The sequence below is a fragment of the Dermochelys coriacea genome, chromosome 1 (assembly GCF_009764565.3).
Source record: "Dermochelys coriacea isolate rDerCor1 chromosome 1, rDerCor1.pri.v4, whole genome shotgun sequence".
Lineage (NCBI taxonomy): Eukaryota > Metazoa > Chordata > Testudines > Dermochelyidae > Dermochelys > Dermochelys coriacea.
This window is the reverse complement of record NC_050068.2, coordinates 325,072,017-325,180,987: the sequence shown is the minus strand read 5'-3', so window position 1 is coordinate 325,180,987 and position 108,971 is coordinate 325,072,017. Positions and strand designations below refer to the sequence as shown.

Sequence of the window (108,971 nt, the reverse complement as noted above, 5' to 3'; positions counted from 1 at the left end):
CAGTGTGGGGCATTGTGGGATGGTTTCTGAAAGGCAGCAACAGGAGATGTAAGTAACGCAGTATCTACACTAACACTGCATCACTCTAACTACATTGACCCAAGTGCTACTCCTCTCGTGGAAGTGGAGTTATTAAGGCTAGATGAGTTACATTGGTAGGAGCTGCATTTTAGTGTAGAGAGTTAGGTCGATGTAAGATGCCTTACGTTAACGTAACTCTGTAGTGTAGACCAGGGCTCAGAGTGTCAACCTCCCTGGTCCCTGTGCTTTGGGGGACCCCATGCTTCGGGACGTGGGATCTAGGGTGGCCTGGGGAGTTAGTGGGGGGCCTGGGCAGGCAGCAGCTGGTCACAGATTTCTGAACAGATTTCTTCCCCAACCCCCACTTTCTTTCCTCCCTGGGACTGGAGGGGTGTTAATGGGTCACTTCTCCTTGAATGGTCCCTTGAAATATGTGTTAACTATTTATTCTAAATAATCTGTTCCACCTTGTATTTATCTGTGACACTCTGAGTAAGTTTCCCAGACCTGAAGAATTGCTGTGTGTAAGCTGGAAAGCTTGTCTCTTTAACCAAATTAAATTGATCCAATAAAATATATGACCTCAGCCACCTTGTTGCCCTTTGAGGTAGGTAATTATAGTCATCCTCATTTTACAGATGAATAAACTGAAACACAGAAATACCAGATGATTTTCCCTAAAGGTTAAACGCCAATTACAGATAGAACTTCACACTTCTAAAAGAAAAGGCTACTCTGTCCATACTGACAGGTTTCAGAGTAGCAGCCGTGTTAGTCTGTATTCGCAAAAAGAAAAGGAGTACTTGTGGCTCACTTGCTGTAGCTCATGGAAGCTTATGCTCAAATAAAATTTGTTAGTCTCTAAGGTGCCACAAGTACTCCTTTTCTTTCTGTCCATATTATAAGTATAGAACAGTGTGTACTGTGTGTAGTTTTCATAAATTTTTTTCAAAGTAACCTCTATCTGTTTTTTTCACTTTCCATGCTCACTGAATTTTTCTCTCTGTTTCTTTTTTCACAGTCTTTTAGGGCTGGTTGTGAAGAATCGAGTTAGCTGGCCTGATGATGATGACCACCTTGACTTTGTGGTCAGTGTAGACCAGGATGAACCACACTAGCTATCTTGATTTTTCAGAATCCTGTTTAAACACAATAATACTCTAAAACATAACCTCAGAATACAAGTCAGCCTTTCAAAACCTAGCATGTTTGCAAATTTGGAAAAATGGGTTTGCCTGTGCTTGATTTAATTATTTCCTTGCAGTATTAGCAAGCAAAACATGAGCTTGAGAACCAGAAAGTAAATCTGGGCATTTTAACTTGATTGTGTCTTAAAATGTTAAAATAACTTTAAAATGACATTTTGTAGCATACCATATTCCTCTGGTTGGTGAAGTAGCTTTACAGTCTTGGGTGTGTGTGTGTGTTGGATCCAATTACATGAGTTAAAAGTGTCTTCACTGAATCACAATTCATCTGATGCCCAGCCAGAGGTGAAAGTAAACTGGTACACCCTGGTACAGCGTACTGGCAAGCAGCAGAGGTGAGTTATATGGGCTCGTGGTTCCAGCAATATTGAGGGCCTGGGGGCCTGGCTCCACCAATGTTCGGGGCTGGGTCTCCCCCCTGGTCCCACCTGCTGCCCTCCTACGCCTCCCCCCGAGTGTCCTCTGCCCCTGCGCGCCTCCCTGGCTCCCAGAGCAGAGCGTCCCTGTCTCTCTCCTGCAGCTCCATGCTGCCTCCCTGCATCAACTGCCGCTGCAGGGTCTCAGTGCCCCCCATCCCCTAGTGGCAGGGCAGGCTGCCCTTCCCCCTCAGACCCTTTCATTTTCCGGCGGGACCCTCCACCAGTACAGCCTCCCCCTGTGCCCGCAGTCACCGCTCCTGCCCCATGCTGGGCAAGGGGCAGCCCCATTCCCCCACCCCCAGTGAGGGGCAGCAGCAGAGGATGAGGTGCACATGTGATGGCAGACCCCCCCCAACAGCACCACCACAGGGGAGGCGAGGGAGATTCCTGGACCTGAGAGGGGCCCTAGGAGCATGTGTAGTGACAGTGGTGGGGGTGAGTGTGCTGCATAGAGGGGGCCCCCTCCCCCAGAGCTCGCTGCTGCCAGTGGAGAGAGGGCTGGAGGGAGTCCTCCTCTCTGGCTCCAGTCCCCGGGCTGTCTGCCTGCACCCCAAATACATCCCCAGCCCTGCCCCACCCCAGAGCCCGTACCCCCAGCCAGAGCCCTCATCGCCCAACACTCCAACCCTCTGCCCTAGCCCTGAGCCTCTCCAACACCCCAAACCCCTCAACTACAGCCCCAGTCAGAGCCCTCATCCTCCCTGCACCCTAACCCTCTGCCCCAGCCCTGAGCCCCCTCTCATACCCCAAACCCCTCATCCCCAGCTACATCCCAAACTCATCCCCAGCCTCACCCCTGCACCCCCTCCCATCCTCAAACTCCCTCCCAGAACCTGAACCCCCTCCCACCGCACCCCCTCTCATCCCAAAACTCCCCTCCAGAGCCTTCACCCTGCACCCCTCCTGCACCCCAATCCCCTGCCCCAGCCCAGGGCCTGCACCCCAGACCTCCTCCCCACCCAAACTTCCTGCCCAGAGCCTTGGGCAGGTGGGGGGTGGAGTTGGGGGGGGCCGAGTTTGGGCAGGGTTTGGGCAGGTTCTGGGCACCACCAAAATTTCTACAAACCTGCCACCCCTGCTGGTAAGAGCCAATGCGCTGTACGAGGGTGGACTGGCTTCCCCAGGTGGCAATTTAAAGGGCCTGGGGCTCCCAGTGGTGCCAGGCCCTTTAAATGGCCCCCGAGCCCCAGGGCTCCCAGCCACCTCTGCAGCTGGGAGCTCAAGAGGTGATTTAAAGGCCCCAGGGCTCCCAGCTGCTGGGCCTTTAAATCCTGATTTAAAGGGCCCAGGGATTTAAAGGCTCCACCTCTTCTGGTAGAGGCCACGCCCCCTCCTCAGGACTCCAGAATACGGGCAAGTCTTTTAACTTACTTTCACCCCTGTGCCCAGCCCATTATGTATCTAAAATATAAGTGGCAAATTTACATCTAAAAACTTGGATTTAGTATAACACCAGATTCTATGAAACTTGACCTGTTAAATGTACATGGCTGACTTATATTTGATGCTATATTATATCAATCCTTACTTTATATAGCATCTTTCTTCTAACAATCCTTTACAAATTTATTATTAACAATAAGAAGAATTAAATAATAGAAATTAGAAATTTGTTTAGAAAATATACAATTAGGTGTCCCAATACGTTATCTGAGGAAGTGTACATATGTTGCCCTCTCAGGGTTGATTGATTTTGTTATAGCACTTTTTAAAAAGGTGATAAAAAGGTAAAACACTAAACCAGAAATTATTTGCATACCTACATTAAGATGCCTTTGTTAGTGTTAATCAAAGTTGTAGTTTGGCTCCATCATTTTCACAATGAAAGCTATTATACTGTTAATACATATTGTGCATTGCCTTGCGGCACATTTGCATTGAATAATAAGAATACCTCTACAATATCATCTATTCCAGTAATTCCCCCACCCTACTACCTGAGCTCTCATAAATATAAAGTTACAACTCTGGAATTTTCTCTTTAATGGATCAAAGTGCTGCTTGCCTTTAGATAAGGAATATTTCACACAACACCCCAGCATTAGAACATGTAACGTTAAGAGCTTTTTATTACTGCAGAAAGTTCTGAATTCTGTAAATGTTGGTGTAGTTGTAAGAGTCTGGGGTTCATTTTAACACTCAGCGCTGATCTTTGCACATGGCAGTAGCCATATAGGCCCTTCAGAAAAACTGAACAAAGTAGATAATGGGATATCCTTTATTGGACAAGTGAGGTGAGAGGTAATGGTAGTAATTTTAGCCAAGTTGCAACCATTGTTACCACATAGAGAAGAGAAATTTATAGAGGGGTTTGAAGTACTGCCTGGTAATACCAAGCACTGAGACTGGGATTTTCAAATCCTAGGATTTGGAGGCCTAATTTCCTACAGATCCTTTGAATATCCCAGCCTGATGCTTTCTCTTTCCTGTGCTTAGTCAATCCTGTAACCAAAAAATAAAAAAAACCATACCTTGTGTCTTATATTCTAACATTCTTTTCATGTTCTTGTTGAAAAAAAACAAGTCTTAGCATGTTAAAACTGATTTTCTGGAAATGCTGCAGCAATGGAGATATTAGGAACCACAGAACACAGATTTTCAAAACTTCATAGTCCTTTATATTCACTATTTAATAATAAATATTATCAAAATGTATTTTGTTCCACTAATAAAAAATGTGGGCAATCGCCAGTGGCAAAAATAATACCTCTCAGCATTCATGAATAGTAACCAAACAAGCTGTAGCTTATAGAGGTATTGATTTCAAATTCTGTTAAGATTGTACTTTCATTGCAATGTTAGTACTTTTTTAAAACACTGATTCAGTTTTAGATTAATTGGAGCTAAACAGTTCTTTCCCATCTTGGATCAGAGCTTCGAGATGTGGGTTTATGAACCCCAGGAGTGGGTTGAGTTAACCCTCAGTATCTTATTTGACCATTTAAGTGCCACACCCTTTGTGATATATTTCACTATGAGGGTAGTGAAGCACTGGAATTGGTTACCTAGGGAGGTGTGGAATCTCCATCCTTAGAGTTTTAAGGTCAGGCTTGATAAAGCTTTGGCTGGGATGATTTAGATGACATAGTTAGCTCCACAAACACTATGAGCAGGTGTACACTACAAACTTGCATCGCCATAGGCGCTGCTGTAGCTCTTCTGGTGAAGATGCTCTAAGCTGATGGGAGAGAGCTCTCCTGTTGGCTTAATAACTCCACCTCCACGAGAGGGGGTTGCTACATCAGCGGGAGACACTCTCCCACCAACATAGCGCTGTTTACACAAGGGGTTAGGTCAGTATAACTATGTCACTCAGGAGTGTGGATTTTTCACACTCCTGAGCAACGTAGTTATACCAAAGTAAGTGTATAGCCTAGACCTGGCCAACCAAACATAAGTGCTCACTAGGGACTGCTCTGGTAGTAATCACTATGCTTGGTAGTGTTTGCAGAATCAGGTGCATCATTGGTTTTTATCGCTATGACATCTTTATTATACAGCACTGTAACCTGGCTTTTTTCATGTGGATTAGATAAATTATATTACACGAGCTTTTGATCAAAACATTTCTTTAACCAAAGTTAGTGAATTTACAACTTATTCTAGTCACATTGGAAAGACTGGATTTAAACATCTGTATACAGCCATCTAGTGTGTGAGAGGAAAATTGCAACCCATCACCTATGTCCTTTAATGTGCTGATGCTACAGGATATCTTCAGTGAACAAACAGGCTGCATGCTTCACGGGGCTGAGCAAGGCATGCTCCTCCCTGCTTCTCCCAGCAAAGGTGAACAGATTTTCGAAAAAAGAAAAAAAGGAGTACTTGTGGCACCTTAGAGACTAACAAATTTATTTGAGCATAAGCTTTCGTGAGCTACTGCTCACTTCATCGGATGCTCACAAAAGCTTATGCTCAAATAAATGTGTTAGTCTCTAAGGTGCCACAAGTACTCCTTTTCTTTTTGCGAATACAGATTAACACGGCTGCTACTCTGAAACCTGTCAGATTTTCGAAGTGAATCCTGGGACCCCTGTCATGGGGGAACAGGGGTGGTGGTGAGGGTACATAGGGGACAGTTCTGCTTAGCATTCAGAGGATGTGCATAGGAGGGTGACAAAGAAAAAGGTGCCTTTTCTTCAGCCATGCAAACTCTCCATCCTCTCACTTCTCAGCTTCCACATCACCCTGTATAATTTGTCACTCACACACCAGAGGGCCATTGCACAAGGGTGAGTGGAGGTTCACTGAAAGGCCTGGTGGTGATGGTAGGTTGTCAACAGGTGACAAACCTGGTAGGGAATAGCCCTTATGGTGAACTTATCCTTTGAGCCCGTTACCTATGTCACTGGCTGAGCTACATTCAGATTCTCCCCTTTTCATTGAGAGGAGCTAGTGGGCTTACTGCTGAGAGTGTCTGTAAGAGTCAGCATGAAAAACAGCCCCCGCTAACTTCTTCAAGTATTTTATTAAAAGGTTTTTTCCTAGTGCCATGTAAATTAAACTGGACTAAAAACCAACAGAAAATTAGATGATTCCATGTATCTAAGTACTGTACACAGCACTGGCTTAGCAGAATACAGCCACTCAATTCTGAAAAGTTCAGAAAATGGTAAAAACAGAGGCTTGAGCCAATTTCCATTGCCATTTGAGATGGGATGTTTTACCAGGTCCTAACTTTTGCAAGTAGCATATTTGTTTTCTTGCTCAGTAATGTCCTTTTTTATGGCTATTACTTGATCCTCTAGTTGCTTTAGTTGATCAGCCTTATCTTGTTTAGTCTGATTCAGATCTTGGAGCTTCTTTGCCAAATCTGAAAGAAGAAAGTAACATTTAATGATGCATTTATTGTTGTGCAAGTAAAAACTGCAGAATTGTTAGATTCCCTTGGAGAAATGTGTGTTGTCGCTAAAACTATTTGACAAGAACAGGTGTGTTTTAATCTGCAGATTACAACAGCCTTCAATTCAAAATGCATCCGATGAAGTGAGCTGTAGTTCACGAAAGCTTATGCTCAAATAAATTTCTTAGTCTCTAAGGTGCCACAAGTACTCCTTTTCTTTTAACAGCCTTCAAGATGTTTATTTTTCCAAGTGTGCTTTTATTGTTAGCCATTGTGAGTAAGGCTTTGTCTACACTACACAGCTTTTAATGACCCAGCTATGCCGCTACAGCCATGCTGTTAAAAGGCACACAGTGTAGTCACTGTTTGTCAGCAGAAAAGAGCTCTCCTGCCGACAAAAAACTTCCATCCCCTACGAGCGGAGCTGAGTGGCGTTAGCTTTATCAGCAGCAGAGCACTCCTGGGGACAAAGCGCTATTCTCATTGGCACTTTTCCTTGACAAAACTTTTGTCTTTTTTGGCGGGGGGGGGGGAGGTGTTTTTTTTAACTCCTCTGAACAACAAAAGTTTTGTAGGTCACTTGCCAGTGTAGACATAGCCTTAGTCTGTGGAGATTTTGTCTTGGTCAGCTGGTTTCAGTGGTGATGACTCAAACTGAGTGCTCAGCAGTGTAAAGGCTCACAGTCTGGCTCCAAATAACTCATGCTACTCTCCTTGGTGGGAGTTTTATGCAGGTAATTCCACTGGCTCCTACGCAGTTACTCTAGATTTACACAAGGGTTGTTCAGAGGCCCCCAGTCTTTATCATGAAAACACGTGCAATAACGATGAATCAAAACTGCATTTCTTCATGATGTGCAGTCCTAAGATCCCCATCGTCATAGTTTCGGGGCCTTTGGACTGGGGAATGCTCAGAGACAACAGAACAGGGTTCTTTTTCTTCAGTGTCTTTTCTCAAGGTTTATTCCCTCCTGTGCTCCCCTTCTTACCCCCCATTAACATCCAAAAGAATTTACTCCCATGCTGGCATTTGCTGTTTGGTTATTTTTATAGGCTGCTGAGCCTTGTAGGAGCAATCCCAGTACTGCTTTCTTTTAAATCAGTGATAAAACTTCCATATGTTTCAATGGATGCAGGATTGGGCCCATTCAGTAGACTGGTGCTATGTGCTCTGGTGGTTTGCTAGTGTGGTGATATTACTGTGATTTACTGTTGACACACAGACTGTAATGCTAATAAAAGTCAAAAGCCTAATGCTCAAACAGCATCCCACCAGCATGTCCCAGCCACTTGGTGTTTGCCATCAGTTGTGCTTTACAGATGTGCACAGAATCCCATCAGGACAAAAGGGCCTGATCTTACAAGGTGACGAATATCCTCACTTCCCATTGGCTCCAGTGGAGCTTGTTGTATTCCACCCCTCCCCACCCATCCCAAATTTTCACCACTTGAATAACTTTTCCCCATTCCCCTGGCAAACCTGCTGATTCCAATGGGAACCAAAGATGCTCAACACTGGGCAGGATTGTGCTTTAGGGTACAATGTTGCGAGCAGTGTGTTTTTAAATCAATTCAGTAAAATCATTGCAAAACCCTATGTGGACACTCTTACACTGATTTAAACTTGGCTTATAGCAGCTTGTGTTAGAAAATGTACAGGCACAAGCTAAACCAAGGTAATGAGTTTGAAACTGTTTAGAGTAGTTTAACTATGCTGGTTTTTAAACTGATTGTAGGTAAGGCAGTGCACTGTGTGTGTAGACAAGGCCTTCAGGTTATATTTCCGTCTTTCATATTTTTCATTTTTACATTTTCATATGTATTTCACTGCTGGGCACAGAAATGAAAGGGGGACACCTGTTATTCTTTTGATGTTTTCTTCAGTCTCTTCAGCCAGTTTCTCTGCTGCTTCTTTCAGCTGCTTCAGTTTCTCTAATGTTTCTCTGGGAAGCCCTTTCATTTTTACTTTTTCTTGCAGAATGGTGTATTTTCTCTCAAGGTTGGTAAATTCCTGCAACAACAAAAACAAACAAACAAAAAAATCCCACTTTATTTTGTGCAACGACATGCCCTGTAATTTATTTGACCTATGAAGAAAGCAGAGATTTTTCTACCTCATTTACCACTCCTCTCTGAAACACACATTATGTCTTTAAGTCTTTTTAATCTAAAACTCACTTGGGATAAATATGCATTGAATGAAGCCCTGAAAAAGCAAAATCCAGCAGAAATCAAAATAAAAACAATCTTGCCTGTTGAACAATCCAAAATAAAGTGAGGATGGAGCTGGATAATAAATATAATTTAAGCAGGATTTTAAAAGATTATGTTATTCCTAGTTTATTTCCCTTTATTGGTTTTAGGTTTGTTTCCATTTTAGACACAAGGCTCAATTCAGTTTTAATGAACTAGGCATAGCATAATTTTTACAAATTTGGTTTAATAATATTGACTTTCTGGCTCTGTGCCTACTTGGTTTTGGTTCCTGTGAAGGTTGCAGTTTGATTTCTGCTGGATTTCTTGTAGTGTGAAGGCTCATTCAATGCATACTTTGGCTTTTGATCTGTGGCTGTTTGTAATCCATACACAGAATTCTGAAAAATTTCTATCTAGCTCAGTGGGTACTTAAGAATTTGGGCTATATTAAGCATCAAGGGGAAAACCAAGTTTTCTCTGAAGTCAAGTGTGTTAAATGCAAGGGACAAGACTGATACCTTCACTCACAATGAGTAGTACCTTGCCCCATGATGTAACATACTATTCAATGAGAGTAAGGATATCACAGTCTGGCCCAAGATTTGTATTTGTTTAATTGATATAAGTAAACAAGACTATTGTTTGCTGGATAAATTAAAATGGAAAGGAAACGCTTCTAATTCTGTGCAACTCTAAATTGTATGGCATAATGGAAAATTGAAAAAAACCTTGGAAGGAGCATATATGCATATTTGCAGTATACTTTTCATTCAAAAATAGCGCAAAACATGTGGGAAGGACAGCGATTTTCTTTCTTGAATACGTGACAGAAATACATTACTTTATCTGTGTCCATAGCTTGATTTTGTGCCCGTTCTGCACCTGCTTTTGCATTTGCAGCCTGATTCCCATTCATCAGCATTTTCTTCTGCAGCATGGCAATTTCATCTTCCAGCTCAGACTGTTTATCTGAAAAGTTCTTTAGTTCATCACTTGTCTTATTCACTTGATTCTCAGCCTATAGGAAAACAACCAAAAAGCCATACTCCCTTTATGCAATGTATAACTAACCTGCAAAACTCACCACTGAAGGATATTAAGCAAACAGATTAACAAGTCCCCTTTAAAGTGGAACTGGTGCCATATCTGGGCCACAATCTTGTTCGTATTTACACTGGTCTAAATTTACAGTATCTTTGGGATCTTTGCATTGCAACCTAGATTTTAGAAACAGGCTGTAATTTAAGTGAATTGCAAGAATCATAACATCACACAATAAATGGATAATAAACTAAAATCATTGTCTACATTGTACATAAAGATACCTGTGAGATTTTTGTCTTTATTTCTTGCATCTCTCCATTTAATCTTATGAAGGTGTCTTTGGTTTGTCCTTTCGTGCTTTCAACTTTCTTCAGGTTATTTATCATTTCATCAAGAGGTGGCAGAGCTTTTGCCGCTTCCCTAAAATAAAAGTAAATAGTAGTATAATACTGTAATGTATAAACACAGTAAAAGGCATATCCTCAAATCCCTTTATACCCCCAAACCCAGAAATGCATTACTAGCCCCCTGGTTCCTTGAATCCAGCATTCACCAGCTCTTCCAAAAATCTAGAACTGCTGGTCCCAATGGGATGGGAAAGCAACCCATCAAAAAGAGAAATCGACATGGACTTGAAAGTTAAGTTTGGGGTGTGTGATGTGGCAGGCTGGCTGATGCTGTGCTACCATTCAGGAGGCCAAGGAGCTGAATACATTTTCCTCCTCCCCACAGTCATCCTCTGGTTGTGTATCCCCATTCAAACTGCCCAATGACTGAGGTCCCAAATGAAGTGAAGAGCTTCCTTGGGTTGACAATTCCGCTTGGCTAGTTCAGCCAGCAGAGCAGTCACGATCTAGCAGAGATGTAGGCTCCGATCCTCAAAGGTTTTTAGGAGCCTAACTTCTATCAATGGGGATTAGGCGTCTAAATACATGAGAGGATCTGGGCTGTAGCCTTTGATGGTTTACGCAGCTTTGTGTAGTGAGAAAGGTGTCAGATTATTACCATTGGAGAGAGCCCCAGTGCAAATGAAAAGTAGGAACGTGCTGTAGTGAAAGTCCAGAACTTTATTTGCTGTGTAGCTTTTCCACCTGCTGGCTGGCATACTGAGTGACTTCACTAATGAATTTGCCCTAGTTATGTGCACTGCAATTTCATTTAGATTTATCACATCAGTAAGAGAATATTCTACTCACTCAGCTTGTTTTGCTTCCACCAGAAGTTTTCGGGCACCTTTCCTTTGTTTATTTAATTTCTTCACATTTATTTCATAGTCCTCACAGTGTGTTACAAGGTTCTGGATTTTATCAAGCATATTTGTTAGCTCTTGTGGAGTCCTTGGAAGGTTTATGTCTAGAACATGCTTTGCCACCTTTTCTATGTCTTCTGGAGGTGCACTTTCATCTTTAACAAATAGAGTAGAGAACATAAGAAGATGTACCTTTCTGCACAGTGCAATTTAAACATTGATACAGTGTCATATATGCTGAGTTATGCTGGCTAATAAAGTTGACAAACCACAGCAAGGAGGGGTCAAGCACTTGTAGTGTAATGTTATATTTCAAGGTGCTGCTAATCTGTTGTCAGAGCAGGATAAAAATGGATTTGAGCCTTCTCTGAACTGGTGCATTAAAATTTGGGTGTAAAACTCAATCCCCAGAGGGCTCTAAATCATTGATGTTTGCAGTGTTGCTGTAGCCATGTCCCAGGATATTAGAGAGACAAGATAGGTGATGTCATATCTTTTACTGAACCAGCTTCTGTGGGCCAATAAAAGATGTTACATCACCCTCCTTGTCTCTCTAAATCATTGACACATTTGCTGTGTTGTGCAGATCCCAATTCTCCCCCCATTCACCAGATCAAAGGGACACCAAGGGGAGTGTTGTGTGAATGTGACCACAGTATTTGGAAGGTGGCTTTATAACACCTATCCAATGGTTAACAAATAAGACTGTGTGGAAATAAACATTTGAAAAGTTTGTGCAAATGTTGCAAAACAACCTACCAAAAATTAAACACTAGACAAGACAGTGGTGTGCTGTTCAGGGGGCACCATTAACTCCTTCATTCCCGAAGGGTAATTTTCTTAGAAATATTTTACAACAAAGAACAGAAACAAAAGCTAGTACACGTGGCAATGCTCAGTGTGGCTGAGTTAACATTGCTATAGGCACCTTAACTGTTGTATTTCCTGCCTTTTTAATTTGTAAGTAAAGCCAATTATGAATGATTCATTCACTGTTGCTATCAATCTATGAATCACTAGGACTTATGCACAGTTTTGCCTTTATTTTTGATAAAGTAACTTAAATTATCTCATTACAAAGGATGACTTTGTTCCCAGCTGTCACTCCACCACAGTGGGCTGGATGCTACTGGATTGCCAACCCCAAATGTTCAAAAATCGTAAGTCAAGCCATCAAAACCACAAGACTGGCTTAAAAATCTTGAGAAATTAATAAAGGTGGGGTTTTTTACTTGCCTTCTGGGTTTGTTTGTTTGTTTTTTGAACCTTTAGGATTAACCTTTTTTCCACAGCAATGAGGGCTGGAAACTTTATTTTAAAATGAAAGCAGAGATTCTGCTGTTATCATTTGACTCCAGGTCTAGGGCTCTAAGAACACCACCAAATATTGTGAGATTCACAAGGGCTGGCAACACTGATTTGGTGCGTTCTCTGTCCTAGCTATTTTTAAAAAAGAAGAGGAAGCAGGTTAAGGGAGGGGTGAGAGGAAAGTCCCCAGTTCCCTCACTACCATGCAACAGTCAACATGGTGCCTCTTAGTGAGCATGGAAAACTGCATTGTTAGGGAGTCACTGGGCTTTATGCAGGTGAAGTGCAGAAGAGTGGGAGATGAAATGCAGCTCCCAGGGGTTAAGGATGCAGAGCAGAGCAGGCCCCATGCTTGTAGACTGGAGTTGCAGATGCTCTGCCCCACTTATGGCTGTTAGAGCTGCATAAATGTGGATCCTCCCCACCCACCCAAGCCATCCTCTTTGTCACCTTCTGCCAGCCTATTCAGGGATGGGGGAATGTATCACTTTGTGTCCTGATTTCTGCAGGACTAGTGAGGGAAGGCTGAATGTGCCTTTTGCCCTCAGCTGGCAGCCCTGCCTATGTGGTCACTTCCCACATGTGGATCCCCATAGAGAACCTTCCACATGGGAAATGCTCTGGAGCTTGTGGGCATGACTGGACCAACAATTAGTTGTGTAAGGCAGTAGCCATCTGGACCACTTGCATCCACATGCTTAACATTAAGCCCATTAATAAGTCGTTACAGGGTTGAGACTTAATAGATCTCTGGGAAATAGTCCAACATACTGATATGCCATCGGAGAGGGAGCTGTGTTAAACAGCATCACTGAAAGAGACTGATCAATTCAAGTCTAGACAGCAAATCAGACACGTGTGTGCAGTGTGGCTCTGAAAGCTGAAAATGCCAGTGCATTTTGGGGGTGCCCAAGCTGAGGCATCACGTTACAGAGCGGAGAGGTAAATGCCATATGATACCGAAATACAGGAAGCAGGATTCAAAGAAAAACTTTCCTTGCATATTTACCTAACAAAAAGTCTTTAACTTTTCTGATGAACTCCTTTGCGTTCTCTCTGTCAATTTCAGTTTGATTCTTAGCTTTCTCTAGTTTCCCATGTAACTGTGAGCCTTTCGTCTTGGTGTCTTCTGCCATTTTTCTGATGCTTTCAATCTGGAAATATTTTAAAATATAGTGTTATCCTTTCTAGGGTTTAAATGTCGTTCTTTGGCAAGCTTGGCTCCCATCGGGATATATTAAAACAATACTTATAAGAGACACTGGCCCAGCTTCTTGTCCTGTTAAACTGAGTGGGTGTTATAGCATTGACTTCATTTGGACCTTCACCAAAGAAGACATAACATATTCCTTCCATTTTCAAAGACTGTTAAACAATTATTGTTTTGAAGGCAAAAAGTATCTACTGTTAAAAAACGAGATGCTGCACCTCACTCACTCTTAAAATGATATGGACGCTGAAGGAGGGGAATATCTCATAATTGCATCTACTCCCCCTTTTCTGCTTGGAATCGGTATAAAATGTAACATTATTACATTTATTATTAAAATTATTACATAAAGGATGGTGCCAAGGCCAATAGGTTTAAAATATGCCTTTAAAAGTTGAATGTTTCCATCAATACCACATTCATAATCATTTAGGGCTTGTCTAATCTTAAAATGCTGCAGCAGCACAACTGCACCACTGTAGCACTTCAGTGAAGACGCTACCTACACCGCTAATGGGAGAGATTCTTCTGTCAGGATAGTTACTCCACCTCCCCGAATGGCAGTAGCTGGGTCAATGGGATCATTCTCTCGTCAACCTAGTGATGTATTTAGGTTGGTTTAACTGCATTGCTTAGGGCTGCGTATTTTTCACACCTCTGACAAGGTAGCTATACTAACCTAATTTCCTATTGTAGACCAGGCCCCAGTTGACAGTTTTATTTTAATTAGCTATATTTCAACAGTCTTTTAAACAGCAAAACAGGTGTTTGTTTTGCTGGAGGCCATACTGTGTTTAGGTGAAACTTCTATGTACTGGTTCTCTACAATCCAGGGAGAGAATGCTTCACACATGTTTCAAACAGATTAATTAAGCCTCACAATTTCCCTGTAAGGTACTGTAAATATCACCTGTATTTTATAAAGGAGGAAACCGAGGCTCAAAGAGGTTAAAGGAACATTGTCAACCTGAAAAATCAAGATTCTGTCTGAAAATGTTAGACCTATTATTGTCACAAGTATCACCTAAGATTATCAGGATTGAAAGAAACTAGTAATGAGAACAAAATTTTTAATATTTTTCCACTTTGTTTACTGTGCATTTGACAGGATTTTATGCATAGTCATTTTCACTGTTTTGTTGCATAGTTAGCAAGGGAGACCTGGCAACTGAAGAGATCCTTATAAAACATCACAGGAACAGAACACTTCATATTTTTAAAGACATTTTAAAAGTGAAAGACAAACTATTTAAAGAGTGTGCCTTCAGAGAATGTTTTGGGTTTTTTTAAATTACTTGTGAACTTAAATTAACTTTATACACATGAGGAATCCCATTGATATCAATGATATCATGCAGTGGGACTTATTCAGGTGCATAATGTTAAGCAAGTGGTTAAGTCTTGGCAGGATCAGGACCAATGTCTTGCAAGGTCACCTGTCAAGTCTGTGGCACAGTCAGGAGTATAATTTAGCTTTCCTGACTCCCAGTCCTGTGCTTTAGCCACTAGATGACATTTCTTCCTTGATGTCAAAAGGCACACTGGGACAAAAAAGAGATAGATGTTCACTTTAGAAGACAATGACAGCACATCAACGTTTTGCCACTGTTTGTAGTATTGTAGGCAGATGTTGGCTCCAGAATATTAGAGAGACAAGGTGGGTAAGGTGATATCTTTTATTGGACCAACTTATGTTGGTGAGAGAGACAAGCTTTCAAGCTACACGGAGCTCTTCTTCACGGCTGGGAAAGGTATTCAGAGTTTCACAGCTAAATACAAGGTGGAACAGATTGTCTTACATAACTAATGAACACATATTGTGAGAGATCATTCAGAGTAAAGTGGCCCATTAACAGCTCTGCAGTCATAGGACAAAAAGGGAGTTATTGGGTTACAGATTGTTGTAATAAATCATAAATTTAGTGCCCGCTGATTTGATCACTATCTGGTGGTTGGATTTCAGGGACTGCATAGCTGTCCTTCTGACAGTGGAGAGATTGTGGTAGATGTGATGTGCCAAAGGCATCATTGTAGTTCCCAACCATGATGACTAAGTTAAAGAGGCCAACTGATAACCCTTCAATACCATCTACTATAAAGAACTCAAAGACCATCCCACAGCACAATTTACATTTCTGTGTGAAGATATCACCAAATCTTTTCCTAAACAAATCCAAAAGAAACTCTACAAACTTCATCCCCCACGACCACACCCCAGGGAGATATACATGCTTGCTGAGATATACAAAACATCATATCTGGCCCTGGCACTCTTACTGAAGGAATCTCAGGACTCATCAGATCATCCTCAAACCACTCACCACACAAAGGGCCAGCTTCCTCCAGAACACAACTGACTTCCTCTAGAACCTCTGCAACATTAACAGTCTCCCTCCAAACACCATCATTGCCACCATGGATGTCACTTTCCTACACAGCAACATCCCTCGCAATGACGACATGCATCACTGCCTCCCTCAAATATCTACAAACAATGGACAACACTCAGCTATCCACCCCAAACACATCACTAAACCCATCCATTTCATCCTCACCCATAACAATTTCACATTCAACAACAAATACTGTGTCCAAACCATGGGAACAGCCATGGGTACTAGAATGGCTCCCCAAAAGGGTCACCTTGAGGAAGAATTTCTGAAAACAACATGAACCCTGTGATATACCTAAGATACATCATGATATTTTCATCCTTTGGACAGGTGACCTAACTCCTTCGGCTTTCCACCACAACTTTAACAACCACCACCCATCCATCAAATACTCTCTCAAACGCTCCTGCATCCGCATCAACTTCCTGGACACTACAATCAGCTTTAACAATGGAACTCTACAGACAACGGTATACAAGAACCTCATGGACCATCATGCCTACCTTCACAGATCCAGTAACCACCCCAGAAATCTGTCATCTACAGCCACACCCTCAGATACCACAGAATATGCTTCTAGGAGGAAGTTGAGGATACAGATCTTAGCACACTTAAAATTGCCTTCACCATATAAGGACACTCTACAAGAGAAATAGATCACTTCAGGAATGGACCACTCAAATACCCCAAAAGAACCTGCTTCAATACAGAAAAAAACAACAACAACTTTTGATCACACACACACACACACACACACACACACCCTTAGTTGTCACCTTCCACCCCACACTGGAACCCAGATGGTGTATTATTAAATAATTACAACCCATATTCGACTGGGACCACATACTGAAATAAATCTTTCCCATCTCCTCTTCTGGCCTTCAAACATCCCTCCAACCTCAGCAATCTCATCATCAGAAGGAAGCTCCCCACAGACCAGGAACCAACCAACTCAGAGCAGCACCAGAGCCTGCCATAACAACAGATGCAAAACCTGCAGACATCTCTCCATTGCCATAATAATCAATACCCCCCACAAAACACCTGTCAAGATCTATAGGTCCTACATATGCCTATCACAACATGTGGTATACCTCATCCAGTGAATTAAATGCCCTAATAACAACTACATGGGTGAAACTAGACAGTCACACAGAAAAATGATAAGACACAAAAACACTGCATCACCTGTGAGGGAACACTTTTCACAAAGCATTCACTTTATATCTGATCTCTCAGTCCTTGTCCTCAAAGGAAACCTTCACAACATGAGACTTGGAGCTTAAAATCATAACTATGCTAGACACTAAAGTTCTTTTTGCTGATACAGACTAACACAGCTACCACTCTGAAACTAAAAATCATGGTCTTAATAAAGACGGCTTATTATAACAATCTGTAAACCATTTACCCTCCCATTTTTTTGTTCTATGCTTGCAAAGGTTTTAATGGTCCACTCTGAATCCTTTCACAATATGCGTTAACTCTTTATGCTAAACATCCGTTTCACTTTGTATTTAGCTGTGACACTGTGACAGACCTGAAAAAAAGCTCTGTATAGCTCAAAAGCTTGTCTCATTCTCCAACAGTAGTTGGTTCCATAAAAGATGTTACCTGATGTACCTTGTCTCTCTAATTTTGACACTGTCCCTTTTATAATAAATTGTGCAATTACCTTCCGGACATGACCGTTTGGATTAGTCATATTCTTTGTCTTAATTCCTGCATCATATTTGGCTGCCAAATTATTCCACAGAATACACTAGATTAGGTTATACAGCACCTAATTTTGAGACTCTTGTAGTTGTCTGGTCAAATTATTTAACAACATGTCTGTTTCTTCAGCTTTCTTGACTGTGTTTGTAGAAAGAGGAAGAGTTCCATTACAATTTGGGCCACCACATTGTTCGTTTCCATTGCTATTTCGACATAAAGCTCCCCCACAAGCTGTTATAACACATGGCAGGTTTCCTGGTAGCGCACAACTCTGCAATAAAAGCACGTTAATGGCAAGAAGCAACACGTGTTGAGCTTTTCATGATTCTGAAATGTAATACTAGAGCAAATAAGAATATTTGACATTTATAATGGCACTTTAGTCCTAAAGGATCCGAAAATACTTCACAAAATACAATGCGACTGAGATGGATACACCTCTAGGATAGTGGGCAGTGAGCCAGCTGACACACACTATATACATTCCTTTAAGAAAAGAAAAGAAAAAAAGAGTGTATATATCAGTGTTACTGATTGGCAACAGCAAAAGCAAGTATTTTATTTATCTCCCTTTTAAAAATAAAATCCATAGCACTTTACCTTTTCATTCAGTTTTTGGATATCTGGAGTCTTGAACATTCTGAGCTGCTCCAAGGAGTAGTTTTCTTTTGAGGTTCGATTGCCTAACATGGCAAGTATGCCATCCCTGGTGTTTTCTGAATATCTTATGATGGGGATTGCTCCACTGATTTTCTCTACAGCAAATAATGACATTTGGTAATATTTCCTGATGTTGCTGAAGGACTCTACATGACGAAAAATAGCATTTAATATAGGAGAGGCAGACCATATTTTATTGTATCTAACAAATACATTCTTGATACATGATGAGTGGCAGTAGCTTCGCTAGGTTGTCAGCTGGTTCTTGACTCTGCATGAGAAAGGAAATTAAACTGGGGAAGCCAGGGATTGTGATTTTCTGTCAGGTTTGTGAATCCTTTATTCAGCCAGCTACAGGGTTTTTATTTTAGAGCTCTAGCTATTGAAAGCCTAAAAACAGATACAACGGGGGTGGTTCCCACATCATTTTTGGACGTCCAAGATATGGGGCAGCCAAATAAAGATTCCAGTGTATGAACGGGTTCTGATTAATGACTCAGACAGCTATTTACTTGTATCAAGGGCTCATCAGTTGATGGAATTATTGACTAGATGGAGCATCCAGTCACTTCTGCCACGAGTCACTGTCAGAAGACAGGATACTGGGCTAGATGGACCATTGGTCTGACCCAGTATGGCAGTTCTTATGCTCTGCTATTTTGAGGTTGGGATGACAGAATTAATTTTGCCAATTGAAAAACCCCTAAAAATTGTCATTTCTATTATCACAATTCAGCAAAGCACTTAATCCTATCCCTATTCATTGTAGCACTTAAAAGTTTAAGAGGTGCTTTACTGAATTGGGACATAAATGTAGAACAGAGATTGAAATTTCTGGGGTTTCATGTAGTTCGGGAAAAATGCAATTTTAGATTTGATGCGTTCTTACATTTTTTTTTATTCCCCTGTTATTCCCATAAACAAGAGAAGAAATGCCTTCAAGCAAGAACCTTTCTTATTTCCTTATCTTAAGCTCTCAAATTTGTATTGAAACACAATAGTTTAAAGGAAAATTTTTTTGAAACTCAAACATTTTGCAAAACTTAAAATGTAAAGAAAAAGTTGTAAAAGTTTCATAAAAACTACAGCTTGCGCTGTGTTTTCCCATCGTGTTAGTGTGTGCAGGGAGTAGAGACTCAAGTGGCTTCATTGCAGTGAGATATTATTTATAGGTCATTGCATATCATAGGTTTCTGTTTTTGTAACCAACTCAGGGCTTGTCTACATTTAAAAAGCTACAGTTGCATAGCTGCGCTGCTGCAACTGCACCTTTGTAGCGCTATAGATACTACCTACACTGATGGGAGGGATTCTCCCATTGGTGTAAATAATCCACCTCCCTGAGAGGCAGTAGCTAGGCCAATGGAAGAATTCTTCCATCAACCTAGTGCTGTCTGCAGGGATTTAAATTGACTTAACTATGCCGCTCAGGGGGTGTGAATTTTTTACACTCCTGAGAAGGAAGTTATGCTGACCTAATATTCTAGTGTAGACCAGGTCTCAGCTGGATACTAGAGGCCTGATCCAAAGCTGACTGAAGTTAATGAAATTTTTGACTTCAACAGGTTTTGAATCAAGCTGCAAAGCCGGAGCTGGAAAGTTAATTTAATGAGTATGCATCAATTGTGAATATTCATTTTAAGGACATTGATGTTTGTGTTTTTCCAGCAACTCTAATTAACTACTATAATATTGACATGCTCTAGACTGCTAGCTAAACAAATACTTAGGAGGAGATCTATGCACTACTGACGCTCTGTTTTTCAGGGTCTTATGCAAAGACAGACTTGTGGGGTCCCATTCCCCACCCATGGCTCAGGCTTTCTAACCTCACCAGACTGACATCATACCAAACGGAAACAACTCTGACGTGGTGCTGGCACCAAACTGAGGATGGATGCAGGGAAAGAAAAAACAAACTGAACAGGGAGGAAGGCTCACGAGAGAGCTGGCAGCCTGGTGGCAGTGCTTATTGTTGGAGCTGTCAGATACTTGCTGGCAGGGCTAATGGATGCATAGGGCCATGACTCCATATGTAGTATAAACCAGAGACCTCAATTATGGGTGTTTTATATGAATGTCTGACTGTTGGTCTCCAAAATGTTGAAAGTATGAAAAGGCCTCTGAAGCTGACCAAACGGCATCAATGGGTTAAGCAATAAAGGTACATAAATCACTTGCATTAGATCTTCTTTCTTAGCCCTGCTTTGAATAGGTTTCTCCAGCTTTATGGATTGCTTTGAGAAAATCTGAGCAGGAAGTGATCAACATGGGAATAGCACCATGCTGTGCTGAAACACTAGTGTACCAGCCTGAATGGAGGAGTCAGGCACAAAGGGGTGTGGCAGAGTGGATCATCTACAATTAGTTGTTTTCTTTCCTTCCTTCTTTCTTTCAGCTTTATCTTTCATCCTCTTTTTCATTCTTTTGATCTTATTTAGCTCAATTTTATTCTTATTGAAATAAAACAGCAAGAAACTTTGAATTTAGAGAAGTGCTGGTATTTTGCTTCATGTAATTAATAGTACATTAGTACATTAATAGAACAACAACAACAGCAAGCCCACTTTGAATGTATGCATATTCTATAGGCTGGAATTAATTTACATCTTTCTGACAGTATTATAGAAATAAGAGTTAGGTTCTTTATTGTATTGTGTGGTGTTTGACATTCCAGCCATAGGCTTCCAGAATCCAAGGTCTTTCTTGTCTTGAGCACTATTTGTTTTGATCAATCAGTAGGGTGGTATGTACTGTATGTACTCCACAGCCCTTATTGGATGGACTAACATCTGCTCAGTGTTTCTGCCTCATTTTCTAGAAGCTGGCCTATAAAGAGGATATCTTTCCTACTACTCCTACCAGCTGATGGAGATTCTACTTAGCATGAGTTAATATTAAGCATAATTCATTTAAGAAGGCAGTACGAACAGGAACCTTGTTCTAACACTGAAATTCTCTGTGATGTTAAGCAAGTCACTTCACCACTCTGAGCTCTGTTTTCCTCAGATGTATATTGTGAGGATATTCAGATTCAGATTCCAAGGCCAAAAGGGATCACTGTGATCATCTAGTCTATGTTATATGGGAAGTCAGGCCATAGAACTTCCCCAAAATACTTCCAAGAGCAGATCTTTTAGAAAAACATCCAATCTTGATTTAAAAATTGCTATGGTTAGAAAATCCACCACAAGCCTTGGTAAGTTGTTCCAATGGTTAATTAACTTCACTGTTTAAAATGTTCATCTTATTTCCAATCTGAATTTGTGTAGATTCAACTTCCAGCCATTGAATCTTGTTTTACCTTTGTCTGCTAGACTGAAGAACCCACTATCAAATTTTTGTACTTCAGGTAGGTACTTCTAGACATCAAGTTACCCCTTAACCTTCTTTTTGGTAAGCTAAATAGATAAAACTCCTTGAGTCTATCCCTATACAGCATGTCTTCTCTGAACCCTCTCCAGTTTATTAACATCCTTCTCGACTTGTTGATAACTGAACTGGATATGGTATTCCAGTCGTGGTTGCATCATTGCCAAATATAGAGGTAGTATAACCTTCCTACTCGCGATTCCCTTCTTTATGCATACAATGATCACATTAGCCCTTTTGGCCACAGTGTATGCTATTGATATGACCTGCTTCTTAATTAAATAATGTTTGCATTTATAGAGCTCTTTACAAAATATTACTAAGGCCAGTCAATGTTAGAGGAGGGAACAGAACCCAGGTCCTCTTAACTCCCAACCCATTATAAACCAGGGGGCTTTTGAGGCCTTCTTCTGCCTTTTTTACATGGCTGCTCTGGTACTTCTGTATTAAATTCTGAATACTTGAAGTCATGGAATTTTGAGCTAGAAGTGGATTTGCAAGTTGATATGAGAAAAAATGGTGGCAGTTTTTAAACTCTTGATGTTATGGAAAGCTGAAATCTGAGGGTTTAAAACTATGCAAAATAAATTGGTGAAAAATTTTGTGTGAAATGTCATGAAAAATGTTCTCTTATTTTGATTAGCTATTGGTCTTCTTACCTTTGAGGCTCAAATTATTCAAACTGTGATATAGATGTATTTTCTGTTTCAGGCTTTCATATAGCTGGTCAGCTTCTTTCCTAATGTCATATATGATCCCATTCAGGTTGGGAAATTCATCCATTTTATTGCGACATAGGTCCATTTGTGCAACTTTTTGTCTACAAAAGCAAAGTGCAATTGTACAGTAATCATTCAAAATTTATTATTAATCTAGGAGTGAGATACCTATTATTTTAGATGACAACTGTTTACCCTAGACCAGAAGGAAACATTCACTTGTGGCATCATCATATTTAGGAAGGTCAGAGGACTAAGTGAAAAAAGGCTAGAATTTACATTCCCAATTTTATTGACACATTCTGAAAGGATGCCTTTCTGTGTGCTTCAAGCTCAGATTGGTCATGATAAAACCTGCTGTGGAGATTTATCAATCTTCCATTCCTCAAATGCTTGAAATCATGGAATTTTGTTAAAAATTGCCAGTGAAGGATGCAGACAATGCTCCCGCAAAAATGTTTGAACACCAAACGCCTGGCAAGCCCCCAGATTCACATGTTCAAATATGAATTTGCACGTGCAGAGTGGGTGAATGCATATCTGATTGGCTAATTAGGCATTCAACCACTCTATTTGTACATGCAAATACCTGTTTGCAGCATGCAATTGTAGTTTTGCAATCACATGCTTTTTGAAAGTCTGGGTGTTAAATCCAGGCCTCTTAAGGTCTTTTCAAGTGCATCTCCTGATTGTTATGAGTACTGAGGCTATGTCTACACTGGCAATTGTGGGCAAAACTTTTGTCTTTCGGGGGTGTGTGTTTTTTTTTAACCCCTCTGAAAGACAAAATGTTTGTTGTTCAAGCGCCGATGTGAACAGTGCTTTGGTCGTCAGGAGCGCTCTCCTGCCAACAAAGCTAACCCCAGCTCATTGGGGGTAGAAGATTTTGTCAGCAGGAGAGCTGACAAACAGCGGCTACACTGCACGACTTTTAGCGGCACGGCTATAGCAACACAGCAGTGTTGCTAAAAGCTGTATAGTGTAGACCCAGCCTTAGTCACTGCCCCATTCCTTCTTCCAATGCCTCCCAGCCTGGAGCTTCTTTCTGAAGTGTTTTTAATTGTAAGTTTTAGGAGGTGCTGCACTGGAGTCTTTCCTCCCTTCGTTTTCACCTTGCTCTGTCTGGATTGTCAACATTATTGCTTCACCTCTCCCATTATTCTGATGTGATACCAATACCCCGTTAGTTTCACTTATATATTAGCACAACATCCTGATACTGTGATGCTCTTGTACATTAGTCAGTACATTAATCTATGTATTTATTATATGTAGCTTCAGATACTGACTCCCTTGTGAGTATAGAAACCTCCCTGCTTTTCAGGGAAACTGTAAAGCAAAGACTTGATTTATACATGCACTTGAATTATGTGCAAGTCTGTGCCCTGTTCTACATTACAAACATATGTCGGTATAACTACATTGTCAAAGAGTGTGGAAAATCCACATGTCTGAGTGACGTAGTTATATCAACTTAATTCCTGGTGTAGACAACACTATGTCGATGGGAGGGCTTCCCCTGTCGACGCAGCTACTGCCTCTCAGGGAAGTGGAGTACCGATGCAGATGGGAGAAGCCCTCAAGTCGGTGAAGGTAGCGTCTTCACTAAGTACTACAGTGATGCAGCTGCAACAGTGCATCGGTGCCGCTGCAGCACTGTAAGTGTAGACAAGTCCGGTGTCTCGGGCACAAGCAATCCAGGACTCTGGGGAGCTTGTATTTGCCCACTGAAAGGCTCTTAAGCCTATTGCAATTTTCGTGGGCATCTTAAAGGATTTTGATCAGCTGGAAGTTCAGTTTCTCTGAGCACCTAAAGTTTGGAACTTCTTGAATCTCCAGTTGGGCACAGTTCAGAGCAGACCTGCGGTTGTTCTAAATTATGCTGGTGTGATGGACCAGCCTGAAGCTGACCTTGGGTTCAGGGAAGTGAAAAAGTGTTTTATAGCCAACTTGGCCCCTCCCTCTCCTCAACTGCATCCAACAGGGCTGTGATGCAGCTGAGGATTTGAGCTGTTAATGGGAGACATAATAATAAATCTATTGATGATTTAGGATCATTAATTGACAATCCAGCATCTGCATGGTGATCACAAACAGAACTATAAATACATTGCACAACTATTAAGGTAGAGTGGAAGATTGCTTTTCCAATTCAGTGACATTTATAACGCCCTTCTGTTCTACAAGAGAAAATATTACCGAATGTAGTCATGAAAATCCTTGATGTTTAAGAATGTCTCCAATGATAAAACAGGAGTTTTTAAAATTCTTTCTATTTCAGAAATCTTATCTTCTAAGCCTTTGAAGTGCATATCACAGCTGGGCATTGTGTCTCTTTTATCTTCTAGATTTGCAGCAAATCTCATGAACCCCTGAACAGTTTGAGATAGGGTAGCAATTTCATTATCCCACTGGTCAAAACAAAGGTGACACCGAGAGCATATGGGAAATTCTTGTTTGAAGCCTCGACCACACTGATCACAGAGCTTTCCAGTGACACCAATGCGGCAGTTGCAAGCTCCAGTATCTTTGTCACACTCGGGTTTGTGAGTTCCTTCCTGGTTACATGTACATGCTGCAGGGGGAGGCAGGAACATGACATTGCTTCTTTTAGATGTTAGTTAAGTTATAGGGGTAAAACATGAAAGATAATGCAATTCAATACAAATAAACATTTTTTTGCCATTTATTGACATATTGGTATTGGACCATTTAGGCTAGAATTTTCAAGGCACCTAAGGGAGTTAGTCCTAAACACTATTGCCATGTTGATCACAATAAGCAAAACACAGTTTGTATACAAATAATTGCTATACCAGTGGTTTCCAAACTGTGGGTCGCGACTCCAATGGAGTTGCGTCGTCAGCAGATGGGGTTGTGGCAACCATTTTGCTCCTCACAGTATGACCTCACATGTACAGTGTGTGAGGTCACAATGCATGGAGGACACCATTTTGCTCTACAAAATTGTGCCCTCCTTGTTGTCTGGGATCCTGGACAGAAATAATTCACTAAGATGGGTTTATACTGGGAAAAATTTTACGAACCATTGTACTACAGGTTTCTTTTATGTACCATTATATACTATTATTATCTGACAGTGAGATCTGTCAGGCTGGGCATAATCTCCTGAGAGAAAGGCTAAATGCCACATCTCATGGGTCATTTAAATTAGACTAATCAAAATGCTGTAAAATGTACCATAGAGAACAGTGCTGGAGTTGCATAGACATGGAGTTAGTGATCTAACAGGTCTTTTCTAACTCTAATTTCCATGATTCTATGATAACCTTACAGGTGACAAACATGGTAAATATTATGTAATGGTTTTTAATCCATATTCCAGAAAAAAAGCTAAATCAAAGCTAATTCTCTATTTGTATGTCTTGTCTATTATATTCAGATGAAGGTCTAACATTTATAGAAAATATTGTGATTTCTGATACAGTACATCCCCCCTAATAATACTTACAAATACAATGCATCCGTGGATCGCCAAAGTAATTTTCCTCACATTCATCACAATGTCTTCCACTGTAGCCTAGTTTGCATGGACATTGGCCTGTGAACTGCAAAGAGAGCCCTCAGTAAACAACTGCCAGTAATATGATTATGTATGCAGTGTTGCTGTAGCTGTGTCGGTCCCAGGATATTTGAGACTCAAGATGAGTGTGGTAAACAGACGCTGGTCCAATAAAAGATATTATCTCACCCACCTTGTCTCAGGAATATGATTTGGAAGAAATAGCACAAGCCAACTGAATAAACATTTAATTCAATAGATACATTTTTTCCTCTGTGATTTATGACATACAGCTGCACAAAGGATGTAGTGGGATTGTTCTCATGCTTTTTTTTAAAACAGAATGAGTTACAGGATTGGCTCAAATTTCCCAAAAAATATTACCATGCTCCAGCTGCTTAATGACATATGATTAAAAGTTGGGAAATCACACAGATGGAAGTGAAAACAAAATGGATGCATGGAAATGCCCTTAATTTACTGAGAAGGATTTCACATGTTCCAGACCTCATTATTGACCTCTGAGAAGATAAATGGTAGACGCTTCTAAACTCAGCTATCCCCTGGCTATTTTCAGCTCATCTAAGGCAGGGTTTTTCTGTTGTATATAGAAAATTTGCTTCATCAAATTCTTATACCTTCCTGGCTAAACTACTGATCTTTAGATCCCAGTTTCAGGGTACATTAACTGTAACTTAGAATCTCAAGATTACACTATGCAAATTGTCCCAGAAAACATATTTTGGAATTCAAACAATAAAATTAACCTGTTGAAATTAACTGGTGAAATCTGTACTAACTTTCAAAAGGTTAAGATCTAATTTGACTAGGAAAAATTATAATTCCAACAATTAAACTAAAGAACAAACAAACAGGAAACGCTTATAAAATAAATCTGAAATTCTTTTTGTTGGAACTATGGGATAAGATCCCATTGCCATGGAAGTCAGTGGCCAAACTCCCACTGATTTCAAAGGGATCAGAATTTCAAGCACAGATTCAGCCTTGGAAAAACTTTGGATTTTTCCAGACCCCCCCTGAGCCCTATAAAGAGCATATAGATTAAATATGATAAAACATAACTCATTTCATGATAAGATATAAACAAATGACATGACTTCAGTTTGAGAGACAAGGTGAGTGAAGCAATATCTTTTTATTGGACCAACTTCTGGGAAAGGTACTCCCAGTGTCACAGCAAAATGCAAGGAATCCAGTGGCACCTTAAAGACTAACAGATTTATTTGGGCATAAGCTTTCATGGGTAAAAATCCACTTCTTCAGATGCAAAATGCGAGGTGGAATGGATTGTTTAGCACAAGTAGTTAACATATTGTGAGAGACCATTCAAAGTGAAGTGGCCCATTAACACCTCTGTCAAAAATATTACCTCAACCAGCTTGTCTCTCTAATACCCTGGGACCAATGTGGCTACAACAACATAACTTCAGTTACTACCACATGCAAACAAATATTTAAAAGGACACTGTCGAGGTTGCCTGTTGGTTTCAAAATTTGACTAATTCTTCCCCCTTACACACTTGACTAATTCTTCCCCCTTCCCCCTTATAATAAAGACATATGATCTCTGTGTGCCATTTCCACACAAAATGCTTCAGTGCTCCATTTCAGGAAGATACATGAAAACAAAGAGCTCATTGTTCATGAGCAAACCCTCCATAACAAAACAGCATGTATTGTATGATGCACCCAAACAAAAAAAAAATAAATTAATTTGTGACAGCTTCAAACTTCTAAGAAATTGTTATTAACAATGAGAAAAACAAAAGATTTTGATAATTTATGAGAGATTCTTTCAAAATGTCCCTGTAACTTCAAACATTACATCTCCCATCTAGCAGAGTCATTATCTTGCCTGATTGCACTGGTTACTTTGAGAGTTTCTTGGGTTACAGTCACAGAACTGACATCCTATTCCATTAGACATGTTCCAGTAGCCAGAAGCACACTGGTCACAGGTAGAACCTATTACATTAGGTAAGCAAGGGCATACTCCAGTCGTTCGGTTGCACAGGCAAACTCCATTTCCAGGTGGACATATTGCTGGGTTCACACCTGAAAAATTGCAAGTACACCCTGGAAAGAGAATGCCAGTTATTAAATTGGGTAAAATAAGAGAATGTTTAAAATACATTTAATACCTTTAATTCTTGTTTCTCTGTGAAGGGAACAAGTTTTTGCTTCTTTTCTTAGAGCATAGTACTGTACTGCATCTCATTTCATAGTGGACTCTCTCATATGAGCCATATACACTGGGAGGAATTCTTGAAGAATGACTAGGAATGGCTATTTAACTGAAAGTGCAGGCACAATTAATGAGTCTTTGTCAGCACTTCGAAGATAGTGTTACATATATTACATAAATTACATAAATTGTTTCATAAATTGTGTCTTACTGGCCCTGTAAAAACCAGATCCCTCTGTGCACCATGATTTGTTTAAGGCAGATCTTAGTTCTTGGTGGTAATATCTACTTGCCATTGAATTGTTTACTTACTTCTACAGTTCTGAAGAAGTGCTGACCCAAAGTAACCTGGTTTGCAGAACTGGCAGTTTGGTCCATCTGTGTTGTATAAACATTTTAAGCATTCTCCTGTAACCTTGTTACAGGATTCTGGATCTATCACATCGATATTATTATTGCAGGAACATGGCAAACACTGAGCCCTTGGTCTTCCTGGATTCCCATAGAACCCACTGGAGCACTCATCACACCGATTGCCTGCCAGAAAGGAAGGCAAAATCAATTGCTGAGTGCTAGGAACACAAGTTAAATCATTTTTTCACAAAACTATTTGACAATTCCTACACCTGTGATAGATTTAGATGCGAGTTTCCCAAGTAACCTTATATCATCCAATTGGACATTGTTGCATTTTAGTTGTACAGTAGGTTAAGATTATATGTACCACATTGGCCAGAGGCTGGAAATGTGCAGCCCTTTCCCTCCCTCCTCCCCCGCAACATCTCTTACCAAGGAAGTCCCTGTGAGAGTGGTTTTAGGAGTTGGAAAATTCTGAAGGAATCTTTTTGAGGAGATTTCCCCCCAGTCACCCAAGGGGAAGCTAGGGGGTTCGCCACACTCATGGCATGAGCCACAGATCTGTCCCAGAACCCAACAGATCCCCAGGATCCTTACAGCTCCTGAGTGACGTAGCCAGGGCCATCCTCAGATAGGCTCTGTTTCTTTATTGGCTCTGGGCCTCCTCACCCTGGCATTACAGCTGCAACAGAGTTCCAGAGCCCCTCTTACCTGCAGCTGCCCAAGAGGCTATATTACTTTATCTCAGAAATCTTAATGGGCTGGTTGGGGGCCAGTGTAACTCCACTTCACCTCTGGCTGGCTCAGTCCCAACCAACACCTGTCCACTCCCTAGTCTTGGTCCATAACAGTCTCCAGAGCCTTTCACAGGCTCTTAGGAAGTGGGGATATTGCCAGACAGATGACTAACTGTGGAGATCTCTCACTGAGTGCAGATCTTTGAGGTACGACCAGATCCGCAGTAATTATTCATGGCAGAAGTCCCCTGGATAAGTACTGGTCAGAACAAGTACAATCTTTCAGGGTTTAATCAGGCCTGCAAAGGACATTTGGCCTGAATAAAGATTATGGAATTTGACACAGTGTTTGCATGTCTTGCTATTTAGTTTTGACTAAGTAAAGGTGGATACTATGTCAGAAGTTGGCAGCATATTTTGAGAATGAAAGGTTTTGTCTTAAATACATGCTACAAATAGGAAATAAGGCTAGCACTGCCATTTCTACCTGACTCCTTCTCCTTTAGGAATAGCTGGTGAAAGAAAAAGTATCAACTATGTTTTTCCTGAGGATCTTTGGATAGAAACACCAGCTAACTTTATTTTCTGTTTTAAGCATTCATTTAAGGTAATTTTTTCTAATCTCACAAAAATAAGCTGGTTTCATTCTGATGGACAAAGCAATGGAAAAGCACTTTCATTTTCCCCCTGGAGATTAAGACTTATTTGACACTAAGAAATAGAGTCAAGTTGCTACAAAAACAGCAACATGTAAAATAACCCAGAACAAAACCACCCGGTTGCAAAACAATAGTTCAAAGTAAGAAAAAAACTCTGCGGTGATTGAGAGATCAGATCAAAACTCACATATAAAGAGCTTTTCTCTTATGGAGCAGCATTTTAAACCAACATTTTCAAAACAGTTCACTACTTAGTCTTTGGGTGCCTCAATTTTTGGGTATCTAGGGCTTGTTTAGTTCCGAGAGGATGAACACCTGCAACTCTCATTGACTTTAGCTCAGCACCACTGAAAATGGGGTCTGAAGGGGTAGATCCTCAGGTAGTATAAACTGTGATAGCTCTATTGACTTCAGTTAAACTATGACAATTTACACGAGTTGAGGATCTGTCCTAAGAGTCTCAGATTGAGCGGCCGATCTTGGAGTACACTTTCGCAAATCTGAGCTTTAATGCATAAGGAGTTAATAGAAGGAAAGACAACAGGTTTAATCAGTAATAAATGAAAGTAAAAATAGATTAATTTGCTTCACTGAGTCCAGTTTTCTTGGGTTTCTTCTGGTTTCCTTAGTTCCTTGTTAGAACATTAATTTTGCAGTACTATTGCTTTCTCTGGATGATCAATTACTACATGATTTCCCCCTCTGTAGCAATAAACCAGACACTAGCCTTATTTATCTACCTCATTTTCATTATTCCACTCTGTCGCTGAGCAGATGGGTGGGAATTAGTTGTAATTTTTCAATCTTTCCTTAAGAACTGTAATATGCTGAAAATTAAACAATATGTTTCATACCTGAGTAGCCCTCATGACAATTGCAGACTAATTGCAAAATGCGAGGATCTTGGTAACAGGAATGTGCAAAATATCTATTGCTTGTAGGAGACTCTGGACACATACATGGGCGACAAGGCTCTCTTGTGAGAGGATTTCCATAATAACCATTGACACACCTGTCAAAACAGTCACCACAGAGACATGTTAAACTATCCTCATGACAGATATACCTCTCAGTCCATGCCAATAGCTGGGTTCATTCAAGTCCATGTTTTAAAATATGACAGACTTAATATAATGCCACTCCCATTATTTGGTACAGAAGCGTCCAGGCTTGAAGAGATTAAAGGAATTAGAAACACTGCTGTATTCCCCAAACATGGAGCAAATTATACATTTTATGTTCAAGGGGCATTGCCAAATAGTTCTGGCTCAATCATCCACCTCCTCAGAGACCCTTTTAATCTAATTGGTAATGTAAAATTTTCTAAACGTATGTATTTTAAATTTCCCACACCATCTCTGATGCATTGAGTAATTGTTATTTATAAAGGACCCACCATATTTTTGCTCTACTACTTCTAAGATAGCTAGTCGGCCAGCAGAACTCAACACATAGCCCAAGGGTCATATTGTCTAAACCATTTTCTAGCAGAACTACCTATAGAATGCAAAGGGAAGTTCTCCTTAAACTGAATGAAAGGAGATGACTCAGCCAAATTAAACTAATCAGCCAACCAGCCCTATTACTGTACCAAAGCTGTACTGACATCACTTCTGTTGCTGTAAGAACAGACAAAAAGAAGAACGATTTCAAGCCCCATTAAAAACATATGGGGGAAATAATTTGTCATTCATATGGAAAAGCTACAACCAGCAGACAGAGAACTGTTCATTTAGGCGCCTCAAAGATTATTGCAAACACAAAGTAAGAGAACAAGTATTGAGAATTATTATTGTTTTGGAAAATTTCCTTTAATAATTGGTAAGATTCACAATTCTAAGATATATGCAGCACCTTTCACATGCATCAAGATACTGAGGGATCAATCCTGTGAGGTGCCGAATGCCTCCTACCAGGTGCTGTGGTCTTTAGAGGTCCCTTGAATTCAGTGGAGTAAAGATTCTCAGGTCCCTGCAGGTAGCACACAGAACCTCATAGGTAGGGCCCTACCAAATTCACAGTCCATTTTCGTCAATTTCATGGTCATTGGATTTTTAAAATTTTAAATTTCATGATTTCAGATATTTAAATCTGAAATTTCACAGTGTTGTAACTGTAAGGGTCCTGACTCAAAAGAAGGTTGTGCGGCAATCGCAAGGTTATTGCAGGAGGGTTGCAGTATTGCTACCCTTACTTCTGCACTGCTGCTGACGGCAGCGCTGCCTTCAGAGCTGGACTACCGGAGAGCGGTGGCCGCTGGATGAGAGGCCAGCTCTGAAGGCAGCATTGACGCCAGCAGCACCATGGCATGGTATGGTATTGCCACACTTACTTTTCCGCTACTGTCTTCAGAGCTGGGCCCTCGGCCAGCATCCACAACTCTCTGGCTACCCAGCTCTGAAGGTTTGAAATGGCACTGCCTCACACTCAAAGATGCATATCAAACTATCTACTACCATTCAGACACATTTTCTAGATGACAGCCCTTGCATACCTTTCACACCTACTTCCAGCTGTAAACCCGCTACAGCTAAGGCATGCACCAGTCACTGGGTCACAAAGCTCTGTGTAGCCATTACATGGACACGGACGACAGTTGGGAAACCCAAAATACCCAGCCAGGCACCGATTGCAGCATCGACCATCAACCTCTCGGCGGCATGAACACTGTCCTGTCAGCTGATCACACATGGTGCTCACTGAGCCTTGAGGATGGCACTCACATGCTAGATAAACACAAGAAAAAGCAGATGCCATGTTAAGGATCAGCTAAATTCTAAATGTATTTTCCTGAAACTGGTCACCATCTGAGGCCATAAGACTGAGATGTGGCTTCACTTAGATGTGCAGCAGGGGCTGTAGGCGTAACATTTTTTATTTTAATCACTGTAGGTTCATGCACATCAGTGGTTAGAAATCCCAGAAAGTTTGGTGTGCATAAGCTTATCTGAACCTCTTTGGCCTGCAGAAGTGGGTTGTGAATCACACGGGAAGCGCCTTCTAATAAGCCTTCTGGAATTGTCTGTTTCCAATAAGGCTGGAATTACCATCAGAGCAATCCTTTTTTCCAGCACTTTCATTTCCATTGCCAGTGGGAGCCAGGAAGCACAGAGTCATATGGAAGTGGGGGTTGGGAGGAAAGCTAATTGTGCTCTTTGAATCTCAAAGGAGGTTCACTTGGAGAAATGGGTAAAGATTCAGTTTGCTTTATATGAACCACTGTTTAATGTTCACTGTTTACTACTTACAGTAACATCCATGGAAACCAAAACCAAAACTTCCTGCAGAACATCTGTCACAACAGCGGCCCGCAACATTAGGTTTACATTGACACTGGCCTCCAAGTTGACTGCAGCTGGAGCTCAGGGACCCTTGTGGATGGCACTTGCATGCTATTGGCAAGAAAAAGTCATACACACGCTATATAAAAAAAAAATTATGAAAAATGAAGTTAACTATTTTCATGCTTTTCCCCTCCTTAGCAGGTTTTACACTTAGAGTTACCAGAGACGGGCTAAGAGAACAAAGCAGAGTCTGAGTCCGGCGAACCGTGGGTCTATCTACCACCAAATTATCTGCTTTGAACTATTTGACCAGTCATCAACATGAACCTTAAAGTTCTAATCTGGATCTGTAAAGTTCAGGATGTTGCCAAATTTGTATCCAGATATAAATATGCTCAAAGTCTGAGGTGTTTGGTTAAGGTCTAGCTCTAGCTAATACTTTTGAAGAGAGATTTGCTAATGTTTGGACTTTAAACCTGCTCACAAATCCACTTACAGACATCATCAACTAATGGAGGTGGTAAGAGCAAATCACAAATCATCATGTTTCGGCAAAAAAATAAAAAATGGAAATACCTTGATAATTACATCACTTGTGGTAATTCTGCTTTCTGTCCTGGATTCTACCAGGAAAAGCAGAGTTGTATAATTAGACATGATTGAATTATTTGTTGCAAGTAATGTACCTGATGAATGTTCACATTTTTGTTAGCCATAATAGCATTTGTAGGCCCTAGCTTCAATGCTTATTTTATGGGATGCAATGATTTTTCCCTCATAATTTAATCTGCACTATAGATGGTGGAATAATATGTAGCAGATAATTTATTTGATGATTTTTTTCTGTCAGTTGTGTACAAATTACTTGTGAATATTTTCCCCATTATGCAACTAGCTCTATGTGTGAGAATTAATCTCTTGCTCTCTTTCACAGATACGCATGCACAAATGCACTTGCACAGCCACCCACAGAGTGGCAATGAATTTTTCAAATGGCAGAAATATTTTCTGGTTTAGACTGAAGAAAGGGTCATATTTTGAACCTATTTTATCTGAACTGGGTTGCTCATTTTAAGCAATAAGACATTTGTTTGAAGGATATACAATACTTTTCAGCATACTGAGCAAGCCAGGTTAAGTATGACTCGGTGGGTATTTTTTCAGCACTTGCTAGCAACCATCAGATTAGGAATCATTGTTTCAGCTCAAATTTCTCTGAGTCTTTTGGCTGCTGCCACAGTAGGACAGGGCAGTATGGGTGAAAGGATGGCAGTCGTGCTGTTTTTCCAGCACCAATCCTAGGCTCTGATCATGCAAACAAACAGTGCTGATGCAAACAGCTGCCAGAGGAAGCCATTTGAAGTGCACAACACGTTTTATTAGTCCAACAAAATCCAGGAAACTATGCAACATGCTCTGGAACGCCATCTATTGGCACTGTGTTCATTAAACTATATATATCTACGCAGTTATAGCGCACCTATAACAATATTCTACCGAGAGCATGTAAAGCAGGGGTTCTCAAACTAGGTGTTGTGACCCCACAAGGGGTTGGGAGGTTATTACATGGGGGCGGGTTGCGAGCTGTCAGCCTCCACCCTCAAACCACACTTAGCCTCCAGCATTTATAATGGTATTAAATATAAAAAAAAATTGTTTTTAATTTATAAGGTGGGTTGCCCTCAGAGTCTTGCTGTGTGAAAAGGGCCACCAATACAAAAGTTTGAGAACCACTGATGTAAAGTCAGCCATTAGTGGAAGTGTCTATACCATGCTGTTAGTACAGATACTTACGAACTGCTCCATTGTGAATATGAGCAGACATGCTAACTGCGAGCCTTGCACATACTTCAGGTAGAATATGAGGTCCAACTTCTGAAGCAATTTCGACACAGTGATACTGCTGGTACTCATCTAGATCTTTTTGACTGCACAGGTTCTCCACAGAACTGATTCTGGGAATAAGTCCAAGCTTTGGAGTTGACAAAGAAAGGAAAGGGCGTTCAGAAAACTATAGTTTACCAAACTCTGCTACTTCAACTCTGTGCTTCATGGTTGGAAACCCTGAGCTCAGCCATTTCTAGACCTTCCATCTTACTGTTCCGTCACCCAGATCCCCATTTATTCTAAGGTTTTGGGTGTTGCCCGAGATTTTGAGATAAATGAGTCTGCATTATGTATATAAAAACCAAATTATGGTATGTCCTCAGAATGATGTATGTACAGAACTGCTGATGAAGTCAGCGGCAGCTGCATTTGTGAATCTAAAGGCAGAATTTGGCCAACATTTTTACATGCATTCTTGAGAGAGAGAAAAGTAGTTTGAAGAATTGAAGTCCAAACTTGTTCATTCTCCCCCTTTCCCCCGCCCATCAAAAACTGTTTTACAAAGATTACCAGAGAAACTGATGTTAAACTATTTTAAAATTTTATCTGGAAATGAGCACAAACCAAAAACCCTCCAAACTTCCTTTAAACTTGGGAAATGTTTGGATATGAATTTCAAGTGTGATTCCCAGCTCTGCAATGAACCATTCCAAAACTCAAATATGAACATTTCTGGGAAAATTCAGATCTAGATTTAGATCCAAACTCCAGGATCCATCTCTACACATATCCAAGATTTTCCATGAGGATCACACATATTAGCTTAGATTTTGTAGAGAAGCTGTGTGCAAAGACCTGTGTGCATTTACCCTACTAATGATTGCACGTCGTCAGTAAATGAACAAATGATCAATTACACAACCAACAGGCTAGTAGCATGTGCAAATACTGTGACTGGACATACAGTTATAATATTCAGACACAGAACTTAGTACACAAATACAAATCTGTATTTGAACATGAAAATATGTACACTCAGTACAAATTAGTCTAGCCACGGGCATGCTTTTCTGATTTTTTTTGATAAAATTTTATTTTAAATGGTTAAAATAAGAGTTCTAAAGGCTGTTCACAAAATATTTTTGAATATGCCTCTGTCAAGGAGCGTGAAACAGGTATAAATATTATTAAAAGGAATATGTAACAGGATTACTTACTGAATCGATCAAGATGTATGCTATAGTCTTTGGATCAGAGGCAGAAGGCTGCGATAAATAAACATCTACAAAATACTCTACTCCTGGGTCTAAGCAGACAGGAGTATGCAGAAATGCAACTCTGTTTAGAAGGAATAAATAGAGGAGTCAATGTTCCTTTATCAAAGAGTTAATAGGTATAAAGTATTTGCTTAAGAAAATATATAAAGGATGTACATAAAGATTTAGATAAGTCTTCTGTGTTCACATGCCTTATTATCAATGGGAGTTACAAACACATGATCGGGAGAGACTAGAGTTTGAGATGGGAGTTTGAGATGGAGGAGTGTGCAATTGACTGAGGCTCCTATGTGTGACAATAATATAAATAATAAATAATAATCCATTTGGTGGCTTAATTTCATTGAAATAAGTGACAACAATTCAGTCACTGTAATGATTCACTGTAGAGTGATTTTTAAGATGATGACCTTTTAAAAACGTTCTATTTCTTGCTGGTATCCCAGTCCTAGATCTGTTATAAGCAATGTCCACCTGGTCATTCTGAGGATATTTGTAGAGTCTGTAACTTGTTATTCACATTTGTGCACTTCCTACCATTCTTTGGCTGAGACATTAAACTGAAGCTGTTTCCTTCTTTTAGCTATGGAAATGCAAGTTAAAAACTTTAAGGCAGTTCTGAAAATAGGAGACACCAGGGACATCCTTGGGATCTCTTGGCCAATATTTCATCTCTTTAATGAGGTAGGTTCTAATGCCCAACATTGTGTCTGAGTTATTGGTCCAGTAGCCAAAAGGATTGGTGTCAGGAGCTGGGCCTGCATTCCTTACTCAGGCAAACCTTTGACTTATGTGGAGTTTTGCCTAAAACAGGATTGCTGCATCAGGTCCTCAGATCGCATCCTACTGCTGCCCGGTACTTTGGTGTAGCAGCAATGCGAAAGGCCACATGCCTTGTTCTAATTCTGAGTATGTTTCGTTCATATTCTCACTTTCCCATGCATCTATCCCTTTGCTACAAAACACCTTTGAGAAGAGCATTGAACACTGAATATTTAGAGTTGTAAAGAAGGTAACAACATCCTGACCTCTTTGTAGCTGGCAGAGCCAATATGTGTGGCTCTTGCAGAAGTGCCTTGTTTCTGCAGCGATCACTTGTCAAAGCACCAGAGGGGTTGACTGTAATACTTCCTATCCAATCTTCTAAAGACTACACATTTGGGAAGAAAGTTGTGATCGTTTTCAAAAAATACCCAAAAAATTCTCACATGCACATCAACCTGCCAATGTTACTGAGAACCAAACTAAATTATAACATATTGCAGTAATAACCACCAAGTTCCCTTTTGTTCATTACATGATATTTTTTAGAATGTTCTTTACTGAAAAGTGCAAGAGAAAAACAATGGTTAGTATAATCCAAATAAGTTCAAAATGGAGGGTCAGATCTTGAACTGATGTAAACGGCTATTGTTCCAGCAAAGTCAGTGGAGCTGTGCCCATTTACACCATTTAAGGATATGTCCCAAGAGGTTATAACACAGAATTCAGCACATAACTTTGCTCAAATTGCTAGTAAGTAAAAATGAACTGAAATAACTTTGTAATGAGATTCTTAAAATTCTAAATGTATTGTCTAAATCTTTACCTGAGAAAATTTATATCATAGCAGCACAATTCAAAATCACAGACTCATTCAGAGCTGATTCTTGCACTCTCAATCAATGGGAGTTTTGCCTGACTCAGAATGACAGGAGTGGATCTTTATGTGGATTAGTAAACTGTTTAAAGTATAACAGTCATAACGGATAACCTGAATGGTGGTGTTACTGTAAATATCTGAGAAGTGAAGGAAAAAGGGATGTTTTACTTGGCCATGTAGACCACATATGTGGCTTATAGGAATAATTGCCAACTGTTTAATCACATCTAAAATGATTATGCATTTTTCATGTGTCAAGTATATGGGCACAAGATGAAGTCAAATCAGGGGACACAGATCAGGAATTCTGGAGAGTGAGGTCTGCCCAGAAAATACTCCCCAGTTCTGGTTCTGTTTTGTTTTATGAATGACAATGGTATGTGGTGCAGGGGGATCATGTGGGGTCAGTGGTGCAAGAAGAATCCATTTCTTACTGGTATGGGGGGGCACTAGCTAAGGGGGGGCACGTGACCTCCCCACGTGACCCTCCATGTGACTCTTCCCTGCCCCACCCACAGTCCAGGGCCCCCCCGCTCTATCCCCATGATCCATCCCACGTTACCTGGGCGGGGGCGGAGCTCTGTCCTCCTCCTGCTGCTCTGGAGACTTTGGAACCGCAGTGGGGAAAGGAGAGAACATGGGGCTGCTGGGCAGCCCCACGCCAGCAGCTTTTCCAGCACAGTTCTACAGCCCCCAGCCCCGTCCCTTGTCCTTCCACTAGAGTGACCATGTGCCTGTTTTTCAACTGGAACACGTGGTTGAAAAGGGATCCTGGCAGTTCCAATCAGCACTGCTGGCCAGGCCACTGACTGTCCGGTTGGCAGCGCTGCGCAGCGGGGCTGGCAGGTTCCCTGCTAGCCTCCGTGCTATGCGGCTCCTGGGACGAAGCCAGCATGTCTGGCTCCTAGGCTTAGGGGTGGCCAGGGGGGTCCGTGTGCTGCCCCACTCTCCGCCTGCAGGCACAACTCCCATTGGCCGGGCCCCAGGGCAGGGGACGAACTAGCACGACTTGCCAGCGCTCAGTAAGCGGCTGTTGAGGGGTCATGGCGCACGCCTCTCCCACTGCTGCCAGCCCTCTTCTCCTTCTTGTGCTTCTCCTGTGGCTGGGCTTGAGCTGTGGCGTGTGCCCTACGGTGAACCAGTCTGTTGCCCCATCTGTAATACTTCCTATCCAATCTTCTAAAGACTACACATTTGGGAAGAAAGTTGTGATCGTTTTCAAAAAATACCCAAAAAATTGGTCTCCAAGGTATGCATCCCCATCTCCGAGCACTGGGAATGGGGCTGCTGGACGAGAGGGGAGGAGAACGAGACAAACCCAGCATCCAGCCCGGCCCAGCCCAGCCAGCTCGGGGAGTTAGGAGCAGGCCCGGCCCAGCAACACCACCTCTGCCCCAGCAGCACCACCCCTGAGTCTGCCACTGGCCCCAGCAGCCCCAGGCAGCTCCTCCTGCGGCTGTACCAGCTGTGGCCCCCCAGCCCTGTCCTCTGGCGGGGCTGCTGCTGTACAGACAGAGGAGACAAAGGTCCGTTGAAGGCCAAAGAGTGGGGCTGGGGTGGGACAGCTGCACCACAGAAGCTGCTGGTGTGGGGCCACCAGCTCCTCCTGTGTCTTTCCGGTACACCGTACTGGCTATAAATACCTTGCTGGTACAGTGGACCGGACCGCCCTACGTGCATTGCTGTGTGGGGTGCATGTTACTGCTCCCTTGAAAAAGGTGAAAAGGCCTTTTTTTTTTAGTTTAAAATGACAATATTGGATTTTTTGAACCTTAAGCTTAAGAGGAGGAAATCTCTCATTTCCTCAAGCAACCTTATCATTAAAGATGCTTCAAAAGTCATACTATGGGGTAAATCTTGCCCTGCATAGATCAACAAGGCTGGGGAGAGGGGGCAAAGTAGAATGGTACCAGCTTTCAGAAAGCAGAACAATCCTGCTTGGGTACAAGGCAGACTGGCTCAAGGTGACCAGGGAACATATCTGTGTGTGTGGTGGTGGAGGGGGTGGGGAGAAACCCATTGCTGCCCTCTCAGAAGTACAGTGTGTGCTTCTAGCTAGCATGTGCTGCCTGTGGCAGCATATGCACTAGCCAGCTGTGGCACACGAGTGGGTCTGGTAGCCAGACCCTTGTCCTAGTGCTAGGTTGGTTATCAGAGCCTGTTGATACATAATTACTTCATCTTTACAGGCCACTGTGAAGTACATGGCAGGTTTGGGGCCCTATATCTTCTATTTATGGGTGAAAAATATGATAGGATAAAGCTGATAGTTTTGCTCCAAACCTTTGTAGAAATCAGCCCCATTTGAAAACAGATGCGTCAGTCCAAAGCTCTTGTTCATTTGTCATATTACTACTAAAAGTAAAAGAGACCCTGCTCTGGAACAGCATCTCTTAGGCAAGTGTTAATGGTGAATTAAAAGTCTGAATTCAAATACCTCAGGTTCATAACGAAGAGCGATATCAAAGTCCATTGCAAAGGGAATGTTGCTGATAGTAAACCTTAATCTGGCACCATTCAGGACACGGGCAAAGCCAGGACCTGTCCATGTGACAGGTTTGCCAGGGGTGGGCTCCCTGAAAACAATGTCCAGAGCAGAGTTCCTCCCAGACTGAACCCAGCCCTGCAAGGAGATAGTGACACCGTGAACAATAAATACAAGAAAAAGATAAAAAGAAAAGGAGTACTTGTGGCACCTTAGAGACTAACAAACTTAAATTTGTTAGTCTCTAAGGTGCCACAAGTACTCCTTTTCTTTTTGCGAATACAGACTAACACGGCTGCTACTCAGGAAAAAGATAGGTCCTTCTGCTGTGCAGATTCCTAGTTTCTGCAACTAGTCAGCATCATTTTGTAAACATGCTGAAGATTTGGTCCCCTAAAAAACCTCATATATATAAATTAAAGTTATAGTCACATCTAGAAAACCTCTCTCGCTCTTTGTCTGGGGATTGTGGGAGCTTCTAGAAGTGAGGCTGTGTCTATTATGTGCTTTAGCTGGGTTTCTGTTAGTCTGTTTGGTTACTTTCTGTTTCTTTGTTTCAGGGGTGTTGTTGGTTCCCCCTTTTTCTCCCTTGGGATGAGTGGGTGGTTTTCTCCATGGAGTTCACTTCAGATGGGTTTAGTGGTTTGACCTGCAAGCATGGGGTTCGGGGTGTGCCTGCTGTCTCCTGCACTGCAGAGGATGTGGTGCTGAGCGTCGGTAAGGTTATTGGCTGTGCTAATATAAAATCTGCCTCTTGAATAAGCAAATCTATAGTGACTTTCCTGGCCCAGGAGCACTTTGTGAATTGTTTGGTACAGTAGGGACTCTGGGTCAAGGAGTCTTTTGTTCAAGTATTTCCCCTTGTTTACTCCTGCTAATAAAGTAGTTTTTTCCAATGTCCCCCCTTCCTTCACAACAAGACATTGGTATCTGCTCTCTCCCACTATGGGAAGATAGTTTCTGCTCTTAGGATGATTCTGTTACACTGCAAGAACCCAGATGTGGGGCATGTTGTGTCATTCTGCCACCAGTTTTACGTGGTTCTAAATAACCTGGAACAGCTCTCGAACCTGGTTTTAATGCACTACATAGATTATACAGTATTTGATACTACTGAAAACATGAAATGTTTCTAGTCTGGTGACCCTGGTCATTTGAGGGGTTCCTGCCCATGCACTGCCTACCATTCCTGGGGCAACAGATATGCCAGCTAATCCCACTGAATCTCTCTCCTGCATGAATGATAAGAATGTTACAGTGGTGGCTCAATGTTCTTCTGAGCTGGCTGAGTCTGAGGGAGATGAAGAGGACAATGATGATCTCTGACTTCTCACTAGTTCCAGATGTCCCAGTCTGTCAGCTACATAGGAAGGGTGGTAGAGTGAGAAGGAGATTAGTGACTTTTTGGATAGTACTAAAGCAGGGGTGGGCAAACTACGGCCTGTGGGCCAGATCTGGCCCCTCAGGGCTTTGGATCCGGCCCATGGGATTGCTGCTCAGAAGCGGCCGGCATCACGTCCCTGGGGGTGGGGGGATGCAGAGGGCTCTGTGCTTTGCCCTTGCCTCCAGGCACCACCCCCCGCAGCTCCAATTGGCCGGGAACGGTGGACCATGGCCGGGAATGGTGAACTGTGGCCAATGGGATCTTTGGGGGAGGTACCTGGAGCCCCCAGCCGCCACAGGCAGTGGGGGAACACCCAAACCCCCAGCCGTTGTCGGCAGTGGGGGAACCCCCAAGCCTCCAGCTGGCAGAGAACCCCCAGCCACTGGCAGGGCAACCCCTGAGCCCCTGGCAGCCATAGGCAGCAGGGGAATCCCTGAGCCCCCAACAGAGGACCCCCATGGGTGGCGGGAAATCTGAGCCCTTGGCCACTGACGGAGGAACCTCCCAGTTCCTGGCTGGGGAATTTTGCAGTTCCTGGCTGTTGCAGGAGAACCCCCACAGCTTCTGGCCGCTGCCACTGGGGGTACTCCGCTCCTAGCCCTTGCAGCAGCTGAGCTTCAGGCAGTGTGGGGACCCGCAGATCCCCATTTTGTCAGGTATATTTTTAATAAAAGTCATGGACAGGTCACAGCTTCCATTAATTTTTTTTTTTTTTTTTGCTGTGACCTGTCCATGACTTTTACTAAAAATATCCATGACAAAATCTTAGCCTTCATGATGATGCTTTAGTGATCCATGTTTAATGTTTGCTTAATGTGTTTTGCTTTATTTTATTCATGTCTTTTGCTTATATAGTGCAATTTTATAACATTTTAAAATAGTTTTAATGTAATTTTATGTGAATAAAGGTGTCATCTCTTTCTCCATCTCTTTCTTTCTCTGTTTTCTAGACATAACTATAATCTATTTTAAAATATGTTTAATAGACATTTCAGGCTGTTTACTCACAGACACATTTTTCTGGGCAGTCTATTATCCATGACTGCAGATGTTTATAATGGGAAAGATCACAACGGCTTAAATTGCAATGATTGTAATAGGTATGATGCAAGTATCCATGTAAGTCTCAGAAGCTGAAAATGAGCCCCCTACTAGGAGGAAAAAAAATGGATTTTTTCCCTTCTCACATTTTTGTTTCTAAACAAATCTCTGAATTTGTCCTACAGCTTGTCCACTAAACATGGCAAAATAAGACTCTGTGTGTGTGTGTGTGAGAATTATAAAATATCCAGCCCAATTGTATATGAACTGAATTAATGTATTAATGAATTAATGTATCCCATTGGCATAAGGATTCTGATACACAGGCCTGTAAATTCCAATTTCATAGTCACCAGTGGTTTAATTAATTCCCTAAACCAAAACTCTTGTTGCAATATTAAACATTAGCAGCATTTGTTGCAATTCTTTGTTGAATGATTACTGTAGTATCTGTTTACCTGTTCCAACCCTGGTTTTCTTACGCTTCGTTTCTTGCTCCTGTTTAATACAATATTTCCATTTTCAATAGTGAAATCATATCCTTGCTGCTGAAAATAGACATCACACCTTGGTAAAGCTGTTGCTTTAACCTTAAAAGCAAAAATGGATGATTTATGTGACAGCGCAGTTTGAACAATCTTTCAGCATAGATGACCATGTAAAAATGAAAATCCAAACAATAGGCTACAGTCTCTCTGGTGTAAATGGGGGAAGCTCCAAGAATTTGGCTCAATAAGCATTGAAAATGTCTCTCTTTCGCAATGCCTATGTCTTCACTGCAAATACCTTGAATTAGCTAACTTGCGTTGAAACAGCTGTGAAGACACAGCATCTGAGCTTTTAACTCAGGTTAGCAGCTCAGGTTCAACCCCAGAGTCCCCCTTGAGTTGGTAACATGAGTTAAAAGCAGAGTTGCCATGTCGTCACTGCTGTGTAACCCTAGCTAGGTAATTCGAGTTAAGAACACGCTTTTATCTGCAGCAAAGATATAACCACTGTTCCAACTAGCTTTTATTGCCACAGACAATTGGCACTCCACACTATGTCCCAGAAATCTGTTTTCTATTTCATTACTGGAACATAGGTTCCAGATTACTGCTTGTGATTATATCTGATTATTTGCAGATATGCCAAGCAAATAAATAATTTTTTATTATCCCCTGCTTGTGGCTTCTCAAGGACACATGAGAGAGGAAACATTTGTAGAAATCTTGGCGGAAGAAGAGAACACATTCCAGTAGAACCAAAGCTTGCATTGTGGATGCACAACAGCAATGTCTATATTAAGAAACTATTCTAAAAATCAATATTCTAAAAGACATATGGACTGGCTCAGTTATGTGAACTTTTGAAGAATCTGGACTAAGTTCAGAGTCAGTGTATGCAGTGGTGTAAGCAAGTCTAAACAAGTCCATTAGAGCTATGCTAAAGCTGGCATTAATGAGTAGAGGAAGACCCACACCCCTCACATATGGGAAGCCACAGTTGGGATAGAACCACATAGAAAGGTTCTTTCTAATAAAGTGCTTTGGCCAGAGATGAAGGTCTGTGCCAGGCACCTCAGCACTCCAGAGTATCCAGCTGCCATCATGGCCTCTCGGGCTCTTTGGCAGCTGGCATAAGCCTTCAGGATGCTCTAATTTACACTCGGAACTGGCCAGGTACCTGGACAACTCAAGACTGGGGGAACACAGAGGACACCTGTGGGCACTTCTCCAAGGGCTCTCTGGTTACAGTCAAAGACTAGGGCCAGGGAGTGTCAGTCAGTGTAATTTACACAATGAGGAGTGTCATTTAAAATTACAGGGGAGGGCGAGGAACCCACTTGACATGAAATTATCGTCCATCCTCCTTTTGGTTGCTTTTCCTGCTACAGCACTCTCCCCTTTGCCCTCAGCATTCCACTGACACCAGCCTAGACTCCCTTACACATTACCTCTGAATACCGCACATAAAAGCGAAACATACCAAAGGTGCAGATCCGGGAAGTGGCTTTGCATGCTCTGCTTCATAGATATAATAATCCAATGGTAAAAAGAAGTAGCCTGGGGCTGCTTCTGTACATTGACGGCCCACAATGTTAGGAAGACATTTACACTGCCCATCGCTTGATGAACACCTGGATGAACAGGTGGGAAAGAAGAGTCTCATAAATGCACATATGTTTGTGTACCATACACAGGGGGTAGCTATTCTACCTTTGCTTTTATTCTTATTGTTTCTTTCATTGTAAAATTAACTCAATTTTTAAATATTTTTCCAGCAACTACTATTTCTTTCTTGTAATGCTGGAGTTTATTCCAGTGCTTCTTTATTAATCAGCTGGCAAAGGTATATGTTTGTCACCCTTGATTGCACTACCAATTCCATAAACTGCAATATGTCCTGTATTCACTAGCTTGGTTTTACCTAACCATGTGCATAGAAACATATTGTAGGAGTTACTATATGGGACTACACCATGCACTCTAGTAACCTTTTTCCTGGAGTAATAAAGACCCTGACCCAGCAAAGTATAGGGCCAACGTTTTCAAATGTGAGTGGCCTAAAGTCCTGCATTTTTTTTAAAGCAATGGGAACTCAGTACCTTTGAAAACCAGGCTATTTATTTAGATGCCTAAACATGAATGTAGGAATCCAAATTCAAAAATATTGTCCCTAACTAACTGTACAATGTTGGGGGCCCTGTGCATCGGGAGTCAGGTTGGGGTGGTTTGTACTTTTCATTTAACTGATCTTGAATCTTAATGATTTAAAATTTGCTTCAGAGAAAAAGATAAGAGCACATCTACATAAACACTTACTGCATAGCAAGCTAAGGTGTCCAGCCGTCCAGTGTGCTGCGCACAAACTGTACACATGGACCCTGCTGCTGCACACTAAAAGTTCCCTAGTATGTACTGACATTTCCTGGTCAGACTCAAATCCATTTAAACATCGCTAATAGAGTCACAAAATCTTATACACCAGGGTGTTTTACATTGCTCACACACGATGAACCTCTGTCTCTAAACTACTTGGTTTCTTCATTAACCATGAGATCCCATGACCCTATCAAACAGGTGCAATATGTGCTGGTGTTAATTCATCACAATCAAAAGGAGAATGATACTTTAAATGACTTACAAGTTATTGTGGGCTCCACCAATGTCACAGCCACACGGAGAACAGCCATATAAATTATTCCCAAGCCCCCAGTATCCTACCTATGATAAGAAAGGAAAATGTATTGATTTTTGGCGGGAATATTTAACAAATAACAAAAAGCCCAATCCTTTTTGACTAAAAGAAACTCTGCTTTCATTGGGACTATCGATTTCATTCATTTTCTTTCTGCAAAAGCTGGTGCCAGTAAACTTGGCTGCACAAATGTTCACAAAAAGGCCCAATCAAGGATGAAGCTCAGTCATTTAAAGTGTCAAGTGAATATTCATAGACAATGCTTTTCAATACTTGTCCAACCCTAACTGTTCCCACCTACATTTTCAGCCATGACAACTTCCCCCATAAAAGAACATAGAAGGCATAAGCCATCAAGTGTTTTCAACAACAGTGAGTATGGGTAGTCTCACAAGGAATTATCTCCACCATTACTCAGGGCCGTCATACTGGGGACATGGTAGAAACTGCAGAGGTCACTCACAAGGCAGTAGCCCTCTGCCCCATCCCCACTGGAGTCTTCTGGGGGATGTACTTGGGGCAATCTAACTATCTCTACAGGGCTACAGCATTTGCTGGTTTAGTCATCTAACAGCTCAATCCTGCTCCATTGAAAACAATGGGAGTTTTGCCAGTAACTTCAGTAAGAGCAGAATCTGGCTATGTGCCAGTCAGCCAGACCAGGCTGAATCAATTGAGCACCACAGAGGACCATCTCCAGGTTGCTTTAATTAGAATGGGTGGAGAGACTCATCTGAGGGCTCCTTGTAGCAAGGACTATTTGTTCTCATGCCCTGTCACTCTTTTTTGTCTAATTCTATGATAAATGTTGTGGCTTATGGGCCATTTCCACTTGGCATCGTGTTGTGTTCCCCTTTAATAGGAGGTCCATGGCAGAGGCAAATAAGGAGGCAGGATATGGGCAAGGGAACGACTTTTGAGGAGGTGTAAAACAGGATGCTACATGAAGCAATAACAAAAGCCTCCTGATTACATACAAGGCATTCTTCACAATGTGGCCCTGTGACAAAGCGCTGGCAGAGGCACTCTCCAGTCACTGGATCACACATCGAGAAAGACAAGCTCCCAGAAGGGTTGCAAGAGCAGGCTGCAAGGAAAGAAACACATAATCACCTCTGTTAGTACCACTGCAGGAACAAGCCCTATGCTGACTTTTGGTGGGAATTCGAAATAACCATTGCACTCAAGTATCGGGGGAACAAACTGTAGAAGACCAGCTTCAGAATCCAATTAACACTTCGCAAACCAGCTGTTTCTGAGGGGCAGATCATTTTCCTCACGTATTTGTGGTGGGCATCTGAAAGGAGAAGCTCTGCTGGTGTGCAAGGGATGACTCTGGCAAAACATGTTGGACTCCTGGAAGAAGTTCTGTGCAGTGGTTTCTGCTGAATTCTTCATCTTTGTTCCACTTTAGTATTCTCACCTTTGCTGAGCCTAACCTCTGCCTTTATTATCCTTATTGTTATTTATTCTTTGATCAGCACAATGTGTTTGCAAAATTTGACAGTCCCTGAGGAGGACAAGGGTGCACAATTTCACTTGAAACTGGTTCAAAGAAACGATTGGCTGAAAGTTCAAGAGTAATGCAGTCTGCAGCCTTCTGATACCCAGCATGTCAGGTTTGCCACCTGCTTGATCTTTACCAGCCCAAAGTACAGGGTCTCCTAAATCATCCCCAAAAGAGTGCTCTCACATGGTAATGCAGACCTCATCTGTTTTGTTTCTATTCCAGGTGGGTTTATATGGACTTCCATTCATATTTCTAAGGTATAAAAACATGAATATGAATGTTCAGCTAGGGATTTTGAGGACATTCCCCTTTTCCTCTGTTTAAAAGGCACTGGTTTACCTGCCCAGGTAAATAGTTTCTATATGCTTTTGAAATACTAACCCAGGACATGACTCTGCAAAATCTGATGTAAGGTGCTTGCAATGGACATTTGTCTGTGTCACTAACAACCCTACAAACTGACAGCAGAACATTACAACCTGGGACAGCATGCGTGTTGCAAGCCAGGAGGGCAGTGCGTTGCGGGAGGCATGCTGGGGAAGTCTTGCATAAAGCCTACCTGCACTATTAGCGATTCAAGCTAGTCTCCTTCGTGATTACCAAATTACCCTGATACTTGTTTAATATAAATAAAAATATCATCTGTTTGAAATCAAAGGAATCAGATCACATATTTACTACCATGTTTTTGGCAAATCGTATATTTCTAGTCCTACTTTCCTTTATTGACTGGTCTCCATTACTGGGGGGACCTGATAACAGTCTTCAAACAAGTTAAAGCTATTATAAAGAGGATGGTGATCAATTGTTCTCCATGTCACTGAAATAGGACAAGAAGTAATGGGCTTAATGTGAAGCAAGGGAGATTTAGGTTGGATATTAGAAAAACTTTCTAACTGTAAGGGTAGTCAAGCTCTGGAATAAGCTTCCAAGGGAAGTTATAGAATCCCCGTCACAGGAGGTTTTTATGAACAGGTTGGAGGTGCTGACTTTCTGGTTTCCCTGGGGGTGCTCGACCCCTGCTACACCCCAGACCCCATCCCTCCCTTACCCTGCCTCTTCCCACCCTGTTCCTCCCCTCCCCAAGCACACTCTGCCCTTGCTCCACCTCTTCCTACCACCGCTCTTCCCCCCCCCCGCCCCACTGCCTCCTGCATGCCACTGAACAGTAGATCACTGATGGGCGGGAGGCACTAGGGGAGGAGCTGATCAGCAGGGCCCACTGGCAGATGGGAGGCATGGGGGGGGGTGAAGAGGGAGGAGCTGACCAGCAGGGCTGCTGGTGGGTGCTGAGCACCCACAATTTTTTCCCATGGGTGCTCCAGCCCTGGAGCATCCACGGAGTTGGCACCTCTGGGTAGGACAAATACCTGTCAGGGATGATCTAGGTTTACATGGTCCTGCCACAGTGCAGTGGACTGAACTGGATGACTTTTTCAGGTCCCTTCCAGCCCTACATTTCTGATTCATTTCAGATCATTTCCAGGAAATATCATCGTGAAGTAAGTGACATAAGTGACGGCAGACAACCTGATGTGACTTGTAAAGGGGCCAGATTTATTTTTTATCTGCCTCTGTCACATAAAATTAAGTTTTGAAAGGAAAAAAGAAAAAGATCATAGTTTACATACGCTGGCAGCCAAGAAGATCACTGCCACTCAGCCCATAGTAGTTCCGCCTGCACTGGTCACAACGGACTCCCTCAACGTTTTCCTTGCAAAGGCACCGACCAGCAATAGTTCCAAGAATAGGGTCTGTACAGCTTTCACACAACCCACTGTATAATGTGCCTTCTGGGTCACAATCACAGGCTACAAACACAGATATTCAAATGGAGATGTGGAAATAATGATATTTAGAAATACACATTAAAATGCAGGTCCCATAACTGCTATTATTTATTAAATATTTGTATTCAGGTAGTGCCCAGAGACTCCTGCCAGGATAAGGGCCCCAGAGTGTTAGACACTCTAAAAGCAAAGCCTCATCTTAACCAGAATTATTCCAAGGGCCTTCCTGGCAAAACATATTGGAGGGGGAGTTACCCATCCCTTGAAGAATGCAAATGCTTCCCTCTTCTCTTTGTGCAGAGGGAGGAGTAATAGTCCCATCCTAGTCACTCCTCACCCTCTTTCAGGTACCTAGCATCTCCAAGATGGTAGGAAAAAGCAAGCAATACACTCCTGAATAGGGTTCTGGTAAATCCATCTTGAAGGATGCAAGGTTATAGGGAATTCATTGTGTTCGCCTCTTCTCTTGCATCTATGCAGGGGCTGGCCGGACTCTGGCCATTTATGGCTATTCATATTTACGCTGATTTGTTACAAGAAAGATAACCTCCCTGCTGGACTTCAAAGCTGAATTCAGTGATGAGCCATAGTTGAAATTAATGCAGGGTCTTTTTCCTTGAAAATGCTGTTAATCAACTGGTCTATACAATGCTTCCGCTTCTGAGGTAGGCAAACATTTTTACATCTATATTGATTATTAAAGTGTATCAATGAAGAAAGCACTTGGAGAGGGTAGCAGCTTACAAAGAGAACTGGAAATATTTAATTTTGAGCCAATCGTTGTTAACCATTTGTAAAGGGGGGAAAGAACAGCGCACTTACGGATGCAGGCACGAGGGTCTGAAATTGTTCTGAGGGGATCCCGGTAAAAGAAGGGCTTGCACTGATCACAGTGTTGCCCCATGGTATGGTGCTGGCAGTCTTCACATACGCCACCACTGATGCGGTCATTAGCTATGTACACGGCCATGTCAAAATGGCATCGGTCCGAATGGCCATTGCATTTACACGCTAAAACAGAAAACAGTGTGGTTTATTTAAGAGCTGGCACATTTTGATTCATACTTCTGATCGTGCTCCCACTGAAGTCAATAATTAATGTTAATATTATTTTTTAATTTGTATTTGTAGTAGTGCCCTAATGTGTCACTAATGACTACGGCCCCATTATGCCAGGTGATTTACAAGCCCAGGATCTGTACATAGTACCATGCTCAGAGAGATTACAATGTATGGCCCTGATCCTGCAAACAAGTACACTATGCAAGTTAGTAGTTCAACTGACTTCAGTGGGATTACGCACTTGCAAAAAGCTAAGCACATGGATGAGTGTTTGCAGGATTGGGGCCTAATCAAAGACAAAGTGGAACCAGTGAGTGTGACAAACAATAGGAGGGAATGGAGTGGGAGGATGAGGTAAATATAATAAGTTCACTTGTTTACATACGTTAGCAATATGCATAACTGATAATTCTGAATAATTATAAACTCTCGTTTGGTGTGGATGTGTGTTTTTTAAAATACCAGTCAATCAGTGTAAAGTGTCATTGGTTTCAGTGAGAGCAATAGGCAGTGTTGCCAATTCTCATGATCTGATCATGAATAATTTGATTTTTGTTACAGCTGGAGCCAGTTTTCATGGGATGTCTTGCCCTGCCCAGGGGAAAAGCCCCTCTGATTGGCTGCCTTCCCCACTTTCTTATCTCTTGGGAAAGAACAACCAACCAGAGCTGCTGCAGGAGGCGGGTAGTGCCCCCCATACCTGTAGAAAGTGAGTCATCTCCTCTTTTCCCCTGTGAAGAGGGAGAAGAGGACACAACTGGAACTGAACAGCACCCCTTCCTCTCCTGCTCAGGCTTAGGGAGGATGAAAAAGACCTGGAGCTGACAACCCCACTCAAAAGCCTGGCGGGGGGTGAATAGTTCCTGGGTCTGACCGCCCCGCAAGCCTGGGAGTGGGGATGAAGAATGTCACAGCTGAAGTAAAGTGTCTGATTCTGATCTCACACTGTCTTTACCAGCATGAAAATTCAGTGGAGCGACTCATAATTTTCACTGATATAACAACTGAGAACACAGTCAGATGCACAGAATTTACAGATCAGATTCAGCGGTATGGTCTGACTGCTTTACATCACTGGGGTGGTGCAAAGCAGCTGGAGCGTAAAGGTAAATCTGGCCCAGAATGTCTTAGATCCCTGTGGCCATCACAATTTTCTAGTGTACTGAAGATGGTTTAGTAATCTGCTAGTAATCTACTGAAAAGAATACAGCTTTGTCTAAATAATATTCTCATTTGCAACAAGAACCCTAACCAGTGAATAATCTCTTTTGCCTTCTTTGCCTTTTCTTGTTCACTTTACTTTTATTCTTTACAGAGAATTGGAAATTGAAATAGCTCTCCTTCACTGAGAGCAACACAAATGTTGGGCTATACGGATATACCACCAGGGGACGCAGCAGTTGCCACATATCTCGCCTGACAATGCATCGCTGACACCTGAATCCATCTAGGTTATCCTATTCTCGTTTAAGCATGAGAAATGAGCCCATGTGAAAGCTTATCTGTCCTTGTAGGCAATGCATGGGATTGTACTGTGCTATCACCTATCTGATGAAAATTAAGTAACTATTTGTCAGGTACATTTGCAAGCATTATCCTGTGATCCTTCAGCTGGCCTCCAGGGAGCATCATTGTAGAATTCTTTACACCTTTCACAGGACATGCCGTCAGTGTTGTGCTGACAGACACATCTGCCATGAACCTGCAACATGTCAACAACAAAAATAAGTGAATTTTCTTTAGTCCGTTGTCTTTGGGACATTGGGCAGGAAAAACAACACTCCACCCAAACCCACCCCAATATAGTTTTCTTTCATGTGGGATAAAATATTACTTTTTGATTCTTGAAAATTGAAAATTTCCATAGAGCCAGAACCAGATCAGGTTTCCTCTCTCTCTTAGAGGGAGAAATTTAGTATGTTAACTATAATGAAACACGGTATTCCTGATGTGTGTTTCGTCTCCAGAAAGTAACTGATTTCACGAGTGAATTTGCCTTCTTTGCTGAGATAAGCTTCAAATCTACAAATTTATTATTTGCCAAAATTGAACAGTTCTACATCACATGAAGAGTCCTATGTACTCGCATGGCTGGATAGATCCCCACAAAATGCTATATGCCAACCTAAAATGTTCCCATGTAAAAAATACCTAGGCTTGTGGTATGCCATCATAAGCAGAGAAATTCAGAGCCCTCTGGCTCCCTCATGTGACAAACAATTCTCAGTTACATGAGCAAGAGATATGGACAGCGTGTGGAAACAATAACCAACCTGTTTTAAAGATATTGAAAAAATTTTAGAAAAGATACTTCTACTGACAGAAACTGTGGTATACACAAAAAGAAAAGGAGTACTTGTGGCACCTTAGAGACTAACAAATTTATTAGAGCATAAGCTTTCGTGAGCTACAGCTCACTTCATCGGATGCATTTGGTGGAAAAAACAGAGGAGAGATTTATATACACACACACAGAGAACATGAAACAATGGGTTTATCATACACACTGTAAGGAGAGTGATCACTTAAGATAAGCCATCACCAACAGCAGGGGGGGGAAAGGAGGAAAACCTTCCATGGTGACAAACAGGTAGGCTAATTCCAGCAGTTAACAAGAATATCAGAGGAACAGTGGGGTGTGGGGTGGGAGGGAGAAATACCATGGGGAAATAGTTTTACTTTGTGTAATGACTCATCCATTCCCAGTCTCTATTCAAGCCTAAGTTAATTGTATCCAGTTTGCAAATTAATTCCAATTCAGCAGTCTCTCATTGGAGTCTGTTTTTGAAGCTTTTTTGTTGAAGTATAGCCACTCTTAGGTCTGTGATCGAGTGACCAGAGAGATTGAAGTGTTCTCCAACTGGTTTTTGAATGTTATAATTCTTGACGTCTGATTTGTGTCCATTCATTCTTTTACGTAGAGACTGTCCAGTTTGGCCAATGTACATGGCAGAGGGGCATTGCTGGCACATGATGGCATATATCACATTGGTAGATGCGCAGGTGAACGAGCCTCTGATAGTGTGGCTGATGTGATTAGGCCCTATGATGGTATCCCCTGAATAGATATGTGGACAGAGTTGGCAACGGGCTTTGTTGCAAGGATAGGTTCCTGGGTTAGTGGTTCTGTTGTGTGGTGTGTGGTTGCTGGTGAGTATTTGCTTCAGATTGGGGGGCTGTCTGTAAGCAAGGACTGGTCTGTCTCCCAAGATCTGTGAGAGTGATGGATCATCCTTCAGGATAGGTTGTAGATCCTTGATGATGCATTGGAGAGGTTTTAGTTGGGGGCTGAAGGTGATGGCTAGTGGCGTTCTGTTGTTTTTTTTGTTGGGCTCTCCTGTAGTAGGTGACTTCTGGGTACTCTTCTGGCTCTGTCAATCTGTTTCTTCACTTCAGCAGGTGGGTATTGTAGTTGTAGGAATTCATGATAGAAATCTTGTAGGTGTTTGTCTCTGTCTGAGGGGTTGGAGCAAATGCGGTTATATCGTAGCGCTTGGCTGTAGACAATGGATCGAGTGGTATGATCTGGATGAAAGCTAGAGGCATGTAGGTAGGAATAGCGGTCAGTAGGTTTCCGATATAGGGTGGTGTTTATGTGACCATCGCTTATTAGCACCGTAGTGTCCAGGAAGTGGATCTCTTGTGTGGACTGGTCCAGGCTGAGGTTGATGGTGGGATGGAAATTGTTGAAATCATGGTGGAATTCCTCAAGAGCTTCTTTTCCATGGGTCCAGATGATGAAGATGTCATCAATGTAGCGCAAGTAGAGTAGGGGCATTAGGGGACGAGAGCTGAGGAAGCGTTGTTCTAAGTCAGCCATAAAAATGTTGGCATACTGTGGGGCCATGTGGGTACCCATCGCAGTGCCGCTGATTTGAAGGTATACATTGTCACCAAATGTGAAATAGTTATGGGTGAGGACAAAGTCACAAAGTTCAGCCACCAGGTTAGCCATGACAGTATTGGGGATACTGTTCCTGACGGCTTGTAGTCCATCTTTGTGTGGAATGTTGGTGTAGACGGCTTCTACATCCATAGTGGCTAGGATGGTGTTTTTAGGAAGATCACTAATGGACTGTAGTTTCCTCAGGAAGTCAGTGGTGTCTCGAAGATAGCTGGGAGTGCTGGTAACGAAGGGCCTGAGGAGGGAGTCTACATAGCCAGACAATCCTGCTGTCAGGGTGCCAATGCCTGAGATGATGGGGCGTCCAGGATTTCCAGGTTTATGGATCTTGGGTAGCAGATAGAATACCCCAGGTTGGGGCTCCAGGGGTGTGTCTGTGCGGATTTGTTCTTGTCCTTTTTCAGGGAGTTTCTTGAGCAAATGCTGTAGTTTCTTTTGCAAAAAGAAAAGGAGTACTTGTGGCACCTTAGAGACTAACAAATTTATTAGAGCATAAGCTTTCGTGAGCTACAGCTCACTTCACGAAAGCTTATGCTCTAATAAATTTGCTAGTCTCTAAGGTGCCACAAGTACTCCTTTTCTTTTTGCGAATACAGACTAACACGGCTGCTACTCTGAAACCTGTAGTTTCTTTTGGTAACTCTCAGTGGGATCAGAGGGTAATGGCTTGTAGAAAGTGGTGTTGGAGAGCTGCCTAGTAGCCTCTTGTTCATACTCCGACCTATTCATGATGACGACAGCACCTCCTTTGTCAGCCTTTTTGATTATGATGTCAGAGTTGTTTCTGAGGCTGTGGATGGCACTGTGGAACACTTCAATCTCTCTGGTCACTCGATCACAGACCTAAGAGTGGCTATACTTCAACAAAAAAGCTTCAAAAACAGACTCCAACGAGAGACTGCTGAATTGGAATTAATTTGCAAACTGGATGCAATTAACTTAGGCTTTAATAGAGACTGGGAATGGATGAGTCATTACACAAAGTAAAACTATTTCCCCATGGTATTTCTCCCTCCCACCCCACACCCCACTGTTCCTCTGATATTCCTGTTAACTGCTGGAAATAGCCTACCTTGCTTGTCACCATGAAAGGTTTTCCTCCTTTCCCCCCCCCTGCTGCTGGTGATGGCTTATCTTAAGTGATCACTCTCCTTACAGTGTGTATGATAAACCCATTGTTTCATGTTCTCTGTGTGTGTATATAAATCTCTCCTCTGTTTTTTCCACCAAATGCATCCGATGAAGTGAGCTGTAGCTCACGAAAGCTTATGCTCTAATAAATTTGTTAGTCTCTAAGGTGCCACAAGTACTCCTTTTCTTTTTGCGAATACAGACTAACACGGCTGCTACTCTGAAACCTGAGGTTTAAACACTTATATAAATTTATCCAGGAAAAAACACTAGTTCCAAATATGAAGGTACACTTTATTCTGTTCCTGACTTCTTGGACAATCTGTTGTTCATCAGTTTGTTTGTTTTTAATGTAGAAACAGGGAATTCTCTTTGTGCTGATGACTTTTCATGCAGCAGAGTTTTCACCAAGCCCTACTGGTGTTATAGAATGTACCCAACAAAGTAGCCATTCAAATCTGCACACAACACACATTACTTACTGGATTACATTTGCACCATTACAGCTCTGGTATTTTCATGCTATTATTAACATGTTTGAGTTTGGCTAAGATCAAGTGTAGTATCTGTTCTTATCAGTTTAATATCTGATACGTCCTCTATCTGAGGACTATATATTAAATAGTTATTATAGTACTACCACTCTAGTGCCAACAGGGGTCAGATCCTGGTCTCTTTTAATCTGGTCCAGTGTTTTGAATGGAGGAAGCAATGTTAAAACGTTTTTAAAATGTTGAATTACAAATTGCAATCCAAGGATAATCATCCAAAAATTACCACATAGGGAATCCCCTTTTAGGACTGAAAGTTTTATAGCTTACCATTCCAGGCTGATAGAAAACATCACCCCGCAGTTTCTTCACTGGACTGCATTGGCTGGCATGACCATTACAAAAGCAACTTCCACGGACAACCATTTCATAAACTGCATAATAATATTTTTCAAGGAGATCACTTTGCCTTCTTCCAAATAAAGTATCCCCAAGAGTGTGGAGTTTCGTGAAATTTATTCTCAGGTTTGTTAAGATGATGAGCTCTGGGATAAGAGAAAGGAAATCAAGAACCACAATTAACCTAAAAACTCTGTTCACTTGAAAATCTACAGGGTGCTCAGCTGTAAATTAGCTACATTACACCCATTTACACTAGCTGAGGATCTAGAGTACTGTCTTTAACATGCAAGACAAACAAATAACTATCTGTAAAGAAAATCCAAAATATACATACCCTGGATAGATCGGATATAAGGATTTTCTATTTCAAAGCTGGGATCCAAAGCTTTTAAGACAACCTGTAAAACAAATGAATGTATATTTAAACATGCAAAGTATTATTTTAGTACATAAAGGCAAATATTTTAGCTAAAGTTTATTACTGTATAATTAATACCTATTGGAAATAAGATAATGATTAATAAAATTGCTTGCCATTTTGTTAATCATATAAAAAAAGAACAGGATTAGGGCCCTGATTCAGCAAAGCACTTAAGCATGTAAATCCACCCTTATTCAGTAAGGCCTTGGTTTAGCAACGTACTTAAGTGCATGCCTAATAAAGTATATGAGTAGTCCTGTTGGCTTCAGTGAGGCCTGCACAGATGTTTGAATTTGGACACATAACTACATTCCTGAATGAGGGCCCAAAGCACTTATAATTGTGCTTGAAGTTAAGCATCTGCTTAAGTGCTTTGCTGACTTGAGGCCTGAAATTGTAGCAATGTAGCAAAGCATGACCCAATTTAGTCTAGGGGAGTAAGGGTATGGAGTTAAAGAAATAGCTAGCTCAGCCCTATGTGAAGCTGGGTTCAGGGTCAATATTACATTGATGTACAGGATTCAGAAGGGAATGAAATGGAGAATTGCTAACAACCTCTTTAGGATCGTAGCTAACATACGATACTGAAGCGGAAGAGATGAATGGGGGGGTGTCACAGCGGACCGGGCCCTTTAAGAGGGAGTGGGGAACTGGAACCTGATTCCTGTGACAAAGGGGAATAGAAGTTAAGTAATTTAAGTGCAATTCTCTTAGGTATCCTATATAAATGTTTGCTGGTGAGTCTAATGGTTTTTGCAAATATGTGATCTTCATTTCTCTGAGAATCATGGTACCTGTTTTACTGAAAATCAAAAACTGCTGTGAAATTTAGTGTAAGTCTTGTTTTTAAACATTATTTTTAGCCCTATGAAACTTACAAAAACAAATTTCTAATACAGTGCTTTTAATAAATTTGGAAATATTTCAAGGCTAATTAATACTAAATATCAGTATAAAGCAAAAGAGCTAAAATGAGCAGCTAATATCTTGTATACAGTTATTAGTGATTCATTATGACACCTAAACATTTAATATAGCTGTGTGCGCACAGGTTGTATGAAGTAAAGCTGAGTGAATATAATACATTTCTCTTCAAAAATAATGTTAAAAATGGCTAATTCATTTTAAAAATTGTTTGCAAATATTTTGTTGGAACATGTTCATGAAATTCATAAATATTGGTGAGTATTCACAAATTCTTTTCCCAGTTTTAGATTCTGGGCAAACAACAACAAAAATGTTAATAAAATGATGCAAAATTTAATATATTATGTAACAAATAATATTGAGCTAGCTTTTGCATAAAGCATGATTTTTATGTATTATAAGCAGAACTGTGCAAACTTTTATGATACTCAATTGCCATCAGTGTCCCTTGGGACTCAGTAAAGCTTTTGAGTCCCCTTACTGAAAAACTTGTGCAGGAGACAGAAGACCCTTTTGGGGGATTTGTTAGAGAGACCAGCCCCTAGACCCACAGATTGAAGCTAAAGCAGGGAGCCAGCTAGCTGTCACCTGCAGATAACAAAGAATGGGCTTCTGCACAGGTCAGCAGAAGTTTAGGGGGAGTGAAGACCTGTTGTGGGGAGGGATTTATGGTTTAGAGAGGAAACCTGGAGAATCTACATAGTTTTGAATGAGATTTTGTATGTGTTCATTTGAACCTGAAACTCAAAATAAAACTCAGTGGTCGGGTTTTCTTCTCAGTGTAACCCATTGCAGGCATTTCCCCTTGTAAAACCAGTGTGAGAGACAAATCAGACCTAGGATACAAACTAGCTCACTGATATCTCATTGCCATGAGAAAAAAAAACAGTGTAATTTGAAGTAAAAAAGCACAAACACTAAGGAATACCTCGCCTTCAGTGGAGGGCTCAATGTCTGAATATCTTGGATCACAAACAATATCTCCCACTCCTTTTGCCAGACCAGAGGGGATGTTGGGGAAAGATTCAGCACAGTTTTGTGCAAAATACCTAAATATCTTCCAGGTGCGACCAAAGTCTGTGGAGCGCTCAACCAACATTGCTGCAGGGCGAAATGTCTGGAAGAAACATTGTTGCAATAATTCTTTAAACAGACTTTTGGGGAAAGTTTTTAATAGAACTAAGGGTATGTCTACACTGCAAATGGCAAGTGTGATTGTAGCACACAGAGACGTACCCAAGCTAGCTTTGATCTAGCCGCACCCACTCAGGACCCTGGGCCCACACTCAAGCAGCTGCCTGTACTGCTATGGCTTCACTTCTATTGTTACTCAAGCTATGTCAAAGTTAACACAAGTGTGTCCCCAACTACAGTCTAGATATATCCTAAATAGAAGAGTTTCTCTCTGAAAGGGAAGTTTCCTGGCAAACACTCCTTCCAAATAACGCCTTTTAGATTCATAGATACTAAGGTCAGAAGGGACCATTCTGATCATCTAGTCCAACCTCCTGCACAACGCAGGCAACAGAATCTCACCCACCCACTCCTACAAAAAACCTCACCTATGTCTGAGCTACTGAAGTCCTCAAATCGTGGTTTAAAGATTTCAAGGAGCAGAGAATCCTCCCTCAAGTGACCCGTGCCCCATGCTACAGAGGAAGGCAAAAAACCTCCAGGGCCTCTCCAATCTGTCCTGGAGGAAAATTCCTTCCCGACCCCAAATATGGCAATCAGCTAAACCCTGAGCATATGGGCAAGATTCACCAGCCAGATACTACAGAAAATTCTTTCCTGGGTAACTCAGATCCCATCCCTCTAATATCCCATCTCAGGGGATTCGGCCTATTTACCCTGAATATTTAAAGATCAATTAATTACCAAAATCACATTATCCCATCATACCATCTCCTCCATAAACTTATCAAGTAGAATCTTAAAGCCAGATAGATCTTTTACCCCCACTGCTTCCCTTGGAAGGCTATTCCAAAACTTCACTCCTCTGATGGTTAGAAACCTTCGTCTAATTTCAAGTCTAAACTTCCTGGTGTCCAGTTTATACCCATTTGTTCTTGTGTCCACATTGGTGCTGAGCTGAAATAATTCCTCTCCCTCTCCTGTATTTATCCCTCTGTTATATTTATAGAGAGCAATCATATCTCCCCTCAACCTTCTTTTAGTTAGGGTAAACAAGCCAAGCTCCTTAAGTCTCCTTTCATAAGACAAGTTTTCCATTCCTCGGATCATCCTAGTAGCCCTTCTCTGTACCTGCTCCAGTTTGAATTCATCCTTTTTAAACATGGGACACCAGAACTGCACACAGTATTCTAGGTGAGGTCTCACCAGTGCCTTGTATAATGGTACTAAAACCTCCTTATACCTACTGGAAATGCCTCTTCTGATGCACCCCAAAACTGCATTAGCTTTTTTCACAGCCATATCACATTGGCAGCTCATAGTCATCCTATGATCAACCAATACTCCAAGGTCCTTCTCTTCTGTTACTTCCAATTGATGCGTCTCCAATTTATAACTAAAATTCTTATTATTAATCCCTAAATGCATAACCTTACACTTCTCACTATTAAATTTCATCCTATTACTATTACTCCAGTTTACAAGGTCATCCGGATCCTCCTGTATAATATCCTGATCCTTCTCTGAATTGGCAATACCTCCCAGCTTTGTATCATCTGCAAACTTTATTGTGCCACTTTTTGTGCCAAGGTCACTAATAAAAAGATTAAATAAGATTGGTCCCAAAACTGATCCCTGAGGAACTCCACTAGTAACCTCTCTCCAGCCTGACAGTTCGCCTTTCAGTAGGACCCGTTGCAGTCTCCCCTTTAACCAATTCCTTATCCACCTTTTGATGTTCATATTGATCCCCATCTTCTCCAATTTAACTAATAATTCCCCATGTGGCACGGTATCAAACGCCTTACTGAAATCTAGGTAAATTAGATCCACTGCGTTTCCTTTATCTAAAAAATCTGTTACTTTTTCAAAGAAGGAGATCAGGTTGGTTTGGCACAATCTACCTTTTGTAAAACCATGTTGTATTTTGTCCCATTTACCATTGACTTCAATGTCCTTAACTAATTTCTCCTTCAAAAATTTTTTTCTTTTCTGGTTTAATTTATGTTGCTTTCATAAGCCCTCAGGTTTGAACCTACAAGCCCTCTGCACATGGAACTCCAATAACAGTTAATGACAATTCCAAGCATGCAGGTTTGCAGGCTTAATTCCCCAGTCAACTATTTGGGATACTTGATTTTCTGAAATAGAGTGATTAAGTATGAACTGAAGCACATAAGAAACTGGGTTCATCAACTGAGTTCTCTCAGCAAAAATGAATCACTAGTACTACCCAAAACTGGGAACAATGGTGAATAAGCAATTTTAAGAGAGCCAAGAAGGGGTGCTTTGGGAAAAATAGTACGAGACCATGTAATTAAAGACTATAACATAAAGCATACACACATAGGGGCAGAGGTGAAAGGAAGCCGGTATGCCCCGGTACGGTGTATCGGTAGGAGCCTGTGCGTCGTAGCGGGACCGGCTTTCCCAGAGGGCAATTTAAAGCCCTGGGGTAATGGCAGCAGGGCTCTGGCAGGGATTTAAAGGGCCCCAGAGCTCCAGCCGCTGCTATTGCCCTGGCCTTTTAAATCCCCAATGGAGCCCGGCCGCCACTACCCCAGGGCTCAGGCAGCAGGGCTCCGGCGGGAATTTAAAGGGCTCGGGGCTCCGGCAGCCGCTACCACAGCAGAGCCCCAGGCCCTTTAAAGCTCTGCCAGAGCCCAGAGCCCCGGGGTAGCGGTGGCAGCCGGGAGCTCCCAGGGCTCCTCAGTGATTTAAAGGGCCCAGGGCTCCGCTGCGGTAGCAGCTGGAGCCCTGGGCCCTTTAACTCACCCCTGAGCCCCAGGGTTCCCAGCCGCCTCTGCAGCTGGTAGCTCAGGGGTGATTTAAAGGGCCGCCACTACCACAGCTGGAGCCCTGGCCCTTTAAATCAAGATTTAAAGGGCCCAGGAATTTAAGGCCCTGCCTCTTCCAGTGAAGGCCACGCCTCTTCCGGTTGAGGCCACATCCCCTGCTCAGGACTCCATTGCACCAGTAAGTCCTCTAACTTACTTTTACCCCTGCATAGGGGCCAAATTTATGTTGCACAGGCAACCTTAATTCTGTCATTCCTAACTTTTGAGTACTTAGCTTTATGTAAAGAACATCATGGTTGCAAAGTCATGTGAAGGCTCAAGTAAAATATCTAAACAGCGTACCTTAAAAGTCAGTATAAGATGGCTGAACTGGAATAAGGTTTCTAGGTCCAGTCTAATGCTAACATGGTCAATGCCTGAAAAGGAATTAAAAAACAGTGAAGATCAGTGATGTAAAATTAGTCGTTTTTCCTATGGGTACACAACCTGCTATTGTGGTTTATGGAGCTGTAGGTTATGTCACAAAAAAACAGATTTAAATTAAAAGTAGAGGCTATATGAAAACACATATTTCTGTGGTAGGTAATTCAATCCTGCTATAGTTCCTTTGGTTCAGCTGTTGAAGATAAGCTGATTCAAGGTATCGTGCTTACAATTTCTCTATAGATAAGTTGGTTATTTTTTCAAATGCTTCTGAAATCCTGTGTAGTTACAAATGAACAGATCTAAATCATTGTAAATCTTTGCTCCAACATTATAAATCAGAGAGAAAGAGAATGTACTGTATTGCAGCAGTTCCCAACCAGGGGCCCCTGGGGATCCGTGAGCTGGTTTCAGGGGGTCCATGAAGCAGGGCTGGATTTAGACTGGCTGGGGCCCAGGGCAGAAAGCTTGGAGCCCCAAGCCCTGGTGCCCTGTGGCGGAAGCCCTGAGCCCCCCAACTGCAGGGCAGAAGCTCCGAGCCCCTCCACCCCCAGAGCTAAACCCTCAAGCCATGACACCCCATGGGGCAGGAGCTCAGGACCCCTTGGACAGAAGTCCTGAGCCCCCTCCCCAAGCCCTGGAGTTTTTATAGCATGCTGGGTGGGGACGGGGCTTGGAAAGAATAAGGTTGAGAATCACTGGTTAGCATTATTCTGCTGTTTCTTCTACTTCCGAGTTTTTGAGTCTCTTAGCTGGACACCTGGCCAGCAGCCGCCAGTCTCTCCGCTCTGCCTTCAGAGCTTTGTGACTGGAGAGCAGCAGCTGTTATGGGGTGACTATAGGGGGCTAACGCAAATGTTGGGGTAGCTATAGCCCCACAAGGCCCCCCCCACCATCCCTGCCACAGGGTCTCTATTGTATGCTTCACCAATCCTGTTTGTGATGCCACTGTAGCCTGATTAATTATTACAATTAACATACATTTGTCACTGATAACATGTTTTTTCAGGTGGCTACTTGGAGTTAGTTAAGAAGATAAAATTTGGTGAAGCAGACACAGAATTTTTAGTGAACGTAGACAAATATAATTGAAATAATAGAAAAATCCATCTGCACAAGTATAAAAATAAGATTAGTACAGTAAAGCAGTTTCCTGCATTTTCATACTTACAATCTTGCATTGTGAGGACCATTCAAAACAAAGATGGGAAGGAAAAGTAAGTGCAGCCCAACTGAAGGGAGGGATGATTCAGTATACACTGTCTTGGGTAACTGATGAGCCTCAAAATTAGGAAACTAGACCGGATCTTTTATATCCCTTTGTTTAATTTTTTGAAAACCCAACCATATTTGATCATCTTCTGTGACCATAACATATTAATATCTACCCCTCATCAATATGTGGCATATCTGGGGTCCACAATCACACCTCTTAATATTAACAAGCCACATCACTCATTTCTTAATCATTCCTATAAGTTACTGTGGTCCAGCTGTCTAGTAACCAGATTGCTAAAGTTCTTTCTAAAACTGCCTTTTAGCAGAATTCTTTGGTGTACTGTATTCTTTATGTTTACTTGTTTGTCCTTCCATATGAGAGTGCAGAATTTATGACCAGGGGTTACTGTCTTAGACCTGCCCTTTTCTCAGCTAAAACATAGCCGTTAGCATAACTACTTCCACAAGGCCTTGCCTCAGACAGGCCTCAGAGTAAGAGTCGTAACTTTATGGCAGACGGTGATCCCAGGGAACACAGCAGGAACATGGAAGTAACCACCATAAATCAGTTTGGACAAGAAGTGGTAGATTTGAGAATGAGCTAATTGGTATTAATATGTATGGATACTCTAGGTTATAGAATAAGTGCACCTCCATATTATGTGGAGGAGGAATTTAGATTTGGGCATGAAAGGCTGGGTATTGGCATGAATATTCATGCTAGTGGTCAGGCCCTATGACATGGCAAACCATGATGTGGCATTAGCAACGGTTCTCAGCTGGGGCTCCACAGCCCCTGGGTAGCCGTGAGCTGGTTTCAGAGGGTCCACAAAGCAGGGCTGGCTTTAGAAGGGACTGCCCAGGGCACAAAGCATGTTGGGGGAAAAAGGGGGGGGCCTCAGAAACAAAATGCTTGAGAACTCCTACTATATTGTCTTATAGTTTCATAAAGTGATGATTGCACATATTGATTAGAATGAGCTAAACTAGCCAAGTTGAGAAACATTACTTGACTGTAACCTACCGTTTTCTGACTGCCACCACTTCTTTTTCCAGTCTGGCTCAAAAGTTGTGAGAACATTTTCAATTAGGTGACTGTTGGGATGGGTATAGGGATTATATGGGTATCTGGAATCACAAAGGAAGCATTTCTGTTCACCCTAAAAAACAGAATAAGCAAGACAAACTATCAGTGTACTCTCTGTCCCCATTGTCCAGTAGATTAGCACATGCCTCAGTGTTTGCAGGATTGGGACCTGTCTCTTGGGACCAGATCTTGCAAACACTCATGCACACACTTAACTTTACATGTGAATAGTCTCATTGAGCTCAGTGGGTTGTCTCATGTGCCTACTGTAGGATGGGGGCATTGGTTAGCCAGAGCCCAAATATGGGGACCATCAGGGAATGCTAGAAGAATATCTGTTTCCCCCAGCTTTTTCTGAGGAGTGGGAGCTTAAAAGGAAAAGGTGAATTAATTTATGATGGTGTTTGGTACTGGTGTCAGGAGGAGCTTGTTTCATGGGCAGGGCAGTTGCCGAGCGGGAACTTTATTAGAAAATTAAAAACTTATCTCTTTTGTTACTGGTGCATAAAAAATTTTCAGCACCTGCAGCGTGAGAGAGAGAATAATGAGATTATGGAGTGGGGAAGGATTTGTGCTCGTAGGGCTGGAGAGACTCTTGGAAGCAGAACCTATTAAACTTTTCTTAAAAATTAAATTGGTTCACAAACAGATATCTGAACAGCTGATTCTAACAGATTCATCTTTGGCTGCACATTGCTATTAAGACACCAAATACAAGTAACACATTTATGTCAATATGAAGCTGGCTAGCAACCTCAGGAGGAAGCCAGGTGATCCTTTTTCTTTATCCTACCCGTGGAAGGCTGGGTATTCTACTCACTTATGTTGTATATAAAGTGTTTGCGTGTTTTTAAAGTGTATAATCCCCGGGGAATTAGTAAATATTTTACAAAATATACACACATATGTATGTAACATGTATAATTATTTCATGGAGTGTAAGCACTAATGAATTTATATTATATGCAACCATTACTACAGTTTTCAGAGTAGCAGCCGTGTTAGTCTGTATTTGCAAAAAGAAAAGGAGTACTTGTGGCACCTTAGAGACTAACAAATTTATTTGAGCATAAGCTTTTGTGAGCTACAGCAGTGTGTCTGACCCTGAATGTGTGTATATATAAATAGAAAAAATATCCCACACATCTAATTTTAAAATGCTATTTTTATAGAAAGCTAAAGCTACAAAAATGCTTAGTAGGGGTGGAGATCATCCAGCCTCAGGTGGGTATGGACATGTATAATATGATACTGACTTCACTTTCTTTGACCTTACCTGGTAGAAGATTTTTGCTCTCTACTTGACAAGCATATGCTTGTCTTACATAGCAAGATCTGCCAGGTTACATTAATCTCTGAAACTTGCAGTTTTACACCTTCTCCAATAGCACATTTTCTTCTTTTCCTTGTTAAATTTTTATACATACTAAGTAGAATAATATTTTAAAATCAGATATTTTACATAAGCATGCAGTTTAGAAACATACAGTCACACTTTATAAACAGGACTAAAATATATACAGTGCTCTCTTTCTAAACATAAATATCAAGCTGTGTTCTGAATCTTGACTCAGAATTTTCAATAAAGTGTTCATATCAAGCCTTCAATGGGATTTCTTAAAGTGTCTAAAAAAGTTAATCACCTGCATAAATCTTTCTTGGACTGCGGCTTATTCTCTTCCCTCTGTTACTGTTCTAATGAAAATCCAGAGTATCTGAACATTATATCTAATGATGTTTCAGCAAGCTGCCAATTGTACACACAAAATCAGAGAACACACACTGAGCATGCAATCCCAAAATGCTATTGCTGAAACAATGTATTCTAATTTCAATAACAATCTTTATTCATCTGCCCTCCCTTATGTTATTAAAAAGGGTACTGAGTACTTTGCATCTTCCATTTGATGGCCTCAAACTGAACCTCACAACAGCCTGTGTATGGAAATATTAGTATCTTCATTTTACAGATGAAGAAACTGAGACACAGAGGTTATTAGTACTAACTATTTATAGAGCATTGTCAGTGTACCTGACACTTTACAAAACGAAGTCATATTCTTTGCTCCATAGAATTAAGAATTTAAGGGGAGAAAACCTTATAGGAAACAACAGATGAGATACTGGTTACAGCAAATGAGCGTGTGGGGAGATTATTGGTGAGTACAACATGGTAGCAATGATTCTGGGGACAAAATGGGTTTTAAGAAGAGATTTGAGAGGGCCAGGGGGTTGGGGATTGTCCGAGCCTTGGTTCTTCCCCACTCTCCTCCACTCTCTGTCCAAGGTAGCTGTCTATGCATAGAGGAAATGTAATCAACATCCTTTTCCAGGGCTCTGGTTATCCCTCCCTCTGAAGCAATATGATAACAGGGTTAGAAATTATGGGGCTATGGATTAGTGATATGGGAATTAGTAACTTTCTGCTGTTCACCTGCAGTAATATTTTTGTTAATCAAATACAAATGTTAACATTAACTGAAAAAATGAGTGTTATGTTCTCAGAAATAAAATATAATAATAAGCAGAAATATCACCTAAAAAATCTAATGTAAAACAATATTCACCTGGGTGTTCTCATTTGTGTAGCTTTCTTGGAGACAGATTCTAACTTGAGGTAACAGCAGAACCCAGTGTTAGCTGCTCAGTTGTATCATGTTCACTAATCACTAATATTTACAACAACAGCTTTTCTCTTGTAAGAACCCTTGACATGGGTCATCAGTGGGAAAAGAATGCAAGACTCATCGGTAAAAATGCTGGCCTTGATCCAACAAAGTAGTTATTTTAAGCATGTGAGTCGTTTCATTAACTCCAGTGGGATTATTCACATATGTTAAGTTATGTATACACTGAAGTTCTTTGCTGCGTTGGGGCCAGATAGACCCTTATAGAGTCAAGATCCCAAAGCACAAGCCTCCACTCTTTGATCTGAAGGAATAATCCCGTTAGGTGATAGCAGTAGTAGGCTCTTATCTTCAATGCAAAATAATAACTAGAGAGGACATGATACTTAACCAGTGTCAAATCACACAAATCATTGTACTAATATTTCAAGAATGACTGTTCATCTTAACAATACCATATTCACATGATATCAAGGGTAGGCATGAAGAAACAAGACTATTTACTATTCATGATTTCTCATTCCTCTATCTTCTGGTTAAAAAGTTGCAGTAAACCAGTCAGGGATCAGAAACAGCATGTGCATCTGAGGCCACACAAAAACAAACAACAGAGTAAATAGTTATAGGGAATAGCTCATGAATAACCATGTTGCCTGAGAATTGTTCATTCAAACTATTTGGTGGATAATTACAAAAAGTGAAGAGATTCATAGAAAATAGGACTGATTCACAAACTATTTGAGAATGGAAAAAGTGGTTAAATTGATCAGATCACTGATTTACAATGAATAAGTTGACCCGCACTAGCTTGATATGTACCATTCGACTCTCTTACTTCTGCAGTATGTTATACTTTAAACATGTCACAGCATTTGACCAGAAGGTGATAAATAGTAATTTTAAAATTACCTCTAAAATGAGCAATGTCTCATTAACTTCCTCTGCAGTTCACATCTGGTATTTAGTGAAAAATATTTTCTCATGATGATTCATTAACTTCATGGGACCATGTCCTGCAATCCTTGCTCAGGGAAATTCCCATTTATATCAGTAGGAAGTTTGATAAGAGGCAATGACTGTTGGATCCGCATAGCGCTATCCATCACTTCCCTGTCACCTAAGCTCAGCTGCACAGAGATGTGGGTCCCTTCAGAGCTGGGCTCCATGGCATCCAGAGGGTCAGACTCCCTCTGCACGTTTCTATGCATCCGGCCCCTTATGTGGCAAAGCCAGACTGATTTTAGTGCAGGCAAGGCCCACTGCAGCCATGTGGAAGAGGACAAGATGCATCTGTCAAGGTAATGAGTGTATGGTCCTCTAGTGAAAACAACTTTGAATTCATTGCAACTCACTGAATTACAACAACCCAAATAAATGTATCTCAATGTCAGAACTGACAGTTTTAGCAGCTTTTTCAGGGGAATGCTCTGTTTGCTAATGCTGGCTCCTATTCCTCTCTTATGTTCACAAAACTGTCAGGAAGATCAGCCCAACCTCCCTGCACAGTCAAAGAGCATACACACACTGTAATGTTTTTCATACACAAATAATGATTGCTCAATTAATTACTTTTTATTTTAAATTACACAACAAAACAACATAAGAGAGCACATTGTGTATGTCTCCTCTGCAACACACTACATCTAAACTGAACACAAAATGGCAACTGCATCCAGCAGATTCTTAGACCCAGAACCCCAAAGGTATTTAGGTGCTTAACTCCATTGAAATCAGTAGGCGTTAGGATTAGATCCTGAAAGGCATTTAGGCACCCAAAAGACTTACAGATGTAGTACAAAAGACACAAAATCTTGCCACTGGGGTTATGTCTACACTTTGGGCTGGAGGTGTAATTTCCAGCTCGAGAAGACATACCCAGACTAACTGTCAAGGTTCCTTCCCCACTCTGAAATCTAGGGTACAGATGTGGGGACCTGCATGAAAAACCCCCTAAGCTTATTTTTACCAGCTTAGGTTAAAACTTCCGCAAGGTACAAACTATTTTATCTTTTGTCCCTGGACTTTATTGCTGCCACCACCAAGCATCTAACAAATATAACAGGGAAAGAGCCCACTTGGAAACATCTTTACCCCCAAAATCCCCCCAAGCCCTACACTTCCTTTCCTGGGGAAGGCTTGATAAAAATCCTCACCAATTTGCATAGGTGAACACAGACCCAAACCCTTGGATCTTAAGAACAAGGAAAAAACAATCAGGTTCTTAAAAGAAGAATTTTAATTGAAGAAAAAGTAAAAGAATTACCTCTGTAAAATCAGGATGGCAAATACCTTACAGGGTAATCAGATTCAAAACATAGAGAATCCCTCTAGGCTAAACCTTAAGTTACAAAAAGACACAAAAATAGGGATATACATTCCATTCAGCACAACTTATTTTATCAGCCATTTAAACAAAACAGAATCTAACGCATATCTAACTAGATTGCTTATTAAGCCTTTACAGGAGTTCTGACCTGCATTCCTGCTCTGGTCCCAGCAAAAGCAACACACAGACAGAGAGAACCCTTTGTTCCCCCCCCCCGGCCAGCTTTGAAAGTATCTTGTCTCCTCATTGGTCATTTTGGTCAGGTGCCAGCGAGGTTGTCTTAGCTTCTTAACTCTTTATAGGTGAAAGAGTTTTTCCTCTGGCCAAGAGGGATTTAAAGGTGTTTACCCTTCCCTTTATGTTTATGACACTAGCTCACTAAAGGTAGAACATAGCTGTGGTGGCATGAGCCATGGGAAGAGTTAGCCACCTCAAATATATGCTTCTCGGATAGGTATGTACTTGGGTGGCTAGCCCCTCACAACAACACGGCTACACTATTTTTAGTGTGCTGACTCAATCAGAGCTAGTGAGAGCATGTCTCTTTGAACTGGAATTCACACCTCCAGTTTGAAGTGTAGACTTAGCCTTACAAAACTACATTCTTCACATGCATGAATGCCCATCAGACTGACATATATGGTGTATGTTTGCCTTTATGAGGCATTTTACAGGAAAACTACTTGAGGACAGTAGCAGCAAAGTGTCACTGGAGATTCATGTATTCATTTGTGAATACATTGAGCAGTCATGGGATAAGAGGGATGATCCTCTCATGGATCAGTAACTGGTTAAAAAAAGACAGGACATAAAGGGTAGGAATAAATGGTCAGTTTTCAGAATGGAAGGAGGTGAATAGTGGTGTCCCCCAGGGGTCTGTACTAGGACTAGTACTGTTCAACATATTCATAAATGATCTGGAAAAAAAATAAGTGAACAGTGAGGTGGCAAAATTTGCAGATGATACAAAACGACTCAAGATAATTAAGTCCCAGGCAGACTACGAAGAGATCTCACAAAACCGGGTGACTGGGTAACAAAATGGCAGATGAAATTCAATTTTGATAAATGCAAAGTAATGCACATTGGAAAACATAATCCCAACTATACATACAAAATGATGCAGTCTACATTAGTTGTTAAAACTCAGAAAAGATCTTGGGAGTCATTGTGGATAGTTCTCTGAAAACATCTGCTCAATGTGCAGCAGCAGTCCAAAAAGCTAACAAAATGTTGGGAATCATTAAGAAAGGGATAGATAAGACTGAAAATATCATATTGCCTCTATATAAATCCATGGTACACCCACACCTTGAATACTGCATGCAGTTCTGGTTGCTACATCTCAAAAAAGATATACTAGAATTGGAAAAGGTACAGAGAAGGGCAAAAAAAAAAGATTTAAGGGTATGGACAATTAAAAAGACTGGGACTTTTCAGCTTGAAAAGAGATGACTAGTGGGTGGATATGACAGAGATTTATAAAATCACAATTGGTGGGGAGAAAGTGAGCAAGAAAGTGTTATTTACCCCTTCTTATAACACAAGAACCAGGGAAAGGAGTACTTGTGGCACCTTAGGGGTCACCCAATGAAATTAATAGGCAGCAGGTTTAAAAACAAACAAAAGGAAGTACTTCATCACACTACTTCCTTGAACAGTCAACCTGTGGAACTTGTTGCCAGGGGATGTTGTGAAGGCCAAAACTGTAACGGGGTTAAAAAAAGAACTAGGTGAGTTCATGGAGGATAGGTCCATCAATGGCTATTGGCCGAGATGGTCAGGGATGAACTCTGTACTCTGGGTATCCCTAACCAGAGTCTGGGAGTGGACAACAGAGGATAGATCACTTGCTGATTGCATCTTCTGTTCATTCCCTCTGAAGTGTTACCTGGAATTGGACCAGCTAGTAAGCTTAGGGAGGACTAATGACCCACCAGAGTTTGGCAGAAAGCAGCACGTTTATTATACTGTTAGCTAAGCTCAAAAGAAGTGTGTGTGTGTGTGGGGTCACACTCACACTTGCATACTCATGCACCCAGGACAGGGACAGCACTGGAGGTGTCAGGATCCTTCAAGATAAGTGTCCCACAGTGCAGTGATGGATGGTGCGATGAAGGTAAGTCTTCCCGAGGTACGATGGAATGCAATGTGGCAAACCACTGGCCAGGCAGTCCGGGTGAAGGGCCTTCACGGGAGGTACAATCTTATGAGTGCACTCCCTAGCATATGGCCCCTTCCCCTTTTAAGGACCTGCTCCTCATGGCCTATGACTAGAGATGACTGGTCACACACCTCGGGTAGTATCCTTGCATTGGGCATTTGATCGCTGCCTAATCAGAGTCCCAGCCACCTTGTCTACCTGCAAGCTCTTCTGATCTTCCAGCTGCTCAAGCAGCCTATTCATCCCACAAGCATTCCAGGAAGGAGGGGGAGGGGGAAAGCCACTTCACAGGTATTCAAAAAGGGAGAGGAGACAAAAGGGGAGGGGGGGAAAGAGATGTAACGACCTTTTGAACCTACAGGTTATACAGAGCATAGTCATACAGAGCATACAGATCACTGCTGCTCCTACAACATGACGCACCCGATATTGGCCACTGTTGGAAGACAGGATACTGGGTTAGAGGATCATTGGTCTGACCCAGTATGGCCGTTCTTATGTCTCACTGATGCCTTGCCATTTCTGTTGAGAAATTAATCACCTTGAAGGCTACCACCAAGCTATCTTCCTGCCCTAATAGAATATATAATTTCACCAGGTGTATTCTTGTCATCTGACAATTATTTAAACATATCTAGAAGCATATTATTATTGTGTGTAGTTATTTTATGAATAAGAATAAACCAACCTCGAGGTAGCCTATAATGCAGTATTTCTGAGGGCCAGTCAGTCCACAAACTGATGAGGCTGTTAGTTGCTCACTGCGACCCACTAGAAGATCTCCAATGGTTGGATGACAGGAGCCACTATTACAGTCATCCTCTGCATGCAGGAGACTAAACAGCACTGAACACAAAAGACAAACACAGCTGTAATGGTGTTGTGACATACTCAGCTATATGCTCCAGAGCAAAGCAGCTACACTGCAACATCACCTGAATTGTCCTTTGTCTACACTTTCCTTTTGTCCTTTGTTAAAGCTGCTTGATAGGATTCAAAAGAGCTTCTCTAATTCATAGGTTCCAAGACCAGAATGGATCATTTGTCTGACCTCCTGTACAACACAGGTCATAGGAACTTCCCCAAACTAATTCCCGTTTGAAGTAGACCATGTCTTTTAAACATTGCCAATGATGGAGAATCTACCACAACCCTTGGTAGATTGTTCCAATGGTTAATTCCCCTCCCTGTTAAAAATGTGTGCCTTATTTCCAGTCTGAACACACCTGCTGCAGATAATTATAAATAAATTGGTAACTAGCATATTGCACATCAGTGCTAAAATTTTGATCAATATTACATCGTGCAATAAATATATGAAACTGCCAGGCACTAATAATTTGTTATGCTTTGTGTTTCATATGTAGATATAGCAAGCATTGACGGAGTATTACTGATAACATCACAGGTGACCCCATGCACAGGGCCAGAGTCTGACCTCATTTACATTAATATAAATCTGGAGTAATTCTGCTGATTTCAGTTGAAATGCTCCAGATTTATACCAGCGTAATTGAGATTGGAATCCAAGTCAGTGATTTCTCAGCTTGTCAGATGATTTGATTTGGTCTCCATACCCCACATTTTCCAGGATAAGATGGAAGTTTAGGAACAGAAAATAATTAGGAATCAGATAATCACAAAGCTTTATGGCTTACATTGCCTGACATGACTTTCAATATTTTCCTCCAAGTAAGTTTAGATTTTCCTTGCAGGGTTTTACCCTTTTAGGCAAGTTCTGTCCTGAAACATTGAACAGGAATGGGAGCCTTGGAGGCATCATTGTTTAACTCTGCTTGGCTCAACTTCTGATAAAAATTGTGTTTTAGGATTCTAAGGGAAACTAGAGACATTATTAATGCAGTGTTAGAAATAGCAGACTAGCATCAATTAAGAGTGTTTGTAGGGAGTGCTGAACTGTCAAACTTCAATTTATGGCTTAGGATATACTTCAGACAGGCAGATTACTTACAAGCATTTTCTGTAGTCAAGTAATAGGAGTGTTTGGTTTGTCCTGCTTTGCTTCCCAGATTCACATTTATCAACTGTGGGCAGGCCTGGGTTACCTGTTTTAGGGCCTGACCCAAAGCCTATTGAATACAACGGGAGAGTTTCTTTTGACTTTAATGAACTTTGAATCAGGTATTTGGAATGCAGGTGCTGGAAAGAGGAGTCATTGGAGTGTTGCACCTGGGTCTAACCAGGACTATATTTCAGTAGAATTTAATAACCATTGAAAACACTTTGTGTATCACTAGAGGAAAGATGAAGCAATGTAATGAAAGGCTGAGGAAATACGTAAATTACACAATATTAACCAAAAAGGTTTAGCCTGGACACGTGTAAAGTATTTGCACTTACCAAACTTTAAAAGAATGATCAGCTCAAGCCACATTCTTTTATGTGACAACCAAACGAATTGGATACCTGCAGGAGAAAAAGAAACCTGTTATGACATTTAACAATTTGCCTCATCAAACCTCTCCTCATGTGTACATTATGCTCAGAACTGTCTTATTTATATTAATTGATACCACTGAAATAAAAATCCAAACAGATGAAAAGAAAATGCAGGCTTTGATTTCCTGCTAGTGACTAACAGCTACATCAAAGCAAATGAACATCTCAGAATTGCTTTTGATAAGATTTCAAAAGGTTGTTGACACTTAAAAATAAAAATAAAGTGCTATAAGCAGAAGTCCCATCTTATTATTTAAATATAACCCATTTAACCCTAAGCAGATCAACTGAGGCATGATAATTGTCTCATGCCCATATGCATAGCAGAAACAATATTATGAGTGAGTGATTAAGCATGTGCAATGAGGAAAATAGCTAGTAGCTCTGGACCAGGTGCTCATGCCCTGCAGAAAGACCTGTGGAAGGGGAATCATCAGGAGACAGAGCTTTTCCTTGTGGGATTTACTTTGCATCCTTCCTACCAAGGGAAGGATTAGCAATCAGAATGGGAAGAAGTGAGACCTATAAATCCCAAGGGTCTTGGAGAAAGCAGATGGCAGTCTCTGTGCCTGCTTGCCTGCCACCTCAAATGAAGCCATGCTGTCCCCGGTGTACATTATAACCCACTCCCTTTCAAGAGGGGCAAGCAGACACAGAGGACTTGTTGATACTGCTTGTAGCATTAACTTCTGTGGAGTTGCAGAGAATAGCAGCTTTCCAATTCCATCCCTGATCCTAATTCCCACACAGCCCTTGCCATGTGGAGTGAGCTAAGATGAAATTCCACAGGATACCAGGATAGCGGCATTTCAAGCATTTCAATGGAACTACTCATATGAGTAAAGTCATTTACTTATTTGCAGGCTTGGGTCCTATGTTAGCATATTTTGCAATCTCTATAATTACACAGCTATTTTAGCTATAATAGTTGGGAAAAAATTATAAAAGGACAACCAGCCTTCTGTGCTATATGCTGGTATCTCATTATTTCAGTTCCCCCTAGCGTACAGCAACTTTGCCGGATCTCAAAGAACTATGTATGAGAAGCTGAGTAACCTTTATGCAGTTGTGCCTTTTGCTATCTAGTTGTACAGTAACTCCTTGCTTAACGTTGTAGTTATGTTCCTGAAAAATGCGACTTTAAGCGAAACGATGTTAAGTGAATCCTATTTCCCATAAGAATTAATGTAAATGTGGCGGGGGTTAGGTTCCAGAGAAATTTTTTTCACCAGACAAAAGACTATATAATATATATATATATATATATACACACACACACACACACACACACACACACAGAGTATAAGTTTTAAACAAACAATTTAATACTGGTACACAGCGATGATGATTGTGAAGCTTGGTTGAGGTGGTGGAGTCAGAGGGTGGGATATTTCCCAGGGAATGCCTTACTGCTAAATGATGAACTAGCAATTGGCAGAGCCCTCAAGGATTAACTCATTGTTGTTAATGTAGCCTCACGCTCTACAAGGCAGCACAAATGGAGGGAGGGGAGACAGCATGGTAGAGAGACAGAGGCGCACACCATGTGTGTGAGAGAGAGATGCACATTGCTCCATTAAGTACGCCGACCCCACTTTAAATATACTGCCTTTTTAAGTTAATCAGCAAGCTGAGACAGCAGCTGCAGCCAGGAAGCTCCCTCCTTCCTGAGCCCTGTTGTGTATCCCACCTGCTCTATGGAAGATGGGGTAAGCGGGGTGCAGGAGCAGGGGGAAGGGGGATACCCTGACATTAGCCTCACTCTTCTCCCCCCACACCTCCCACACAGCAAGCAGGAGGCTCTGAAGAACAGCTCTAAGGCAGAGGGCAGGAGCAGCACATGGCAGTGTGGGAAGGGACAGCTGAACTGCCGGCAATTGATAGCCTGCTGGGCGGCTGCTACACAGGGAACTTAGGGGAGCAGGGAGCTGATAGGGGGGCTGCCGGTCCACCCTGGTTCCAGGCCCCACCAGCTAGATGCAAAGGGCTGCTCTTCCTGCAAGCAGTGGACAAAGCAGGCAGCTGCCAAACGACATTAGAAGGGCGCATTGCACAACTTTAAACGAGCACGTTCCCTAACTGGTCAGCAGCGTAACAATGAAACAACGTTAACCGGGATGACTTTAAGTGAGAAGTTACTGTAAAGGGAATTTCCAGCAGACCCAATTTCCTATGGCATAACTCAGCAAACATTTTCCTGTTGAGCTGAACTTCAAAATTTGATACTGTATGAAAATAACAGACAGACCTAAGCCGTGGTGAGCTGGAGCTGGTTCGCACCGGTTCACGCGAACCGGTTGTTAAATTTTGAAGCAGTTTTACAATCGGTTGTTAACCTGCTTCCCTGCAGGGGGCGCTGAGGCTTTGATGGGATCCCGCTGGGAACTGATGTAATTCCTCCTCCGGCCGCCAGGCCCTGCGCAGGAGCCCTGGTGCTGCTGCTGCTCCCCAGACCCCTGGCCCTGGCCTCCTGCTGCTACCTGGTGGGTCCCCGGCTGCTCTGCTGGGCCTGGGCAGTGTCCTGCTGCTCAGGCTGCTCCAAGCCACACTCCCCGTGAGTGCCCACCACCCTGCCTGCAGCCAGCCCCATCTCCAGCCACCCCTGCACCTCCTGGCCGCAGCCAGCCCCTGCCGTACCCCCTGCCCTGCCCATAGCCAGCCCCGCACCCCTGCCCTGCCTCCAGCCACCCCCGCACCCCCTGACCTGGCTCCAGCCACCCCCGCACCCCCTGCCCGCAGCCAGCCCCTGCACCCCCTTCCCTGCCCGCAGCCAGCCCCTGCACCCCCTGCCCTGCCTCCTGCACCCCCTGCCCTGCCTCCAGCCACCCCCTGCCTGCAGCCAGTCCCTGTCTCCAGCCATCCCCCGCACCCCCTGCCCGCAGCCAGCCCCTGCCTCCAGCCACCCCCGCACCCCCTGCCCTGCCTCCAGCCACCCCCGCACCCCCTGACCTGGCTCCAGCCACCCCCGCACCCCCTGCCCGCAGCCAGCCCCTGCACCCCCTTCCCTGCCCGCAGCCAGCCCCTGCACCCCCTGCCCTGCCTCCTGCACCCCCTGCCCTGCCTCCAGCCACCCCCTGCCTGCAGCCAGTCCCTGTCTCCAGCCATCCCCGCACCCCCTGCCCGCAGCCAGCCCCTGCCTCCAGCCACCCCCGCACCCCCTGCCCTGCCTCCAGCCACCCCCGCACCCCCTGACCTGGCTCCAGCCACCCCCGCACCCCCTGCCCGCAACCAGCCCCTGCACCCCCTTCCCTGCCCGCAGCCAGCCCCTGCACCCCCTGCCCTGCCTCCTGCACCCCCTGCCCTGCCTCCAGCCACCCCCTGCCTGCAGCCAGTCCCTGTCTCCAGCCATCCCCACACCCCCTGCCCGCAGCCAGCCCCTGCCTCCAGCCACCCCCGCACCCCCTAACCTGGCTCCAGCCACCCCCGCACCCCCTGCCCTGCCTCTAGCCACCCCCGCACCCCCTGCCCGCAGCCAGCCCCTGCACCCCCTTCCCTGCCCGCAGCCAGCCCCTGCACCCCCTTCCCTGCCCGCAGCCAGCCCCTGCACCCCCTGCCCTGCCTCCTGCACCCTCTGCCCTGCCTCCAGCCACCCCCTGCCCGCAGCCAGCCCCTGCACCCCCTTCTCTGCCCGCAGCCAGCCCCTGCACCCCCTGCTCTGCCTCCTGCACCCCCTGCTCTGCCTCCTGCACCCCCTGCCCTGCCTCCAGCCACCCCCTGCCCGCAGCCAGTCCCTGTCTCCAGCCACCCCTGCACCCCCTGCCCGCAGCCACCCCCTGCCCGCAGCCAGCCCCCGCACCCCCTGCCCGCAGCCAGCCCCCGCACCCCCTGCCCTGCCTCCTGCACCCCCTGCCCTGCCTCCAGCCACCCCCTGGCCGCAGCCAGCCCCTGCCTCCAGCTAGCCCCTGCACCCCTGCCCTGCCTCCAGCCAACGCCTGCCCCGCCTCCAGCCACCCCTGCACCCCCTGCCTGCAGCCAGCCCCTGCCTCCAGCCCCCCCGTATCCCCTGCCCTGCCTCCAGCCACCCCCTACCCGCAGCCAGCTCCTGCCTCTAGTCACCCCCGCACCCCCTGCCCTGCCTCTAGCCACCCCTGTACCCCCTGCCCTGCCTCCAGCCACCCCTGTACCCCCTGCCCTACCTCCAGCCACCCCCTGGCCGCAGCCAGCCCCTGCCTCCAGCTAGCCCCTGCACCCCTGCCCTGCCTCCAGCCAACCCCTGCCCCGCCTCCAGCCACCCCTGCACCCCCTGCCTGCAGCCAGCCCCTGCCTCCAGCCCCCCCGTATCCCCTGCCCTGCCTCCAGCCACCCCCTGCCCGCAGCCAGCTCCTGCCTCTAGTCACCCCCGCACCCACTGCCCTGCCTCTAGCCACCCCTGTACCCCCTGCCCTGCCTCCAGCCACCCCTGTACCCCCTGCCCTACCTCCAGCCATCCCCTGCCCGCAGCCAGTCCCTGTCTCCAGCCACCCCCACACCTCCTGCCCGCAGCCAGCCCCTGCCTCCAGCCAGCCCCTGCACCCCTGCCTTGCCTCCAGCCACTCCCGCACCCCCTGCCTGCAGCCAGCCCCTGCCTCCAGCCCCCGCGTACCCCCTGCCCTGCCTCCAGCCACCCCCTGCCTGCAGCCAGTCCCTGTCTCCAGCGACCCCCGCACCCTCTGCCTGCAGCCAGCCCCTGCACCCCCTTCCCTGCCTCTAGCCACCCCTGCACCCCCTGCCCTGCCTCCAGCCACCCCCTGCCCGCAGCCAGTCCCTGTCTCCAGCCACCCCCACACCCCCTGCCCGCAACCAGGCCCTGCCTCCAGCCAGCCCCTGCACCCCCTGGCTTGCCTCCAGCCAGCCCCCGCACCCCCTGCATGCAGCCAGCCCCTGCACCCCCTGCCCTGTCTCCAGCCACCCCCTGCCCGCAGCCAGCCGCTGCACCCCCTGCCCTGCCTCCAGCCACCCCTGCACCCCCTGCCTGCAGCCAGCCTGTCTCCAGCCACCCCCACACCCCCTGCCCGCAGGCAGCCCCTGCCTCCAGCCACCCCCGCACCCCGTGCCCGCAGCCAACCCCTGTCTCCAGCCAGCCCCTGCACCCCCCTGCCCTGCCTCCAGCCAACCCCCGCACCCCCTGCCCTGCCTCCAGCCACCCCCGCACCCCCTGCCCTGCCTCCAGCCACCCCCTGCCCGCAGCTAGTCCCTGTGTCCAGCCACTCCCACACCCCCTGCCCACAGCCAGGCCCTGCCTCCAGCCAGCCCCTGCACCCCGTGGCTTGCCTCTAGCCAGCCCCTGCACTGCCTGCAGCCAGCCCCCGCACCCCCTGCCTGCAGCCAGCCCCTGCACCCCCTGCCCGCAGCCACCCCCTGCCCTGCCTCCAGCCACCCCCAACCCCCTGCCCGCAGCCAGCCGCTGCACCCCCTGCCCTGCCTCCAGGCACCCCCGCACCCCCTGCCCGCAGCCAACCCTGTCTCCAGCCACCCCCGCACCCCCTGCCCGCAGCCAGCCCCTGCACCCCCTTCCCTGCCCGCAGCCAGCCCCTGCACCCCCTGCCCTGCCTCCAGCCACCCCCTGCCCGCAGCCAGTCCCTGTCTCCAGCCACCCCCACACCTCCTGCCCGCAGCCAGCCCCTGCCTCCAGCCAGCCCCTGCACCCCTGCCTTGCCTCCAGCCACTCCCGCACCCCCTGCCTGCAGCCAGCCCCTGCCTCCAGCCCCCGCGTACCCCCTGCCCTGCCTCCAGCCACCCCCTGCCTGCAGCCAGTCCCTGTCTCCAGCGACCCCCGCACCCTCTGCCTGCAGCCAGCCCCTGCACCCCCTTCCCTGCCTCTAGCCACCCCTGCACCCCTTGCCCTGCCTCCAGCCACCCCCTGCCCGCAGCCAGTCCCTGTCTCCAGCCACCCCCACACCCCCTGCCCGCAACCAGGCCCTGCCTCCAGCCAGCCCTGGCTTGCCTCCAGCCAGCCCCCGCACCCCCTGCATGCAGCCAGCCCCTGCACCCCCTGCCCTGTCTCCAGCCACCCCCTGCCCGCAGCCAGCCGCTGCACCCCCTGCCCTGCCTCCAGCCACCCCTGCACCCCCTGCCCGCAGCCAGCCTGTCTCCAGCCACCCCCACACCCCCTGCCCGCAGGCAGCCCCTGCCTCCAGCCACCCCCGCACCCCGTGCCCGCAGCCAACCCCTGTCTCCAGCCAGCCCCTGCACCCCCTGCCCTGCCTCCAGCCAACCCCTGCACCCCCTGCCCTGCCTCCAGCCACCCCCTGCCCGCAGCTAGTCCCTGTGTCCAGCCACTCCCACACCCCCTGCCCACAGCCAGGCCCTGCCTCCAGCCAGCCCCTGCACCCCGTGGCTTGCCTCTAGCCAGCCCCTGCACTGCCTGCAGCCAGCCCCCGCACCCCCTGCCTTAAGCCAGCCCCTGCACCCCCTGCCCGCAGCCACCCCCTGCCCTGCCTCCAGCCACCCCCAACCCCCTGCCCGCAGCCAGCCGCTGCACCCCCTGCCCTGCCTCCAGCCACCCCCACACCCCCTGCCCGCAGCCAGCCCCTGCATCCAGCCAGCCCCTGCACCCCCTGCCCTGCATCCAGCCAGCCCCTGCACCCCCTGCCCTGCCTCCAGCCACCCCCGCATCCCCTGCCCGCAGCCAACCCCTGTCTCCAGCCACCCCCGCACCCCCTGCCCGCAGCCAGCCCCTGCCTCCAGCCACCCCTGCACCCCCTGCCTGCAGCAAGCCCGTGCACCCCCTGCCTTGCCTCCAGCCACCCCTGCACTCCCTGCCTGCAGCCAGCCCCTGCCGTACCCCCTGCCCTGCCCATAGCCAACCCTGCACCCCCTTGCCTCCAGCCAACCCCGCATCCTCCTGTCTCCAGCCAGCTCCGCACACCCTGCCCTGCCCGCAGCTAGCCCTGCACCCCCTGCCTCCAGCTGGCCCCACTTCCACTGGTGCCCTGCAGTTCCCAGGGCACTAACCCTGCACACCTGCTTCAATGTGGGGGCAGGGAGCAGCTGAGCCGCACACATGTGCACACCCTGGGTTGACCAGACAGCATGTATGAAAAATCAGGACAGGGGGTGGGAGCCTATGTAAGAAAAAGACCCCAAAATTGGGACTGTATCTATAAAATCGGGACATCTGGTCACTCTAGCACACCCCCAGGGAGTGGCAGAGACCCACACATGTGAAACGGAGCTCATCTCTAGTTCAGGCCCATCTTTTTAAAAAAGAACTTTAGGCAGGGTTAACATACATCCGTATTTTCCCGGATAGGTCAGGCTTTTTGGTTCTTAAATCGCTGTCTGGGAGGAATTTTTAAATTTTAAAAATCCTCCCGGGAAAATACAGACGTATGGTAACCCTGTTGATACAAAAAATACATACTGGGGCACATCCCTTAAATCAGAACTTTTTATAGGGAACCGGTTGTTAAGATTTTGGCAACTCATCACTGGACCTAAGTACAATTTTAAGTACTGCCACTGAACGCAATTGGACTGTTAGTAAGATACGTGTCAATAGTAACCTATCTATCTAGGTACCTGTATGGCCCCATCACTACTACAGTATCTGAATTACTAATATTATAAAGTGCTGCACTAACAATATTCACTGAAGCTTACCTTTGCTGTTGCATTGGTTTAACATGTGAAATGACAATCAGCAAAAATGACATGCTGTAGCTCAAATGCATAGCAGGAAAGTTAAATGTTAAAAAAGGTCTTACCTGGATCTGGAAAGATGAAGCGTTTCTAGAAATGAATGGAACAAAATGAAGACAGCAAGACCAGACATACCAGTGAGTTTCAGCTAAGAAAGGAAAGTGCTTACCCTCAGGCATCTGGGCGTATAGGAAAAGGAGAACCAGTCTAAAACCCTACCAAAGAGGTGATTTATGAAGTCATTCAGCCTGAGTTTTTGGCATTAGCAAATACATGCAGTAAATAGAAACAGCGATCGGTATATTTAGAGCAGAAAATAGCATTGCTTTAGTTCAAGAATTAGTGTACGATTCACAAAATGCTGGCTTGTGTGTCTTTGATTCTGTGTTCCACTTTGCAGCTGAGAACCAACATACAGTATTTATATCTAATTTACAACAAAAGGTTAGTAGATGTGAATACCCTAATTTGAGAAGGGACAATTCAAACCAAAGTAGAGTGGACTTCCAAAACATGTGCACATTGACTTAAAGAATCAATCCTTTGTGTCTGAGGAGACGATGTAGAACCACACACTGAAAATAAGGGGCTGGTGGTACAAGTATAGCTAAGAGATCTGGCCATGTACCTAGCACTACCACAGATTTCCTGCGTGGCTCTGGACAAGTCACAGCCACATTTTCAAAAGTGGTTACTGATTCGGGGTGTCTCTGTGACACAATCCCTGGAGTGCAGCCTGGGACCATGAGGTCGCTGTGCCCCCTGAAGTCTCTCCAGCTTGGGCTGTCTCTCACAATGTCTTGCTAGTAACAAGCAGCAAGCCCCTCCAGGTGCTGTGATCACTTAGCACAACAGCATGTGGAGCCCCACACCCAGCTAGATAGCATGAATGCTCCCAGAGCCACTCATGAATCATATAGGGTAAGGCACCAGCCAGATCCCTTCAGCTCCCAGCACTGTACCCGAGGAATATACCATCCTCAACTGCTCAAGATGAGCAGTGAAAATTTATTAATTGTTTCATCATGTCATCAATGGAAGGTGTATATAAACCAGCCTTTGTAAACCTGAGCAGTTTTGCCACACACTTCATACAAACTCACTGGTAAAGATAAACAGTAAAACAAATATACTGACTACAAAAGATAGATTTTAAGTGATATTAAGTGATAGGCAAAAAGTCAGAGTTAGTTACCAAAATAAAATAAAATATAAGCACGCAGTCTAAACTCTCAACCCTATTAGACTGGGTAACATCTAGATTAAGCAGTTTTTCTCACCTCACTGGATATTGCAGTCCTTAATATACAGGTTTGTCCCTTAAACCTGGGCCAGCCTCCTCTGTTGGAGTCTTCAGTTTTCTTCTGAGTGTCTTGATTGCTTACAGCATAGGTGGGGGCAGGCGAAAGGCCAAGCATGGGCCTGATATGTTCTGTTTTTATACCTTCAGTCCCATGTGCTTGGGGAGCACAAGTCCAGGCATGTCTGGGGGCATTGCTGAGTCCCCAGGCAAGGTTGAGCAATTCCCCTGGTGTGGCCTCATGAAGATGAGTCATTGAATTGTAGCTCCCTTGCTGGATAGTGGCTGTTGATGATTGTTTGACACTTCACCCTGGCATTGGTTACTCTCCTTGCTGTTGTCTCTGAGGAGCAAATATCTGGCTGATTCCCCAATTTACGGCATATTTTAGTGATAGCAATACAACACAATCTCAAAACTTCAGATGCACTAAAGATATGCATATGGAGAGAGAACGGTGACTTTCCTCACATGGCATACTTTACAATATATGTCAGATCACAATGATATAAAAATGAGGAATCTGGGGGTTACAGGGTGCTCCCCCAAGGTACAGAATGTCACATCTCCAATTTTGGTTCCCCAGTTTGAAACACTTTGATTCTGATTTTCCAAAATGCTGAACACCCAAAAAATGTTGAGCACTAAGACACTTAACCATCAGTGGTTACTTTTGAAATTTTTCTTCTTAAATTCTCAGAGCTTCAATTTCCCTACATATAGAATGGGTGCTGTGTGGCTTACTTCATTGGTTTGTTTGTAAAACACCTTGAGATCCTGTGATAGAAAGTTCTATAGATGAGCAAAATACACAGTATTGTATACTGTATTGTAAAGGGGATCACCTTTCTCTCATTTAATTTTTATGGTGACCAGAAAGTTCTTTAATTCCTAAATTAAGGCTTTAGTGTTGCGACTGTTCTTCTGTCACCAGGATTGCTCTTAGTAGAAATAATTCACACACTGACATTTTTAGAAATGTTTCTCCTCAAGAATACTTGTAAATTACTTGTTGGAGCACAACATCCTCTTCTCAGGCTGACTTCATCCCTTATTTGGTGTGTATTCATCTACGGGGGTATGAATTATTGTAGAAGTGTTTTACATTTAGTGGGCATAAATATTGACAAATAAACACAAAGGATTAAGCAATAAATCAGTTTTACTTCAAGATGTACATTCTATTTTTCATGATTAATCAAGGTGTCAGTTATAGATAAGGGTCAAATATTGTAAGAGAATATTATTCTTAGGATAATACTATATTGTAAAATAATGCTTGATCTTTTATTAACATTTTGTAGGAAAAACATTTTTGTTGCAGAAAAATTACGTGCGAAAGGAATTTAGCAGAAGATGTATAAGTTATGTATAAGTTACAGGTAGGTCTAGCCTTTTGAGTTATATAAGATCCCAAGCAAGAGTGGGGCCTCAAACTACTGGAGGCAGGGACTTAGAAACCTCTTTCCTACATCTCTGGTCCCAGCACTAGCAAGTGATCTGGATTTAGGGTGAGTCATCATTTCCACTGGTGGCTAGGGCAATATGGATCTGGTCTATGACTTGTCAAGTCATCACAGGCTTGATGGTTGCAGTTGTTATGAGTAAAGTCCATCCTTGATACAGCCTGATAAGTAAACCACAAAGTTGCTAACAAAATCAATATGTTTCCTTCATAAAGACCAGCCAGAGTATGATGGGGAGGAAGGGGTGTGTATGGAGGGATGGCTGCTGGGTTTCATTTAGACAGTAGCAATATTTACATCTATATTGTACTCTTCATTCTGAGGGGTCCAAAGAACTTTAAAAAATATGGACTGGATATTGTTATGTGCTGAGACCCTGTCCCTCCCATCAAAATAAATGGAATTGGGATGTTCTCAACAACTCTCATTGCAGAACTCCTAGGTCAAATCCTGATGTCCTTACCCAGACAAAACTTTCACCCTATATTACATCCCTGAGGTTCCACCCAGCTCGGTTCCCAAGGAAACACCAAAACAAGGGACCAGATTTTCGATAGAGCTGAGCACATTTCAGTGACAGCTGCTGGCTTCTGAACATATTTGAAAGTGGCCCAGACTCCTTAACCCTTGAAAATCTGGCCTGAGCTCTTTCAAAATTCTGGCCCCTTCCTGTAAGGTCCTTGCATTTTTATTAGAACTGGATGAAAAATTTACATTGAGAATATTTTTGATTAAAAAGGCCTGTGGGATTACATGGAGATCTTCTCATGAGCATTTCTGTTTTTGTCCTAATTTTGCAGGTTTTCCCTGAAATAATCAAAAGGCTGGTTGTCAAAAACTGGAAAATTTTTGAGGTTTGAGTTTTTAATGAAAACCTGAAAAAAATGAACAAAAAATTTCAATGAAAACAAAACAAAACAAAAATATCTGTTTTCCTAATGCAACACGCATCCTGACCAGCTCTAGTTTTTATACGTGTAAGCCTGTGGCAGCTTGGTAGCTCTAGGGAAGGACCTCTCAGCTCCCATCTCTTGGTGAGCAGATCTCATTTGCATGTTCATTACCGGCTCTCCCAGTGTGACTATTCTGATTAAAATACAATGAAGTATGGGATGTTTGAGTAATTAAATGTTGTCATTCTTATTGTGTGACAAAAGCACAACAGAACTGTATATAATATGCCTTGAGCAAAGAGCCACACACCTCTGGGTAATAGAACTGGGACCATTGGGCAGACTGGGAGGGGAAGGGGGCTTTTACCTGGTATGGAAGAGTAAATCCCTGGTGGCAAGACTCAGCTCAAGACTCTTCACACAGTATAATGGCAGGGCGGAGTGAACTCTGGGAGGGACCTAGATCTAGCAACACAAGAGCTGTTATCACTATCACTGGCCTAGGAGCCTGAAGACACACATCTGCCATTGCAATGAGAGGTGACCATGGTGAGAAATGACACAGAGGCAGATAGAGGAGATGGCACAGAGATGGCATTGCAGGCAGAGGTGGTGGCAAGATAAGAGAGACAGCATCATGGCTAGAGGTGGTACAATGAGAGATGATGCAGAGGTGGCAGCAAGGCATCTGTTCAGGAAGCCAGACAGCACTTCCCCCTCGGCCTGGAGCTGGACTTGTTTGAGTGCACTCTCAGGCTCTGGGATTTCACTAACACCAAACCTTAAGTGGAGTGCCCCAGAGGGGAAAGGGGCAGGATATGAGGTGTCAAAGGGACATTTGTACATCAGATGTTCACACTAGCAAGGTGGAAAACAGAGACTAAGGACCAATATACTGTAGAAGTGGATGTTTTACTTACTACTTGTCTAAACACATAGTTTATTTAGCATTGTTGTGTTTTCCCAGATTAATGCTGTGTTCCTTTCCCCCCTTAATGAAATTGTTTTTGTTTTATACACAGACTGAGTCCTTGCAAGAGGGGAAGCATTGCCTGCTAAGTGTGCCCAGGGAAGGTATGTAGTTTTCCTCAGGTTTCTGGGTGGCATCTCAAGCCAGTGGTGTTTGTTAATTTTAAGAAGAACCCTCTGGATATTTGATCCTGTCCCTTTTTGCTGCCGAGAACACCGGGTAGAAGAGTTACCTACATGTAAAGTATTAACAAAAGGTTTAACTTGAGCACCATGATGTGCATGTTCCTATGCCGAGCAACATGCAATCACAGTGCTGTCCCCTCCCGTCTGTTCATAATCCTCAGCCATTCTATCACATCTACTGTTTAGTCTGTCACTCTTTGAGGTAGGGACTGTGTATTTCTTTGGCTTCAGGGAAGCATTTAGCCCACACTTAGCTGCTATGAGATAATTAACAATAAAATCAAACACCAGCTCACAATGAACTAAGCATCACATATTTTAAATGCAAAGAAATGTTTATTTGACAGCTGTGATTAGTAAAGAGCTAACGATGAGAGAGAAATGTTTGATTTTCATCTATTTTGAAATGAAATCATAACTTGGAGTAAGCCTACATTGCAGTCAGAGGTATGAGTGCAGCACATGTAGATATACCCAAGCTGGCTTGGCGCTAGTTAACGCGAGTACCAATAGCAGCGAAGCCGCCACAGCAGAGACTTCAGCATGAGCTGTAGAAGCCCACCTGGGATGCTGGGTACTTACTCAGGCAGTTAGTCTGCACCGAGGCCTGTGCTGGTGAGGCTTCGCTGCTATTGGTACTAGAGCACGAGCTAAAACACAGCTAGCTCGGGTATGTGGACGTGTGCTCCAGTCACAAGCCCACTTGCAGAGGAGACGTATGCTAAGGGCCCAGTGCAGTACCAGGGTGAAAAACAGGAATGTGTGCGTTTCAGTTGTCTATGCTGGGAAAAAACACAATAGTCCACGTTCATGGCCCAATCTTGCAGCCCTTAACCACCTGAGTAAGGCCGTAGGATCAAGACCTCAGTCACTGCACAGAAGTTCCCTGTATAGAGTAGCGCTGGGAGGGGCCTGGGATGCTTGTGTGATGGTAGGAGAGGTTAATTTCCCATGTAACTTTTGGAAATTCCCATTTCTCCATGTAAATTTTGCCTCCCCCAATCAGTCATTAGCATGGACGTGAGTGCTGAATAATGCCTGCTTGCATCCTCTGTGCCAGCCGTCAGTGCTGGCAGTTCAGCATGGGCACAGGTGCAGCTGGTGGTCTTTATACCATAAAGGACCCTGCCAAACACAGGGTGCAAGCTGAAGGAACACTCCTATACACAAACATGCAGCTCAGCAAAAAACAGAATGACTGGCATGTGGTCACTCACTAGCTGGCCCCGAGAACTAACGGTTCTTTGCAAACAATACACAATAGCTGTTACTCCAGCTCTCAGCCCTGATATACCCCATGCTGATCTAGGAATAGGTGCTGGAACTAGGAGTACTGGGGGTGCAGCTGCACCCCCTGGCTTGAAGTGGTTTCCATTATATAAAGGGTTTACAGTTTGGTTAAATGTCTCTCAGCACCCCCACTATACAAATTGTTCCAGCACCCCTGGATCCAGGCATCCTGGTACAAGCTGAGGTTATGCTGCGTATGTGTATCTATATAGGCTAGTATAGAATGGGAGTGGATATGCTCCACAGAATAACTCGCTTGAGAGCTGTCCATATGTGCTGTGCATCCTGCATATACTGGAACAAACTGGGCCCTATGTTTATTTTTGTTTGTTTGATCATTATTGAAATCAGCTTCATATAGTTAGAAAGGATCAAAATCACATCATAATTTTAATAAAAGACTATTGCTTTTCTGCTAATAATAGTATCTTATGGTTTTGCACAATCTTTGCATGCACAAGAGAGAACATTTTTGTACTTGAAGTCAATAGTTTCCTTGTTGCAAATAAGAGTACCAACTTGAGCCTCAGTTTTATCTTCCTGGCAGCAGCAACACTGGCGTTCTTTGTAATCAAAGCTAAAGGGAAGAAATAAGTTGATGGTAAATTGTACTATTTTGAAATGTTAAATACAACTTCAGAGTGCCAGGCTTTAATGTAAAATTGTTTTTCATAACATCCCCTGAGAGCCTGACATTTCTAAGCAGATGAAGAGTATTTTGCAAGCTGACCGGTCTGGCAGATTCTGTGTTATTCATAAGATACCCGTTTGCTCAAAACTGCTCACTCGAAACAATAGAATCTATCTTTTCTATTTGTAAGACTCTTCTACCTTCATCAATCAAACCATTTTCACAATTTTCAATTGTTCTTGTCTAAATAGACTGCTTACTTGCTTATAGATCAGGAAGAATGATTCTCCATAAAAGAAACAGCAGAGCTGATTAATATACATGAAGAAAGGAGCTTGGTTTTCCATTCAGTATTAACATTGTGCACATTTACCCAAATTATTCTATATCTTAAATTTGCCATGCAGCATTCCCTCACCTGCCTGTGATGTGGGAAAGAAACTGCAGGGAGGAGCTAGCCGGAGACTGAAGCCAGCAGGGCAGCTGCAGAAAGCAATTCAAGCAAAGACTTATACACACTGATGATATCAGCCTGCTTTCTACAGTTTTCACTCTGAACAGTCCATCCCCTGTGCCGAATGGCTGCAACCCTTTCACTTGCCTCCCTTCCTTGGTTTTAGCTAATCCCTTCCTAATAACCCCACTGAAAGGATTTAAACAACAAAATCAAACCAAAATAATCACAGAGCTAACATAAGCCTGGCTGCCATGACACAGTTCACTTGCTTGTTTGCTATTTTCATTTCCCCTATGCTTTGTCTCTCTTGTCCCTTTAGACTCTTCAGGCCAGGGGCTCTTTCTTACTTATGCTGGTATAGCACCTAGCACAATTCTGAGTTTGCTCTGAGGTGCAACTGTAATAACCATGATCATTTTGGCTGAAATCTCTCAAACCTGTGAGAGGCTGTCATCTGGAAATCAATTTGGCATGATATCATATACAAATTGTATTCATTTTTTTTTCTGAAAATGATTTACTTGTAAACAAAATGCTCTTAAATACTGTCTTTATTATACAATTAACACAATAAGGTACTTGTTCTCCACAAAGTTGTTACAAGGAGGAGGGAGAAAAATTTTTCTTGTTAACCTCTGGTGATAGGACAAGAAGAAATGGGCTTAAATTACAACAAGGACGGTTTAGGTTGGAAAACCTAACATTAGGTTTCCTAAAACATTAGGAAAAACTTCGTGTCAAGGTAGTTAAGCATTGGAATAAATTGCCCAGGGAGGTTGTAGAATCTCCATCAATGGAGGTCTTTAAGATCAGGTTAGACAGACACCTGTTAGGGGTGGTCTACTCTAGATAATACTTAGTCCTGCCATGAGTACAGGGGACTAGACGACCTCTCAAGTTCCCTTCCAGTCCTAAGATTCTAGGATTCTATTTTGTCAGGGCTGAAATCTAACTATTGTAATAATTCATCCTCTGATGCATCAGTAGGAAAAACAAAAACAAAAGAAATTCTCCTTGGTTATAAGACCTCTCGCTCTAGTGTGTTCAAACTCCTTTAGATACTGCTCTGTGTTTTGTTTTGAAAGTTGCTTGGATAGGTACAGAGAGATTTTATTTACAGCCTCCAGTGAAGATTTACACCTGAATCAAAAATAACAGAGATAATGGAAATAGTGAGGAACAAAGGTACAGATCTACAAAAGTATTCGGGTGCCTAACTCCCATAGATTTCAAAGGGAGATAGGCACCTAAATACCTTTGAGGATCTGGCCAAACCTTCTGCCTCACAGCCGCACCCTCCCCTGGGCAAGAACAACCTACAAGGGCAGTACAGCAGACCTGCGCCTGCAGGAAGAGGGGCAGCTCAGTGCAGAGAGAGACACACAAAGAGAATGGGCTAGAATCAGGTAGGAGCCGCTCTATGTGAGCAGGGGTGGGGGGGATTCTGTTTATCCCCTCCCCAGCCCTGCTGTGCTTGCAGTTTACCCCTGGCCCCTCCCTTGCTCCAGGGATCAACCCTAGCTCCCGCCCCACTATGCTTTTGCCCCAGCCCCTTTTACAATCATTCCCCGGGGGACCCACAAATATGTTTGGTGCCAGGCTCACAAAATGTTAATCTGGCCCTGCCTGTGAAGGGAAGGAGACTCAAAGTTCCAATTCTTGGCATTTTCTCCTCCTCATTGCACTGTAAGGAGCCTCTCCCACTGCCATGTTCCTCTTTCTAATCCAGCAGATGTCTCAGATTCCACACAGATTTTGGGACACCTGCAAAGGCCCATTGCCCTACACTTTCATCCTCTGCTGCTACCTAGTGTTGTTTACAAAACATCAACACCTCCCAGTTGGATTTCGAGTGGGAAACCACCAGTCTTCAGAAAAAATGGCAGCAGATTCCAACTTCTTTCACTCCTGGCTCCACTCAGAGCCATACTGTACTCATATGGCACTTCTCCAGGACTGGGCACCGAGGGGATCATGATGCACACTGAAACCAATTTTCCCTTACCTTTTCCATGATAGTGACTTACAGCGAGTTTGTCTCTTCTTCACTTGTGGAAGCACAGGAGGGAAATAGGGCACTCCCTCTTCTAGTATTATTTAAAAAAAAAATCAAATAACTTGTTCTTATACAATTGAGAATCTCATACAAAGACATTTCCAATAACAAATTGGGTTGGATTTTCTTTAAATACAGCCTAATAACTTACTTTTCTTTTTTTCTGCAATGATCACTGCATTTGGATGCATTAACTGAAGTGCTACAACGTTTGTATGTAAACTGGATGACTGTAGGCACCAGCTTACACGTTTTCTCGCCTAAAAGAGAGATTACAGTCGTGAGGAAAGACTTGTACTGAACTGCACTAGTTAAGAAAAAAGTGTGCCTTTACTGATTGTATTAAATAATAATTTAGAATGTTCTGCAGATAAGATTGATGGGCAGGGTATTCCAAAGTGACTAGTAAGGTTTGGATGTCCCATTATTTTAGGTTCTCTTGAGACAACGGAAAGGGGCTTGATTTTTCAGAGAGTGGGAGGCTCAGCACTGTCTAAAAATCAAGCTCCTTTAAAGGTGACTAATGTTAGCCACCTACAGTCATGAGTCAATTTGGAAAATCTTGTCCAACATTTTTACTTGCAAATAGAGTTTTAAATTAGTTTCAGCAAGAAAACAAACCGGGGAAACAAATATTGCCCTGTAAACAGCGGATTAGGTCATTCCCATTCAAGTTACAAATTGACCACAAAACAACACCCAATAGGTTTTCAAGCTCAGAAGGTTTTGAAATATCCCTGTTGGCTGTTTTGATATCCCACATAGCAGCATGAAGAGTGATTATTGAAGTACAAGGCTAGATTTACCAGTACGGTTTTTAAAAAGCCAATCATACTTCATTTAAAAAAAATTCAAAACCACATTTCAACAAACTGTAATGAAAGTTAAAGAATCTCCACAGTAAAAGAGCAATTAAAATAAGGTTAGTGCTTCCAGTATCTATCTATCTATCTATCTATCTATTTGGAGCAAAATACACTTACAAGTATGGAGACAGCAGCAGTCTTTAATATCACGTTTGTGTTCCTGAAAAATAAAACAAGTTAGTGTCTAACTTGAATGTCTTCTACATAATTGTATCTGTTAATAAGGCATAAGATCGATCTTACTTTATTAATGTTCTACATACCAAATTAAACTGTTATGAAAAGATAATATTTTCATCCATCCTAAATTTGCAACCAAGTTCCAAGTGTAATCCACCAATTTATAGCTTTTCCATAACTACGGTGGCCTGAAAAATTGACAGGTTTATTCTGACAATAAGGTGATAATTTGCAAGTTAAGACGAACTCTTCTGCAAAGCTTGAATACTTCTATTACTCTCCTTTAGCCATCTGGCCTGACCCTGTCACATCATGGTCTTTTGGAATTACAGAAAATTACAAATTATCCTGATGGGAGAAATTTGTCTTGTACTTAATTCTTCTTCATGTCCTTCTAGTTTGAAAAAGGTTCATTACCATCCTTGGAAACTTTTTACCAAATTAAATCTCTTTTGGAAACTCATGCACAGGTAGTAGTTGAAGAAAAAAAGTTTTAATTAAGCAAAGGATAGGATGGGTGAGCTAGTAACTTCATATAGCTCCTCTGCAACAGGTGTCCTAAGAACAAGGAAACACTGAAAAAACAAGTAAATTGATAAGCAAAACTTCTCTGATAATTTTAACTTGAGCTTGCTACTATATATGTACACTAAGGAAATTTAGAGTTAAGAAAATCTCCAAATATTGAAAAGTATGGAAATGAACAATTAAGGAAAGGTAGACAAATATTCAAATATACTTACAGTTCATACAATACAAACTTTAAAATGAATGTACACATATAAATTATGTACGATAGTAAAAAAACCACTTAACTCTGCCCACGCCAGAGCCACTCTCCATCTATCCAGCAAGAAGACATTTTGAAATCACTAGTTACAAATTAAAAATGTAACACACTATGCAGATATGTTGATTCTCAGGCTTCTCTGAGGTAAATAACAACATAGCTTTGTTTGAAGCATTGGACACTCTGAGGTCTGCAAGCTATGGGCTAGATTCTCTGCTTCACCAAGTTTCCATTGGGTGCAGCAAAGGGATGTGGGGACAAAGGAGTTGGTTGTGACTTCCTGATTTTGGGGTTAGTCTCATGTCAATCCTGGTGAAGATTAGAGTAGCCTAGAGGCTTTTCTAAGCTTCATGGCCCCCCAAAGGGACTGTCTGCAGTCTGGGGCTGTTGGAGTGCAGTGCAACCTCAACATACCTCTCATTGACTTTACTTTCCCTTTGGATTCCTCCTTGCCTGGAGAACTGGATAGATAATCTTCTTTCTTGCCCTTTTGCAAACACAAAAAGCAGTGCCAACGGGTCCAGTCACTAAGAGGGAACATGGGCCACTACATTTAGAGTGCAGTGGGTGAAGGAGGACATCTAGTCTGAACCAGGAAGGTGTGGAGTGGCAAAGGATGATCTCTTAGTCACATTAGAAGAGTGAATAGGGAAGGTATAAAGGGAGTTCAACTCCATATAAGATGGGGTAGATTTGGCTTTCTGATTCAGTTGAATATAGAATGGGAAATGTTCCTAGACTGAAGGGAATATGGAAAATAAAACATGATGTCTTATGGGCTCTTGACCATAGTAAGTGGGTGGGCATGGGGAGAGTTGAGTCTCTGGTCTGTAAATGGAAGATAAGAAGAAAGATGTTGATGTCTCTTCAAAAAAATTGGGGAGATGAAGTAGAGCAGGGATTCTCAACCTTTTTCTTTCTGAGCCCTCAAAATATGCTATAAAAACTCCAGGGCCCAGCAGGGGATGGGGAGCGGGTGCTCAGGTCTTCAGCTGTGGCAAAGGAGGGAGCTCGGGGCTTCTGGCCTGCAAGGCAGCATGGCTGGGGGCTTGGAGCTTAGCCATGAGGCCAAGGGGCTCAGGGCTTCTGCTCTGCAGGGTGCCAAGCACTGGGCTCCTGCCCAGTGGGTCGGGGGGATTGGGGCTCTGGACTTCCACTGCAGGATGGTGGGGCTCATGGGATGTGGGGGGCTCAGGGCTTCTGCCCTGCAGGATGGGGGCTTAGGGCTCTGGGCTTCAGCCGCAGGGTGGCAGGGATTGGGGCCTCCAACCCGCAGGGTGCCTAGACTCCACACTTTAACTCTGCGGGTGTGTGGGCTTGGGCAGGGCCGTCCTTAGGCATACGTGGCTGCGTAGGGCACCGAAAAATTTGGGGCGCCCTTGGGTCTTAATGTCCACCCTCCCGCCTCTTCCTATCCCTGTTCTGACCCTTCCTGCAGGTTCCCACCACAGCTGGCTGCTGCAGCCTGGCAAGTCTTCCTCCAGAGGGGATCTAGTACTTAAATGGGAAAAAGCCTTCTAGCCTGCCAGACCTATAGCACAAACATTGAAACTGTTAAAGAACCTTTCAAGGGATAATGAAGCCATTTAACAGGCATTTGCCAATTCCCAGGTATATACTGTCAGTTTATGAATTTACTGACTAAAACAGTTGTGCATTACTGTAATATTTACTCAGAACATGTTAGTCTACAGGACCTTAGTTTAAAATTTGCTTTAAAAATATTTCATTAGTGTGTTGCTGAAGATCTGAAGATTATAAAATCACATCTCTAAAAAAATCCTTGCATAGATTTTTAGATGCACAATCTGAGTATTCGTCTTTAGCCTGGATCTTCAGACATATAGTTTTTTTTAAATAAATCCTTCAAAAGACCACCCTTATCTAAAATACACATGCAAGCCTGGGCTGCCATTGGGCATAGGGGCACCAGTTTAATAATACTGCATAGGGCCCCATAAATCCTAAAGACAGCCCTGGGCTTGGGACTTCTGTTCCGACTCTTGGGGTGCCAGGGCTGTGAGCTTCCTCCTTGCAGGGTGCCATAGCTTTGGGCTTTAGCCCTGCACGATGTGGGGGGAGATGGGGGAGGAAGGACTCAGAGCTTCAGCCATAGGGTGCCAGGGCTCGGGGCTCTGAGCTTTCTGCCCTGGCTCCCAGTCCTGCTCCCTAAAGCCAGCCCTCTTTCACAGACCCACTGAAACTGCTAGTGGACCCCCAGGGGGCCATAAACCCCTGGTTGAGAATGGCTGAACTAGAGGATGGTCTGTCAGCCATACGTGGTGGCTTGTAAGAGTTTGAAGCTTATCACAGTAATGGATGGAAAGTCAGTTCCCTTGTTTGTTACTGATGCTGATAACTGGGGCATAGGCCCTGCACTGGTCCTCTGCAAAGGGGTTGGTTTCACCTGAATGAATAAGTGTGTGAATGTAACTGTTTCATCAAATCCTTCATTCAGTTAATAGTATTCTAACAGCTTGGTTACATATGGCAAAATATTCCTTGACTTCAAAGTACTTGTTGAAAATGGTGATACTTGTTGAACGGTGTATTTGTCAAACACTATTCAGTCAGTTCTAGTTGGCAGTACATTTCTTTGTGACTAGGGCTAGGAAGCAAAAACATTGCACAATGTGGAAGAGCATGAAGCCCTCTTGGAAACGATACAAGGAAATGTCAGAGATGATTTGTTAGGAAACCTTTGTATTAAGATGTTAACTATCTGCTCCATGCCAGAAGCTTTCTGAGAGCTTAAAGACGTGGCAGTCTGGGGAACATGAAAGGAAAACGTCCCTTCACCTTGGTCTACATATTGCAAACAATCCTCACACAGAAGCTGTGGCAAGTTCAGCACCCAGTGCTCTATTTACAATTCCCCACAGCTCAAGATGCTTACATTCTCCCAGGTACAGGGTGAGAGGAGGGCAAGTTCTCACCTACCTGAGAGCCCGGGCTTCAGCAGCCCTTCATTCCAACCTACCTCTCTTCCTCTTCCTGTCTCTCTTTTAGCTGTCCTAATTGGTTAATTATTCAGTCCTTACCCCATTATCTTCCTAATTTGCCCCAGTGGGGATGCTTACCAAGCACCTCACCTAATGCTACTCACCCTCTGTCACATCCTGGTTTACTCCTGTTACAGTTTTACCTGTTAACTGACTGTGCATTTGTTACCTGGAATGCCAAAAGGTACCTCAAATATGAGACACATACATATCAGAGATTAATTTGGCCCATTGAGTTGACTAGGTAGTTTGTGTTGCGGTTTTCCTCTTATACTCACTGCAACGTAGCATGCAACAGGATAAAAGCAAGAACAGCGGATAGAAGCAATGAAAGTCTGCAATAGGTACTCTATATCCCAGTTTGATGCTACCTGAGTCACTTTCCCACAGCTCATAGTAGCTCTTAAGATGAAGTGAGAAATTCAAATGTCAAAAATGTGGTGCAGTTAGAAAGAAACCGCTGCATTGTATAGAATGACTTCGGACTCTCCTCGAGGAACATTTTTTTCCCCCATGTAGATGTCCTATGAGGTGCTTTAGAATGTTATCTGTGTGTATCAGAAGAAGGGAGTCTAACAAATAGAGGAAGTAACTTCAGCGGGAACAAAGTTATCCATGTATTCGCCCCCTCCCCCATGCTTAGCTGCTGTTGAAAAATGTGCCAGACCCACCAACGTCCATTTTCATGGTAGTTCCTCTTTAGTGGCTGGGATCACTGTTCCGCTTTCATGTGTTCACTGTTTCAATTAGCATGTCTTCACATTTATCTAATACATTTTACAACATTACTGTACATCACAGATTTATTAGCATACATTGTTACTGTATGAAGAAAAACTATACCATTCTATCCGCTTAACATTAAATCCAGGTCCCACTGAAATCAATGGTGAGCATTCCCCTGGATTTTTATGGAACCACAATTTGGTTCATAAAGAATGGCAGGAAAGGCCTCCAGGATAGTAGCTGATGTCACTGTGCAAGTGCATATGAGGAGGATGTAAAACCAGGATGCAGCATGAACTGCCTCTATTGTCCGGTAGATAAGCAAACATCCAACAGGCAGCGCAAATGTCAAAGACATACAGTTTAAAAACAGAGTTTAGTTGGAAGTCCCAACATCTAAATAATTTAAGGTTTCAGAGTAGCAGCTGTGTTAGTCTGTATCCGCAAAAAGAAAAGGAGGACTTGTGGCACCTTAGAGACTAACAAATTTATTTGAGCATAAGCTTTCATGAGCTACAGCTCACTTCATTGGATGTAGCTGTAGCTCATGCTCAAATAAATTTGTTAGTCTCTAAGGTGCCACAAGTCCTCCTTTTCTTTTTATGTAATTTAAAAGGCTGATAAAATATAGCCTTACATTTTTCATCATCTTGCTGTTCATTATTTTGCCCAGGGTCAAAATCATTAATAAATATCAATGTATATTTCCCCATTACTACTTAACAATAAATAAGTGACTCCATGCATAATAAAATAATACAACAATATTCTATAATCCTGCTCCAAACTCCTGTAGTAATACAATGGTAAATAACACTGTAGATGTAGAATATTGTTGGTGTCTGATATTTGTTTTAAATAATGTCTGCTTCAGAACATAGTAAGTAAGTGCAAAGACAACAGGACCTTGGTTTACAAGCTCTCATTCAAAAGATCCTCAGCCAGTAAGCTACAGGAAACTTATCTTGCTCACCTTGGAAGCATGAACAGCTAAATTGACACTTCTGGGATTTTAACTTGTGATTCCATGGAAGTAGGTATCTGATACTTAGACCACTAAGTTAGCTCTTCTGGGAAACCATTTAAATGTATTAACATATACATGTTAATACATAAATCTACTGTAGTACAATGACATAGTGACATGTAAACTTTCACTTATTTTAAGATGTTGTCAATGCCCATCACTATAACATCTGAGGGCTGTATAACATTAAAGAATCGTACAAAAAAGTCAAATGCAAAAACTTAAGAGTACAATCCCTCCTTTCCATGATCCCGGGAAGTATGATGGGTGATACAGGAACAGCATAAGATAAAACACAGTTATGTAATTCTTCTAGACTGACCAACAAATACATGCTTTAATTTCTCTCGCTCTCTCTCCAATATTTTAACTGCATTGGAAATAGAGAGAAGCAGCACAAATGGCCCCCTCTGCTTTTCTGGTCTCACCTTAATGCATGCAGGCTTGGCAGTGGAAGCATCCACACTGTTAGACTGGAGCAGCGGGCAACATATGGAAAACCAGCAAAGCCAAGCACAGAGGCAGCCAGCAGCAAACACTGAGAGGGGGAAACGCCTCTTGTTTTCAAATGCCATTGTTGTAGAAGCAACAGGTTTTTGGGGACAGAAGGAAAAGTGATCTTTCCCTTGCCTTCCCTCCCTATATGCTATTGATCTTCAACAGCGAGAGGTCTAATATTCCTCTTTTCCCACCTACCCTGCCCCTTCTTTCTCATTGGACAACTATGTACCCTAGCCCAAGCCCAGTGCACTGGAGAGGAGGGAAACATGGCCAGTGGGTGAAGCTTCTGCTTGGGGAAGCTAGCTCCCTGACCCACCTCTTCTGCCTGTGGCCCTGCCCACACTCCACCCTGCTCTGCCAGTTTTATTAGTGTAAGGCCTTCTAGAAGTAGTTATGCTAAGCAGTGGTTTTCAACCCGCAGCCCACAAGTCACTTGCGGCCCAATCAGCACACAGCTGCAGCCCATGTGATATCCTCAGAGCCATACAGTAGTATGGATATTGTGTGGATGCAGCCCACATAACACATAGAGAGCTGCATATGTGGCCCACAGTGATAAATAGGTTGAGAACCACTGTGCTGAAGGCTTTATTTTAGTTGAGAAAAGTGCAGGCCTAAGACAAGATCCCTGGTCATAAATTCTGCACTCTCATTTGGAAGGGCAAACAAGTAAACACAAAGAATACAGGTTTCAGAGTAGCAGCCGTGTTAGTCTGTATTCGCAAAAAGAAAAGGAGTACTTGTGGCACCTTAGAGACTAACAAATTTATTAGAGCATAAGCTTTCGTGAATGCATCCGATGAAGTGAGCTGTAGCTCACGAAAGCTTATGCTCTAATAAATTTGTTAGTCTCTAAGGTGCCACAAGTACTCCTTTTCTTTTTACAAAGAATACAATACTCCAAAGAATTCTGCTAGAAGAGGGTTTTTAAGGGGGCTTCAGCACTCTGGTTATTAGACAATTGGATCACAATAACCTATAGGAATTATTAAGAAATGAGTGATGTGGTTTGTTAATATTAAGAAGCGTGATTGTGGACCCTCAAAACGACACATATTGATGAGGGGTAGGTATTAATCTGTTATGATCAAATGATGATCAAATATGGTTAGGTATTCAAAAAAATAAAGAAGGGGTATAAAAGATCCAGTCTAATTCCCTATATTTTGAGTTCATCACTTCCCTAAGACAGTATAAACTGAATCATCCCTCCCTTCAGATAGGCTGCACTTACTTTTCCTTCCCATCTTTGTTACTAATGGTCTTCACAATATATGATTGTAAGTAAGAAAATGTAGGAGACCACTTTATGCTATTGAGCTTATTTTTATACAGATTGATTTTTCTATTATTTCAATTATATTTGTCTATGTTAACTAAAGATTCTGTGTCTGCTTCACCAAATTTTATCTTCTTAATAAACTTCAAGTAGCCGCCTGAAAAAGAACTATCTGTGACAAATTTATGTTGCACCCCAATAAATAATCAATCATAATTGTAATAATGAATCAGGCTACAGTGGCATTACAAACAGGATTGATGAAGCACATAACAGAGAGCCTGTGGCAGGTGCAGTGCTGGAGAGGGGTTTGCAGGGGCTGTGGTCACCCCAAAATTTGCCTTAGCCCCCTGTAGCAGCTGCTGTTCTCCAGCTACCCAGTTCTGAAGGCAGAGCAAAGAAAGCAGCGGCTGCTGGTCAAGCACCCAGCTCCAGCAGCAGTGCAGGATTAAGCCTGGGCAGGGTCCTGGGGTAGGGTGACCAGATGTCCCAATTTTATAGGGACAGTCCCAATATTCAGGGCTGTGTCTTATATAGGTGCCTATTACTCCCCACTCACTATCCCGATTGTTCATACTTGCTGTCTGGACACCCTATGCTGGGGTGCCTGAGAGCAGCCCTCAGCCTGTGTCCCTGCCCACTGGGGTCTGCAGGTCCAGGGCTCCCCACAGTGGCCCAGACTGATCCTCTCCAGTCCAGGCTCCTGGGACCCACCCCCTCCCATGGCCGCTGCTCCCCAAGGGCTCTATCAGCCCCAGAGCTGGGTCCCCCCACCCAGCTGGCTCTTACCCATGCACAGCCACTGTCCTGCTTCCAGCCTCTGACTTGGCCATGGGGCCTCAAGGGGAGAGGAGTAGTGTGGGGAGGGGCCTCGAGGTGAGAGGGGGCTAAGGCCCTCCTCAGTTCCCCACTGGGAAGAGGCTGGTGCTGCCCCTGCTCTGTGGTTTCAGAAATCACAGGGAGCAAGTTTTAGGTTTTCCAACCATTCAAATCCATTTTTCATGTCTGTATTATCTACATGGAAAGAAGAGGTCGACTTCTTGCACTTTGGTTATGTCTTTTATCTCAGTTGTTGGCAGGAATGACTTCCCTTTTCTATAGCAGGCAGGCACTCTTCACATTTTCTTGCTCATCCTGTAGTTGTTCAAGGCAAACTCATATGGAGCAAAATTTGAAATACAAGGAGTTTGCTACTTCCCTTCTTGTGCTAAGGGGGAGACCGACTAAGAGGAAGTCTGTAGCACATCCCTTTTGTGAAGAGGGAGACAAAAAAGCGAGGAGATTCCCCTAGCTGAGCCAGCTTAGAAGACAAGATAGGTAAGAAGATAAGAAGACAAGAGAAACCATGACCTGGGCACTCTTGCTTAAGCAGTCCAAGCTACTACTTCCCTGACCAATGCCTCTAAATTAAAGCCAGAAGGCACCAGGAAAACCACAACATGGGCAGTGTTGCTAAATTATTCCATTCCTAAATGGCTTAAGATGTAGGTTGGATCACAGAAACCCCCTTGGGGCTGCAAACTGATGTGCCAAGACTACTTCTGCCCCTGCTTCCTTCCCCTGGCAGCTTGCGACTTCAGTGGCCTGTCTGGTTTGAGCCAGACCCCCTAGCCTGCTGCAAACCCAGACCCAGGTGTGAACCATGTCCCCTAACAGTTGTAGGCTTAAACTGAAAGCAGCTTAAGAAGTGTTTCTGTCTCTCACACTCAGATGCCCAACTCCTAATGGGGTCCAAACCCCTAATAAATCCTTTTTACTCTGTATAAAGCTTATGCAGGGTAAACTCATAAATTGTTCACCTTCTATAACACTGATAGAGAGATATGCACAGCTATCCCCCCCCTCAGGTATTAATACATACTCTGCGTTAATTAATAAGTAAAAAGTGATTTTATTAAATACAGAAAGTAGGATTTAAGTGGTTCCAAGTAATAGAAGACAGAATAAAGTGAATTACCAAGCAAAATAAAACAAAACACTCAAGTGTAAGCCTAGTACAGTAATAAAACTGAATACAGTTAAAATCTCACCCTCAAAGATGTTTCAATAAGTTTCTTTCACAGACTGGACATTTCCCCTGGTACAGCCCTTGTTCCAGCTCAGGTAGTAGCTAGGAGATTTCTCATGTTGGCCACCCCATTTGTTCTCTTCCACCAACTTATATATCTTTTGCATAAGGTGGGAATCCTTTGTCCCTCTGGGTTCCTACCCTTCCTTCTCAATGGAAAAGCACCAGGTTAAAGATGGATTCCAATTCAGGTGACATGATCACATGTCACTATTAGACTTCATTACCCACTTGCCAGCACACACCTATACAGGAAGACTTACAAGTAAAACAGAGCCATCTACAGTCAATTGTCCTGGTTAATGGGAGCCATTAAGATTCCAAACCACCATTAATGGCCCACACTTTGCATAACTACAATAGGATCTCAGAGTTATATTTCATATTTCTAGTTTCAGATACAAGAGTGATACATTTATACAAATAGGATGACCACATTCAGTAGATTATAAACTTTGTAAAGATACCTTATAAGAGATCTTTTGCATGAAGCATATTCCAGTTACATTATATTCACACTCATTAGTATATTTTTATAAAATCATATAGAGTGCAACGTCACAGTAGGTATAAATTAGATTGCATATTTGTGTGTGTGTATCAGTATTAAGGGGGGGCACCTCATATTGTTGTTATTAGTAACAAAGTTTTAATCACTCAAAGGCTCTGCACACAATGCAAAGGCTACAAGCACTTTGAGTTGGGGTGGCAACAGGTTGGACAGCACTGGGATGAATAGTAATACAAGCAGGGTCTGAATGAGCTGTCCCCTGACATCTAGTGGTGAGCTGTGGAAAAAGAATTCAGAAGTTGATCTCGTTTGCATGGACACACCCACCCTGCCTACGTGCTCATCATGATGGGATTGCTTGCCCAAATGATCACTTGTGGCTGGTGTCAGATTCCCAGTCTTCCTGTTATTGGGGCAGGAGTAAAAAAGGGGTTTTATCCTTGTTTTCTGACCCACGGCAGCAGAACTGCACCTGGCATACCCCAATGGAGGGACTCACCCTCAACTGAATGGCACTCGCTAGGCAGAGGACATGGGTTCTAAAGGCCAATGAGTTAAGAGAGGTTGGGGACAAATCCTTGTATCTGGTGGTGTGGGCCTTGTTTAAGGGTTCTGAATGCTATTTGACCCTTCCTCTCTCCATGGTATAATAAAAGAGCTACTTTAGATTCAATTAAGGTTCTTCTTACATGCCAGAGCTGAGTTCACTGATACCTAGGTCTATGTATTAGACATACTTTGGGACAGTGTCTCTACTACAAGAGACTGCCCGGTGAGGCTCCCCCACTAGCAGCTGCAATCACCGAGAGCTGTGTTAAGTGTGTGGGGGGGGGGCTGAAGATGTCTTGGTGAGTGGACAGCTGGTGGAGAGGCACAGCAAGTGGCTGGCAGGGCAGCTGGTTGAGAGGGCCAGAGCAGAGCCCTGCAGAGGTATGGCAATTGGCCATTGGGGCAACAAGCAAGTACCCAAGCAGTGGAGCATGTAAGGTTCCTCCTTATTCCCCCCCTACACACAGGGTGGGAGGTGAACTCTGCGGATGAACCTCCAAACTCTGGGGCTGCACTGGCCAAGGACAGCAACTGTGATTGGGGGATGGGCACGGTAAAGGAACTTTTGGGTTGCTGGACTTAAGAACTTGAGGGGAAAAGGACACTACCCAACTTATTAGGGGTGGGTCTTTTGCTCATGGTTTGTGTCTATGAACCCTAGTTGTGATGTTTTCCCAAATTAATGCTGAATTAATTCCCTCCTTTTATTAAAAGTGTTTGCTACACTCAGACTCTGTGCTTGCGAGAGGGGAAGTATTGCCTCTTAGAGGCACCCAGGGGGTGGTGTGTAATTGTCCCAGGTCACTGGATTGGGGCTCCAGCCAGTTTTGTGTTGTATTGTTGAAAAGGAACCCCTATATACTGAACCTGGCCCTTGTTGCTTCTGGCTCCCCCTGGCAGAAGGATTACAATAATCGTAATTACAGTAATCATAATTATATAAAATACTAATGACTAATCAATATACTAATAACTAATACAATTACCAATATATAAAAGAAGGAATCTCTGTTTATCAAAGAATAATGGAAGCATAGGTATTTACAGGTCTTAGGGGCTTTATAGCTATAAATTTTGTAATCCATGAGATAGAGCAACCAGCTGTCATGGAGTTAAAAAGGGTTTATATAAAAATATAGATTAAATTGGAAAAAAGGGAAATACCTCTGGGACTCTGTGTCTGAAATAAATAATAATAACAATAAAAAGTAAAAAAGAATAGCTTTTAACTTAAAATTTGATTAAAATAAAATTTGTTGCACATAAATCAATGATGTAGTTAACAAAAAAAATTAACATTTGTCATTGTAATTTAATATCCTTTAGGTATATCAGTAAGTATAAAGTTGGGTATCTCTTTAAACAAGGCATTTCCTTATGTAAATGTAAAAGGTAAATAAGTAAGTGAAAATAGGTTAAACCCTCCCCCAAACCCCCCCCCCACACACACACTCATTATCCCTCTGACCTGCAAAGTATGGCAGGTAGAAAGAAGAGGAAGTAGAAAAAGAAGCAAAAGTATAAACTCTTAGGTAAATTAAAGTATTAATATACATCTACATTTTTTGTTGCTTATACATTTGTATTGACCAACGTATCAGAGCTACAGACCTTGCTGCATTCAAATTTCTTATTTATTCATAAATGTATTTTTAATGTAACTAATCAATTGTTGTGTGTTATTATCACAGAAGTTTTAGGAATCAAGCTAGTCACAATTCTGGACTCAACCTCCATAGCTGTGGTGAAGAAACCAGCAACTTATAGCCTTTTTGCTTTATAAAGAAATCATCCTTTCAAGAAAGTGATGAAGTCTCTACCAAAGAGAACATGGTAGCCTCTGTTACTCACAAAATAAGTCACAATATTATAGATTCCAATTAATCAGCTCTATGAACGCATCTAAACTTATTTCTTGAAATTTTTTATAATTCCCTTTATATTTTCTCTCAATGAAGCATGTATTGTTATCATTTTCTAAACAATTCGTTTTCTTACAGCATATGAATGTTCAAGAAAAACACGTTGACTCCTAAATAAAATTAAAGTTTAATCTAAGGTAAAATGCATTGTTAATTCAAGCAGTTTTTTCTAGGTATCATCTTGTTTAAAAATTAACAGATTACCCGTGCCCACCCACTTTATTATGTGGGTGTTAACCAACGATTGGACAATTAATTTTAATCCTCAAATTTTCTAAACCTGCTCTAAACTGTAATGTTCAATTAATTGTTTAGTGGTTTGCTTTATGTATTTAATCCTTTGTTATTTAAATATATGGTGTCCAAGTAAACATAAGTTTTAATGTTTTATTTTATATGTTTAAACATAGCAGTGTTGAAACTTTTGCCTTTGTCAGTTATGTTTTGTCATAACTATTTTTTTTTTAAATTTTGGGGGGTTTATTTTGTGGTAACAAAAACATTTTTTGCGCACAAATGTATAAAAATACAACTTTTTGTGGTATGACCCTATTTCAATATTATAATTAAATAACCACTGTTATTACATTATTGTAATTGTCAGAAAAAGATGTGGCAGTGGTCCATGCAGTGGCAGTCACGCCCGGAACCAGAGCCAAAAGGTTAGAGCCAGAGTCAGGAGTCAAGAATAGGTTGGAAACAAAGCTAGATTAGGGCTGAGAGTTAGGCTGGAGCAAAGATAAGGGTGAAGGAGGCTCAGGCCTGTGGAGTCTGTCATTACTATCAGGCAAGGGAGAGTTCCAAGCCATGAAGTGATACTGAGCAGACTGAGCTGCTGTTTCTCCTGTGAAGCTTATGTATCTGCCCTGAGAGTCACCAGAACAGCTCCTGGCTTGTGGATTGTCTGGAACCTAGCACAGGAATGACTCCTCAGTTCATGTGGGTTAATCAAGCTCTAGTTCAGGGATCACTCATCACTTCACATAATAGTAGTTCAATTCTTTTGCAAATGTCAGTCATAAATATAGACGTATTTACCATAATGTATAATTTTATTATAAACATTTTTTTAAATTGATCAACCTTTTGTTTAAATTATTTGTTAATTTTGATTTGGGTTTGTTAAGGAATATGGCCAGTTGTTCGGCAAAACCCAGGTTAAAATTTGTAAGTTCATTAAAAACAAAAACATCACAATATTAATGTAGTACTAATATCTATGTGTGTGTTGTAACTAAAATGTTTTAAAATATAACATCATATATTGTTTGGTTATCTGTGTTGTAAATTGTTTAATCAAATTAATTTAATACAAATACAAAAGGTTCCAGCTAAATAACATGATACTGGGGTAATTATCAAAGCTATCACCTGCAAAACCAAGGAGTGCCTGAAACCCTAGACATGATCTGGGGAGAGCCACTTTGGATCAATCTGTGAGTGATATGCTAAGGTATCTGGGCTTGTTAGTTATAGGTTGATTCAATTAATAGTAATCAAAGTTGTTGCAGAAAGCCACATGCACAACATATACTTCAGTGTACACTGAATTGGCAGGAGTGGAATTTTATACAGTAGAACCTCAGAGTTATGAACATCAGAGTTACAAACTGACCGATCAACCACACACCTCATTTGGAACTGGAGGTATGCAAGCAGGCAGCTGAGATGGGGAAAAAGCAAATATAGTATACAGTACTGTGTTAAATATAAACTACGACAAAAATAAAGGGAAAGCTTAAGAAAAAAGATTTGACAATGTAAGGAAACTGTTTCTGTGCTTGTTTCATTTAAATTAAGATGCTTAAAAGCAGCTTTTATCTTTTGCATAGTAAAGTTTCAAAGCTGTATTAACTCAATGTTCAGTTATAAACTTTTAAAAGAACCATAACATTTTGTTCAGAGTTACAAACATTTCAGAGTTACGAACAACCTCCATTCCCAAAGTGTTCATAACTCTGAGGTTCTATTGTAGTGCATCCTCAGTTGATATTTTATTGGATTCTTTTGAGAGTCATTTTCATATGCATCGTGCTTATACATTTTCATCATTCTGGTATTTTTGAGGGTTCATTTCTTCAAATGGTTCACCTCTCAATTATGCCACTTTGTTATTTTATATTGATGTTTTAGCCTTCTTGTTTTAGTGAACTCCTTTATGTTTGCAAGATAAATGGTCACTATAAATTAGGGGTGTCAATTTATTGCAGGGAATTCACATGATTAACTCAAAAAAATTAATCGCGATTAATCACAGTTTTAATCACACTGTTAAACAATAATAGAATACCAATTGAAATTTATTAAACATTTCTGGATGTTTTTCTACATTTTCAAATATATTGATTTCAATTATGACACCGAATACAAAGTATACAGTGTTCACTTTATATTATTTTTGATTCCAAAATTTGCACTGTAAAACCATAAACAAAAGAAATTCACCTCATACAAGTACTTTAGTGCAATATATTTATCGGGAATGTGCAACTTACAAATGTAGATTTTTTTGTTACATATCTGCACGCAAAAACAAAACAATGTAAAACTTTAGTGCCTACAAGTCATAAAAGATTAGGGTTGGAAGAGACCTCAGGAGGTCATCTAGTCCCCCTGCTCCAAGCAGGACCAACCCCAACTAAATCATCCCAGCCAGGGCTTTGTCAAGCCAGGCTTTAAAAACCTCTAAAGATGGAAATTCCACCACTTCCCTAGGGAACCCATTCCAATGCTTCACCACCCTCCTGGTGAAATAGTTTTTCCTAATATCCAACCTAGACCTTCCGCACTGCAACTGGAGACCATTGGTCCTTGTTCTGTCATCTGCCACCACGGAGAACAACCTAGCTCCATCCTTTTTGGAATCTCCCTTCAGATAGCTGAAGGCTGCTATCAAATCCCCCCTCACTCTTCTCTCAGTCCACTCAGTCCTACTTCTTGTTCAGCCAATCACTCAGACAAACAAGTTTGTTTACATTTTCAGGAGATAGTGCCGCCCACTTCTTATTTACAATGTCACCTGAGAGTGAGAATAGACATTCGCATGGCACTTTGCTTGCCAGCATTGCAAGATATTTACGTGCCAGATATGCAAAACATTTGTATGCCCCTTCATGCTTCATCCACCATTCCAGAGGACATGCTTCCATGCTGATTACACTCTTTAAAAAAACAATGTGTTAATTAAATTTGTGACTGAACTTTTTGGGGGAGAATTGTATGTCTCCTACTCTGTTTTACCCACATACTGCCATATATTTCATGTTATAGCAGTCTTGGATGATGACTCAGCACATGTTGTTTGTTTTAAGAACACTTTCATTGCAGATTTGACAAAACTCAAAGAAGGTACCAATGTGAGATTTCTAAAGACAGGTACAGCACTCAAATGTCTTAAAAGAGCAACATTCTGATGCAGAAACTACAGAACCCGAACCACCAAAAAAGGAAATCAGCCTTCTGCTGGTGGCATCTGACTCACATAATGAAAATGAACATGCGTCAGTCTGTATCGCTTTGGATCGTTATTGAGCAGAATCAGTCATCAGCATGGACGCATGTCTTCTGGAATGGTTGTTGAAGCATAAAGAAACATATGAATTTTTAGCACATCTGGCATGTAAATATCTTGCGATGCCAGCTACAACAGTGCCATGGAAATGCCTGTTCTCACTTTCAGGTGACTTTGTAAAGAAGAAGTGGGCAGCATTATCTCCTGCAAATTGCAACCAAACTTGTTTCTCTGAGCGATTGGCTGAAGTAGGACCGAGTGAACTTGTAGGTTCTAAAGTTTTACATTGTTTTATTTTTGAATGCAGGTATTTTTTGTACATAATTCCACATTTGCAAGTTCAACTTTCATTTTAAAGAGATTGCACTGCAGTATTTGTATTAGCTGAATTGAAATATACAATTTCTTAAGTTTTTTACAATGCAAATATTTGTAATCAAAAATAAATTCTAAAGTGAGCACTGTAAACTTTGTATTCTGTGTTGTAATTTAAATCAATATATTTGAAAATGTAGAAAACATCCAAAAATATTTAAATAAATGGTATTTTACTATTGTTTAACAGCATGATTAATTGTGATTAACTTTTTTAAGGACTTAACAGCTCTATTATAAATGGATGCTTTGAATAAGTGTTGACTCTGTGGGTGCTCCAGGGCTGGAAGAAAAATTAGTGGGTGCTTAGCACCCACCGGCAGCCAAGCTCCCCCGACTTCCCCCCAGCTCCTCACCCCCATTGGTGGCCCTGCTGATCACTTCTCCCCCTCCCTCCCAGCGCCTCCCAGCCGCCGCGAACAGCTGTTTCATGGCGTGCAGGTCACCTCTGGGAGGGAGGCGGAGTAGAGGGGTTGGGGAGTGCTTGGGGGAGGGGGCGGAAAGAGGCAGGGAAGAGGTGAGGCAGGGGCAGGAGTTTGGGGGAAGGGGTAGAGTGCGGGTGGGGCCTGGGGTGAGTTTGGGGGGGGGTCGAGCACCCATGGGGTAGAGAGGACATCGGCACTTATGATGCTTTGTATGTCCAAAACGATCAAAAGCTAATGTATTAGACAAAAAGGGAATGCTAGGAGGCATGATATAAACAGACTCTCAAAAGTTTGTGAGCCAGCCTGTCTATTCCATCCAATTTCTTCAATTAAGGGAAGTCAGAAAAATTTTGTCTCTAATTTAAAACCCTTACAAAATAAAAATAAAAATATTATGAAAACAATTCAGCAGTTAAAACTCTCAGTGTAGAATGTTCCCTTTAAAAAATGTCAGGGAACCAGTTAAACCCTGGTTTAAAAAATTAATTTTAACAGAACTATCTTCCACACACACATACAAATTTGATGGTTCT

At 42.9% G+C, this 108,971-nt stretch overlaps 1 protein-coding gene, 1 long non-coding RNA gene and 1 pseudogene across 2 annotated transcripts; 1 reads left to right on the top strand and 2 right to left on the bottom strand.

Annotated features, from left to right (window-relative positions):
* Nucleotides 1-6,321: 6,321 nt before the first annotated feature.
* On the bottom strand, nt 6,322-74,455 carry LAMB4 (laminin subunit beta 4). The gene is given in 33 exon segments (XM_043507807.1): nt 6,322-6,461; nt 8,349-8,502; nt 9,529-9,705; nt 10,013-10,151; nt 10,928-11,135; nt 13,298-13,442; nt 17,678-17,881; nt 18,211-18,416; nt 22,302-22,462; nt 24,561-24,936; nt 25,834-25,930; nt 27,761-27,981; nt 28,403-28,627; nt 30,698-30,855; nt 32,338-32,569; nt 33,092-33,235; nt 34,922-35,099; nt 36,172-36,292; nt 37,260-37,381; nt 40,311-40,496; nt 44,752-44,902; nt 45,910-45,989; nt 46,941-47,050; nt 49,105-49,284; nt 50,086-50,274; nt 51,907-52,027; nt 56,182-56,396; nt 56,588-56,651; nt 58,530-58,718; nt 61,876-61,949; nt 64,199-64,334; nt 72,067-72,224; nt 74,416-74,455. Coding segments are annotated over 33 exon segments (5,301 nt in total).
* On the top strand, nt 55,889-56,005 carry LOC119850260 (annotated as a pseudogene).
* A 13,277-nt stretch (nt 74,456-87,732) lies between the features above and the next one.
* On the bottom strand, nt 87,733-91,736 carry LOC122457834. The gene is made up of 3 exons (XR_006277509.1): nt 91,690-91,736; nt 90,858-90,966; nt 87,733-88,139 (listed from the first exon to the last, which is right to left on the bottom strand). It is a non-coding gene; the product is annotated as an uncharacterized LOC122457834 (long non-coding RNA).
* Between the last annotated feature and the right edge of the window lie 17,235 nt (nt 91,737-108,971).